The sequence below is a fragment of the Pelophylax lessonae genome (assembly GCF_965119305.1).
Source record: "Pelophylax lessonae genome assembly, chromosome: 1".
Classification (NCBI taxonomy): Eukaryota; Metazoa; Chordata; class Amphibia; order Anura; family Ranidae; genus Pelophylax; species Pelophylax lessonae.
The window spans coordinates 383,067,772-383,211,950 of NC_138768.1; the positions used below are offsets into that span (position 1 = coordinate 383,067,772).

Sequence of the window (144,179 nt, forward strand, 5' to 3'; positions counted from 1 at the left end):
ATAGGAGCGACACAAGTCACTCCGACTTAGATAAAGGGTCCTGTACTATTTCGGGGCGACCTCGGAGCGACTTGCATAGACTTCCATTACGTGAAGTCCCTGCAAGTCGCTCCGAAGTTGTGGTGCAATGTAATGCACAAGTTGCCCCCGAAGTAGTAAGGAGTCGTGTCGCGCTAAAGTGAACCGGCTCTAAAGGTGAGAGAAAGGGAAGACTCGTGGGAAAAAGGATAATTAAACAAAGGTGGGCCTAATTCTTTATTGGTCCGAATAAATCATTTGGGCCTGTCCCCGGTTAACCCTTTAGATCAACTGACTCTTCCTCATTTCCCACAATAAAAAAGGGGGGGCACAACTCTTTGGGCCCACCTGTATGGTTTAGCGGTGGTTCCCTCTTTAATTAAGGTGTTGTTTGTTTGCAAGAAACATGTAACTTGTTAAACAATTTTTGGGACATTTACCCTTTAGGAAAATGGAGATTTCTGCAATCTAAATTTCCGCCAATAGAAATTCTTGGAATGTGCTGGGATGTTCTGGAATTTTCCTGACTCCAGGTCGGCATATATGGTCATCATGAAGACTCTTAAAGAGAGCAGAGAGTAACGGCGGGAAAGCATGGCTGAGGCAATGCCTAGCGCTAACCAGAGAACAAGAAGAGGAGACAGAGGACATCGCTGAATTAAGAGCCCGCAGTGTCTGCAGTGAACCAGGGGAGCTGGTGCATCGCCGCTACACGCAGCAGAGCAAGCCGCTGGTAAGAGGGAAGGAAAAAGAGGCTTTACAGGAAGTAGAACAGCATATGAATGACAGCGGGTATGAGAAGGATGTTACAGAGGACGGTCCCAGCCAGCGAATGAGAAAAAAAGGCGGTCTCTTTCTCTCTCAGCGTCCAGGTCCAATTCCAGAGGAAGGAGAGGCAGGTCTATGGGCATGGGCAGGGAACAGCATTCTCTCACACCTTCTTCAGCCTCTGCAGCTGCTAGCGAACAAGAGCAAGCTGGCTCAATGCAGCTTATGGGAGAATTTACATCAGGAATTTCTCAGGTTGGTCAGCTGTCAAATGTAGGAAGGTAGGCTGTGTTTGTAGGAGCTGAAGTTTTCAGTAATACTGCCACACGGGGAGTACAGCAGACTTTTACTCAGGGTGTGCTTTTTTTTATGTCTGTTATTATCAATTTGGTAAGTTCTTTGTCTGAAATAGTTAAATCAATGTCTAATCTGAAAAAACAATGCAGTAAATAATGACCCAGTGTTTTTTGCTGGCCCTAATCCAAATGTTTCTGAATTGATGCAAAATTCTTTCCCTGCCTCTAGAATGCATGTGCTAGAAACATGCTTTAAGGAGGTGATTCTTTGCAAGGTTTTTCCTCTTGGTTTTCACTTAACAGTTTAAGGTAAAGAAGAGTATGGATGGGAGATTTTGTAGCTGTCCTGGTATGATTCCATTGGTGAAAGATTTTACAGTAAAATCTAAAAAGAAAGCTGATGATAAAATGAATGATAAAAGGCGCAGGCCAATTTCAAGGTCATTCCTTAACTGGCTGCAAGGTTTTTGCATATTTTTAAAATATAATGGCTGAGAAACATCCACATCTATGCAGTGGGTTATTTCAGCATGTGCACCATGTTTTGAAAGCCTACAAAAATATTGGTGGAATTGGATGGTTCAATAATGAGTCATTCAGACAGAAGCTAGCAATCCATCCATCCATCCATCCCTGAAATAAGGGATGGAGGATGTTGAGCTATGGCTTAATCCTATGTCACACAAAAAACAAAACTGAATGCTAAAATTACCTGCTAACCCTCAAACAGCAGGGTCAGTACAGTATATAGAAGAGGCACATGCTATGCATATAATGAATCTCAGTGTAAATGGGGCACATCATGCCGGTATAGGCATGAGCGCTCATTTTGTACGGGAAATGTTATAGAAAGAACAGTAGTGCAACGCAATCATAGGCTTCATAAAAGCATGCACACCAGCGAGGCTTCTAAGAATGCGCCCTTGGTTGGATCAATATCAAAATAGGGCAAAGCCAATTTTTTAATTAAAGGTTTTACATTTGGTTTCCCACTCCCGGAGTTTTTAGGTTCCAATTGTGAGGGGGTTTCCAAACTAAGTCAGTTTTATGTTTTCCTCAGGTAATAGGAGAAAAAAATCTCCAAGGAGATATCAAAGGATGGGGTTGATGGTCCTTTAAAAAAAAAACCCATTTGAGAAATAGGGATGTAACGATATCGAAGATATCGCGATATCGATTCGTCGTGGTCGTCTCGATATCGTCGTGGTCGTGTCTCGATATCGTCGTGGTTGGGTTACAATATTAAAAGGACAGGTGTCCGTCAAAAAGCAAGAGGAATAAACACAGTCCCGCGGAACAAATCATTGTTAACTACATAGACCAGAGTTTAAGGATTTTTTTTTACTGTTTTTTTTTTTTCTTGCAATGTAGATAGTTTGATCTTTCTGATGAAAAACGTGAACATAAGCTAAATGATAGGTCAGTGTTTTTTTAAAGGCTTTTTGACTGACTATTTTATTTAAGTTTAAGTTATGTTCCTAAATACCAGTTTTAAAAGGCTGCCTTTATTTGCCTTGCACATTTAAACCTGACTTAACTTGATCTTTGTTTGCACTTAAAGGGAATTGCCTATTGTTTGTTTACAATTGTTCTAGCTGCTTCTTAACTTGAACATTGCACGGAAGAATCAGTTATGCAACCAAATATTACTATACAGAATATTGATGTTCCTGACTACAACTTGCACTTTAAAAGCACTATGTGATCAGTGTTTTATGTTGTCATGGATCCATAAATACAACAATAAATTGCCAGTTGACTGGCAAAAGCAGAATAAATGTCGGTATTTTTTCGCTATTATCATCACAAACACTATCATGAGCTATTTAACAATACCATGAGCTTTTCCACAATATCGCAATAAATATCGTACCGTGAGGTCAATATCGAAATTGTATCGTACCGTGAGATTTTGATATCGTTACATCCCTATTGAGAAATCTCTGCATATCACCGCTCGGAGTGGTTCCCAAAAAGGAATTTAGATTGATACAGCCCTTTTTGTTTCCAAAAGAGAATTCTTTGAACAATGACATAGATCAGCCCTCAAATTTTCCACTCGCCTGCTCGCATTTTGCGAGTGGAAAATTATGTAGGGCAAGCTCCGGTCAGGGGAAGAGAGGAGAGGAAAGCCGGCCGAAGGATTGGATAGTGTCAGAGCGGGGATCATCCCGCTGTAACAGCTTTAGTTGTAATTGTCGGGCGCTCGCCGACACACACAGTCCCGCCTCCTAGCCCGGCTTCTTTGATAGACAGAACACCTGGCCAACCAGGACGTGCGACGTCTATCAAAGAAGCCGGGCTAGGAGGCGGGACTGTGTGTGTCGGCGAGCGCCCGACAATTACAACTAAAGCTGTTACAGCGGGATGATCGGCCAGCAGTACTGATGGAGGGGGTAAGCCGATCATCTCACCCAGAGCCGGTACAAGGGGTGGGAGGGAGGGATGTGGACGGCTGCCCTGGGCGTCTGTAGTATGGGAGGTGGAGGGTGCCTGTCAATAGCGGTCGTCAGATCGGGACTTCTTTTCACCTTAAATAGAGCGGAGGTGGAGCGGAGAAGACAATTCCTAAACCTTTGCATGGACAGCTGGCGGGAGAGATGCGGCTGCAAAAGGGGAAGAAGATTGCGGCTCAGGAAGGACACTGGATGTCAGATCCGGACTATACAGAGTTTGTTATCCCCTGTCCTCTGAGTCAAAGCAAGCAATGTGGAAAGGGGCCGGGTAACAAACTCTGTGTAGTCCCATCTGACATCCAGTGTCATTCCTGAGCTGCAATCTTCTTCCCCTTCTGCTTTTGCAGCCGCATCTCTCCCGCCAGCTGTCCGTGCAAAGCTTTAGGAATAGGCTTCTCTTAGGCTCCTCCTCCGCTCCTCCTCCGCTCTGACATATGAAGAGAAGGAGCCTCAGAAGAGTAGGATCACAGAGCGATGTGCTGCGCTGTATGTGAGGTCTGCGACATGCTGGAGGAAAGGGAGAACTGCACTGGGGGCACAAATCTTATCCTGTCACCTCCCAAATTCCCATCTCAGCACAATCCCCCCCTCCTAGCCCATTCCCCCCTATCTCAGCACAACCCCCCCTCCTAGCACAACCCCCCATCTCAGCACAATCCCCCCCTCCTAGCCCATTCCCCCCTATCTCAGCACAATCCCCCCTCCTAGCACAACCCCCCCATCTCAGCACAGCCCCCCCCCTCCTAGCACAACCCCCCATCTCAGCACAGTCCCCCCCTCCTAGCACAACCCCCCCATCTCAGCACAGTCCCCCCCTCTCTTAGCACAACCCCCCCATCTCAGCACAGTCCCCCCCCTCCTAGCACAACCCCCCATCTCAGCACAATCCCCCCCTCCTAGCACAACCCCCCCATCTCAGCACAACCCCCCACCCCTCCTAGCCCTTTCCCCCTATCTCAGCACAATCCCCCCCCCTCCTAGCACAACCCCCCATCTCAGCACAGTCCCCCCCTCCTAGCACAACCCCCCATCTCAGCACAGTCCCCCGCTCATAGAAACATAGAAACATAGAATGTGTCGGCAGATAAGAACCATTTGGCCCATCTAGTCTGCCCAATATATCTGAATCCTATGAATAGTCCCTGGCCCTATCTTATATGAAGGATAGCCTTATGCCTATCCCATGCATGCTTAAACTCCTTCACTGTATTTGCAGCTACCACTTCTGCAGGAAGGTTATTCCATGCATCCACTACTCTCTCAGTAAAGTAATACATCCTCATATTACTTTTAAACCTTTGCCCCTCTAATTTAAAACTGTGTCCTCTTGTGGTAGTTTTTCTTCTTTTAAATATGCTCTCCTCCTTTACCGAGTTGATTCCCTTTATGTATTTAAAAGTTTCTATCATATCCCCTCTGTCTCTTCTTTCTTCCAAGCTATACATGTTAAGGTCCTTTAACTTTTCCTGGTAAGTTTTTTCCTGCAATCCATGTACTAGTTTAGTAGCTCTTCTCTGAACTCTCTCTAGAGTATCTATATCCTTCTGGAGATATGGCCTCCAGTACTGCGCACAATACTCCAAGTGAGGTCTCACCAGTGTTCTGTACAGCGGCATAAGCACTTCTCTCTTTCTACTGCTTATACCTCTCCCTATACATCCAAGCATTCTGCTGGCATTTCGTGCTGCTCTATTACATTGTCTTCCCACCTTTAAGTCTTCTGAAATAATTACTCCTAAATCCCTTTCCTCAGATACTGAGGTCAGGACTGTGTCAAATATTCTATATTCTGCCCTTGGGTTTTTACGCCCCAGGTGCATTATCTTGCACTTATCCACATTAAATTTCAGTTGCCAGAGTTCTGACCATTCTTCTAGTTTTCCTAAATCCTTTTCCATTTGGCGTTTCCCTCCAGGAACATCAACCCTGTTACATATCTTTGTGTAATGCTCCTAGCACAACCCCCCATCTCAGCACAGTCCCCCCCCATCTCAGCACAGTCCCCCCCTCCCATATTGATCCCACCTAGAAGTAATCATCTTCCCTCCCCTCCTAGTACAAATTCTCTTATCCCCCCCCCCCCAAGGACAATCCCCCAAAAAGTATTTGTACAAGGAGGGGTGGGGAGAAGATGATCACTTCTAGGTGGGATTGATATGGGGGGGGGGAGGTGGGGTTGTGCTGGGATGGAGAATTTGAGAGGTGACAATATAAGATTTCTTTTAGCAGGGGAATCGGGGGGAGGGTGCTAGGAGGAGTGATTCGTGCTGGGGGAGGGGGTGAGGATTTGTGCCAGGAGTAGGGATTTGGGGATCGTCCTTGAAGAGATTATTGGAATGGGGTGGGCGGATGGATTTGTGCCAGAACAGGAAGTCTTGGGGCTGTTAAAAGGGGGTATTCGGGGGGGGGGGGTTGTGCCAGTAGGAATAATGGGGTTTTTTTGTGCTAGAGGGAAAATTTTGATGGGGGGAGGATTTGACGGGTAGGATTTGTTCTAGGAGGTGAAATTTGGGGGGGGGGGGGTACTAGGAGGGTGATTTGGGGGGTTCCAGACCCTTGATGGGCACTGATTAGGCTGCACTGATGGGCACTGAAAACGTTTAATATTTATTTTTGTAACTTCTGCATTAATACGAAACATTTAACAGTGTAATTTTCATGAGATAATTTATGAGGGCGTGTTTAGGGGCGGAATTAGGGGCGGGGCAGGGTAGGAGTTGGGTGGGGCAACTGGTGGTGAGTAACCCTTAAGGCCTGGCTAGTAGCTCAGGACTTTAAATTTTGAGCCCTGACATAGATGATTCAATATTTTCAGTTTCTTATTCAACTTTTGTAGATACCATCTTGAAAATTAGAACAGCTGGTCTAGAGGCTTTGTTGGCTAAGGCCGACATTAAAACTGCTTCTAGGGGAATGCTGCCAATGCTTTAATTCCTAGATACTGGAAAAGCCAAACTATTCCCCCTATTTCTCTTTGGCTTCAAACTGTGGATCACCTTTATCATATGGAAGATATGACCCTAGAACATAGAAATCAACCTAATAAGGCGTACAAGACATGGGCCTATTGGATCTCCTTCACTCACTCTGCCTCGTATGCTGCGTTAATGTCATAATACTTTGATGGTTATTCACTTTTTTAATGTTTTCCATTTCTACAGCCATAGGAGCCAGTCGTCTCCTGTATTTTCTTCCCTTATCCCCCCCCACCACCCTCTTCCTACCACTTCCCATTCTCTTCCTATCTTCTCTCATCTCCTTTCCCCTCTTTCGTTTCTTCTTTATCATTATGCTCTCCGTTATCTTGCTGCATTTTGTTACCATTCTTGCTCACATTTCAACTTGAATGTTTTGTTCATATTCATGGTCATGAGTATGCTGTTGGAGACGGTATGTTTTTTTCCTCTCCCATAATGGTTGATATGTTTTTGTTTCTATCTGATGTTTGTACAAATTTCTCAATAAAAACGTATTAAACAAAAAAAATCTGCTTCTAGGCTTTTGCCGATTGACCCAGTGGCATTCAACTCGTTAGGTTTTGACTTTGACGGATTTTATTTTTTAGATAAATGCCTGCTGATGGGCTGTATGTTATTCTGCTCATATTTTGAGGACTTTTCATCTTTTTTGAATTGGGTAATATATTTTGAATCTGGTTGTAACAGTGTGATTCATTACCTGGGTGACTTTTTATTCATTGGTCGTTCAGGTTCTGATATATTTTCTCTCTTGCTTCAATTATTTTTTGACATAACAAATTTTTTTTGGCTTCCATTAACATTTGAGAAGACTATATTCCCGAGAGTTGCTTTTGGAATTTTTGGGGATTTTAATAGATACATCAGTGTTGGAAGTTCGTTTACCCATAGAGAAAATTTGCAGAATAAAATCTTCATTTAAATTTTTCTAAAGCTTGAAAAAATACACATTAAGGAAGATGCCATCCTTATTGTGTTTTCTAGCTTTTGCAGTTTTATGTCTGTTGGGAGAGTTTTTTCTAGGCGGCTTCATATTTAAACAGCTGGGCTGAAATCGCCTTTCTTTCATATTAGGCCGGCTAAATCACATAAAGAAGATTTGATGGTCTGGTTTACATTTTTGGAGGATTTCAACAGCAGATCTTTCTTCCAGTAGGAATTTATATATTCTAATGAATTTAATTTATTCACAGATGCTGCAGGATCGATGGGTTTTGCAGCCATCTGGGAATTTACTGGTGCTGTGGGAGCTGACCTGAGTCCTGGGTCCCTAATAAAGCAACAAAGTGTGTTTATCAGAACTCCCAATGGTAGTAGCGATTGAGCTATGGTGTGTAAGTTTTGCTGAGGTGTATTGTCTTACATACCGGATAATAAAGGTGTGATTTTCGCAGTTAACTGCTTATCCTCCAAATCTCTGTTTATTATATAGCTATAAGGACTATTTTGTGCTTGACATTTAATATCTGGTTGAAAGCAAATTCATTCTTGGGAAAACTAATACTATTGCTGATGCCCTGATTGCAGATTCTGCAGATACAGTTGGTCATGAATGCCCGAAACACTATTGGAGTCTGATATAATGGTACTTTTTGAGTCCATTAAGGATTCAGTGGCTCCATATACTTGGGCGGACTATTAATCTTCCAGGAATAAATAGGTCTCCTTCTCTAGGGATGGAAACCTTTCCCCTGATGAACCTTCAGAAAGTAGTATCTTATTATTTTTATCCCCCTTACTTAAATTACATTACTCGTACAGCCACATAGTAAAAACATTAGCGGGAATTTCCTTTTTTTTTTTATCGATTAAAGAAATTTTCCTTGTTAGCAGGGGCGTAACTACAGGGGTTGCAGGGGTTGCGATTGCTACCGGGCCCCATGCTCCAGGGGGCCCAGTAGCAAACCAGTGGGTGAACTTCCAGGATTGCAAAAGTCACACTTGCGACCGGGCCCTGGCATTGCACCACTGTGGGGAGGCCCCAAGATTGCAGGAAGGGAGCCCACTGCAGAACTTGTGAAAGGATCCTGCTGCGGGACCGTAATAAAAGGCCATGCAACGAGAGTAAAGAGCCCCAGGATTAGTGGGAAGAGCCCTGGGCTTGAAGGGAAGGGCCCCGACCAGGGATCTGGGGGGGGCCCTTCATGGTTTCTTGCATCGGGGCCCTGAAGGCTCTAGTTACGCCTCTGCTTGTTAGTACACAATTTTATTTCAGTCAAGCGAGCCTTAAAAGGTTATAGGAAAGTGCATTTTGCCCTGGATATTAGAAAACCTACACCCAGAGCCAATTGAATGCAGCTTTGTCAAGTTACTTCATTTATTTGTTTTTTACAGTATGAGGCTTTACTCTTTAAAATAGCATTTCGTTTGGCATTTTTCGGCGCTCTAAAAATATCATAATTAGTTTCTCTTAATAAAAAAAGTGTTAATGGCCTTGATTGCAATGGTGCATTACCAACAGTAGATTTTTATTAAAACAAATGGTTGCACTTACAGTTGTGAAGACAATAATAGCGAGTTCCCTCACGGAGGAGCTGTATGGCGGGGTCCGCCTGCAGTGCGGACCGCTGCCTGGTCTAGATGTGATGACGCGGCGCCTCCTCTCTGACGCGTTTCTCCCGATAGGGCATCCACTTAGATAAGTGGATGCCCTATCGGGAGAAACGCGTCAGAGAGGAGGCGCCGCGTCATCACATCTAGACCAGGCAGCGGTCCGCACTGCAGGCGGACCCCGCCATACAGCTCCTCCGTGAGGGAACTCGCTATTATTGTCTTCACAACTGTAAGTGCAACCATTTGTTTTAATAAAAATCTACTGTTGGTAATGCACCATTGCGGTCCCCTCTGTTGTGTCCCCTATTATTGAGGTCGACCAGACTAAGGAGTTACAGCAGCCAATCAGAGTCTAGCCACCTTTGGCAGGATCTTCTTTCGTCAGGCTTTCTGACTGGGTCTGTTTCTCTTGGACACAAGCAACTACATCAGCCATCCTAGAGTCCAGTAACCCCCGGCAGGACCACTCATCACCATAGAACCAGGCTTCTTGTTTGGCTTTTGTCCGGTAAGAGTCTAGGGAGCACGAGTGCGTCAGAGTGCCTTCTGTATTTCTGGGAACTTTTCTACCTGGCTGCATGACCTTTGGAGCGGTCATATTCATATATGCCCTTAACGTTTAACTTCTGGTAAGAGGCCAAGCTGGTGGTGGGACTTTGCACCTTCCAATCACAGTTCATCTTTCCCCAAGCTGGAAGTTTTTGTCACCATTTTTTGCACTTTATTTATGGACTTATAATATGGACGTTTATTGCACATTGGTGCATCACTAGTCACCTTCTGGACATTTTTTGTTTTACACGATTTGCATACGTTTTCATTTTTTGAATTATTATTGCATTTTTGGTTTATTTGTTTACATCATTTTGTATGTTGCACATATGCACTAGGGCAGCGCACCTGATTTCTTTACCTATTCTACAACATACACTCTAAGGTAGCAGCACACCCTATATTGAATCAGCGCACTTTCCTACTCACCACAATGGCCTTGATATGGACCAGATCGTCATGCAGGAGTCGATTCTTAAGTTATATATAAAAAAATCAAAATGATATCAAATCTGGCCTACTCCATTGGTTTTGATAGTACATTTAGGAGGCAATGACCTAAAATAAGGACTCTGGATTTACAGTTTGCAATAAAAAAATAATGATTTGTATAGGTTTAAGTGGACTTCACCAATACTACAGTTATATTTTCTGAAATAGTTCCTAGATTATCTTGGCTACATTTTCCTGCAATGCAGGGTGATGTAGAAAATCAGAAAAAGGATTACCAGAGCAATGAAAAAATACTTACCTCTTCTATATGGCTTTTCCTACAGGCATGCAGATCTAGAAGGAGGATTTGCAGGGCTATATCGCCAGGATGGCATTCACTTATCAGAGGTTGGCCTAGACATCTTTAATTTGGGCCTACAGAATTGCAAGGGCCACGGGGTTGGGGTAGGCCAGACTTGTTCTGGAAACAAGCGTCGACTGGTTGAGGGTGTTGTAATTGCTGTAAAAGTTAAGCTCGAGTTCTCATAACTGAGCTATTGGTTATTTTATGATTGAAATGATTTGTATATTTACTATCAATAAGTAATGTGAGGAATTGAGTTTACAATTTTTACTAAATACCAATAAAGTGCCACAACTTTTTCAATGCCATTTATTGTGTTTTTTTTTCAGTTTTATGATGTTTATTTAAGTAGCGGGCGGCCCGCAATCCCATTACTTGGAGATGCTAATTTCATAGTTTCTATATCTATAAAGAACGCCAATAGCACTATGAAAATATAAAGTGTAAAAAAAAGGGTGCGCTGATAAAATAAAATAAAATAAGCTGCAGCCAAAGATCCAAATATTTGGTTTGGAAATAATGAAATAAATTGTTTGGTGCGCTAAATAATACCTGTGTCACTCTAAAATGATAAATCACAAATATACCAAAACAAATGTTAATAATCCAATATGTCAAACATTGTGACAGTAATATTCCACAAATTAGATAAAATAAAAAATGTGAAATCCCCCTCTGGGGTGTGGTAAAAAACCAAATGAAATGTTGACACTGTCCAATAAAATGTTTGAGTGTCTCAATTATTTCCACTAACAAGGAGGAAATAAAACATGTGCAATACCCCACAAGGGGTGTGCAAAAAGTCCCGTAAATAGTGTCTCAGATATAAAAGTCCAAAATCTCCAAAACGATAAACAAAATGTGAACAACTTCAGGTGATGGATTAAGATTAAATTAAATGGTGCTCCAAACAAACCACGAGTCTAATTCCTATAACATGTGTCCCACCACCTTCAGGATTTACTTCTTACCAGCAGGTAGAAATATAGGGCAAAAGACAGCCACCACAAGAATAATGACTCCCTGTGTGGTGAGAGGGATGGTGCGCTTCTCCAGACCTAGTGGAAGAGATATAATAGCCTCTTACCAGATGGATGTTAATCTGAAGGGTGTATCTGTCCCTATTTTACTCTCTCCTTCCGCCACAGTGGGTAAGTCCTTGGGTCAGTTTTGGATGATGTTCTGTAGCTTATATGTTCCTTTCTGGTCCCCAAATATCCTCTATATGCTTCCTGAACCTCTGTTCATCACAGGTGTCCTGTTACCAGGGGAACACCCTGAGTTTACAATTTTTGCTAAATACCAATAAAGTGCCATGACTTTTTCAATGCTATTTATTGTGTTTTTTTTTTCAGCTTTATGATGTTCATTTGAGTAGCGGGCGGCCCACAATCCCATTACTTAGAGATGCTAATTTCATAGTTTCTATATCTATAAAGAATGACAATAGCACTATGAAAATATCAATTACAGAAAATTTTAAGCTGTCACTGTTATCTTACAGTAGTGTAAAGGGAAAAGCACATTTTTAAGTCATATGTTGTGGGAATCGGGGAGTACACAAAAATAGAGTGGTTGGCAGGAATAATTGTTTGCAGGAATCTGGTTACCTATATACTGCAAGTATGAAACCAAATTGTCCAAAACAAAAGAAAATTGTACTGATGTCTGAGACCCACACACAAATATGCATTCATTGCTTTTATTAACTTACCATGCAAATATTTAAAAAAATGTAAAACGCAACTATTATACCGTTGTGAATATTGCATTTTTGGAACAACCATCCTCCACTGAAATCACTAAGTGAGATTGTTAAGAAACACAGAAAATATTGGTGTGATGAGATACTAGGCATTCTTTTCACATGAGACCTCATGTGGGAGCTTACATGATATTATATGGATCCTATGAGTCTTAGTGAAGATTAAAAGTTGACTGATTGTTCTTGTGGTTAGTGTACAATATAATAAGCTCAGCTCTCCAGACTCTGCAAGTGTGTTAGTCTCAATTCCTCAAAGTGCAGTATCAGTAAATTAAACACATTCTCTATGACATTTTCCAGTTCTACTGGGGAAAGAAAATTCTGTCTAACCTACACAGACATTTTAGGCAAATTAAAACATTTTCATAAATTCAGTTATAAAGGAAAAAAATCAAAAGATAAATTATACTGAGTGCTAATGTGAAACATACTGGGAATGTTTCACTTGCAATTTAAACCATGTTTTCTGGTTTGGTGTCAACAGCAAGCTTATGGGTTCGATTCATCACCAGTTCTATGTCTCTCATGTGGGACAAATGCGAAGCTTCTTATTTTATATTAAGCAACCTACTCATAAAAGTGTCCTTTTTCTGCTTGAATAATGTAAGCAAAAGTTTTGTATATCATGTGCAGATCTCAGACACAGCCATCAATGAGTACAGTTCATATCTGTAAGATTTAATGATACATAGCAGGGGATACTTAATGACTAAACAGCTCACCACAAAGAAAAATTATCAGTCTGTTAGGACTGTTTAAGATGTTAAATGCCCAAACTTCCAGTTCTCATCTGAAGTCTTTTAAAATGACTTAAAAGTTTTTATACATTTGGATAAAATGTTATGTGAAATAATGACATGGTTAACTTTCAAAGTGCAACTTCCCTTGCAAAGTGAATACCTTATTTGTCTTTAGTAAATCAACCCCCCCCCCCCCCATTTCTAATCTTGGATTTCAGAATGATTGTTGAGTGTGGGAGCCGTAAAGTGGTTTAATAAACAAGAGGGGGGTGGCTGACGTCACTATAACATAGGAATCAATCCACAAAAATGCTGTATGTTGTAAGCCTGAAACAGGACTTATAAGCTGACATTTTGGTAGATTAACTATTTGCCTACTGGGCACTTTTACCCCTGTCCTGCCCAGGCTGATTTTCAGCTTTTAGTGTTGTCGCACTTTGAATGGCAATTGCACAACCATGCAACACTGTACAAAAACAACATTTTTATAATTTTTTTTCCAAACAAATAGAGCTTTCAATTCCTCTCTTTCCCCCAGAGGCAAAAAACTTCCCCATGTCCCCTCCCCCAAAAAAAAACCCTTATCCCCTATTCCCTAGCAAAAATTTTCCATCGCCCCTCAAGCTATTTATTTTTCCAAATAATTTCTAAGCAATTTGGTTCACAGGAGGTTCACCGAGCCCCACTGACGTCTGCGGGAGACAAATTTTGGTATTTTTTGTGGAAAATTTCTAAGCTTTTTTTTTAAAAAAATAATAATAATAATTACTTGAGTATTTGGGCTCAACCATAGGGGACATTTAGGGCTTTTCCTGTCCACCTTTATTTAACCAACTCTCACCCGGCCTATTATGACCAGGTACCATGTGATCATTGTGGCCAATAACAGCTATCACATGTCAGTAGTACACAATGGCTTTCATTCATAGCCATTCATTGTATACTATTGGGATCTCTGTGATTGGTCACATTTATCACATGGTACAGGTGCCAATTACAGCAGACTTGAACCATGGTATAGCTGTGACCAATCACAGCTATCCCAATAGTACACAATGGCACATGAATGGATGCCATTCATAAAAATTATTGCTTATAACAGTGATCAGTTCATCATTGTAATTACCAATCATAGAGAACAAAAAATCCTGATCACCTCCCCAGAACAGTAGAGTGCCACTATGGTTACCCTATAGTGCTCTGGTTACAGTATGTATGTAAAAACAAAATATTTAAAAATAATTAAACATTTTTTTGCATGCTGTCACCAGTCAGTGTCCCTGATCACTGCAACACTAGTCATCTGACAATGCTGTATTGCTCTGGTTAGAGTATGTAAAAAAAGGGAATGAACCTAATGAGATAGGCAATCAGTACATCTGGACTAATCAATTTTCAAACATATATACCATAGTTTTTAGACACTATAACTTTCACACAGAGTAAAAGATATAGACTGATTTGGGTTGTTTCTAATAAAATATGTAGTAGAATACATTTTGGCCCGAACTTATGATGGAAGATTATTTATTTGCCAAATTTTATAACAGGAAATGTGTTTTTTTATACAAAATGTTTGGTATTTCTTTTGTTTAAATAACAAAAAAAATATATATATATATATATATATATATATATATTAATCCAGTGTTGGTTAAATACCACCAAAAGAAAGCCCTATCTGTCTCAAAAAATGAAATTTAAGAAAAAAAATGTATATGAGTACAGTGTTGCATGACTAATTGGCATTCAAAGTGTGACAGCATTTAAATCTGAAAGTTGGCCTGGGCAGGGAGGGGGGTGAAAGTGTCTGGTATTAAACTAGTTAACCACTTCAATACTGGGTACCTTCACCGCCTTTGTGCCCAGGCTAGTTTTCAGTTTTCAGCGCTGTCACTCTTTGAATGAAAATTGTGTGGTCCTGCAACACTGTACCCAAACTAAATTTTTTCCTTTTTTTCACACAAATAGAGCTTTATTTTGGTGGTATTTAATAAATCTCTGGGTTTTTTATTTTTTGGTAAATAAACGGAAAAAGACCAAACATTTTCTTTGTTTTTGTTATAAAATTTGTAATAAATTTAGGCCAAAATGTATACTGCTACATTTCTTTGGTAACCCAAATCATTTTTTATTATTTAGTCTGTAGGAAAGTAATAGAGTCCACAAACTATGGTATATAAATCTGAAAATCAATCAATTCTGGTGTTTGATTGATCCATTTCATTTGATCGTCCACCCAGAACAAGAGAGCTCCCATCCGGCCGTCATTTGACCATAGGCCCTGCAGGAACTGGTTAAAGAAAATTTCAGAACAAGGGTTTTTTTCATCATATCTCTGTTGTTTCAGACAATACCATAACTTTCTTATGCACCTCTGGATAGAACCCTGAACCAAAGTCACTCCTAACCTAAAAGGGATTGTGCAAAGCTGCAAAATCAGTGGGAACTAGTTGCTTACAAATATGTGGACCCAGAATTGGAGACATCATCCCTTTTAAGTCTGTACAAAGCCTCCAAGCTCCAGGACCCAAACCAGGATTTACTAAACCCTGAAAAAAACAATAACATTGTTTTCTATCTATATAACACATGTTCTAGAGTCCCTCACCCTATATGGTTGAAAACTCTAGTTTACAACTAAACCTTTTTTATGATCCTGCAATCCAGCCTCACTTCCAAAACTGCACTCTAACTGTAACTGCACTCTGTTAGTGTGTTAACAAACAGTGGCCAGGAGTCTGTTATTTATCCGAGGTATCACTTTCCTCTCTAAAGGACAGATTGACATTGGGGACAGTGTTTATTTATTTTTATCAAGGGGCACTATGTACAACATGCTCATTTACCTTGAGCGGGAGGTTATCTAGGGGCCCCTAATCCAAATGGGGGTATCCATCCATCTTGACAACCTCCCACACCAGATATTCTTCACTCAGTGGTAGTGCTAGCACCAGTTTCTGTCTGTATATAACATGGCCATTGATCCTGGGTTACATCATTGACCAAATATAAAGATCTGTGCTTATCACAGATTTATTGTGACACCCTCCAATAACAAATAACATTGTAAAACCCTCCAATACCATGGCTAGTGTTACCAGAACTAAATTACAGATACATGACTGGATTGTTTCTGTTTGTATAAAAAAAAAAAATCTGGAGATCCTGGGTTACATCATTAACTAAATTTGATGTTATGAAGCCACCAACACCCTGATCACATATTTACTGAGAACACAGAGACACACAAGTCATAAGAATACAAAAAGAGTGATAATAAGCACAACAAACATACTTTTATACCCTGCAGAAACTCACAGCAACATTTACACCCTCCCATGATATCATAATGATATCACAAACCCACCAAAACATAAGAAAACAGACATATTGTATACCATAAAGGGTGTATAAACACATCAGACAATATACCCTATCAGTTACCCCCGAAAAAGTCATGTATTCCCAGATCCAGAAAAGAAATTAGCCACAACTGAGGGAAATGCAATATCACTATTTCTAGGTAACAGCTATGCTATGTACCAGCCCCTAACTCACCAACTGGGTGGGAGCTGGTCAAAACCTTTGTCTGTCTCAAAATCCATAACAATTCACAGCTAGGAAGCCTGCAAATACTGTCTTGCATCCTGTGTTGACAAACAATTCAGTGATCACACTAAGACAGTAACAAAGCAAGGCAGTGGTACACAGAGTGATAGCCGGTTCACACTGGGGCGACTCAAAGTCGCCCCGACTTTGACGCCGCCCCGTGCAGCGCGACGTCATCGCAGGCTTGAAAACGACTTCTCTAATAGAAGTCAATGCAAGCCGCTCTCTGAAGTCACCCCCAAGTAGTGCAGGAACCTTTTTCTAAGTTGGAGCGACTTGAGTCGCTCTGATTAGAACGGATCCATTGCACAGAATGAAGCGCGGCTTGTCAGGCGACCAAGTCGTCTGACAAGTCGTGGCAGTGTGAACCGGGACTGATGCGTGTGCTTGAGCAAGAAGAAGTGATAGGGTACACATGAAAAAAAATAAATAAATAGATAAAAGAAGGAAAAATGTCGAAAGGCAAAGGAAAAGTAAGAGGCTAGCATACCTGGAAGGTTGAAGGATGAGCACAGTAAAATATATGGGTCAAATCATGAATTCATGACCACAAATGGGACTGGGGAGCAAATCATATAGTATCTAAGAAATGTATAATTTTACAAATACATAAATTGCATCCATGACTCTAATGATGCAAAAAAAGGCAATGTTTATTGGTATCAACACAGTATAAACATATGAACACACATATATACACTGTAAATAGTGGCGCTATACCAAACCAATTTAGGCACTTGCCAAAGCAAATTATTAGTGATATAATATCACCCAGTGAACTAATAAGTGAATAAAGTCCAGTGAAAATAAGTCCTTAAACTTACACAAAAAAAAAAAAAAAATGTTTCCGTGTGAATTGGTCTTGCTTGGGATCTCCGCAACACACCACGTGAAGATCGTGACAACACTCCCCCATAGATTATTGACTCACCAAAAATGATTGCCTCACATTCTCATGCTCAGAAAATAAAAGGCATCAACCCCTCTAGGGTTAAATGATATTCAGCAAGGATCTCCAATCCTCAGTAGTGACTCACAGACAATCCAAATATGTGAAACAAAAGGAAACTTCAATAGTGCAATAGCGTTTAGCATACATTTATTAAAAACTAAATAAAAAGCCTACAAATATTGCACTCACAATATGCACAATGTAAAATCGCATATTTTATAGCGGCGATAAACTGGCATATCGTGGTTGCGGCGGACCCAGCGCATAGAAATCAGTGTCTCACCTGACCAATGTTGACTCGGGTTGATTTGAGAGGGGTCAGAGGAATCTATATATGAATTTCTATTGCATTTAAAACATAATGAAAACAATATCCGATTTGATTATCAATTGAATGAAACTATGGTACACTTTTTGGATGTCACTATTGATAGATGTGATATGGAACTGGTCACTAAGATTTATTTTAAGCCTACGGACTGGAATAGTTGCCTGTCAATCAAGACTGGCCACCACCCAGCATGGATTAAGAATATACCAAAGGGCCAAATGTTGCGAGTTAAGTGTAATTGTAGTAAACAAGAGGACTACTACATGCATACTAATATTCAAAATGACAAATTTATACAAAATGATTACAATGAGGAGTTTCTGGATAAAACAATCAATGAGGTTTCTGACATACCCAGAGCTCTTGTGAATAGGGACCACCAATCACACTTTGATCAGTGGGGTTTTATTTCCAATTTCCATTATATATATATATATATATATATATATATATATATATATATATATATATTTCAATATAGCCAAATTGAAGATATTTGTAGAAAATATTGGTACATTTTATGTATGGATAAAGATTTGGGACCAGTTCTTCTGGACTGTCCCAAGTTTATCCACACAAAATTTTGGAGACCAGGTGGTGAGGAAAATCTTGGATCCACGTGGTCAACAAAAAATTCAATTTGACAAGAAAGGTTTTTATCCATGCAGAAAGTGTATCTCTTGTAGGGTGGTACAAATCAGCTATAGTTGGACCACCATTACAAGTGTAGAGAACAAAACATTCACCATAGATTAATTCATCCCATGTAATACATTACATGTGGTTTATTTTTTACTGAACATGGAGCTAACATAAAAAAGGCTTTAAGAAACATAGTGTCTCCCTTCACTTTAGAGAAAAACATAATAGAGACCCAACACTACTAATTTTGTGGGATACATTGTGTATATTGATGTTGGAGGGGCTCAAATTTGGTTAGAGACCTATCACAAAGGATAACAAAGTTGATCTTTTATTTAAAGAGTTAAATATAGAACTAGATTTATATTGTTTTATAGTTAATTTTTAATATTTGTGTTGTCAATTTGTTTGTGGGTATATTGATTAGTATGTAATTAACTTTCTGGAACTTTCAATTCTTCTAGTTTGTAATATTATGTGTACATTCTTTAGCTTGTGTTTAACCCCTTCACGTCTGCTCTATAGCTGAAAGATGGCTACAGCGTGGGCCTAAATTGCCGGGATATCGTCAATTATGTCCTCCCGTGCATGAGCTGCCTGCACGCCCCCTGTGGAGAACGTGTGGCTCGCTTTGGGATCAGCGAGTCCATGAGACTCTGCTGATCACATTTTAGAGTAAGGGGCCGGTCCAGGCCCTTACCACATTATCAGCTGTCAGCCAATGACAGCTGATCACATGATGTAAACAGAGTCGGTAACCAGATTTTTTTTCACCTAAGGTTGACAGCTTATGATCGCTGGCTGCTGTCAAGGGTACATCGGTCCCAAAGAGGAAGAGCCACTGCTGCTGCATGTGTGCCCACCAGTGCCACTTACCAGTGCCCACCAGTACCACCTACCATTGCCCACCAGTGCCACCTATCAATGCCCACCAGTGCCACCTATCAGTGGCAATCAGTGCCCCATCATCAGTGCTGCCTATCAGTGTTACCTATCAGTGCCTATCAGTGCCCATCAGTGCCAACTATCAGTGCCACCTACCAGTGCCACATATTAGTGCCCTTCAGTGCCACCCATCAGTACCCTTCAGTGCCGCCCATCAGTGCCCATCGGTGCCACCCATCAATGCTGTCTATCAGTGCCCATCAGTGCAGTCTATCAGTGCTCATCAGTGCTGAATCATCAGCGCACATCAATGAAGGTGAAAAATTACCTGTTTGCAAAATTTTATAACAATTTATAAAAGGTCTTTTTTTTTTTTCAATATTTTTGGTATTTTTTTGTTTGTTCAGCAAAAAATAAAAAAACCAGGGGTGAATAAATACCACCAAAAGAGCTCTATTCATTTGAAAAAAATAATAACAATTTAATTTAGGTACAGAATTGCATGATTGCGCAAATGTCATTCAAAGTGTGACAGCGCTAAAAGCTGAAAATTGGCCTGGGCAGGAAGGGGGTTTAGGTGGCCAGTAGGCAAGTGGTTAATGTACTTTTGATACAAGTTAATACTAATATGGGTCTAGCTTCCATAGAGATTACATCTATAGCTGCATTTTATTTTTATATTTATTTTTTAATTGTATGTTTATAGATATAGAGTGTTAACCTGTGCTATGGTTTTAGACAGAGTAAAAGCTGTGCATATCGTGGCTGAGGAGACACAGGGTCAGCGCACTGGCTGATGGTCACTCATTAGCATATGGAGATGTACATATGAATGGTTGCTATGCTTTGCAGCCAATCTCAGGACAAAGTCGTAATGACGAAACACATGGGAACATGACTGTACGGCAACTGGAAGTGACACTGCTTATTGCACGCTGGGTTTTTCTTTTGTTGTGTTAGTTTGAGGACTTATTTTCACTGGATTTTATTCACTTGGTGATATTATATCACTAATAATTTGCTTTAGCATGTGCCCTAATTGGTTTGGTATAGCACCACTATTTACTGTGTATATACAGTATCTCACAAAAGTGAGTACATCCCTCACATTTTTGTAAATATTTTATTATATCTTTTTCAGTGACAACACTGAGGAAATGACACTTTGCTACAATGTAAAGTAGTGAGTGTAAAACTTGTATAACAGTGTAAATTTGCTGTCCCCTCAAAATAACTAAACACACAGCCATTATTGTCTAAATTGCTGGAAACAAAATGAGTACACCCCTATGTGAAAATGTCCAAACTGGGCCAAGTTAGCCATTTTGCCTCCCTGATGTCATGTGACTCATTCATGTTACAAGGTCTCATGTGTGAATGGCGAGCAGGTGTGTTAAATTTGGTGTTATCACTCTCACTCTCTCATACTGGTCACTGGAGGTTCAGCATGGCACCACATGGCAAAGAACTCTCTGAGGATATGAAAAAAAGAATTGTTGCTCTACATAAAGATGGCCTAGGCTATAAGAAGATTGCCAAGATCCTAAAACTGAGCTGCAACATGGTGGCCAAGACCATACAGTGGTTTAACAGGACAGGTTCCACTCAGAACAGGCCTCGCCAGGGTCAACCAAAGAGGTTGAGTGCACGTGTTCAGCATCATATCCAAAGGTTGTCTTTGGGAAATAGACGTATGAGTGCTGCCAGCATTGCTGCAGAGGTTGAAAGGGTGGGGGGGGGGAGGGTCAGCCTGTCAGTACTCAGACCATGTGTCGCACACTGCATCAAATTGGTCTGAATGGCTGTTGTCCCAGAAGGAAGCATCTTCTAGAGATGATGCACAAGAAAGCCCGCAAACAGTTTGCTGAAGACAAGCAGACTAAGGGCAGGGATTACTGGAACCATGTCCTGTGGTCTGATGAGACCAAGATAAACGTATTTGGTTCAGATGCCGGCACTGGTGAGCTACAGTTCATTGAGGGAACCATGAATGCCAACATGTACTGTGACATACTGAAGCAGAGCATGATCCCCCCCCCCTTCAGAGACTGGGCCGCAGGGCAGTATTCCAACATGGTAACAACCCAAAACACACCTCCAGGACAACCACTGCCTTGCTAAAGAAGCTGAGGGTAAAGGTGATGGACTGGCCAAGCATGTCTCCAGACCTAAACCCTATTGAGCATCTGTGGGGCATCCTCAAACGGAATGTGGAGGAGTGCAAAGTCTCTTCCTCCACCAGCTCTGTGATGTCATCATGCAGGAGTGTAAGAGGGCTCCAGTAGCAACCTGCGAAACGCTGATAAACTCCATGCCCAAGAGAGTTAAGGCAGTACTGGAAAATAAGGGTGGTCACATAAAATATTGACACTTTGGGTCCAATTTGGACATTTTAACATAGGGGTGTACTCACTTTTGTTGCCAATGGTTTAGACATTAATAGTTGTGTGTTGAGGTATTTTGAGGGGACAGCAAATTTACAATGTTATACAAGCTGTACACTCACTACTTTACAATGTAGAAAAGTGTAATTTCTTCAGTGTTGTCAGATAAAAAGATATAATAAAATATTTACAAAAATGTGAGGGGTGTACTCACTTTTGTGAGATACTGTATGTGTGGTCATATGTTAATACTGTGATAAATGTGTTGCAATATATTTTATTCAAAGTGGCAGCTACACGCACACACTTGTATATACTTTGCATATACTTTGGCACAGTGGTGGGATCAACAGTATAGGTGGGCTTTGATTTTAGATCCTGTGGTTTGACATTTATATTGGTACCATATAATCCAGTTTACTCCCACAGGCACAGGCAAGAGAAATATTCTGGAAGCTTTAATGTAAATCGCCACATTAGTTGACCTGTGCATGGTAGTCCCGCTCTGGATAGTTGCTTCTTGTAGTGACACATTCTTTTATACTTTTTGAAGTTTGTCTGTAGTGACTTTCTGTACTATTTGCACTTTGTACTCTTTTTATACATGACCACTATTATTGACTGGAGGAAGGTTCTCAAACAGTGTAAATAGATTTTACTGTTGCCAAAAATGAAGAATCTGTAAAAAAAATGTAAATCCCACAGGATGCTTGTCACCTGTAATTCTCAAAAATCGGTATATCCAAAAGAAGTATTCAAATCTTTGAGAATTACATTATAAAGGGTATACTGTATATTCAACATTTTTTTCTTCTCATAAGTCCCTGTTGCCACCCCTATGTAGTTTTGTAACCTGTTCTAAAATCATAGCACATCTTTTGTGAAGCTGGTGGTTGTGTATCAGGACTGATTTATTCTGGTCCAGGTCCTTCCCCTGTTTTTAGTCTTCTATAGCTAATTTTTTGTCAATGCAAAGTTTTCGAAATTATTTTTTTTTTTCACCATACATGAAATAACATGTGACGACTTGGCATCAGCTGGGACTGTAAAGATTAATAAAGAAGTAACAGCCTATGCTGACAAGATCACATAATTCAAGTAAAAAAATGTAAACTTGTCTGTTAAGACTATTAAATAGGTTGGGTTTATCTGTGGCTTACTGGCACTTATTACAACCGATTTTAAAGAAAAAGACACACTGTCACAGACCTCAGCTGCTCAAGCCAAGCGATATGCTTCTATAAGCTACAGTGATCAACTGACCAAGAAACCCTCTACAGACAGTGAGGGATCAGGCACAAGCAACTCAGTATGACCTAGCCATATATACAATGCATCTGGAAAGTATTCACAGCGCCTAACTTTTTCCATATTTTGTTACAGTATGTTACAGCCTTATTCCAAAATGGATTAAAGTCATTATTCTCCCTCAAAATTCTACAAACAATGCCCCATAATGACAACATAAAAGAAGTTTGTTTAAAATCTTTGCAAATTTATCAAAGAGAAAAAAGAAAATAAATCACATGTACATAAGTACATCCTTTGTCATGACACTCAAAATTGAGCTCAGGTGCATCCTGTTTCCACTGATCATCCGTGAAATGTTTCTACAACTTGATTCCACCTGTGGTAAATTCAGTTGATTGGACATGATTTGGAAAGGCACACAACTATCTATATAAGGTTCCAAAGTTAACAGTGCATGTCAGAGCAGAAACCAAGCCATGAAGTCCATGGAATTGTTTGTAGTCCTCTGAGACAAGATGGTATCAAGGTGCATTAGTGACCATTGTCAGTTTATTAACCCCTTTATGCTGCACCATGTAGGGGTTTATTAACACTGACACCACTGCCACTAATTGGTAATTGACCTCTTCATGCTCGCGCTATAGCCAAAAGACAGCTACAGCGCAGGCCTAAATTGCGGGGAGGGCATCCATTTACTTTCTCTAGTGCATGAGCTGCCAGCACCCTCCCTGCGGGGCACACGCAGCTTGCTCTGTGATCAGCGAGTCAATGAGACTTGGCTGATCACAGATCGGAGTAAGGGGCCCCTTACCACATGATTAGCTGTCAGCCAATGACAGCTGATCACGTGATGTTAACAGAGCTGGTAATCTGCTTTTTTTTTTATTTCCTCATGCTGATAGTTTGAAGAGAAAAAAAAATGCCGATCACTGGCTGCTGTCAGAGGGACATTGGTCCCGAAGAGAGAGAGAGCCACTGCTGCCTCATCTGTGCCCATCAGTGCCACCTACTTGTGCAGGTCAGTGCGACCTACCAGTGTCCACCAGTGCCACCTATCAATGCCCAACAGTGCCACCTATAAGTGCCCACCCGTGACACCTATCAATGCCCACAAGTGCCACCTATCAGTGCTGCCAATCAGTGCCTCATAATTAGTGATGCCTATCAATGTCACCTACCAGTGCCTATCAGTGCCCATGAGTGCCACCTATCACTGTCCTTCAGTACCACCTATCAGTGCCACCTATCAGTGCCCACCAATGCTGGGGATCGAATAGTAGAAACTGGCACTGATGCTGGGGGTTATTATTGCTGCTGCTGTGGATAGTTATTTTGTAAATTGGCACTGATGTAGGAGGTTATTATGGTGACTGTCATTTCTGCTGAAAGTTGTTATTTTCTAAACTGGCATCAATGCTTGGGGATATAATTTAAGAAACTGGGACTAATGCTGGTGGGCGTTATTATCCGCTTGCTGACCGTATCACATGTACAGCGGCTTTGCTGCACTGGATCATGTACTAGGTTCATAATCCGACACTCCCAGGTAGGGGGCACACCACCGGCACCCACAGATCGTTAGGAAGACATACAGGACAGACTATGTAAACAAGGCAGAGTTCTGTCCTGTCAGTGGGGAAGCTAAGCTGCATTATTATTTCAAGGCACTTCAAGTACCTCTAATAAAATACATATACAGGCGGTCCCTGATAGGGTCTGTAGGTTTGTTCTTAAGTCGAATTTCTTTGTAAGTTGGAACAGGTACATTTTTTAAGTGTAGCTCGAGCCAAAAGAATAATTTAAATTTTTTTTGGATAGCATAGGAAAGGGTTAACACCCCTGTTCCATTTTTTTCACTGTCTGTACCCCTGTTCAGAAGAATTCACCTCACTTTCCGTCCCTATGACAATTCGATTTTGAAAATTTTGGGTTGTTGTGGAAACAAGGATTAGTGATAAAGCTTCACTGGAGACACCTTTTTCCCATGATTACTCTTACAGGAGTGAATTTACCTTCTTAGGGGCGGATTTCCTCTCACTTCCTGTTGTCTCCCTCCGTTTGTAAGTAGGAGTTGTTTGTAAGTCGAATGTTTCTAACCCGGGGACCGCCTGTATTTAAAATGTGTGAGCAAACTCCATATCTTTTAAATTAAATCTAATTTAATTTGTATTGTTTTAAGTATTTCCTTGTTTTGAAATGACACCGACTCTTTCTGTATACCTGGGGGGCGGTGGGGCAGCGCAGTTTGCCATCTTCACCCTGGGCACCAGATAACCTTGTTCCGACACTGACTGTATGTGACATACTCCTGGCCATTCAGCTCTGTACCCTTCGCTAAGCTGCATATGACATGCTCCTGATCACTGAACACTTTACGCTAAGCTGTATATGATATGCTCAGTGACCACTGCAATCTATGTTCTTGGCTGTAGATGACATACTCCTGACCACTGTACTCTGTACATGGGACTGTAAATGAAATACTCCTGATCACTGGGCAACTTTTTGCTGAGAGGGAATATATTTTAGATATACATCCTTGACATTGTCATTGCCATCAAGTGTGAACACATTTTTTTGGATATCCATGTTTTCGGATTAATCGGTGATCAACACACCATGGGATTTGCATTTTAATACCCAGTATTTTTTCTTGTCTGTGGGAGTGAGTTGGATTATGCTGTATAGTATCATGGAGCATTGCTTTATTTTGCATCATTAGGTTCATAGACGTAACTTATGTTACGAATTTAAGAATTTGTAGCTTTATACATTTCTGAATTGCAATATTATTTTCTCCATGCACACCTTACAACTTTCTATGATGTACCACTACCTCACTTTTTTACTGTCTTCTTTAATGCAGTGTTGCCTGGAAACCCAGGACATAATTCAGTATTTTTTTTCCCGGTAGGGCTTTTGAGATGGACGAATGTTCTGGCATGGCCAATGACCAGGTTAGGGGCTAATCAATAACATTCCGCTATGCCTAGCAACAGAGATATTAGCATTTATCGACTTTCTGTTTATACTTTTACATCCACACCCTTTGTGATAAATATGTCTGTTTATTTGTACATTTACATGTTCTTGCTGTGTCTTGGCATCATTATGGCATCATAGAAGGGTTTCACTGGAGTATAAATGTATGCTGGTTCTGTTTACTCCCTGTAACTTTATTGCCTTGAGGAACGAATCCTTCAAGGCCCCCAAAAATGTGATATTCTTCTGATTTATGTCATTATTTTTGCACAATAAATCTGTAATATGCATTTATGTACTGGTGACTTTGTATCTTCTTTTTTGGTTCTAGTATGTCGCCTTCCCTTGCAGTCACTTTGATCATCCACAGATCACCTTAAGGTCAAGGAGTGCTGCTTCATATTTTAAATGAATTGACCAAATATGGTCATGAGCATATGTGGTCACAATGTCACCCCTGATTCTCAGCCTTTTTATTGTTGTACATCAGCCAACCAGGGATCTGTAGTGATGAGAGTGATGGAGAGGTAGTCGTACTTTGGACAAATTGGGTTCAGGTGAAACACATATTCAACCTTAATCCAAAGCTTATAAAGCTTTAAGATTTCCATAACAATAAATTATTAAAACTTAATAAGTAATCAAATCACAATATAGAAGTCTGATTCAACTTGTTACAATGCAATGTAATGATCCAACCATGTATACATCTTCCATACAGCACCATGTGTTGTGTATGTCTCTGTTACAAACTTTGTTGTGTATTCTTCCATGCTAATCATTAATTGATGCACTTGGACTCCAAAGTTCTGCAGGACATTTAAATGCAAACTCTATGTATGCTACAGGTATATAGCATGCTACACAACTAACTAAGACCAGCAAATTATAGAAGAATTCCAGGTATGGCATTTTTACTTAGTTTTATTGGTCCAACTTTGACCAATGTAACTAAGCATAATCCATATCTGTGGGAATCCATCTAGAAGCTGGAAATTACTGTAGTAAGCAATGCTACTCTAGTGATCTCCACTAGATTCCTGGTCTCATGTCAAGCTGCTAACCCCCCTCCCACAAAACCTTTTGCTGAAACCACTCTCGATCCAGTACTGTCCCCACTGGCAGTCCCACTGTTCTCTCTCTTTTTGCATTCACAGGCTTGGCTGAGAGCAAGCCATTGAGAGCCATTGGCTCCTGCTGCTGTCATTCAAATCCAGTGTGTTTTAATAGATGCACACAGGCCAGCTTGGAATTGAGCTCACACAAATGCCCAATAATAAGCGGCTTGCTATGCAGGCACTCAGAGAAGAGGAGGAGCCAAGATCGCCTGCTGGGGAACCCAGATGAGGAGGTTCAGAACATCTCTGTGCAATACAATTGCACAGAGCACGTAAGTTTAACATCTCTGTTATTTTAAACATTTAAGTAAAACTTTTTTAGCTTCATGTTCACTTTAAATAGCTGGCCAATCACCCTGGTTGGCCACATGATCAGATGCAGGTGGGACTGCAATGCAGTTATGCAGAACTATGACAATTCCAATAGCACAAAGCAAAACCTGGAGTGTCAGAACAGACGAGTCATTCTCCAGTTCGTGGGAGACCAGAGTTCAAGACTTGGCAGCCTCAGCCCCTGAAATTTACATTGGTCCAAGCTGGATCCATGTAAAGAACATCCATACATGAAATTCTTCCTTAAATACAGAACAGATTTTTTTTTTTACTTTTTTATGGAGAGGAATCTAACAGATAAAATACATTAACCACTTAAGCCCCAGCCCTATTTCGGACACTTTTTGTTTACAAGTTAAAACCAGTATTTTTTCCTAGAAAACTACTTAGAACCCCCAAACATTATATATATTTTTTTAGCAAAGACTCTGAAGAATAAAATGTCGGTCATTGCAATATTTTTTGTCACGCGGTATTTGCGCAGCGGTCTTTAAAACACCATTTTTTTTTGGAAAAATTTTAAAAAATCACATTTCACTGCATTTAAAAAATACTAAACAGTAAAGTTAGCCCATTTTTTTTGTATATCGTGAAAGATGATGTGACGCCGAGTAAATAGATACCCAACATGTTACAGTTTAAAATTGCGCCCCCCCCCCCCCCGTGGGATGGCGACAAACTACGGTCAATGGAGATCTCAATAGGCGACCCTTTAAATTTATTTAACAGTTACCAGTTTAGAGTTAGAGTGTAGCTCTTTTTTTTTAATTATTTCCCACGCTCTGGCGATCGCGGTGATACCTCACATATGTGGTTTGAACAGCAATTTCATTCGCGGCTCAACTTCCGTATACATTTTTTTTTGTGCGCGAGCTAACGGTGATGGGGGCGGCTACATTTTTTAGTTTTTTTCCTATTTATTTATTTTTTTTAACTTTATTACAGGTTTTTTTTAAAAAAAAAAAAATCTGATCACTTTTATTGCTGTCACAAGCAATGTAAACATCCCTTGTGACACCAATATGCACACTCTTTATGGAGGGATCGAGGGTCTAAAAGACTACACTTCCATGTATGCAAAATGCTGAAAACTGCGTTTTTGCATACAGCCGTTTTGGCACCTTTTGCAGCACAGTAACCCGGAAGTGACGTCATGGACGCCGTGTTACGTCATTGGAGACCCGATCAAAGCTGTTTCCGGGTTTGATCGGGACTCCATCCAGCCAGCGGACGTGCTGGCTGGGTGCTCGGGGCTCACGGAAGGTGGCGGGAGGTGGGGGGGGACGTCCCCTCCCGCTCACCCGGGTAATGATCGAGCGGCTCCCGAGCTGCATCGGTCGTCACCAACGGAAAGCTGACCATCGGCTCTAAACCACGGTACCGGGATGGTGTCTCTAGCTAGAGGCATCATCCCGGTATACTACCGCAAAGTCTGCCGACGTAGATCTACGTTAGTATGCGGTAAGTAGTAAAAACCAGATCATTTGGAAATGAAGCACTCCAGAACTATAGTTTGACAAAAAAGGAAAAAAATAAAACAATTTTCCTGAAATTATAAGTAACTTTAAAAAAAATAGGTATTTTTTGTTCGTGGAAGAAACTTTAAAACTGATTTGAAAATAATAAACAGCCTAAACTAGCAGGGTTTATCACACTTCTGCAGAGCATGCTGGTATGAATTAAATGCCCTGTAATCAAACACAAAATGTTTGGTGAGTATTCATATATACTTAAATGAACTGTGTTACACTGACTCCAAAACTTTAGACCCAGAGAAATTATAATTGTATCTCTAAAAAAAGCTTTTCATGAAGCTTGATTTTATAGCAAAATTTAAAAATAAAGCTATAATTGGACTTACCCTGTATTTTTATCCACCAGTGTAGGTGCACCATGGGTCCCAGGATAGCAGCATTTATCTGCCATTTCTGTGCTCAGATAGGCAACAAATAGGTCACTAGGCATATTGGGCTATGTAATTGGCATGTGCCCAGCCAAATCAGACTGAATATGCATAACTAGGTTGACTGGATAAAAATGGATAAAGTGTATCTAAAGCCATTTTTTATTTTTGAGAGAGTTGGGAATAGTTAAAACCTCTTTCAAGTTGTTGTTGCTGACTGTGTACCCAATAGATAAATTCACTCTTTCCATTGGTCGTGGTGACCATTGTAACAGGGGCTGAAGAATAATGAATCAATCATTTAAGCTGTCATCGCAACAGAACTAGAGGGGAAACTTTGCAATAGGTGTACATGTTCTGGTGACAACGGCCTACTATTTTCCACTTCCTGGTGTGTCTCCATGAAGGAAAATCTTCCCAATGCATCAGAAAAAGCATAAAAGCCTTAGGTATACCTTAATGTCACAGCACTAGCCTCTTAATATTGAATATGGAATAATGAACTTATGCGCTATAATGAGGTAAGCGACACTATGAAAGCTCAAGATGGAAACTAAAATCGGACGTGGAACTCCTCCGAGCAAGCAGCTAATTTGATAGTGTCCCCACGTATTGCAATAGTAATAAAAGCAAAGAAATCAGCGCTAGACTTTAAAAGAGGGGGACACCATCTGTCTTCAGTAATCAATACCCAATGGTCTTAAAAACTGTAGATCACAATGATCAAATAATAAATGAATGTATAAATGTGTTTGTGAATATCTAGAATACAATGTGATAATGAGGAAGATCAAAGTGATGATAAAAAAGTAAAAAGAAATATTCCCAAATGATAATCCAACAGTGAACGGTCTGCTGAGTCCAAATCTATGTGCTATAGATCACATAATTTTGTGGCACCCTGCACTTTAATCACTGTATTGGACTGATATAAGCTTAATAGCTATTTTGTGGACAATTTATGCACTTTAAGTTTGGCACCTCTTAATATTAACGCTTTATGGCTGATTGCAATAGAATTTTCCATTAGCTTAGTGAATATCCACTTGCCAACCACCCTACAGAAGTTTTACTGCTACAAGGCGGCCACGCTTTGCAGAATCACGTATAAATATGTGATCCTGCACTTCCGGGTATTGTGCACGAGTGCGCAATGGCTTGCTCCTACTGTAGTTCTACACAGCGGGAGCTGATCAGTGGGTCCCGCAGACCCAATGATCGTTCAGTACACAGGCAGAACGGCGATCTGCCCATGTAAACAAGGCACATCTCCGCTCTGTCAGTAAGGAATGCAAAGGATTCTGTGTCAAAGCAGGGACACTGATCTTTGCCTTCCCCTAGTAAAAGCACCTCTCACACTACAGTAAAACACTGGCAAGGCACACAGTTAACCCTTTGATTGCCCCTATTGTTAGCCTCTTTACAGCCAGTATCATTAGTACAGTGACAGTGCATATTTTTAGCACTGATCACTGTATTAGTGTCACTGGTACCAAAAGAAATGTCAGAAGTGTCAGTTAGTGTACAATTTGTCCGCTGCAATATTGCAGTCCCACTATAAGTCACTGATTGCCGCAATTAATAAAAATAGATAAAAATTCCATCAGCATACCATAGTTTGTAGACACTATAACTTTTGCGCAAACCAATCAATTTACACCTATTGGGATTTTTTATCAAAAATATATAGCAGAATGCATATTGACATAAATTGATGAAGAAATTAGATTTTTTACATTTTTTATTGGATATGTTTTATAGCAGAAAGTAAAAAATATTGTTTGATTTTCAAAACTGTCATTTGTTTTTTGTTTATATCACAAAAAATAAAAACGCTGAGGTGATCAAATGCCACCAAAAGAAAGCTCTACCTTTAGGAAAAAAGGACAAACGTTTTATTAGGATACAGTGTCGTACGATCGCGCAATTGGCAATTAAAGTAACGCAGTGCCGTCTAGCAAAAAAATGTCCTGGTCAGGAAGTGGGGTAAATCTACCAGACCTGAAGCGGTAAAAATTCACTTTACACGAGCCACCCAATCTCATGCAAGAAAAATAAATAAATAAATAAAAAATTTAAGCTTGCAGATGATTGGATGATGGAATTCAGAAGAACTTCCCCTCATTCCCTAAGTTAGGGAATAATTCCTTTGCAAAGTTAAATTTTCCTTGAAAAGTGCATATTTGCCTTTAGTAAATCAACTCCTTTTTGTCTATATTTATATTTTCTACCTTTAGTCATTTTGAAATATTGTTTCCTAATGCACTATTATCTTTGTTAAAACAAAAAGTTAAAAGATCTTTTAAACCTATTTTATCCAGAGTTGCCTTTACAAAATTCTGTACAATGATTGAGCTTTTCTTTTGACTTAGGGTCATATACTGTATATAAAGCAGGGAATGTGACTTTCACTAAACATTTACTGGTGGTTAAGCAATCAGTTTAAACACATGGAAGATTATTGGAAGAATCGCCTATTTGTTGAATGTCAGATTCACTGTGATAATCTGTGCCAATTTATTTCCAGGATTAATATGTTATGCAAATTTTATTACACTTAAGACATGCTTCCTTATTCCAATACTCACATAAAAGTTTAAATTATTCTTTCTAATCTATTATGATATGGGTAATATCACTCTTGGTAGATCCATCTGAGCAAAGAGAAAAGAGCTCTGTATAGTAGGGCAATATGAGAATCTTCACAGTATTAGGGCCACTGGAATGCACTGTATATTATCAATACAGTGTATATATTATTTAAAGAGAAAGGCACAAATGTACTGTATAAATACCGATGACTCTCTGTTTAGACATTTAAATGAATAATGTTCATATTTTTTTCAAATATCCTGAATTCTGTTATAATTTTATGTTTAACCATAGTTCCATGAAGTGGCAACCTAATAATCCTTTAAATTAATATAGAAGTAATTTTAGTAATACAAAATACTTTCAAGTACTGGAAGTCTGCTAAAAAGTCTTTGTTATTACTTAGTCTGAGGTCATCATCCTTAGGAACAAATTGCTCTCTGAAGCTTAGCAAATGCACTGGCTCTATAGAGGGATGTTTGCATAGCAAATTATCTGTAAATTTGAACATTGCTTGAATAATTCACTCCACTGTTTTATCCATACACACTGGACGCATAAAAGCCATCACAAATGTGTTAAGCCTTCCAAGTTTTCAGTTCAAAGACCTGCTTTAAAAATATTTAACATGCAGCTCTGCACCGACAGGCCAGTTGGATAGAACAAAATAACCTGTTTAATTTAATATTAAAAGAAAAGATTCTCTTTAAATTCAAATACACTTGAACTCAAGATGATGAATTAAATTAACCCAAATACTGTGAGAGGATTTGCTAAACTGTAATTAAAAGTGATAGCAACTGTTCTGTTCAATATGGAAGATGCTTGTCTCCAGTTTATAAAAAGATTGCCAACATTCATACAGCTAGAAGGAAGGTTTGGTATCTTACATAAAGCAAATGCTCCTTAGTCCTGTAGCACAATTTTATTCCAATTAACAAGATGGACATCTGAACTTAATTTTATTTAAAACTGCTATTACCACAGGCATTTCAAAACCCTTTTTTAACTAAAGTTCACGCACCAGAACTCCATATTGGATCTGGCAACAACTGATTTTTAAAGGAGTAATTTCTACCTTAAAATCCTTCTTTTTTAAACCACACACTTTTTGTTCAGATGAAATGCTAAAAATAAATAATAAAATTTGCAGTGCACCTGAACGCAGTATTTAAAAAGCAACTTTTGTAGAGAAAAAACTATCCGCCCTGGGTGATCTATGTACAATGCAAGGATTTTTACAAAGTGTTTTGCTGATTCCTATCTTTTGTTATTCTGAAGAAATCACTGCTGGTTTCTCTGTGCCCCTGTGCTGAGTGAGTCTAATAGGAGTGGTTTCATAATTATCAACCTGGTTATGCCCTAAAAACAAAAAAAAAAACAGACCCTTGCATGTCATCAAAATTCATATACTCATATAGACCCCTCACCCAATTAAGGCCCCTTTCACACTGTCCGTCCGTCGGACGGACTCCGTTTATCTCAGCAGGGGATTGATCCCCCGATCCCCTGCTGAGCAGGAGGATGACAGCTGTGCGGAGACACAGCTGTCAGTTCCCCATACATCTCTATGGGGGAATCGGATGGGAACAGACTGTTGGTTCGTTCTCATCCGATCCGATCCACTGGACGGATGGAAAGTAGGGTTTCCATCCGTCCAGATTTGGCGAATCAGATCGGATCAGATGTTAGCGGACATGTCTCCGATATAAAACATAAATAAAACCCGCGCCCTTAAGAGCAGCAAACTCATACAGCTGGATGTATAGTGAATATAATAGAAATGGGAGTCGCGCTATATATAAGAACAGTCAATAAAACACATAAGGTGGCTAAACAGCAATAACTGAAAGTCCCATCTCAGCTACAGTTCAGCCTCAATGTGTACACAGTTCATGATGGTATAATAGATAGTGAACTTCCACCCTGGTGCATGATATAGACGGACACTTGTGAAGCCCTCCACCACATACAGCCTCTTACCAGAGAGGGATGGAAAATGCACAGTAAGTAGTTTAAGGACCACTTTGCCTGTATCCAGCACGTCAGCTCCAATACGAGTCCAATCATAGGATAGCCACCAATAGGATGGATGAACTGCCAATTTCACTGGAACCACTCTCAGAGGGTAATAATATGGAAAAGAAGGCAAAAGCGGCCCATAGCGTGCCCCCTTGAGAACGTCCAATCGACGAAAAGCTTCGGGGGGGAGCCGAACGTGCGTCTTTCGTCATACCCGGAACCCGGAAGTGCCCTGCTCCGCTTTGCTGCCCATGCTGTGGCTACAGGCTCAAACTTTTTGAATTTTCGGTGAGTGTAATGCAATTTTACAATAAATACCTAACAAGACTGTATCACGCTATGGGCCGCTTTTGCCTTCTTTTCCATATTATTACCCTCTGAGAGTGGTTCCAGTGAAATTGGCAGTTCATCCATCCTATTGGTGGCTATCATATGATTGGACTCGTATTGGAGCTGACGTGCTGGATACAGGCAAAGTGGTCCTTAAACTACTTACTGTGCATTTTCCATCCCTCTCTGGTAAGAGGCTGTATGTGGTGGAGGGCTTCACAAGTGTCCGTCTATATCATGCACCAGGGTGGAAGTTCACTATCTATTATACCATCATGAACTGTGTACACATTGAGGCTGAACTGTAGCTGAGATGGGACTTTCAGTTATTGCTGTTTAGACATGTCTCCAATGACATCCAATGCCCCATAGGGATGTATGGGGGGACCGTTCAGATCCGCCAAAAAAACGGACAGGCGGATCTGAACGGTCCGCCTGTGTGAAAGAGCCCTAAGTGTTGTCACTGTAACCAAGCACCAATATAATACAAGACCCTGGTAACAGACTACCTAGTAGGGGAAAAGGGGTTACTTTTGTAACAAAAGGATCATAGTAGGGTTTATACATAGAAAATTTTAAAATGTATTCATGGCTATATTGCAACAATATTACATTCTAAAATTATTTAGTTTCCAGTATCACATGATCACAATGAAAAGCACTATGAATCACGGTACATAGAGGACACACAAACACAAAGCACAAAACGTAACACAAATTGTTCTGATCATCCAGACACCAAGTATCAGTACAGGCATGGGCTGTTACGAGATACATATCGCCCATGGATTAAATGTGGTACAAGACCAATACAATTCAGACTGACAGCGGATGCGTGTTAAGCCTCTGGGGATGCAAGCTCAAATATAGCCCTCCTGCTGAGTGTGGTGTTGGGCAGAATATTAATAGTCAAGGTAAATGGTCACATTGAAATCAGTGCCCCTGAAAACACACTGGGGGGGTTCTCTCTTGCTCTGCGGAGCCGTGGGGAGGGCCGTGTTGGTAGTATATCTAAAATACAGTGATAACAGTAGAGGATATACAGCAGCCATTAAGTGGTGTAGCAACAGTTAATCAGCCAGCTGGTCATAACTTTTGGTGAAGTTCAACAATGTGATGATCTTGCAATTTAATGATCCAACTAGATGATATATGAATGTAAGTCAACTATGCTTGTCAGCAAGCTGGTGGTTGTGATGGAGGTTTGCCACAGCAGTACAATTAGCTATGTTGGCTCAGCAAGACAGCAATCCAATATTGGCACCCTGGTGTGAAGGTATGGAGCAATACGCGTTAATCATACATGTTAACACAGGCAAATGAATTTTCTTCAACACCAGTCCCCTACAGTTCAGCAATAAGTCCATCTCAACAGTGTGCTAGATACAGACTTCTTAGGGCTAGATGATGAGCTGAAATGACAAGCAGTACTTTACCGCACCAAAAGTCACTCATGAGATCCATAAGATCCGTCCTGTTTGCTCTTGTGCTTTGCAGTCACAACCGCCGCTCATCCACCCCACGGATGGTTGCTGGATCCTCTCGTATCGCCGTCATGCGGCTATACCTGTTTCAGTACAGCTCTTAAACACCGGTCACCAGGGCATTTCACAAGTGGCATCATGTGACACTGATGACGTCAATGCGTTTCGCATCTGCAGGGCTATAATGAGGAAAATTGCAGGGTCTGCATTCCTTTAGACCATGGGTGTCCAACCTTTTGGCTTCTCTGGGCCACATTGAGTGTAGAGAAATTTTCTCGGGCCGCATATAAAATATATACTATAGTTAAGGTATATAAGTAAAAAAATGCAGCCGCGCACTTCCCACGCCACCGCAGCTCCCGCACTAATTTGACACAACTAGAGGATGTTAAAATGAAATTGAATCTGTATACAGAGGTTTACTTCTTCTAAATGATAATAAAGGAAAACTCTAACCACCATGACCACCTCAGTGACTTCAAGTGGTCATGGTGGTAGGAGTCAGAAAAACTGCACATACTCTACCCCCCCCCCCTCTGAGGCAGCCTCTGCCTACCATTAGTTGGAAGCTTCTGTGGCCGTGCCCCCGACCTGACTTCCTTCCTCCCCAGCAAAAATTGTCAGGGGGCAGTGGGCCGCATTGGCTGAGGTTCAGGGCCACAGGTTGGACATGCCTGCTTTAGACGTTATTTCCTATTGGAAGTATCTTACTAAAAATTAAATTTTTGTTGCAGGGGAGGACAAAAATCTGACGTGTATCTTAATGCAGACTTCTGGGAAAATCAGTGAGCCAATCACACTAGCAGGAAATTATGTTTCTTGGGGGGGGCGTTCTGTATACATTTTGTGTACAGAACACCTCCAGGTAGCAATATTGAATTGCAAATGTGGGTACATTTCTGCGCTAAAGAAAAAAAGATGCCTGTTTTTATGATACTCAAATATATAGACTTTTATCTCTGTGTGCAGTCGTTTGGAATTCATGCTCGTTTTGATGTCTATCATGTGAGTTCAATTGCCTAATAAATACTCTTGGTTTTTATGGTTTTACATTTGTCCATTCCCATTTTTTTATTTCATTTGGAATATGAGCCTCAAAGTTCATCTCAGCACACCTGATATAAGTTACCACCTGTATACAGCCACATTAGTGTATATACAAGCCCGTTTTGGTCTACCCCTTGATTGGGTGACCAACTTCATCTGGTAAGCAGTACATTTGGATGCTCAGTGTTGGTATTACTTCACGGGTGTGCGTTACTGCTGGGACTTGTGGGGCTTCTTTCCATCTGTGACCCTATATAGATACACAGGATATATGGAGTCTCATGTGTGAGTGCGATCTCTCACCTTTATTTTCCTCTCCATTTGTCCTGTACAGTATCACGCTATGTTTTTTCTCCATTCCTTTATTTTATGATCGCGGAGTGATTGTCCATTTTGAATGTTTGCTGCCTGGTATTATCAAGAAGAGAGCTGAGAGGATCCTGCCACCATTTATTTCTCAAAGTGCATTTGGGTTTATCTATTAATTTGGGTAACCATTTACTTCTGGTAAGCAGCCTCCCCTTATATTCTCTTTTCTCATCTACATGATTTTGCGGAACAGCGCCCACCAGGTTGGATTGCTACTCATACTGGATCCATTTATTGGGACTTAATATTAATTTTTACACACGTTTGGTGTTGGAACTTTCTTTAGTTTTCACAGACTTTCTATTTGAGAGGTTTCGTGACACTATTTTTCATATATGCACGTTTAATAATAATTTTGTATATATATTTTTTTTTTTGGTTTTTTGGGTTTAGCGCAACACATATATTATCACCAGCAATATTGTATTGCATTTTACATAAAATTATGACAATATGTCTTGTGTCGCGATTGTATATGTCATATTATTATTATTATTTTGCTTTTTCCATGAAAGTGGAGTTACCCTTTAAAGCAAGCATGGATTTCTAGGCCAGTGTCATAATAGTTTAATTCGAAAATTTAACTTTACTAGACTGGGGAAGGTGCTGATGAGTGCTGACAGTTGAGCCAAGCTCCAGCATCAACTTCAGACTGATCCTCCAATCATTGCCTGTCTGCTTCCAACAAGTATTTGGCTGATATCCAGCCACTCAGCCCTTGATACCTGCTTGTTTGTCTGGTCCCTGCAGGGTCCCTGTCAGATCTTTTATTGTCTGCTTGGCTGTCTCTTCCTTTTTACCACTGCATATCCTGCCTATTCTCTGAACCAGCTCTGAAGCCACTCTATAGCTGCTGAACGTCCGTAGCTAGCGGGTGGGCTTCATCGAGATGACACAGAGAAAAGCTGCAGCTCTAAGAGACCCCAGCAAGCTAGAGGGTGCTAGTGCTGGTACAGTGCTCCCTCCCCTTCAACAGAGAGCAAGTACAAGGGCAGTGAAGGTTCGGGATATGGCTGCTCAGCAGGAGAGCTTCAATGGTTTGCTTAGCTCCCACAAAGACCAAGAGCAACAAGAGGTGATTAACCAGTCTGTGGGAGCCTGCATACAGCTTAATAAACGTGATGCACAGAGGGTGCTACAATCTGCAGAGACGAAATGGCCCTCCCTCCCTCCGTCTGCTGTGAGTACTGTTCCCACAATTTACAACCCATTGGGAGGGGAAGTTTAAGCAGAGGGGAACTCAGAACCCACATTAAGGGATGTTTTCTCCTTAATACAGCACTGCTCCTCTTCCCTTTCTTTACGTACTGGACAGGTACAGGCCATACGTGAAGATGTTGTTCTTATTTGTGACGACCTCCATACAGTGCGGGAATGCACTACAGGGCTTGAAAACTGGGTTAGTGATATAGAGGATATTGTACCCCCACTTGTTACAAAAGTAAAGACTGTTACATGTAAGTTAAATACTGTTGCCACCAAAGAAGAAGATCTTGAAAATTGTCGCAATAATGTTCAGGTAGTGGGCATACCAAAGAAGGCTGAGGGGAATGATTGAGTTTGCTGAATATTGGCTAATGGATATATTTGGCAAGGAACATTTCTCGGGGCACTAGGCAGAGGTGTCCATTGTCTCACCTGCTTTTGACATTGCTATACAGCCTCTGGCCTGTCTCCTGTGGACCTTCGTTGAGGTTACTGGTCTGGTTAGAGGTGATATTGAGGAAAAGATTGCGCTATCTGCGCATTAAGTTTTTAACTAATATCCATTCATCTTTGCCAGCAGTAACAAAATATATTAATGAGTTTGGCAGGTTCTTAGGACTGGGTATAAATTGGGATAAATGTATGCTCTTGCCACTAGACCCTTTGCCAGATATGCTACCATCTTCATTGTATTACCTTAAGGTAGTGTCCTCTATAAAGTACCTGGGTATAACTATGTCTGCTTTTCCCCAGGTGTATATTTCAGACAATATAGCCCTATTACTTTCTAGATCCCAAATTTAAAATAAAACTTGGAATAAGTTACCTCTATCCATAGTAGGTCGTAATAACCTACTTAAGATGATATGGATGCCTCAGCTTCTGTATTTTGTATACAATTTCCCTGTCTGGATAACCCTTTGGATTTTTACGAGCATATTTAGATATTTAATCTGGTGAAAGAAAGCCCCCTGATATAAAATTTGAAGTATTGCAATACTCCAAGGATGCTGGGGGTTTAGCAGTAACTAATCAAAGGATATACTTTTTAGCGGCCCAACTACAACACTTTGCGTGATGGGACTCTAAGTTACCATCTTGTGCTGCGTTCTGTTTATTTTCCTATGTGTTTGGGGCTCAGCCACCATTGTATGTACTGGAGGGGATAATGGGGGGTCTCATCTACCGCTATGCCCACTCTGGTATTAATGTACAAAATATGGGATCCAGCTAAAAATATGATGGGGATCTCTTGCCCTACCAGATATACTCTGTTCTGGGGAAATGAAAGGTTCCCTGAGCTTTATATTCTCCAGGGTTTTTAGAGATGGGAGAAAGCAGGGGTAACCAACCTAGTCCAACTATATGAGAACGGTTGTCTTAAAACCTATAAGCAGTTGAGGACAGAATACCCCTTACAGTCAAGGTGGTTTTATCAGTTCCTTCAGCTGCATCACGCATTACGTGCCCAGTTTTCCTCAGTTGAGGTGTTCTTTTCTCCCACCCCTGTCCTGGATAGAATAGTGCAAGCGAAGTCAACTAAGGGACTTATCTCTGTAACATATATGGTCCTATTAGACAAGTTTTTATTGAGGTTTCCAGTTTGTGCCAGGACAGGATGTTAACAGGATATTGGTCCTATCTCTGAGGAGGTTTGGGAAGAGGTTCTGAGATCTGGGAAGAGGGTCTGAGATCTGACTCAGCCTGTGCCAGATGTGGCAATTTAGATACTCTTATATACCTTTTGTGGCGGTGCCCCAAACTCAAGAGATATTGGAAGGAGGTGGTTGACATACTCAATAAGCTTTTCAATGTAGATATTCTTGTTGACCCACGTATATGCCTGTTGGGCTATCTTGATCCCAGTCTTTATATTTTTACTATTTGAAATACTATTCCGTATGCTCTTTTTGTGGGCCACAGACAAACTGCCCTTGGGTGGACCTCCCCATATCCTCTCACCTTGTCTGATTGGATTTTTGATCCTAATAGGCTTATTTCTTTTGAAAAACACACATATTTGTTAAGAAACTCAATGAGGAAGTTTGATGCCATCTTGCAACAATGGACTGAGGCTATGCGCCTGCTAGTGGAGTTGCCTAATGCGAATTATAAATTATAAATATCCTTTTTTGGTTATAAAAGATATTTTGTAAGTGTTTTTTTTTCTCTCAATAATTGTGTGATGTGTCTTGTATGTTATGTCTGTATTTTTTCTTTTTTGTTTGTTTAATAAATAAAAAGTAAATTAAATAAAATCTGATTAAAAGAAGAGAAGAGCTGGGTCGGCATTGCATTGCCATGAAGACCCCTGTTCAGTGTAACACAAAGTACTTTAGTATGAATATCTTTGGTAGACCAAATTACTATTTTTTACTTCATTAAAACTAGAAGTGTGAAGGGCTTATGTTTACCAAAATTATTATCATCTAGATTTACGACCAGTTATTAGTGCAAGTTGTAGCAGGAAAGTGGAATAAACATGGTTTTCCTATTTATAATACAGGTAAGACAGACTGGGAAAAATGCAGTGTTAGTGCTTAGAAATTCAATTATTTTTGTTTAATTCTATTGATGCATTTTAGAAAATAGTTACTATTGTTTTTCACTATTTTCATACTGTTTTCACACTTGAATTTTGGGATTGCATGAAAAGCACACGAAAAAATACATAAAGTTGGTGCTTTCAGTAATGCATCATAACTAAGTTTAGTCTAACAGCTCAGTAAGTTCAGTACACAGAGAGTTAAACAAAGTATGGCTTTATGGCATGACATGTCATGTTCATCATATTGTGTCAAGTCACATTAAACAGCACCATCTCTTGTGGTGCAGAAAGAGAGATAACCCCATATAACCTTGTCTTATACATCTTTCATGTGTTTCCAAAGAGCACTGCAGCTGATTTAAAGTGAAAAGACCACAATGACTACCAAAATATACCTGTAAGAGTTATTACTTTGCACATAAATCTGGAGATATAACTGTATAGGAATAAATCGAATCACTACCATATTCTATAATGCAACATATTAAAAGAAAAAAAACAGAAATAAAATAAATATATATATAACACTAATTCCTTTTTAATATTTAAATCCCATTCCCTGTTGTTACTTCTCAATGTTAAAATACTGTGTGGTTGGCTTACTCAAAGATGAGAGTGCAAAATCCGATGAAGCTCTGCATACAAACCAATCAGCTCTCAGGTTTTATGCTGGCCATACACTATACGAAAAATCGTCCGAAATTCAGTCATTTGGACAGTTCTACCCATGTTTTTTTTAACTTCTTTTGATATATTTAGTTTATATTGATCTAATTTCAGGTTCTTAGCATCAGCTTTTCAGTTATTTAATTTCTGTAAATAGATTTTATAAATATGACACAATGCTATTTGCAGTTACCAGTGAATTATTTAAGTCATTGAATAATTGTGATATACTCTATATTTGTGATTTGAAGTTGCAGCATGAGCTTTGATGTAAAAAGTAAAGTTACTTTTAATTTTTTCTTTTAGTCTTCATATTCCAGGCATCAGCAATTTAGTTGCAAGCTTGTCTGATAAGTAACACTGTGAAACTATTTAGGTGTATTGATATTCTTTATGAGAATCCAGATAGTAATTATGTGAATCAAATAAAGGTACACTCCAATCAAAGTTGAAAAGCAATTGTTCATCCATGTTTTGCTATTATATATTAGTCCACCCTACTACTGTTATGGAACATTAGTCCACCCCACTTTTTATTGCCCACTTCTACAAAGTGGGCAAGTTAAAAGTTTATAATATAAAACCTTAACCTAAAAACTGAACACAAAATGACTGTGCAAACTAATAAAGGTGCTTAATGCATTACATGTAACCTGACTAAAGTAATATGGGGTTATTCATACTATGTTGCTAACACAACATCTTTAAAAAGTTTATATGCAATCGTAGGGGTTTACTAAAACTGGAGAGTGCAAAATATGGTGCAGCTGTGCATGGTAGCCAATCAGCTTCTAATTTCAGCTTGTTCAATTAGGCCCCTTTCACACAGGCGGACCGTTCAGATCCGCCTGTCCGTTTTTTTGGCGGATCTGAACGGTCCCCCCATGCATTCCTATGGGGCTTCGGATGTCAGCGGAGACATGTCCACTGACATCCGACCCGATCCGATCCGTCAAATCTGGACGGATGGAAACCCTATTTTCCATCCGTCCAGCGGATCGGATGGGATCGGGTGAGAACGGACTGACGGTCCGTTGACATCCGATTTCCCCCATAGAGATGCATGGGGAACTGACAGCTGTGTCACCGCACACAGCGCGGAGACACAGCTGTCCTACTGCTGCTCAGCGGGGGATCGGCGGCTCGATCCCCCGCTGAGAAAAACGGACTCCGTCCAACAGACGGAGTGTGTGAAAGGAGCCTTAAGCTTTGAAAAAAAAAAAAAATGGAAGCTGATTGGTTTCTATGCAGAGCTGCACCAGATTCTGCACTCTCCAACTTTAGTAAATGAATCCCACTGTTAACATTTTATCAGCGTGCATTTTTTAAAGAAAATGTAAACATATTTTATTCTACCATTTTAATTTAAATTCTGAGAAATGGGGCTGCATTCAAATGCTCCCATATTAGGATTTACCAATAAGCCACTGGGCCTAATCATACTTCTCCACTTTCATGCAGCAAAATCTTTGCAAGGTGCTGCATGAAAATAAAACTCCATTCTTTCCTATGAAGCTGGTTCGCATCTACTGCAGACAGGATCCGCCACCACTTTCATCTCTCTCCTCAGCAACAGTAGATATATGGCCAGCAGGGTCACCAACTACAATATCATTGCAAAGGATAGCCAATAAACCAGTAGTATTAGTGGTGATAAAGCTATTTTACCGCATAATATAGCAATTAACCACTGTGACGTTTCAAGACCACACAGGACCTCTTTCTCAAATTCATGCCTTGAGAAATAGGTCCTGTGTGGCATTGAAACATCACACCTATGCACCTCAAGTTTGTGTGAAAGGGAAAAGAAAAGTATATGGGCCCGTTCACACCGATGCAAATGTGTTACCATGCTTATTATAACAGACATGGAATAGTATGAATCCAGGTATCACTTTGACCATACATTTTGTCTATGAATTTATTTCATAATGGTGCAATACATTTTTTTGCTTTTCATACTAAAATGTTATCTTGTTTAGCAATCCAGAGAACTTTGCTGATTGTAGGTGAAGACTGTGTTGAACTGCTCAATACAATATAATACAAAACCAGGTATACGCTTGGATTTTAGTTACCCATAACAACATGCTAAGTTGGATTACTGTCAGACAATAAAACACATGCTTTAAGAGTCTCTAAATGTAAGTTGGCTCATGCTATTTACAAAGTTAACGATTTCAGAATAGCATAAAAAACTCCACCAATCCTAAATGAAGAGAATATTTAATTCGTTTAGAGTACAATACCAAGTTATTCAAAGAAGAAGTATACTTTTTTAACATGTTTTAATTCCCCATGAGACAAAGTACATAGTACTTTGGCCCAACGCCCAAGGTGTCCTGTAACACTAGGTGAGATATTGGACAGGGCACCTTGCCTTGGCGCATGGTCACCCAACACCACAGCTAGGAAGGTGATGGCTGCTATGATAGGGAGCACCTGTCTGCAGCTCCCAACACTTGCCCATGGCAAGTACAGGCAAAAGGAATGCAGAGGGGTGGAATGCTAACATGCCTTACCTTCCTCTGAATTTTTCATGCTGGTGCTTGCCTCAGACAAATGGTGAGGGTTGGAGACAGGAGCTCGCAATCAAAGCAGCTATCCTCTTGCTAACTGTAGTGTCAGAGAGCCAGGCAGCCATGAACAAAGAGGAGAGGTGCCTCGTCTGAGTCCGCAGCTAGTGCTACAAACGTATGCACAGTTTATTAAAGAGCAAAAGTGTCCACTTTGCATATTTCTTCCTCCATCCAAATAAGTTAGTTCACAAATGATTCACCTTCACTGTAATGCTGCATTTCGATCTCAGCTCTTACTCAATCAATCATTGTAGGAGACTATATGCACCAGAAATGGGGTTCTCCTCTCCAAGTCTGCTCCAGAGCTGAGACTGTCAATCAGGCATGTCCCTCCTTCCTAAATGCTCTGCTGGATGCAATGGTTTCACAGAAAGAGTTCTGTTTACACTTGGGATGGTAATCCATTAGCAGTCAAATGATCAAAGAAAGTGTTCAAACATGCAGCACTGCGATATACAGGTATCATATCATCAGGGTTTCACATCAACAGCATATCATCTCCCTGAAGTTTCAACTGTAAACTCAGCTTTTTCAGTACAACCTCATACCATACATGTCTTTTCCTAAATTTAAAATCAAATTAAGAACTTGGCTTAACTCTTTGAGACCTATATTCACAAATATATATATTACATCCTTTTCTCTATTTATTCACAGCTGGACATCAGTATGGAAATAATAATAATAATACAAGTGTTATACTGTATAATGAAAGACTATTAACATCCAACATAAAAACAGGTAATATCAAGAAAGGTGTCCTGATGGAATTGTGCACATATATGCAAATATATAAAATTATTAATAGAAAAAACCATCATATGAATTTTGCAGCAAAGTTCAGTTGCAGGGGCCTCTGAAGATAATTGTGTTGTGGTGTTTGTCTTGATTCTGAAGAGCTGAAAACAGCAGCAATGATGACGAGATCCTACACCTGTTGTTAAACCATCCTAGAACCAGCAGAAACAACTCAACGTTAACATATGTACTCTGTATCTTAGTCCCTAAAAAACTTCTAACCTTCTGTGCAACCAGACCTCTGACCCAAGAACTTAGCTAGTACTAACCATAGAATCCCAGACAAGAAATAACAGGGTTAACTAAAATAACAGGAACTGCATATAAAACCTATTGCAATAAACTGTACACTGTATCACAGGCTCCACTATCTGGTATAATGCATGTGAGATAACAACAAGAGGACAAATTTACTTCTGTCATCACCCTTTATTTACATACACACTGCTCAAAAAAAATGTAAAGAACGCTTTGAAAACACATCAGATCTCAATGAAGAAAATATCATGCTGGATATCTATAATCATATGGACTGGGTAATGTGTTAGGAAGGAAAGGATGCAACATCATTTGATGGAAATTAAAATGATCAACTTACAGAGGGCTGAATTTAAAGACACCCTGAAAATCAAAGTGAAAAAATGATGCAGGAGGCTAGTCCATTTTGCTGAAATGTCATTGCAGCAACTCAAAATTGTACTCAGTAGTTTGTATGGCCCCCACATGCTTTTATGCATGCCTGACAATGTCGGGGGAATGCTCCTAATGAGACCACGGATTGTGTCCTGGAGTATTTCCTCCCAGATCTGGATCAGGGCACTACTGAACTGAGGTGCAACCTGGCAGCGTCAGATGGACCGAAACATATTGTTCCAGAGGTGTTCTATTGGATTTAGTTAGGGCGAGCGTGGAGGCCATTCAATGGTGTTAATTCCTTCCTCCTCCAGGAACTGACTGCATACTCTCACCACACGAGGCTGGGCATTGTTGTGCAACAGGAGGAACCCAGGGCCCACTGTACCAGTGTAGGGTCTGACAATAGGTGCATAGAGTGCTATTGTTTAGCCTGTAGAGGTCCGTGCATCCCTCCATGGATATGCCTCCCCAGACCATCAATGACCCATCACCAAACCGGTCATGTTGAATGATGTTAAAGGCAGCATAACATTCTCCACGGCTTCTCCAGACCCTTTTCACGTCTGTCTCATGTGCTTAAGGTGAACCTGCTCTCATCTGTGAAAAGCACAGGGCGCCAGTGGCAGACCTGCCAATTCTGGTTTTCAATGGCAAATGCCAATTGAGCTTCATGGCACCTGGCAGTGAGAAAAGGGTCCACCAGAGGACATCCAGCCCTCAGGCCACCTTTATGAAGTGTGTTTCTGATAGTTTGGTCAGAGTTATTCACACCAGTGGACTGCTGGAGTAATTTTGTAGGGCTCTGGCAGTGCTTTTCCTGTTCCTCCTTGCACAAAGGAACACATACTGGTCCTGCTGATGGGTTAAGGACCTACTACAGCCCTTTCCAGCTTTCCTATAGTAACTGCCTGTCTCCTGGAATCTCCTCCGTGCTCTTTAGACTGTGCTGGGAGACACAGCAAATCTTCTGGCAATGGCACGTAATAATGTGCCATCCTGGAGGGGTTGGATTGCCTGTGCAACCTCTATAGGGTTCAGGTTTAGCCTCATGCTACCAGTAGTGACACTGACCCTAGCCAAATGCAAAAGTAGTGAAAAACAGTCAGAAAAGATGAGTAGAGGAAAAAAATGTCAGTGGCCTTCACCTGTAAAACCATTCCTATTTTGGGGGTCCTCTCATTGTTGACCATCTAGTGCACCTGTTTTTAATGTCATTAAAGCAGCTGAAACTGATTAACAACCCCCCTCTGCTACTTAACTGACCAGATCCATATCCCAGGAGTTTAGTGACTTGATGCTATACTCTGATTAAAAAGCATTCCTTTATTTTTTTTGAGTAGTGTACATACACCCATAGGTCCTTCTAACTCAGCCCAATTGAGACAGGAAGTGATGTACATAAATAACACTGTGATTTTGAGCATCTAAGCATCACATGCACTTAAAGAGGAAGACATTTATAAATTGTACCTATAGGAAAGCCTATATTATTATATCTTACCTATAGATAGTGTAAATATCTCCTAAACGTGCACTATTTAGGAGATATTAATGGCGCTTTTCCACTGCATGGAACCGTACCAGTTCGGCACGCTTTTGTGCTTTTCCACTGCGGTACCGCATGGTATAGGGTCGGAACGGTTCGGTACGGTACGGTATAGGTTTGCTTTTCCACTGCATGGAACCGAACGGTACGGTACGGTACGGCTCTGAAAAAACAGTACCTACTCGATTGTGGTTCCAACAGGTACCAAACTGGTACCATATCCCACAATCCTTTGCATGCAGTCACTACTAGCCACTGATTGGTCAGAGAATCACACCCACCCCGTTGTTATCCCACCCACTTAACTTTAGTACTACTTTAGTGGAAAAGCAAACCTATACAGTACCGTACCGAACCGTTCCGACACTATACCATGCGGTACCGCAGTGGAAAAGCAAATCGGGCCAAGCAGGGCCGAGTAGAGCCGAGCTGGTACTAGCCGGTACTTGCAGTGGAAAAGTGCCATTAGTGTACATGCAGCCAGTGACATCACTGGCGCATGCATTCTGAAGGAACGGCTAACCGTGTTCCTTCAGAGCCCTGTGCAGCTCTGACCAGTCACAGAGCTGGAGTCCGCGAACCCGGAAGCAAGACGAGTAAAGATAGAAACGGCCTCTAGCGATGACATTGCATCACTGGAATGCTTCTTTTTAAGATAAGTTTCACATAATGTGCTAATATGCGATGCATACTAGCACATTATGCCTTTGCCTTGCAGGCAAGGGAAAAAAATGTCCAGCAGCAGATCCCCACACACAGAATAAATATAATTAATTATTTTAGACATAAATCAACAAAACATATATATATATCAATTTCTCAGAAACAGGTGTTTCTTAACCACTTGCCGACCGCCGCACGACTATCTACGTCGGCGGTCAGCCCCTCACAGGCAAACTAACGTAGGGCTACGTTGCTTGCTTGTGAGGGTCTAGGGAGCGAGCGCGCGCCCCCGGGGGCGCGCTCCCGCTCCCGCGTGGTCACGGACCCCCCCGCGCGTGTGACCAGCGGACCCGATGTCCGCCGGTCACTCGGCGATCGGCGGGGGAGAGGGAGAATGTCAGGCAGCTTGTGTAAACAAACTGCCTGTCATTCTCCTCGCTGCAAAGACACTGATAAAACGGATCTGGTATGTAGATCCGTTGATCAGTGTCCTTACAGCTAGAGCCACAGCCAATCACAGTAGAAACCACGCCCCTAGGGACACACACAGCCCCTCCCTTCCAAATAAAGTTAACCCCTTCACTACCAGTGTATTTTTACAGTAACAGTGCATATGTATAGCACTGATTACTGTAGAAATGTCACTGGTAACCCCAAAAGTGTCAAAAATGTCAGTCAAGGGTCCGATCTGTCCGCCGCAATGTCGCAGTACCGCAAAAAAAATCGCAGAGGTAGCATAAAACAAATTGGCCGAAAATTTTTAAAAATTTTGATTTTTACATTTTTTTTTGGGGGAATTTCATATAAAAAAATGTGAAAAATATTGCTATTTTTGCAAAATTGACGCTCTTTTTTTGTTTATAGCGCGTGATCAAAAAATCGCACAGGTGATCAAATACCACCAAAAGAAAGCTCTGTTTGTGGGAAAAAAAGGACGTCAAATTCGTTTAGGTACAGCGTCGCACGACCGCGCAATTGTGCGTTAAATTCACGCAGTGCCGAATCGCAAAATACCCCCTGGTCGGAATGGGGATAAAATCTTCCGGGGCTTAAGTGGTTAAAGGAGCATAATTATTGGTAGAAGCAGTTTATTGCCTATATAAAATGATAACTTTTGTATCTTTTAAAAGGGCCTAAGGTAGACCAAGGAACACGGTTGTTGGTTTAAACTTTGTATAGTAAATCTATTTGACTATAATAAATTATCTATATTATATAGACTATTACACTTTACTTTATATAACTCATATAAATCGTACACTCTTTGTTATTGCATATTTTGTTCATATACCTATTCCAGGGCCCATTTTAAAATGTATTTACCGTTTATACTTATTCCAAAGATCAGCAAAATCTTTTTACAGTGATTGTACTGAGAAAAAATCAACGTAGGATGTTGTGCACGTAAACCAGATATGACAACTACACTATGCAACACATTAATCCCCATGAATACATTTTTATTTATGGCATGTTTTATTCATTCACATATTCCAGGGTCCTCCTACATTTTTTCTTTTGTTTGTACTAGTTTTAAGGATCAGTGTAAGCTTTTTGGGGAGTTTAATCTAGAACATATTGCATGTAACGCACATGTAGTAACCTCTACATTATGCAACACAGGAACCATCAGAAACACATTAGGGGGAATTAAAAAAAAACTGCTACACCACTTTTCTGTTGTTAATCTGTTATTAATGTGTTGTGCCAAATTCCTGTAGCATCTGCAAAACTTTTGATTCTGACACCAACTCAGGTAGTTTTAAATGTGCCACTTTTATATTGTGGCGCAATGCCTGCGCCAAATTCAAGAAAAAAATGATAGTTCATATTTTGTGAAAAGGGACCTAATTAATACCATCTCTCTTTTGGCATACAGCAGTGGTCTCCAAACTGTGCCCCTTCGCTTGCCTTTTTTCCAACACCAACAATGGGGCATTAATCATTCCACTGACACCAACAATGAAGCACTATTCCTTCCACTGACACCAACAATGGGGCACTATTCCTTCCACTGACACAACAATGGGACATAATCCTCTCCACTGGCAACAAAAAACGATTCCTCCTACTGACACCAACTATTTTTCCTCCTAATACCAAAGATCAGGCATTGTTTACTCCCACTGGGAACAGTTTGGGCCCCCTAAAGTCTGAAGGACAGTAAACTGGCCCTTTATTTAGAAAGTTTGGGGACCCCTGGCATACAGCAAGAGACCCTGGCGCAGACAGACTTTGAGAAAATGCCTTGCATAGGTTCTATAATTGACAGATAATTCACCAAATTCAAGTACAATTTCTAGACAGGTACATGAATTTGGGGCATGCTGCCCCACATTTAGTATTCCACATGAGACGCTTGTAAAATCTGTCTGTGCCAGTCTTCCAGGGATTATATTTAACTTTTACAGAAAAGGACCAAAATAAAATTTTTATTTTATTTCTGGTGATGTATTCCATTCCATATTTTATATCCATTTAGTTTTCAATTTAAACAATATTACATTTATATCTCCACCTCAAGAGTCCATGAGTAAATGGTCAACTACCTGTATAAAAAAAAAGTAATCTGGACGATAGGCATCTGGATGATGGACAGGCTCAGCTCAGGAATTTACTTTGCTGGTTGGAGAGGTAAACCCAATTTCTGGCTTATACAATCTGTAGGGATCAGCTGAGAGCTATGAGACTCAAATACTTTGCTCAAAGTATAGAGTTGCAAAGAAGATGTAAAGTAATCATTTGTGAACTAACTTATTTGGGTCAGTGCAAATATTTAACACTTATGTCTGCATATGCAAGGTGGCCTCTTTCGTTTCTTGTGCAATAGGTCTGCAGGACTGGAGTTTATTATTTGAGAAATGAAAGCGGATTCATTATAGCATATGTAGTAGAGGATGCTTTGTACTATTGTATGAGTAAATATTATTGTTATATGTTTAGGAACCTGACTAGTATCTGAATCTAAATGAATGAACTATCTATACAATGTAGTAGTATTCCTTCAAAAGCAGTGATTGCCCGGAAGGTACAAATGTACAGTATACAGTGATTTTTAAAAAAAGTCCAGCTGAAATTTAAATAATAGAACAAATGAGTGTCCATATATAAGTCCAAAAAATTATAAACGGTGATGTGTAGAAGCAATAATTGATCAATCCAAGCTCCCAATGGTATTGTGCTTACTAGAAAAATAAATAAATATAGCAAGGAATCCAAACAGAAATCTTGACACCTTGGCTGGAGAGAACGCTAGTTGAACTCCCAAAAGATAAGATGTGTGGTAATCATGAAATAAAAAAGGAATACGCCATAGCGTAAAACCACACAACACAATTGAATAAATAAATGTAGATAGTGTATTGCACTCACAAAATAAATAAATTCACCAGTGAAAGACACCACTAGTGAACCAAGCTCGTGCAAATACTCCTTACCGAATGGAAAAGATGTGCTCATCAAAAATAGAAGTGCTCATCAAAAGTAGAAGTGGCTAATAGGCAAACTAATGTGAAATCCACCACCGAAAATATTAAACACAGGTATTCTGATATGGGTGTGTAACCAGGAAAATGGACACCGATAGGTGGATCAGGCACATATAGGTACTCCTTACTAGGGATGATCGAACGGTTCAGGTCGACCATCGGTTCGACCCGAACATTGGATGTTCGATATTCGGCCGAATACCGAACTTTTTGCGGCAAAAGTTCGGTATTCGGCCACCAGAACCGCCAAAAATGCACTGGGACAGGAACTGGGCTTTAAAAGCCCGTGATTGGCCCAGAAACGTCTGCGAAAGCCAATGAGGGGGCAGGAGTCTCCTAGGAACGTGATTGGAGTGACTACGGGGACCAGAGGCCAATCAGGAGTGAATACGCTCCACACTATATAAGATGGCCCCGCCTAACCCCTAGCACAGTTATCCAGAGCCTGTTGAAGAGAGTTGAAGCAGTTCTGTCTGACTCCTGCTTGCTACACTACATTTCTTACATATCGAGTGGTTCTAAAGCTCCATATAGCAGAATTGTATTTAGCTTACAGCCAGTGTAGTTAGATACAGCGATTGTGCTGGTTCTTAGAGTTAAAAAAAAAAAAAAAAAAAAACTTAAGGGACAGTGTCAGTCTTCTGCTGTATGGAGCTTTCTATTTAGTGGAAAGGGATATCTAGTGTAGTTAGGGAACTTTGTACTACATTAGTTAGATTTGAAAATTTAGTTTCTGTAGGGAAAGTGTGAGGGTTCTGTTTAGTGAGCACGTGGCACAGTGCTGCTCTATCACAGCAGGTATACGTGCTTGCTAGGCAGCAAAATACAGTGACAACTTAACGCCTGTTGTTCAAAGCGTTAGGTGCACTGTACAAAAGCCTTTGCAACTGTGCGTGACACGCAACTGCTGTGCTGTATCCAGCGACAACTGTGGGTCGCATAGCAGTGTGCGTTTTTCACCGCACACAGTTGCCAACGCATCAGTGACAACCTAACGCCTGTTGTTCAAAGCGTTAGGTCCACTGTGCAAAAGGCTTTGCTACTGTGCGTGAACCGCAACTGCTGTGCTGTATCCAGCGACAACTGTGGGTCGCATAGCAGTGTGCGTTTTTCACCGCACACAGTTGCCAACGCATCAGTGACAACTTAACGCCTGTTGTTCAAAGCGTTAGGTGCACTGTACAAAAGCCTTTGCAACTGTGCGTGACACGCAACTGCTGTGCTGTATCCAGCGACAACTGTGGGTCGCATAGCAGTGTGCGTTTTTCACCGCACACAGTTGCCAACGCATCAGTGACAACCTAACGCCTGTTGTTCAAAGCGTTAGGTCCACTGTGCAAAAGGCTTTGCTACTGTGCGTGAACCGCAACTGCTGTGCTGTATCCAGCGACAACTGTGGGTCGCATAGCAGTGTGCGTTTTTCACCGCACACAGTTGCCAACGCATCAGTGACAACTTAACGCCTGTTGTTCAAAGCGTTAGGTGCACTGTACAAAAGCCTTTGCAACTGTGCGTGACACGCAACTGCTGTGCTGTATCCAGCGACAACTGTGGGTCGCATAGCAGTGTGCGTTTTTCACCGCACACAGTTGCCAACGCATCAGTGACAACCTAACGCCTGTTGTTCAAAGCGTTAGGTCCACTGTGCAAAAGGCTTTGCTACTGTGCGTGAACCGCAACTGCTGTGCTGTATCCAGCGACAACTGTGGGTCGCATAGCAGTGTGCGTTTTTCACCGCACACAGTTGCCAACGCATCATTGAGAAATATGCCTGGTAGACCAAGAAAAGGCATACGTGGCCCTGCTGCGGAAAGGGGCACAGCTTCTAGGGTGTCTAGAGGCAGGGGTGGACGTGGTGGTCAGTCCTCAGCCAGGCCACCATTTGGATTGTTCTCCGGCAGTGGCCAAGCTATACGTCCACAGTATGTACAGGAGGTGGTGGACTATATGAACAAACCCTCATCATCGGCATCATCTGCAACTACAGTGACCCAGGCAGAGAAAAGTGGTCAGTCTTCTGCAGTTGTCAGAACAAATACAGATGAGTCCATGTCCACCTCATGTCCTCCCTTAGACCCAATTTCAGACATGGCAGAGGAGTCAGCTGAGCTGTTTGACCACAGTGTCGGCCATCTACTCCAGCCTGATGCTCAGTCCTTTATGGAGTCTGATGTTGGGTCTGAGTTTGAGGAGGAGGCAGAGCAAACAAGAGGGGAGAGCAGACGGCCCGCTCCATCTAAGGCCACACCTGTTGTCTCCCAGGCCAGGCCTGATGCTCAGTCTTTGATAGAATCAGATGTTGGGTCTGAGGTTGAGGAGGAGGCAGAGCAAACAAGAGGGGAGAGCAGACGGCCCGCTCCATCTAAGGCCGCACCTGTTGTCTCCCAGGCCAGGCCTGATGCTCAGTCTTTGATGGAGTCAGATGTTGGGTCTGAGGTTGAGGAGGAGGCAGAGCAAGCAAGAGGGGAGAGCAGACGGCCTACTCCATCTAAGGCCGCACCTGTTGTCTCCCGGGCCACTATACACACCTCATCTTGCTGGGCCTTTTTTGAGACATCCCATGCAGATAAAACAGTTGCGATCTGCAAGATTTGTAAGAAGGGTATAAAACGTGGCAAAAATGTCAACCACCTGGGTACAAGCTGCCTAAACAGGCATTTGACAACCCACCACTCGGCCCGTTGGCAGGAGCATTTAAAGAACCCACAAAAGGGCCAAAGATTGGTCAGTCGGCCTCCTAGTTCTCCTCGCGCTCCTCCTCATGCTCCATCTGCTCCACCTGCTCCACCTGCACATCAGTCTGTTCCTGGCCCTGCTATAGTCACTCGTCACCTGTTGGCAGCCTCCACTGGCAGGGATGATGATATAGCAGGCAGTGTCGCATCTACCTCCAGCACACCACCAGCTGTATCATCTAGACGCCAAATTTCGATTCCACACATGCTGGAACGAAAAAAAATGTATACTCCCCGCCACCCACATGCCCAGCGTCTAAACAGTAGTTTGGCTAAACTACTGGCTCTGCAACTATTACCATTTAACCTGGTAGAGTCTGCTCCCTTCCGTGACTTCGCAAAATGTGCAGTTCCACAGTGGCAGGTGCCAAGTCGGCATTACTTTTCCCGTAAGGCCCTGCCATCCCTATACCAACATGTGGAAGGCAATGTAGTGTCGTCCCTGGCCAAGTCAGTCAGCCTTAAGATACACTTGACGGCTGACACTTGGTCAAGCAAACATGGGCAGGGACGGTACATTTCTGTCACTGCTCACTGGGTGACACTGCTTGCCAGTGGAAGGGATTGTAGCCAGGGCTCGGTGCTGCAGCCAGTGTTGCCCCCACATCTGCAAACAGCTGGTGGTGTCGCTGATCCGGGTAGATCGATCACTTCTACCCCCTCCTGCTCCTCCTCCTCTACCTCCTCCATGCCCTCCTCTGCAGAATGGTCCTATGAATACGATGAGATACCACGTAAACGTTCAAAGGGCTATTCTATGTCTCAGGCCAAAAGGTGTCACGCAGTGCTGCAGCTTGTGTGTCTAGGGGACAGGCAGCACACTGCCCCTCAGATTCTTGGGGCTCTGCAGGCACAGGCCCAGAGGTGGTTGACACCACGCCAGCTGCAGCCAGGGATGGTGGTTACTGATAATGGGTCAAACCTCCTGGCCGCCCTTCGTCAGGGAAAGTTAACCCATGTGCCATGCCTGGCGCATGTCCTGAATCTCGTGGTACAGCGGATTTTGAACTCGTACCCGGGAATGCAGGATGTGCTAAGGATGGCAAGAAGGGTGTGCAGTCACTTCAGGCGGTCGTACAGTGCCACTGCACGTTTGGCCGAAGTGCAGCGCGAGTTTCACCTGCCGGTACACCGCCTCATCTGTGACATGCCCACCCGCTGGAACTCCACCTTGGCTATGCTGCAGCGCCTGTACACGCAGCAGAGGGCCCTCAATGAATACCTATGCGAGTACGGCACCAGCACTGGCTCTGCGCGCCTGGGCTTCTTTTCACCACGGCAGTGGCTTTTGATTAAGGATGCATGCGCTGTCCTCTCGCCATTTGAGGAGGCCACAAGGATGGTCAGCCGGGACAGCGCATGCATCAGTGACACCCTACCGGTACTGTTTTTGTTGGAGCACACTCTGCGTGGCATTATGGACAGGGCACTGGAGGCAGAGCAGCAGGAGGAAGAGGAGGACTTCCTTGCCTCTCAAGGCCCCCTTTATCCTGAGAATCCTGACCCCATTATGCCTAGCTCCCAGAGGCCCAAGCAGGATCCAGGGGTGGAAGAGGAGGAGGAGGACGATTCTGCGGGAACTTTTGCAGGGTTTGAGGAGGAGGAGGAGGAAGACATGCGGCAATCTGCAAGGCCTAGTTTGACTCCCTCGGGACACTTTGGAGTAGTACGTGGCTGGGAGGAGGAGGAGCCCGTTGAAGATAATGTCGTTATGAGTGACCCCGAGGAGTCAGCTTCTCAGGCCTTCGCTAATTTGCGACGCATGGGAAACATCATGCTCCAGAGCCTGCGAAAGGACCCCAGAATCAAGGCCATTAAATAGACTAACCACTATTGGTTGGCCACCCTACTTGACCCCCGGTACAAGTGTAAAGTCTCGGAGCTTTTCCCATCCACCCATAGAGTCCACAGGATCAAATCCCTTGAGGACAGTCTCAAGAGGAATCTGGTGAACATGTTCCCCGACTCCCGTAGGGTGCAGGGGCGGGGACAACCTACCATGGATTCTACTGGTGGTCACGAGAGGAGCGTTGGAGAAGGCGTGCGGTTGACGGATGCCTTTCGGTCTTTTTTTAGTCCTCACCGCCCAGGCCTCTCAGCTGCCACATCGCATCGACACCGTCTGCATCACATGGTGGACGATTACGTGAGGGCACAAAGTGACACAGAGGGCTTTTCATGTGACGAATCCGATCCACTGGCATACTAGGTCTTAATATTAGACCACTGGCCAGAACTGGCCCAGTATGCCATGGAGTTGTTGGCCTGCCCTGCTTCCAGTGTCCTATCGGAACGGGCATTCAGCGCAGCAGGAGGATTCGTCACAGACCATCGAACTAGACTCTCCACCGACTCAGTCGACCGTTTGACATTCATTAAGATGAATCAGTCGTGGATATCAAGCTTTGATGCACCTGATGCAGACCTTGTAGACTAGGCTATCGTTGTGATGTGGCAGTTGAGCCTCAGTTTAAGCCTGGACCATGGTGCCACCCTCAAACCCTCCTCTCATTCTCTTTACGTTCACAGAACCTCATTTTGGTTATGACAAAAACGACAATGTTTGCGCACCTGTTCCACAGGTGCACACCTTTACAATTTTTGGGCCTCCTTCAACACCAGCTCTTTGGGGTTAAGGTGGGGAGGCTATGCTAAAACAAAAATGACAATGTTTGCGCACCTGTTCCACAGGTGCACACCTTTACAATTTTTGGGCCTCCTTCAACACCAGCTCTTTGGGGTTAAGGTGGGGAGGCTATGCTAAAACAAAAACGACAATGTTTGCGCACCTGTTCCACAGGTGCACACCTTTACAATTTTTGGGCCTCCTTCAACACCAGCTCTTTGGGGTTAAGGTGGGGAGGCTATACTAAAACAAAAACGACAATGTTTGCGCACCTGTTCCACAGGTGCACACCTTTACAATTTTTGGGCCTCCTTCAACACCAGCTCTTTGGGGTTAAGGTGGGGAGGCTATGCTAAAACAAAAACGACAATGTTTGCGCACCTGTTCCACAGGTGCACACCTTTACAATTTTTGGGCCTCCTTCAACACCAGCTCTTTGGGGTTAAGGTGGGGAGGCTATGCTAAAACAAAAACGACAATGTTTGCGCACCTGTTCCACAGGTGCACACCTTTACAATTTTTGGGCCTCCTTCAACACCAGCTCTTTGGGGTTAAGGTGGGGAGGCTATGCTAAAACAAAAACGACAATGTTTGCGCACCTGTTCCACAGGTGCACACCTTTACAATTTTTGGGCCTCCTTCAACACCAGCTCTTTGGGGTTAAGGTGGGGAGGCTATGCTAAAACAAAAACTACAATGTTTGCGCACCTGTTCCACAGGTGCACACCTTTACAATTTTTGGGCCTCCTTCAACACCAGCTCTTTGGGGTTAAGGTGGGGAGGCTATGCTAAAACAAAAACGACAATGTTTGCGCACCTGTTCCACAGGTGCACACCTTTACAATTTTTGGGCCTCCTTCAACACCAGCTCTTTGGGGTTAAGGTGGGGAGGCTATGCTAAAACAAAAACGACAATGTTTGCGCACCTGTTCCACAGGTGCACACCTTTACAATTTTTGGGCCTCCTTCAACACCAGCTCTTTGGGGTTAAGGTGGGGAGGCTATACTAAAACAAAAACGACAATGTTTGCGCACCTGTTCCACAGGTGCACACCTTTACAATTTTTGGGCCTCCTTCAACACCAGCTCTTTGGGGTTAAGGTGGGGAGGCTATGCTAAAACAAAAACCACAATGTTTGCGCACCTGTTCCACAGGTGCACACCTTTACAATTTTTGGGCCTCCTTCAACACCAGCTCTTTGGGGTTAAGGTGGGGAGGCTATGCTAAAACAAAAACGACAATGTTTGCGCACCTGTTCCACAGGTGCACACCTTTACAATTTTTGGGCCTCCTTCAACACCAGCTCTTTGGGGTTAAGGTGGGGAGGCTATGCTAAAACAAAAACTACAATGTTTGCGCACCTGTTCCACAGGTGCACACCTTTACAATTTTTGGGCCTCCTTCAACGCCAGCTCTTTGGGGTTAAGGTGGGGAGGCTATGCTAAAACATAAACTACAATGTTTGCGCACCTGTTCCACAGGTGCACACCTTTACAATTTTTGGGCCTCCTTCAACACCAGCTCTTTGGGGTTAAGGTGGGGAGGCTATGCTAAACAAAAACTACCATGTTTGCGAACCTGTTCCACAGGTGCACACCTTTACAATTTTTGGGCCTCCTTCAAAGCCAGCTCTTTGGGGTTATGGTGGGGAGGCTCCGCCAACACCAAAACTACCATGTTTGCGCACCTGTTCCACAGGTGCACACCTTCATAATTTTTACGCCTTCTTCAACACCAGCTCTTTGGGCTTACAGTGGTATGGCTCCGCCAACACCCAAACAACAAATTTTGCGCACCTGTCACACAGATGCATATCATTGTAATTTTTTTCCTTACAAAGGAAATTATTGCTTTCATTACCAGCACTTTCATAGGGATATGGTGTCAAGGCATCGTCCGCACCACCAAATGCCCAATTTTTAAGCATCCTTTACTTCTATTCAAAGTCAAGAGACAACAGTATTCATCCAAAACATCTCTAATCTTGTTCACTCTGCACTACATTGTGGCCCCTACCCCTAACCCTCAATGTATCCGTGCATATATGTCTGTTTCTTGTGAGATTTCAAGTTAAAGTGCACCAAACACCATTTTACATGAAATAAAGTGCAATTACATACATCTTTGGACTTCTTGAAACATTTGGTAATAAAAGCCCCATTGTGGAAATACACCCGTTAATTATATGCACATTTAAAGAGACAGCACCTTTTTCCAAAAAAAACTCTAATCTTGTTCCCAGTGCACTGCATTATGTCCCCATCATACACATTGGCTGAGCCGTTGATTAGGAGCAAAAGAAAGGTGCGGTTAAGCAAAAAAGTCATTTTTGAAGGTTTGGTATGCTGTAATTCTGGTTCTGGACATGCTACAGAGCTGAAACTTCACAGGTACACCTTTTAGACCCCCCAGACACTAAATCCAAAGAAATCTCTTTTTTTTTTTTTTTTTAATTTTTTCAATAATTGGCTATCTATCAAAAACGACAATTTTTAAGAACTTTTTTTTGTGTGATTAATAGTCCCTGGGGCATAACCCAGAGCCCTAGGCACTTTTTAGGGGCATTTATTGGGTTTTAGGGCTTAAAAATGGTGTTTTTTGATTACAGAAGTTCGGGTCCCATTGATTTCAATGGGGTTCTGAAATCCGAACCGAACTTTCGTGAAGTTCGGGTGTTCTGGTCGAACCGAACTTTTCAAAAGTTCGATCATCCCTACTCCTTACCAGAAGGTGATTAAGATAATCATAAAATCCACAGTAATGACAGACAAGTGTATTATCCACCACCGATCATAACGCCTCTTACCGGACTCCCAAAAAGATTGCGCACACAAATTTTGCTCAAGGAAACAATTCCAAATGGATATAACCACCATAAAGCAAAAGGGGGCGCCATAGTGTAAAATCCAAGAGACTTTTATTAAATAAACAAAGAAATTCACTCACATGCAGGAAAACGTTATCGCATATAATGTAAGCCGCCGGACGGCTGCGCTCGTCCGCACTTCCTGGACGCTCAGGGGGATGACGAGGATTTATATATGGACACTCATTTGTTCTATTATTGAACATTCAGCGCGACTTTTTTATATTCCTTCTGTTTTGGGTGTGGGCACACTTGAAGTTGCTGCTAATTATTCTTTTCCCATTAGGGCGGTTACTACATTTCTTTATATACAGTGATTTTTGATTAAAGATTTCACAGCCTCCGATTGCCTTATATTGTTTTATTGATTGTTTATTGATTGCTTAACCAAAGTGTCAACATTTTTCTTGGGATCATTTGCAAATTTATCTAAATTTACTGCTGATAAAGTATTTCAGTTTCTAACTTTAAGAATTAATTTCTTCTGAAAATAAATATGTTCCTTCCTAAAAGTGTTTGGACCCGAGAATTCCACTGTCACCAAAAGTTTGAGAAATAAAAGACATGAGTCTTTCCATTCATGCTGATAAAGAATAAATTGACAAATAAATTAGGTTGTGTGGGCAGATCTCAATTATACTGCTAGGATTTTTGCCAGGCTGTAAAGTTTATGGTCCATGAATACTCTAATGCAGATAGAAGTTTGAATTGTTTTCTTTTGCTGATGTTGACCTTTGAGTGGAATGTGCATGTAGCAAATTTATCTTTTCCGCTATGCATCTTGTGAAGCTGCATACCACAGTACCACTGTCTATTTCAATTTCGACATTGGAAGTGATTTACCATAATACACTGTATGTTAGAGTCATTTATAAGTAAAATGCCATTGTACAGCACGGTCCTGTATAATATTTATGGAAGCTTACAGAAATAGATTCCCATTGACCATGCGGTGACAAAAACTAAAATTCACCTTTCTTTTACATTATTTTTCAGGGGCTGAAAAGGTTAGGTGCAAGTGAAGCGATCTTTCATGGTACCATAAGGAAAACTTATAATAGGGTCTAGTTTTCTAGTTCTGCACCTGTATTTACACATAAAGGTTACTCATAAAAATAGTAGATCAGAAAACTGGAGTGGAGCTGTTTACATATACCATGCTGGTTGCAGAGTGGCCTAGATGTATACATGATCTTGCTCAAATATAAGTAGATCATGACTTGTATGGATAGAGGGCAGGATTTACCACCCCCAATAACCATTTTCTTATTCTGGAGGCCACGATAGCAGGCATGCATGGTTTCTGTCTTTTTATGAAAGAACTCATTGGATTGGAGATGGATATTTTGCATCATATGACCAGATTATTATTAACATAATATGATTGTGGTTTAAATGACTATGTGTGAAAATAGCATTTACCTTCATGCCTCCTGTCATCACATATGAGGTCTGGGGTTTCACTTTGCTGTTTGTGACATTAGTCTGACATTTTCTATGAACCCTTCTGGATCAATGGAACCCAACCGTTACTGTGAAGAATCTACATCCCAGCTTTTCTATATTGCTCTTCATTCTGATAGACCTTTTTTGCTGTCACTTTTGAATCCATTCTATACTGTACTTTAACTTCTATATTTGTGTTCCTTGCTGTGATAGTTGTCCTTGCATAGTTTCCCCTTCCCATTCTTCCTCAGGCCTCCGTCAGTTCTCCACTATCTTATAAACCCATTGCTAGTACTAAATGTAGTCTCTGTAGCCTATTCTAGTTACCTTTTTCTGTCTATCTCTGCTCAGATTTTGGCTTGCCTTGTTCTCCCTGTGCGTTCCAGGCTCCTCTATTTCATTGCATTTGATTACCGCCTATATTGTAACTTGTTTCTGTTTCTTGTTTATCTTCAGTAATCAGCAAGGCCTTCCTGGTGTTTGCAGCCAGGAGTTGGTTGCCACAAAAGTTGCACCATCTTTGGCTGTAACATTTCTGTGAGAACTTTTTTTTTTTTTTTTGTCCCTTGTTTCAATATGTGGAATATCTAAAAGCTCTGACACAGGCCAGCAGTTACTTGATTGCTTCATGAAGATCTATTTTAGGATCTATACCTGCCTTAATTTTAGCTTCCTTGATTTCTAATAAACGTATATTACAGACATTATGGCCACATCAATAAAAGTGTCTGGCTAAAAGCAGATGCTTACTGAGCTGTATTTACTAATTTCATTTTCAATGGAGATTTAAAAATTTTGAATAGTGTTATGCCAGAATTACTTTTTTTGCTGAACTTGAACAAAGTTACATTTTTAGTACCTGTGTAAATGTGACTGTGCCTTAAACCTACATGTAATGTACCCCCTTATTTAAAATAAAAGGGGGATTAGTTTGTGTGAACCCAAAGCTGCACAGGCCAGTTGTGGCAATAATTGCTCCACAGGCAAAAAAAGTAATTTTCTAGGACACTTGTTCCAGTGACAACTGTCAGGAGAGATAAATAGTGCAATAAAAACTTAAAATATGTGTATACTAGAAATATGCTATGTCTTTCAATATAGCACTAAAATGCCTACAAGTCTGCCTGTTTAACCACTTGCCGATTTACGTCGGCAGTCAGCCCCTCACAGGCAAAGCGACGTAGGTCTACGTTGCTAGCCTGTGAGGCTCTAGGGAGCAAGCGCGCGCCGCCAGAGGCGCGCTCCCGCTCGCTCACGGACCCCCCGCACGGACCCCCACTCACGATCGTCCGTTAGAGCGGGAGAAAGGCAGGCGGCTACTGTAAACAAAGCCGCCTGTCATTCTCCCCTGTGCAAGAATGGAGATCACACGGTTCTGCTATGTAGATCTGTTGATCTCTGTTCTTACACAAGTAGCCACATCCAATCACAATAAGAATCACACCCCTAGGGACACACTTAACCCCTCCCTCTCAAATAAAGTTAACTCCTTCACTGCCAGTGTCATTTTTACAGTAACAGTGCATATGTATAGCACTGATTACTGTAGTAATGTCACTGGTAACCCCAAAAGTGTCAAAAATGTCAGTCAAGGGTCCGATCTGTCCGCCGCAATGTTGCAGTCCCGCAAAAAAAATCGCAGATCGCCGCCATTACTCGTTAAAAAAACAACAAAAATAACAAAAATCTTTCCCTTAGTTAGTAAACGCAATAACTTTTGCACAAACCAATCAAAATACGCTTTTTGCGATTTTTTTTGATTTTTACTTTTTTTTGGGGGGAATTTCATATAAAAAAATGTGAAAAATATTGTTATTTTTGCAAAATTGACGCTCTTTTTTTGTTTATAGCGCATGATCAAAAAATCGCACAGGTGATCAAATACCCCCAAAAGAAAGCTCTGTTTGTGGGAAAAAAAGGACGCCAAATTAGTTTAGGTACAGCATCGCACGACCGCGCAATTGTCCGTTAAAGTAGCGCAGTGCCGAATCGCTAAATAGGCCCTGGTCAGGAAGGGGGTAAAATCTTCCGGGGCTTAAGTGGTTAAGGATTCCATTTTTCATCTAGAAAAAAAAAAGCTACAAAAGTCCCTTTTTATATGTATACTGAAAAAAATTATAAACGGAACACTTTTGTTTTTGCCCCCATTTTTCATGAGCTGAACTCAAGGATCTAAGACTTTTTCTATGGTATGGTTTCTTTAATAACATTTTGTGGTATATACTTAGACATTCATAGTTGCACCCATGTATAGAAACTTTTAAATGGCCATAGACTCCCTTTGTACTTTTAGCACAAAGATTCCTATTCTAAACTGCTGACACTTAAATTGGCTGAGTCTGGCAACATTGCAGGGCATTAAACTAAAACATAACACTAATGTCATACTTGTCTGTCTGCTTTAGAGAAGCAGATGGAAATACGGCATGATTCATGCAATTAACACATAAACCAGTATTCAACATTTGCTGCTGAGGGCAAGTAAGTAAAAGGTTTTTGAGAGGGCTTGCAAATATCCACTGGTATTAAATATGGAAACATGAAGTGCCCATTGTAAAACTCTGCTCCAAAGCCTTAATGATGAGATACTTCAGATGAAGATGATTCAGGGCTTTTGCAAATGTGTATTTTAGCTTCTTGAATTAATTGATAATATTAATAAAAATGTGAAATTTTACAGAGTCATAGTATGTATAACTCAGCTTCCTGGCTAGTGTTTTTAGATCGCTGTTATTATTTTACTTACTGATTACTAATTGCTAATAATCATTTTTACTTATTTATTTTCAATAAGTAATGAACATTTAACATTCAGAGTCATTATATAAAATAGCCAAAAATGTAATGATTTTAGGTTTATTGGAGTTATTGTGTGTAAACTCTTTTTTGTAGATGCTGAATGGAGAAAAATACAGTAAGTTGTTCTATCTAGAATACTAGAGCTCCCAGAAACAACATAATTCTACCTTTGACCTCTTTACGACTGCCCGCCGCAGATGTACTGTGGCAGGCCGCTGCTCCTGCGCAAACCGCCATAACTGTACGTCAGTCGCGAGCAGGAGGCTTGGGGGCGGGGAAGCCGATGCAGCGGGCAGGTGACTCCGATTGCCGCCTGACACCTGCGATCGTTCCCCGCTGAGAGAGAAGAATGGTTCTTCTCCCTGGAATGATCATAGAGCCCCTGTGATCCTTCTTTATAGGAACACAGGTCTCTATGGTAATTTCAAAAGCCATGCCCTCCAACAGTTAGAATCACTCCCCTAGGCTCACATTTAACCCCTTGATCACCCACAATGTTAACCCCTTCCCTGCCAGTGTCATTATTACAGTATCAGTGCATATTTTTACTGTAGGAATGTCATTGGTCCCCCCCAAAAGTGTCAAAAATGTCAGTCAGCGGTCCGATCTGTCCGTCGCAATGTCGCAATCATTACTAGTAAAAAAAGAAAAAAAAAAAACAGTACAAATATCATAAATCATTCCCGTAGTTAGTAGACGCAATAACTTTTGCGCAAACCAATCAAAATATGCTTATTGCGATTTTTTTTTACCAAAAATATGTAGCAGAAAACAAATTGACCTAAAATGTTAAAAAATTTTGATTTTTACATTTTTTTGGGAATGTTATATAGCAGAATGTGAAAAATATTGTTTTTTTTTTTCCAGAATTGTCGCACTTTTTTGTGTATAGCGCAAAAAATAAAAATCGTACAGGTGATCAAATACCACCAAAAGAAAGCTCTATTTGTGGGAACAAAAAAGACCTAAATTATGTTTGGGTATAGTGTCATACGACCGAGCAATTGTCAGTTAAAATCATGCAGTGCCAAGTTGAAAAAAGTGGCCTGGTCATTAACCACTTAAGCCCCGGAGGATTTGGCTGCTCAATGATCAGGCCCTATTTTGTGATTCGGCACTGCGTGACTTTAACGGACAATTGCACGGTCGTGCAATGCTGTACCCAAATGAAATTGACGTCCTTTTTTCCCCACAAACAGAGATTTCTTTTGGTGGTATTTGATCACCTGTGCGATTTTTATTTTTTGCGCTATAAACAAAAAAAGAGCGACAATTTTGAAAAAAATATATATATTTTTCACATTTTTTTATATGAAATTCTCAAAAAAAAAAAGTAAAAATCTAAATTTTTTTACATTTTAGGCCAATTGTTTTCTGCTACATATTTTTGGTAAAAAAAAATCACAATAAATTGGGGATCGAAAGTTTGGGCACCCCAGGTAAAAATGTGTATTAATGTGCATAAAGAAGCCAAGGAAAGATGGAAAAATTTCCAAAAGGCATCAAATTACAGATTAGACATTCTTATAATATGTCAACAAAAGTTAGATTTTATTTCCATCACTGACACTTTCAAAATTACAGAAAAACAAAAAAATGGCGTCTGCAAAAGTTTGGGCACCCTGCAGAATTTATAGCATGCACTGCCCCCTTTGCAATGCTGAGACCTGCCAGTGTCATGGATTGTTCTCAATCATCGCCTGGGAAGACCAGGTGATGTCAATATCAAAGGTTTTAAATGCCCAGACTCATCTGACCTTGCCCCAACAATCAGCCCCATGGGATCTTCTAAGCAGTTGTCTAGAAAACTGAAACTGAAAATAGTTGACACTCACAAAGCTGGAGAAGGCTATAAGAAGATAGCAAAGAGTTTTCAGATGTCAATATCCTCTGTTCAGAATGTAATTAAGAAATGGTAGTCATCAGGAACAGTGGAAGTTAAAGCAAGAACTGGAAGACCAAGAAAAATATCAGACAGAACAGCTCGCAGGATTGTGAGAAAAACAATTCAAAAGCCACGTTTGACTGCACAATCCCTCCAGAAAGATTTGGCGGACACTGGATTTGTGGTACACCTTTCCACTATAAAGAGATACTTGTACAAATATGGTCTTCATGGAAGAGTCATTAGAAGAAAACCTCTTCTATGTCCTCATCACAAAAATCAGCGTTTGAACTTTGCAAATGAACATATAGACAAGCCTGATGCATTTTGGAAACAAGTTCTGTGGACCGTTGAGGTTAAAATTAAACTTTTTGGCCGGAATGAGCAAAGGTACATTTGGAGAAGAACAGGCACAGAATTTAATGAAAAGAACCTCTGTCCAACTGTTAAGCATGGGGGTGGATCAATCATGCTTTGGGGTTGTATTGCAGCCAGGAAGAGTCAGAAGGATCTGGCCATAGATTTTCCAAGTGATGGGTTGGACAAACATTTGCAGGTGAGGGTTTCATCTGAACCTCTATCACATTTGAACAGTTCTGGACATGTTGTCCTTCAAAGCCCTCACCAACTGTTTCCTCAAAATATGGTTGGCCAGCTTTTCCACAAGCAAGAAAACCAGCAGTGCTTTAGAGGGTCAACACTGTAGCTAGCACATTGGTAAGCACCTGAGGTGCCGAGGACAGGCCAAATGGAAGGTCCATGATCTGGTGAAGCAAGGACTCCACCACAAAACATAGGGAGTGCTGATGTACCGGAAATATGTGTACATGTAATTAGGCAACCTTTATGTCCACTGAAAGCTCAGAAAGATCTCATCTATCCAGAAATTTTGGACACAAATGTAAGCATTAAGGCTTTTGCCTTTGAGAACGTCACCGGATGTGATGAAACGCGTCAGTACGTGGACCGCACAATGTGACCCATTGGAACACAAGCCGGATTTACCCCCGCTCGCCACTCTGCATGGTTTCACTGATTGTCACGGACAGTATTGCAATAGATCCTTGCCGGATCCTGCTGAAACTCTGTCATATTACTATTTTGGGAATAAACTTCGATGTACAATATTACATTATCTGGAGCCGTTATCTTCTTTTCATATTGACACCATGAGCTGCCTTGTGAACTGCGAGGAAGGAAAAATCATTAGCAGCATAGGAGGACCTTAAAGAGAACTTGCCATTCAAGCTTGATTGGTCTCAGTGCTGTAAAGTATATGAGACCCACTACATCTGGTAAGTTACCCATTTTATAAATTGCTGCATGGGAAGAAGGCATCTAGCACCTGCACTTTTATCAGTCACCGTTTGAGTTTTATGAAAGCACCTGCACAAAAAGTTTTTTTAGGAAAAGAACTATCACGGAACTTTGGAAATAATTTATAATATATATATTTTTCATATCTTTGATATTTTGATATTCACATATAATTATATATTTATCTTTGTAATACAAGATGGACTTGAATTAATTTATGTATGGATTTGTAGGAATTTGGTATTGGATTGGCACATAATTTTGCACATATGCACATATATTTGTATTTTAATAATTGCACAATTTTATGTTTTATTATCTTAGCAAGCACGGTAGATAGCCCTATTTTAGGTCTATTTTTCTTCAATTAAGGCTTATAGGCTTTGGAACAGTGAACAGGTTGAAAGTGTTCTGCACCAGGGCCTAATAACCCCATGGCCCAGGAGTCCAGAGTACACATGATGGATATTGGCCAGGCACTGAGGAGACCCAGCAAGATTGGAGGTAAGAAAGCAAAAAGGGGAAGGCCCCCTCCTCTGTGCACAAAAGCATTAGGAATGCAAGACTTCCAAGTATCTGCAAAAGCCAGCATGTCTCCTCATGCTGGAAAATGAAGGGGCACCTTCATTTCAAGAAAGGCATGTTGGTGGATTTGCAGACTGTGAAAATGTGGAATAGATTCCCTCAAGAGCTGATTCTGGCCAGCTAAGTAGAGTGTTTTAAGAAAGGCCCGGATTCTTTCCTAGATACACATAATATAACTGGATACTAATATTTATAGGCAAAGTTGATCCAGGGAATGTCCGATCGCCTCTTGGGGGATCAGGAAGGAATCTTTCCCCTGCTGGAGCAAATTGGATCATGCTTTATTTTATTTTTTTTGCCTTCTTCTGGATCAACTGGTATAGGATTGTATATACTGTATATATAGGAATGTATGTATATTTATGTATATGAGTATGCATTAATATATATATACGCTATATTGTGAAAAGTATTGGGACACCTGCCTTTACACGCACATGAGCTTTAATGGCATCCCAGTCTTAGCCTGCAGGGTTCAATATTGAGTTGACCGATCCTTTGCAGCTATAACAGCTTCAACGCTTCTGGGAAGGCTGTCCACGGTGTTTACGAGTGTGTCTATGGGAATTTTACCATTCTTCCAAAAGCGCATTTGTAAGGTCAGGCAATAATGTTGGACAAGAAGGCCTGGCTTGCAGTCTACACTCTAATTCCTCCCAAAGGTTCTCTGTTGGGTTGAGGTCAGGACTCTGTGCAGGCCAGTCAAGTTCCTCCTCCCCAAACTCACTCACCTGTGTCTTTAGGGACTTTGCCTTGTGCACTGGTGGGCAGTCATGTTGGGAAAAGGAAGGGGCCATCCCCAAATTTTTCCCACAAAGTTGGGAGCATTAAATTGTCTGAAATGTCTTGGTTTGCTGACGCCTTAAGAGTTCCCTTCACTTAAACTAAGGGGCCAAGCCCAATCCCTAAAAAGCAAACCCACACCATAATCCTCCTCCACCAAATTATTTGGACCCGTGCACAAAGCAAGGTCCATAAAAAGTCCATGTAAGTGTGAGTTTGGGGTGGAGTAACTTGACTGGCCTGCACAGAATCCTGACCTCAACCTGATTGAACACCTTTGGGATGAATTCGAGCGGAGACTGCAAGCCAGGCCTTCTCGTCCTACATCAGTGCCTGACCTCACAAATGCGATTCTGGAAGAATGGTCAAGCATTCCCATAGACACCCTACTAAACCTTGTGGGCAGCCTTACCAGAAGAGTTAAAGCTGTTATAGCTGTAAAGGGTGGGCCAACCCTATGGACTAAAACTAGGTTGCCATTAAAGTTCATGTGCATGTAAAGTCAGGCATCCCGAAGGATTGGATTGGAAAAAAGACACAAGTCCAACTAATTCAACCAATAGAAGTGAAAAAAAAAAAAAAAAAAAAAATATATATATATATATATATATATATATATATACATACAGTTGTGCTCATAAGTTTACATACCCTGGCAGAATTTATGATTTCTTGGCCATTGTTTCGAGAATATGAATGATAATACAAAAACATTTCTTTCACTCATGGCGAGTGTTTGGCTGAAGCCATTTATTATCATTAAACTATGTCTACTCTTTTTATACCATAATGACAACAGAAACTACCCAAATGACCCTGATCAAAAGTTGACATACACTGGTGATTTTGGCCTGATAACATGCACACAAGTTGACACAAAGGGGTTTGAATGGCTATTAACCACTTAAGCCCCGGAAGATTTTACCCCCTTCCTGACCAGGGCCTATTTTGCGATTCGGCACTGCGTGAGTTTAACGGACAGTTGCGCGATCGTGCGACACTTTACCTAAACAAATTTGACGTCCTTTTTTTCCCACAAACAGAGCTTTCTTTTGGTGGTATTTGATCACCTGTGCGATTTTTTGATCATGCGCTATAAACATAAAAAGAACGTCAATTTTGCAAAAATAACAATATTTTTCACATTTTTTTATATGAAATTCCCCAAAAAAATGTAAAAATCAAAATTTTTTAACATTTTAGGCCAATTTGTTTTATGCTACCTATGTTTAGTAAAAAAAATCGCAAAAAGCGTATTTTGATTGGTTTGCGCAAAAGTTATTGCGTTTACTAACTAAGGGAAAGATTTTTGTCATTTGTGTTGGTTTTTTTTTTAATGAGTAATGGCGGCGATCTGCAATTTTTTTGCGGGACTTCGACATTGCGGCGGACAGATCGGACCCCTGACTGACATTTTTGACACTTTTGGGCTTACCAGTGACATTACTGCAGTAATCAGTGCTATACATATGCACTGTTACTGTAAAAATGACACTGGCAGTGAAGGAGTTAACTCTATTGGAGAGGGAGGGATTAAGTGTGTCCCTAGGGGCGTGATTCTAACTGTGATTGGCTGTGGCTACTAGTGTAAGAACAGAGATCAACGGTCCTACATAGTAGAACCGTGTGATCTCCATTCTTACACAGGGAAGAATGACAGGCGGCTTTGTTTACATTAGCCGCCTGCCTTTCTTCCGGTGTAACGGACGGGGCGCACGGGGGGGGGGGGGGGTCCGTGACCGCGCGCGGGAGCGGGTGCGCGCCTTCGGCGGCGCGCGCTCGCTCCCTAGAGCCTCACAGGCTAGCGACCTAGTCCTACGTCGCTTTGCCTGTGAGGGGCTGACCGCCGCAAGAAATAGTCGTGCGGCGGTCGGCAAGCGGTTAAAGGTAACCATCCTCACCTGTGATCTGTTTGCTTGTAATTAGTGTGTGTGTATAAAAGGTTAATGAGTTTCTGGACTCCTGACAGACCCTTGCATCTTTCATCCAGTGCTGCACTGCCATTTCTGGATTCTGAGTCATGGGGAAAGCAAAAGAATTGTCAAATGCACAATAAGGAGGCACTTGAAGAAAGATGGACTGCATGGTCGAGTCAGAAGAAGAAAGCCATTACTACTCAAATGCCACAAAGTATCCCGCTTACAATACGCCAAACAGCACAGAGACAAGCCTCAAACCTTCTGCCACAAAGCTATTTGGATTGATGAGACCAAGATTGAGTTTTTTGGCCACAACCATAAACGCTACATTTGGAGTGTCAACAAGGCCTATGATGAAAGGTACACCATTCCTACTGTGAAACACGGAGGTGGATCGCTGATGTTTTGGGTATGTGTGAGCTACAAAGACGCAGGAAATTTGGTCAGAATTGATGGCAAGATGAATGCAGTATGTTATCAAAAAATACTGAAGGAAAATTTTAAATACTGAAGGAAAATTTGCATTCATCAGCCCGGAACGTACTTGGACATTCCAACATGACAATGATCCTAAACACAAGGCCAAGTCGACCTGTCATTGGCTACAGGAGAATAAAATGAAGGTTCTGGAGTGGTCATCTCAGTCTCCTGACCTCAATATCATTGTACCACTCAGGGGAGATGTCACACGTGCAGTTCATGCAAGACAGCCCAAGAATTTACAGGAACTGGAGGCTTTTTGCCAGGAAGAATGGGCAGCTTTACCATCTGAGAAGATGGTAAGCCTCATCCACAAGCCTCATCCACAAATACCGCAAAAGACCTCAAGCTGTCATTGATGTTAAAGGGGGCAATACACAGTACTAAGAACTGAGGTATGTAAACCTTTGATCAGGGTCATTTGGGTAGTTTCTCTTGTCATTATGATTTAAAAAGAGTAAACACAGTTGATTGATAATAAATGGCTTCAGCCAAACACTAACCATGAGTGAAAGAAAAGTTTTTGTGTTGTCATTCATATTCTCTAAAAAATGGCCAAGAAATCATAAATTCTGCCAGTGTATGTGAATCTCTGAGCAGAACTGTATATATATATATATATATATATATATATATATAAAGTGGCGGCCGGTTCCTTAGGGGCGCAGGGGCGCCGCCCCCCATCCATGCGTCCGACCCCCTAATCTACATGCAGGGGCGCCGGACTCATGGAGTTCAATGGGGAACGAAATATGTTGCTGTGTAAATTTAAAGCCAATGACAATTGGTCCATGTGATCAATGATTCAATGTCTGCACTAGTCATATCATGCTTAAGAGACTTAGCCTAGTCATCCATGGTTTGACATAAAAGAGCTACCACTAGAATCAGGTGCAAGGTGGACCCTTTTGAAAAGAAAATGGCCCTAGAAAGAGCTTCCAGTCTCTTATCATTGTAGTCCTTAAATAAAAGAACACCCTTAAATGAAATAGCAAGTGCCTTGTTAGGGCAAGAGATGGAGAGATGCACAGCTAGAAAAGACCACTTAGTGACAAACTCCTCATTAAAAATGTACAATGCTAACAGGCATTTATGAGTTAGAAAAACCCTATCAGGGTCAATCTTCTGACGTCATTGACCAAATGCAGTCATGTCCATATATGTCAATGACATTATCCCGCAAATCATGTCCTTTTGTATATATCAGCTGTCATCCACTAAAGCTGTCAATAGCAGACAAGCAGTCATCAGGTTCAGACCTGTGTTAGCAGGTGGCATTTTTTCTTTCAGTGAGTCGGTGGGCTTCAGGCATCATGATTGACATGGCTCTACATTGCTGAAGGTTAAGGAGGAGATTTATGGCCCTGTAAGTGAATAGGCCAGGTGATGTCAATGGTTGGTAGGTGTAATGATATCTTGCGTCGGCACTCTGGTTTGTCAAGCCGCCATTTCGTTCAGGCGCTGTCACAGGCATCCATCTTGTGTTACAAGCTTAGTTGACAGTGTTAAAGCCAAATGGGTCATTCTTACCAGCTTCATCCTCCAGCCTTTTGGCAGTTTAATGACCCCCTGGGTCACTATATGCCAGGTTCCTGCTAAGCTGACATTTTTCACACCTTTACCATACACAAGCTTTGACCAAGCAGACATTCAGTCTCCTCATGCTTTAAGAGTTAATTTGTAATCTGAACTCAGCATATGGCTACTTGGTCATTTCGGAAAATGACACAGTTGAACATGAAACTTCATATCTTTTTAACCAAACATAACATATTAACAAAAAGTAGATATTTGGGTTCCCCATAAAATACCAATCGAAATAAGTCCAAGCACGGACACCGTCATGCCGAGGAAAGGCAAGCTAGCGATCCAAGGGCGTACAGGGCAGAGGTTAGTCCGAAATACCCCATGTTTAGTGTCTAAAGATAGGACATTCCAAACCGGAAAATAAGATATCGGTGTCAAGCGTGTAAACCGTTTCAATTCTCAAGATATGAGTGCTTTTATTAATCTGTCAAACGGGGAGGTCCCGTAGCAGTTTAGAAGACTCAGAGCCTATTGGCTAAGGTCTTCTGGTGACGCCCCCTGGAGAGTCAGAGAAAAACACAGGAACTGAGAGAGTTCTGAGTTCTCATCCTAAGATCGACGGCATAACACCGCCCCAAGGAGAACCAAACATTCCTGTTCAACTCTGAAACTTAAGGTAATACCAGGACCGTTTTAATGCAAGTATTTTCATTCTTTTATTCTCCTATTTCTAAATTGCTGTATATTGTGTCTCCATTTCTTTGTAACCCATTTTTCTGTAAATATTTTTATTCGCACCAATTTTTAACCTTTCTATAATTAAACCTTATTTTGAAAAGTGTTAAACTTTGTCTCTAAGCTCTTAAACGCAACTTGACCCAAACGGGCCTGCCTCCTGAAGTGCGCTACTGTGTGTTATAGACAGTTATTTTAAAGTCATAATTGATATTTGTACTGTTTAGGCTAACCTATCTGAAACATTCTGGTCAGGTGACAGTGTGTGTTACAGACGGTTATTCTAAAGTCATAATTGATATTTGTGAAATCATAAGCTCAAACGTAGCGGTGGTGGCAGTGAAAGGGTTAATCGTTTAATTAACCCGGTGACAATCGCTCTCAGTCTGCTGGCATCTAGATTGTGGTCCCGCAAGCTGGACAATCTGTGTGCTGGGTGCAGCTGAGAGTGGCATTGTTACGCAAGTGATGGCAGGGTGTGAGATTGCTTGGTCTTTGGTCACGAGGTGGATGAGAAGGCCAGGGGTCTGATACCCGTATTCGTCACAGTAGGGACACAGCAGATGCAAGCACCTACTGCTTCCTTAGATACCATTGACAGCAGAAACCATTGAGATGAATGTCCACACAGCAAATATTTAGTCTGAGCTCATGTTCAGACCAAAAACTCATCCCTACCAAAGAACAGAGAGTTTGAGTGGCCTGAGGTGACCCAGTATCACTGCAGGCAGGCAGTAGTAACAGATCGGGAATTATGACTAGAGGGTTAAGCGGCCTGCGGTGACCAAGTGGTACTGTAGGCAGGCAATATTAATGGATCAGGGATCAGAGATTCATGTGGCTCTCCTAGCAGGAACAGCTGTGGGTAGATACTTCTTCTACACAGTCTGGTAGGAAAGAGGCAATAGAGTACAAGGCCTTATGGCTACAGCAAATCATAGAGAAGAACAACTTCATAAAACATTGTACTTTTGGACTGAATTCACATCCTTGGCAGAATACCATAGTCTACTGAATTCACTTATTAAATGAATAGGGAGACATCCTATACAAAGATAGGACATAAGGTACTACTTTGGTCTGAATTAAAGTTTTTGCTCGGTGGCAATCATGCACATATACCCTTACCTCCTCCACAAACATCCCTCTCTTACAATTTTTTAATTTTGAGGAATGCTTTTTTCTATAAGACTTTCTTTGGGTCCATGTTGACCCTGGAAGTCACCTATTCCTCATTTCTATAGTATATTTTCATTAGTCATTTAGAGATAGTTACCCATGGTAAAGGAGAGCAACAAAAAAACACATGAGTAACCTGAATCCGACAGAATAAGTCTTCTACTGACTCAGTGGTATTGTTGATATTGAGTAAATGGATATAATATCCTATGTGATAATGTTTTTGTCAGCATGTTTTGAGAATACTGATGTAGATGTGCATTTTGTTCTCTGTTTTCTGTACACTAATTGCAAGCTTTGTATGACTGGGTACACTGAAAAAAAAAAAAAAAAGAATTAGAAAAAAAAGATTTAAGTGTATTGATTCAACAATGTCAGTAAATACTTGATGCCCATAATCTCAGCTCAGAATCTTGGTAAAGTAGCACATGTGGATATAAGGGAAATTGTTGATTGATTCAGTTCTGTTTTCTGTTGATAAGCAGCGTTCAGTGTATCTTCCATATAGAGTAATGTGAAATGTGCACACCATGCACTTATAGCTGAATCCCAGGCAGATTTAAAAAAAAAAAATCATTAAATCTTGCAGAGATGTATGTGTATTTGGTAGTAACTTCTTGTAATCTCCTTTACAGTAGCACTTGAACCGAGAGAGGGAGAGCAAAAGAGCAAATCAGGTGTATTACATGCACAGGCACTGACAATTAGCAGAGAACAGGTTGTTGATCTCAGGGGTGATCTTATGAGTCGGTTGAGGTGAGACTTCTTCATTCTCAACAGGCTGGGGCAGAGAGGTGACCTAGTGATATTCCCTAAATGCAGCAGAGAAAAGTCAGGGCTTTTCAACCTGGCTGTGCTGTCCTTCGTAAACCTCAAATCTGGAAGGACAAAATTACAAAAAAGAGTATTATTATGGCGCAAAACAGGTATGGATCCACTATCCACGTGTAAGAATCTTCTAACATATAAAACATACTATGAATAAAAAATAACATGCTTACAATGAGAAAGCAGTCTGTGGGTTGCAGTAAAAGTCCACTAGCATAGCATAAAGAGTCAATGGGATCAAGCAGGTAGGATGAGTATCACACTCCAGAAGGCAGCTCCACCTGAGACAAGAATAATCTTTTTAAGAACACAAAAAGGAACACAAGGGGGCACCAACTAAGTACAGCATTATTCAGTGTTTAATAGTATTAAAAAGCCAAACACAGACGTACAGGAACAAAGATAAAAACGGCTTGTCTGTACCCATGTATTAGAAGGCAATATGCCCAGAAGAGCCATGTGTAACAGCCAGCAGAGTGCTGTCAATGTATGGGAATCCGCATCCAATGATCCCGGAAGCCAGAAGAACCAAAATTACAAATCTTTCGGTATGTAAAAAATCTCCCAATATATTTGAGCTGCTTCATTAACCACTTGATAAACCAAAAGGAGACAGCGCTCAAAATTCTGTGCAAATTCAAAGGTGAATCGCAAAAAATAAATATCTCTGTTAAAAAATATTCAGTATTATATCATAAAGTGACAATGCTAACGTATATATGATATATACCACAATCAAATAAATTTATAAAGTGACGGTGCAAACAAAGTTTCTATGCAATTATAAATACCACAATGGCATATTCCATATAAAGCATAAAATTATAAATTATAGTCCTTTTAGCTTGAAGGTGCCGGTGCAACTGTGCAACAAATCATCCCAGTGTATTAAAGTGCTTGGTGCCTGAAGGAATGCATCCTTAAATGCAAGTGAGGAAGAGGGAGAAAAAATCCGTCACCAGATGCCCCACACACTTACCGGATGGCCCCTTGGAGTCTGGCACTGGTAAGTGGTAAATTGTACAAAAGGATGCCGGTATGGATGGGAATACCGTCCCCCCGCTCGTAGGATGCTTCGGGAATCTATTCGCTATAAACAGGACTGGTGTGGTTTTTTCTGGTACCTCCAATCAAGCCTCGCAATCAACACTGCAAGCTCTGGTGGTCAACATGTTTGGCTGAGAGTCACCATCATTAACCACTTGACCTCCTGAAGATCTAACCCAATCATGATCAGGCCATTTCTTGCGATACGGCACTGCTTTATTTTAACTGACAATTGCCGCTATACCCAAATAAAGTTTATGTCCTTTCTTTCACACCAATAGAGATTACTTCTGGTGGTATTTGATCACCTATGCCGTTTTTATTTTTTGCGCTATAAACCAAAAAAAGACCGACAATTTTGAAAAAAAAAATATATATTTTTTTACTTTCTGCTATAAAACATATCCAAAAAAAAAATGTAAAAAATCAAATTTATTTTATAAATTTTGACCAAAAGGCATCCTGCCACATATTTTTGGTAAAAAAAATCCAAGAAGCATATATTTTTTGGCTTGCGCAAACTTTTTAGCGTCTACAAACTATGGGACATGTTTATGGAATTCTTATTTATTTTTTACTAGTAATGGTAGCGATCAGCGACCTATAGTGGGACTGTGGGTAAATTGGACACTGAAACTTTCGACACTTTTTGGGGACCAGTGACACTACTACAGTGATCAGTGCTAAAAATATGCACTGCCACTGTACTAATGACACTAGCTGGTAAGGGGTTAACGTGTGCCTAACAATGTGTTTTCTCACTGTGGGGGGAGGTGATTTTACTACGGTAAAGCATAGATCTGTGTCCCCACGAATGCCTTACCTGCTGACAGAATGGCAATATGCCTTGTTTGCATAGGCAGATTGTGTTCTGGCTCTCTGCCTAATGATCGGTGGGTGGCGGCAGACATTGAGCCTAATGTCTAATCACAGCTGAAGCAGGTCGCCGGCAGCACGTATGCACGCCCAGACTCAGAAGACCAGGATCACATACTAGGTACGTGATCCTTGGCAGGAGAGCTGCCATGCCATATTTAAACAGTATACAGTTGGAAAGCGGTTAAAAGATATCTAAAACCCCCCAAAAAAGTGTATTATATTGCAGCTTACACTCCTTAAATGTCATCCTACATTCTTTTTGTAGACTTTTTTCCAGAGTACTGAAAAATACCTATTGATATTGTCATAAATTCAGTGTTTTTATCCATTTTTGTGTGCTGAACTCAAGACAATGTTATCATTATTCCCTGCTATCTTCTGTAAAGAATAGTCTTCCCTATGCAATGGATATGAGGAGTTTAGAATACCAGGAGAGCAGCATAAAGTGACGATGTTGCTCCTTAATAGAATGCAGTGCAATGAGTGAGCATTGTCACCCTAGCACATGAAGTGTGTTGCTGGGCATGGTCACCAGGGGAAAATAAAGGAGAAAAAAACATGAAAAAATAAACTAATTTAGCCACCACATCTAAAAACTGGAAAGCTACAATATATTATTTATATTTTATTGTAGCTCACCCCACGTAGGAGCCGCTGGTGAATTGGGATTCCCCACCCTGCACAGCCTGGCACACCAAATCTCCACAGTATCCCAGAGTCAAGAAACAGTCCAGTGCTTGTTTTTATGTTTTATTGAGGGGATAAAACTTGGAAAGGGAATGTGAAAATTATAGGATGCCCACTTGCATTCAGAACTCTTCAGGGACAACTTTCCTATATACAGTCTATATACACTCCTCTTCCTCCAGAACTCACTTGCTTGCAGACTAAACCCAGACCCAGCTGGAACACTGTTTGATGAATCTGGTAAAACACTCAGCCAGATCAAGCAAAAGCTTTTTAACCGCTTTACCACTGGTCACTGTGCTGCTACTGCAGCACAGTGGCTCGTTATCATCTGGTGACGTAGGTCTACGTCACCAGACATTCCCCTCTCTCGGCGCCGCTCTTCCCCGATCGTCGGGGAATCTAGTTTGGAGATCCGCCCACCTGTGTAAAGAGAGCGGGCGGATCTCCTAAGTGACAGACAGGGTCAGATTTCAGGGTTCAGCATAGCTGAACCCTGGATCTGTCCTTGTGTCACTCAGTCACCTCCCCCCCCACACGTCAGTAAGCACCAGGCATACATTAACCCCTCCCTCTCCAATAAAATTAACCCCTTCCCTGCCAGTGTCATTTTTACAGTAACAGTGCATATATATAGCACTGATTACTGCAGTAATGTCACTGGTACCCCCAAAAGTGTCACAAATGTCAGTCAAGGGTCCGATCTGTCCGCCGCAATGTCGCAGTCCCGCAAAAAAATCGCAGATCGCCGCCATTACTCGTTAAAAAAAACCCACCAAAAATGACATAAATCTTTCCCTTAGTTAGTAAACGCAATAACTTTTGCGCAAACCAATCAAAATACGCTTATTGTGATTTTTTTTACCAAACATGGGTAGCAGAAAACAAATTGGCCAAAAATTAAAAAAAAATTGGTTTTTACATCTTTTTTGGGGGGAATTTCATATAAAACAATGTTAAAAATATTGTTATTTTTTCAAAATAAACGCTTTTTTTTTGTTTAAAGCGCAAAAAGTAAAAACTTGCACAGGTGATCAAATACCACCAAAAGAAAGCTCTGTTTGTGGGAAAAAAAAGGACATAAATTTCGTTTGGGTACAGCGTCGCATGACCGCGCAATTGTCAGTTAAAGTCGCACAGCGCCGAATCGCAAAAAGTGGCCCAGACGTAAGACAGCAAAATGCTCTAGTGGTAAAGTGGTTAAAGGCAGGGCCCCTGGGCCACTTTTGTGTGTAGAGAAAGGTCCAGTGTCCAGCTACATTCCTGTGGCTACTGATCCCAGCATCATCTCTTCAGGCACTGCTAGCCTTCCTGGCTGCAGCTGCCTCCTCCACTAACCCTCCTGGTTACATCCCACAGTCCTCCCAGACTGATCACTCACCAGCCCACCCGGCTGACTTCTCATGGAGACCTCCTGAGCATGCTGACTATCTCACTCCTGCTGTCCTCAAACATGCTCCCATGACTCCAGGCAAGGATTCCTCCATGTGTTGTAAAGGATACCTCCAGCACTTGAGCCCAGGCCCAAGGTCACCACCCCAGTCTAGGGGGCACCCTCAAGGGCCACCGACAGCTTTATCAGCACTCCATCTTCCACTTGACTCCCCTGTTGACATGACACCAGAGTTTTTTAAGAGGTGCCTGCCTCCTGCCAGCCCATTTGCTAGGAATGGACTGGGGCCCTCCTCAACACTCCAAGCAGCTTCTCCTAACCTCCCACCCCTTTCTTCTGGAAACTTCTCCAAGGTTCCAGCAAGTAGGGTGAGGTACCAGAGGTGCTGCTTGATAAGTCATTCAGCTTCCCTGAGTCACTTAACCCTGGCCCAGATTAAACACAGGCTTGGCTGCCAGCAAAGCAAAATTTACCTACAATATCAAGAAAAAAACTATTTATACCAGCACCTAGCTAGAGGGTGCTACATTATTTTTGAATATAGATATGCTTCAAGAGTTCTCCTGAAGCTCAACTTTAACTTAGAGAGTGTATATTAAGTAAAATTGGATCTCTTGGGATTTTTATAATTTGGTTGGTCACAAAAGGCTAGATCCATATGTGTCTTGCAGTCACAAACATTGTGCATTGCATATGTGTGGATTTGAGTGTATATATATATATATAGTGTTAGCGAATGTTGAGGTTGTCTCCCCCCCCCCCCGGGTAATTATCCTCAGTGCAAATATGAGTGTTAGAAGATACTGAGTTATCCCTTTTGTCAGTACTGCAGCTTGAATCATATTCCAGATCCTACTGTGCAGTCCCACATGTGTAATTGCAAGGAAGAAGTTGTGTGGACCGGACTTTCAGGTAAAAGTGACGGGGTAGCCCCACCCCGCTGACGAAGCCCCATTGGACGTAACGCGTATGGGAGTAGCTGCTTTTGATAATGTCATCCGCCTCTATCCTGTCTTGCCGACACAAGAGCAGCTGTGCTTGATAATATTGTTGTGGGGGTCTTTTTATGCTATTACACAAGAGGAGTGTTTCGTTGTGTGCCAAGACAGTGCTGCTGCATCATTCATCCATCCCCCTATATGGGACAAGCGCTTGTGACCTTCTGTTGGTTCAGTGGTCTGTCTATAGGCTAAGGTGAGCGAGCAATCTATCTGTAGGTGGAGGGACTTCTCATCTGTTGGTTGATTTATGCCTGGATACCTTTTTATACACGTGGATAATTATGGACTGCTTCTTGCTATCTTGCTTTTTTGCATGAACTATGGATTTTTTATTCTTTGTATTGTCTGTCTTGCATACTATTCATATGCTGTGTTTTATTGCTTGTGTTGCACTTGTTTATCTGTATTTCAGGTAAAACTATTGATGCGTTAAATAAATAGGACCAGAGTGTTCATCCAATCTCCCTTATTTCTGAGTGTTAAAAATTACAACTAAAAATAAATGGAATTGGCTAATGGCATAGTCATTAAGATTAATGAAAAAAGGGTAGGTCATTTCCTATTTTTATCATAGGATTTGTATCTACAATAAGTAATTTGCCTTCTGTGTAATTGAGAGACCTATCAGAAAAGGAATAAAATATATTTTCTAGTCTGATATGTAAATAAATTATGTTGTTCTAATATAACCAATTCTGTGCTGAATTGTGCCACAAATTACAAATGGTATTTATCATACATTTTGAACTTTATTTGGAAATAGCGAAGGAGAAATGTTTGATTACACATAATAGATTCAAATACAGTATCTAAAGGTAGACCAGTACAATACTTCAGCCTTTTACATTATTCCAAAGATTCATAAAAATATAGAGACTACCCAAGGTAGTTTCAGCGATCATTAGCCCATTGAAATATGTAGGTAAGCATAAAGACCTTAAAATTAAGGGTATGATGTATGAATTACCATCCTATGTAAGGCTAAGTGTATCTATGACTACAGTACACTGATGGCATGCTGTCCTATGGACAGGTTCCAAACAGCTACTAGAAGGATTTATTGGCGACTTAAATGGTAATAACAGAAATATGATATTTACCTATACCGTTGATGATAAAGATATAACTGTTTTTGAATTTAAGGTCCCCATTCAAAGGACTTCATAAGTAAAAATTCAACAGGACAGAGATTTAGAGAGAGGGGATACAGCACGATGAACACAATGGGGGAAGGTTATACACTATGTAGTCCACCACCCTAAAATTTGCTGTAAAGTAACACAGTAGGACTGTTTAGCACTGTGTAGCTTAGCCCTCACCCCCTCTCCCCCATCCAACAAACTACCACTATTTGGCCCTTATAAGCCACCTGACCAGTTTCAAGGCCAGAGAGTGCATTATTGGTAACTGATTGCTACAGTGCCAACAGCAACATTAGTTCACCATTTTTCCAAATTGCAAACAACTTGAGTTTGGGTTTAACTCATGTCTGACTCAAACCCAAAGCTCATCTCTAGGTAGGATTGGACAATAAAGGATAAAGATAGTGCTTTATCTCAGTATTTCCAGCACATTCACAGTGGTAGTATTAAAGGACTAAAAATGAATGAGATCCATGCATTGCATCTGTCAACTAGAAGGAGGGGTTTGATACATTTTGAAAAGAAACTGTGGATTTATATAAATATCTTAAATATCTTGAGTCACTTCAGTTTGAATATGAAATTTAACTTACAGTCTTTTTTGTGAATTGACTGATATATATCATTATCTCTCGTTTATATCCAATTTGTTAATGGTAAGTATGTTACACTCTAAGTAACATATATGCAAGGTGAGTCATGTAAATGTTACCTTGTATTATATAATATATTTTGTGTATATTTATTGATTTTTAGGTTAGTAGTAATATGCAGAGGTTTATTTTTTATTTATAGGTTGAAATATGACACAAGTTCATCTATTTCAACCAACCATAATTAAGAATTATTTTTTTTTGACAATGTTGTCACTTTAAAAGTTGATGGGTATATGGGACTGTTTCATTGATTTTGTACCAATTATTTATTCAACATAGGTTTTAGTACATAGCTTTTAGCCCCTATGTAACCATCTGTAGCCACTTCATTGCAACATCTATTTATGTATCATGGGTACAAGCCTAGCCATAGTGATAAATTTAGTGAAGGATAATATGTTTAGGACGCTGGCAAGCAGGGCCACACAGTGATGATCTCTGGAGCAGGCTGATGTGAATATAGGGAGCTACACTGAGGGAGGAGGAGGAAAGCAGTTACAATTACAATTACATTACAATTGGAGTTGTCATTTAACTAATCTCCAAACACTACATTTAGGGAATGATTTACTAAAACTGGAGAGTGTAAAATCTGGTGCAACTGTGCATAGAAGCCTATCAGTTTCTAGTTTCAGCCTGTTCAATTAGGCTTTGACAAAAAAACTGAAAGCTGATTGGTTTTTATGCAGAGCTGCACCAAGTTTTGCACTCTCCAGTTTTAGGAAATCAATCCTGTAGTGTTCACTTCAGATTTGCTTCTCTGTCCATAAAAGTCTGTAGGAATTCTAAAGCAGAAGAAGCAGGTCAAATTCAGGTCAACTGCACCTGCAATGATTCTGAATTATTTTGTAAGCGTCTTAAATTGAATTTAAAAGCATGCTGCCTTAGCCCATTAAAGTCCATTGACACAGGCCCTCAAAGTGTTGTTGTCCTTTAACTATTTGCCGCTCGGTAATAGCAGATTTACTGTGACAGAGCAGCAGCTGCAGGATTAGCAATTTAAATATACATTGCTGGCTTGCTTACAGGTTTGGGGTGTGCATGCAGGTGCCCCCTGCTGCCCTGAACTGTGGTTGGACACAGCCTGTCTTTGTCAACACACACACAGGACACTGTGCACAGAGTAGGGATCTGGCTGTTCCTTCTCCCTGCAAAGTAGGGACAAAAAGCAGCCAGATCTCTCAATAAAATCAGCACTCATTTCACTTGTTAGGCACACAGTTAACCCCTTGATGCTAACCCCCTCCCAGCCAGTGTCATTAGTACAGTGGCAGTGTATAGTATTATCACTGATCACTGTATTAGTGTGTCACTATTGATGTCAGTGTCAGTTAGTCAGTTAGTGTACCTCCCAGCAAGGGTCTGTCAGCACTAATCACCGCCATTACTTGTATAATGTCATAGCTGCGCAAATTCCACAAAACTCTATATACCATAGTTTGTAGATGCTATAACTTTAACACAGACAAATTATTATACACATATTGGGATTTTTGATTACCAAAGACATGTAGCAGAATACATTTTGGCCTAAACTTATGAAGATATTGGACATGTTTTATAACAGAAAGTAGACATATTGTTTTGTTTTTTCAAAATTGTTGGTCTTTTTTCCTTTATATAATAAAAAAAAAAAAACGAGTTGCGATCAAATACCAGCAAATGAAATCTCTATTTGTGTGAAAATAAATTAACTACGGTAAATTGAATTTGCGTAAAATGTTGCATGACCGAGCAATTGCCAAATAAAGTAGCGCAGCGCTGAATAGCAAAAAATGAACTGATCATGAAGGGGGTAGAACCTTCCGGAGGTCAAGTGCTTATGATTTGTGTTGCATTCCTGTGAAGATGTCCTCAGAAGTTTACAAGTCCATGCACAGCAGTATCTGTGTAATGAACTATATGAGTTCTGATCTCTTTCTACCTCATTTGCAAATTTGTGGTTGAGCTAATTCTACATCTTTTTGGTACAGTAAGTAGTAAGTCATAAACTGACCCAAAAACAACTTTTTTTTTTTTTTTTTTAATACTATCTATTTGCTGATGAGTGCTGCTGACAAGTCTACAGCATGCAAAACAAATTTCTCCTACACTTTTAGCTAGCACTAACGACTGCACCTCTGCCATTTTTTGTGTGAAGTCTTGGAAACAGTAAAATGGTCTTAGATTAACAAGTTCTGTAATTCTGGATCGTATTAATAAAGCCTTACATAGTGCAGTACTGTCCTTTATCCTGGCCACATTTTCTTATTTCAATTATTTATCCTGTTCCATGGAATTCACTACCTCCAGGTTGATAATCTTTCATTAACATGCCCTTAAAAGGGCATTGCAAACCTCCTAAATTTACAGTTATGCTAGAGTAACTTTCACAACTTTTTATTACAGTAGAGGAACCCTTGAAAGAATATTTAGGTTTTAGGAAATCACTGTTGAAAATGATCACATCAACTGCTCATGATATATTAGTATTTACTGTAGCTTCTCACCAAGATGCCCAAAACATATACTTTTTTAACAGTATCATGCTCTGGATGAAAAACTGATTTATGGTAACAATAATGAAATTAAACAAATAATAATAATGGCTAGAAAAGCCACAGTGTAAATTGTAGTATCCTCTTACATAGTTGGTCTCTAGATTAATATATCCTTACGTTGATGGTCTGATTAGTGCACTTTTTACACTGATGGTGAAGTGTCTCCCTACATTTCTGATCAGATTATTGCCCCTTTACATTGATTGTCAGTATAGTTTCTCTTTTTCATTGATGGACCGAGTATTGCCCCATTGCATTGGCAGTCAGTGTAATGCCTTTTAGCATTCGTTGATGGGTCGGCTTAGTATACTTTTACATTAGAGTTTAGCAGAGAAAGTTCTTCTTGCATTCATGCTTAGCAGAAAAATGCCCCTTCAAAGAATTATTCAGGCATTATTGGGTGGAAGATTAATTTGCTACTGTTCACTGCTAAAGGAACACCTAGCATTTTCTAAAGGAACCCTAGGATGCTACAGAACCCTGGCTGAGGAAAGCTCTTGTTAAAGTATGTCTTTCTCACGGCGGCCAAGATCGCCATAGCTCGTTCATGGCGGTCCCCGGTGATATTGTTTGAGTTGCTTAAAGCAAAACTGACATGGATTATGGTGAATGAGCGCATGGTGGCCATCCTCCAAGATAAGCTACCCCTATTTGAAAAGATATGGGATCCCTGGATCAGATATCTGGCGGGACCTAGATGATTTACAGATGTTCCCTGAAAGGCTCACAATTGGGGGACAATCGTGACAACAGCACTCCCCCGTATCCGACCTGGACGCCAATCAATCCTTCCCCCTACCTTTCCTCTTCATTTTCTTTTCCACCTTTCTCTGTTTTCTTCTCTTTCCTAAGTTGTTTTTTTTGTGTTCCCTCTTTCCCTATGGGGTTCGGACACCTGACGGAGTTAACCCCCCGGGGACTTCTTTGGGGTTTTTTTTTTCCCGCACACCGCTTCCTGTGGCACCGCTGTTCCCGATGGTGGGGCGGTGGGTTGGGGCCCGGGTGTTCGCCTCTCCCCTGCCTTGGCGCAGTGTGTTCCCTTTATGGGGCGCTGGGGGGGGGGGGTGGCCCTGGGCCTGCCTTGGGCCGCCTCGGTGCGGGGCATGGTGGGTGGCGGGTTGCGGGTGTGGGCTATGTTTTTTTTTTTTTATTGTGGGTTCCCCGAGGGGCTGCGTCCCCGAATCCCTTACCCATGCTGTAATGTTGCACTTTTTGACAGTCAATTACCTGTTGCCTTCTGTTATGATATTGACTTGCACTTGAAACCTAATAAAAACCTATTGAATACTAAAGTATGTCTTTCATATCATCTTTCCCCATTTCTTTAGCTTACCTAAATCAGTCACTATACTCCCCAAACCAGTGATGTCACTCTTTCATCAGTGTGTAATTATGGTGAGTGCTATATAGGGGGCTGCTGATAAGTGATCACAGAGATAATGTTGAACACTAGGTGAGCAGTGCACGACTGTATATTGTGTGTATGTTTAATACACAGTCCAAAAAAAAGGTCCATATGGGACAAGTGTCACTGCTGGCAGGATAGAGAACAAGCAGGCAATGCACTTAACAGAGCTCTTTCTCCAATCCCTGCACAGTACATAGCCTGAGCAAAGGCAGCAGGATCTCCTCCACCCCACAACACACACTGTAGCTGAAATCCAATTCCCTTACACACAGATACAATCTGAAAGGTGTAGCTGGCTACTGCAGCTGAGCTGCTGTTCCAGGCCATGGAATTTCACATGTCAGAACACAGTAACCACAGTCACAGAAATCACATGAAAAGTAGTAAACAATGGCTGACATTGACTACACCATTGTTTACTACTGTGTTTACTACTGTGATTCCTGTGATCAGTCACTAGAGTTGGGTGAATAGTTTGGCTCGAGCATGACGTTCAACTGTTTGTTCAGCCTGCTGAATGACCACAATGCAATGCACCACAGCACAGTGCATTGGAAGCCCTGATTGGCTGATACAATGAAAGCTTTGCCCAATCAGGGCACGTAGCACTGTCAGAGCCATGATTGGATACTGTCATTTTGACTCTATCAAATCATGGCTCATTGCTCTTAGTCCCACTCCACACTATAAAACTATTATTTCAATAGCAGCCATTTTCTGTGTGATTTTGGCCTGGAGAGAGATAAAACAGGGCTCTGTTCAGTGCTGTTAGCGAGTTAGTGGGCCATAGTGTGCTACTGTGATTCTATTGCCAGTGTAGAATATCAGTGTGATGGTACTCACCGTCACTGGGAGTGAAAGACAGATACTTAATGGTTTGGATTGCTTCAAATGGGACAGTAATAATTGTCAGCCATGTATCTCAAGAGATATGTTAGGACTAGTCTTGTTTGATTCTGATGTTCATTGAAAGAGCTAATCACATTGGCTTCTGTTCCATGTCCTGCAATGTCAGAGACAGGCTTTCCCTATTGTTTGTGTATTGAGATAATGTGTATTGTATTTCAGGAGCTCGAGGACGTAAAGTATGCTAGTTAATTGGCTCAGGTTGATTGAATCATTGTCCTCTGTTAGTTGCTGAGTGGACATAGTATACTGTTTGTGTTGGTTGTTCTTTAGATACAGTATGTTAATTCTATTTCTGTATACAATTTCATCTGCATATGATAATGTAATTAGGCAACCCCTGACCTGTGTGTGTGTTGTAATTTGATAAGGAGGGGGAGGTCCATGCTGTATATAAATTCTGTGTGACTGTTCAATTAACAGATATTCCAGTACAATCTAAGTGATCGGCTAGCTTTGTATGGGGGCGGCTAGGATTTGATATCTATGTTCATGACTGGCAGGAAGCCATATACTGATGGAAAACCACAAGTACAGTGTGGGTTGCAGTTCCGTTACAATCAGTTTAGTGGGAATCTAGTGATAGTTCAGTGTGAGTGTAGTGCGACTGTTCATTTTTACTTTAGTTTCAGTTTATTTTGTAAGGCCGGTTTCCTGCAGTATATTTCAGTACGTTAGTGCACGTTTAATTGCAGTATGTTTCTGTCAGGAGACTAGCCAGAGGAGAATTGCCCATAGGTCTGGCCAGTTTCCAATATGACCATGCCCGCACAATTGTGTGCACGCGTATTGCGAACTCACGTTAGCCATGGCGAAGATGTGTGTGTGCTGACACATGCAATGCTTGTCAGATCTTGGCACCCTCTGGCATTTAAAAGAGTGACTGCAGAACATGGACATTGCTGACTGACTCGGCCTGCCCTTGGATACCTCTGGTCTTTCTCCTATCTCTGACCTCGGATTGCCCACAGATCTTCTCTTGTCTCCTGTCCTGTGTATGACCCTGACTTGCCTTACCATGATTCTGATATCTGATCTGCTGACTACTGGCTTCCAGACCTCTGTTACTGTCCCCGACTACGCCCCCTGCTGTGCCCCCTGCCCTGGTGTGATCCACCTTGGTGCCTACCTGCTGTACCCAGTCTGCAGTACCTATCTACAGTACTCACCTGCTGCTCCAGCCTGCAGTACTTACCTACTGTATCCAGCCTGCTGCACTTACCATTGCAACCTGTTTCCTGCTGTATTAAGAATACACCACCTTCAACTCCACTGGTTCCTACTGCACACCTCATATGGTATCCACCTGTAGAGAGATCTCCACACCACCATCCCTCATCTGTGGGATAGCTGGCAATCCCTGCTTCTTTGAGCTTTGTGTTCCCTGTTATCAACCTTCAGGGTCACTGAGCACTTAGCCACAAGGAAAGCCCTCATAGCATTTTAGCTTCAAGACCAGTCGCGTGAGAATTTCAGTGTGTTACTGCATGTTTAATGAAGTTTGATTCAGTGTGTTACTGTGTGTTTAACGCAGTATATTCCAGTGTGTTACTGCACGTTTAACGGCGTATATTTCAGTGCGTTAGTGCACGTTTAAATCAGTTAATTTCAGTGGGTCAATGCACGTTTAACGCAGTATATTTCAGTGCGTTGGTGCACGTTTAACGCAGTATTTTTCAGTGAGTTAGTGCATGTTCAATGCATTCAGTATATTTCAGTGCATCAACACATATGGGGGGGGGAGGAGTCTGACGTCACCCACGGCCGCCCGATGTTCTGACTGTTTAAGATGCCTGCAATGAGCACTGTATCAGTGCCATGTCTGTAAGTGGTATTTTTATGCTTTTAACAATAAATGTCAATTGACAGAGAGCATTAGATCTTCTCTATTTAAATTTTTTGGATGATAAGTCTGCTTTGACCTGGGATCTCTTAAGAAGATTGCTGTCTGCAGTGATTGCACATGGCATAGTGACCCCTAGTGGTCGAATGCTGGAGATGAGAGGCTTTAGTACCATGTGGTGAAGGAGTCACGGCTTTAGTGGTGTTTTTCACTTACCTTTCCTGCACTGGAGACCTCCTATTTTGCTATGGACTTTTATATCATATCATAACTTATTATATGCACATTGTTAATTTTAGCACTGCACTTTTGTTTATTTTTTTGCTTATGTTATAGGTGTTGTTAGGTTTGACCTATCCCAGTGTCCAGCTGCTTTTTACTTCATGTGATTTTAGCACTGAATACTTTTCTTGCTATATTTCAGTACATCACCTCCCATTTAACACAGTTTATTCCAGTTTGTTACTGCACGTTTAACGCAGTACATTTTAATGAGTTACTGCATGTTCAACGCAGTATATTTTAGTGCGCTACTGCATGTTTTACACTGTATACTTTAGTGTGTTACTGCACATTTAACGCAGTATACTTCAGTGCCTTACTGCACGTTTAATGCAGTATATTTTAGTGAGTTACTGCACGTTTAACGCAGTAAACTTTAGTGCGTTATTGCATGTTTAATGGAGTATATTTCAGTGTGTTACTGCACGTTTAATGCAGTATATTTTAGTGAGTTACTGCATGTTTTATGCAGTATATTTCAGTGCATTACTGCGCCTTTTACGCAGTATATTTCAGTGCGTTACTGCACATTTAACACAGTATATTTCAGTGCATTGGTGCACATTTAATGCAGTATTTTTCAATGCGCTAGTGCATGTTCAACGCGGTATATTTCAGTGCGTCACTGCACATTTAACACAGTTGATTTCAGTTTGTTACTGCACGTTTAACGCAGTATATTTTAGTGAGTTACTGCACATTTAATGCAGTAAACTTTAGTGCGTTACTGCACGTTTAAGGAAGTATATTTCAGTGCATTACTGCACATTCAATGCAGTATATTTTAGTGTGCTTCTGCACGTTTTACGTAGTATATTTAAGTGCGTTACTGTGCGTTTTATGCAGTATATTTCAGTGCATTACTGCACATTTAATGCAGTAAACTTCAGTGCCTTACTGCACATTTAACGCAGTATATTTTGGTAAGTTACTGCATGCTTAACGCAGTAAACTTTAGTGCGTTATTGCATGATTAATGGAGTATATTTCAGTGCGTTACTGCATGTTTAATGCAGTATATTACATTGCGTTACTGCACATTTTACGCAGTATATTTCAGTGCATTACTGCACGTTTAACGCAATACATTTTAGTGCGGTGCTGCATGTTTACCACAGTATATTCAGTGCGTTACTACACCTTTACGTTACTACTAATGCAATATATTTCAGTATGTATTTGAAGGTGGAAACATGAGCCTACAGAGAGGGGAGAACACTGGTAAACAACAAATTGGCAGTCATGTTCTCCTAGCTGCAGATTATTGCCAAGATGTCTCCAGTGATAATGAGGATGAAGGGGGGTGATGATGCTGAGGTCACTGACGTGACTTGGGTGCCGGATAGAGCACAGGAGGAAAGTGGAGCAGTATAAGCAGCACAGAAAGAAGGGTAGGAGATAACCGGGAAATAATGCTGCAGTAAAAGTATGCACCCTGGTTACCAGGGGCAACTGGGAGAAATTGGTGTATTGGTCAGGATCAGACACAGATGAAGAGATAGAAATTGCTGATGAGCTAGAACAAGGCAAGGCTCGTCCTATTGTTACAACTAGACAAAGAAGAGAGGTAACTGGGCTTGCTACTACAAGTGAAGAGACATCACGTGCATCTGAAGATGTCTCTTCAGATGGATATCACTTCCATCTGAATAGACATCACGTGCAGTACAGGCTGCTGTACAACAATATACAGAGGAGATAAGGTCTTACACAGCAGGGGAGCTAACAGGTTTAGGAGAAAAGTTTGCATAGAGACCTAGTGAAAGCTTGCTGATGTGGGCTCTGCATGTGTGGGACCTGGGGGGAGATGGAATTATTTTGTGTAACAGAGAGGCAGTGGGTTGGGCAGCATGGCTAAAGACCCCAGAGCAGGACTTTATCTGCGCAGAACTTGAGACACTACTGTTGTATTCTCCCTTTTGCATCTGATAAGAGATTCCCTAGTCCAAGTTCATGACACTCCTGCAGAACTTATGGATTGAACTCCTTGGCATAAATGGGAGAGGGAATTCAGAGTATGAATGTGTAAGTGGATTGATTGCAGATCATCTAGTATAAACTACTACTGTGCATGCTAATTGGACAGGACCTGATATGGATTTGTTTTCTGCACATATGAGAAATAGGCTGCTGGCTGGTGCCCCTTAACACTTAAAAGTTCCATTGTTTACGATGCTGAGTGCTATTGATGCAAAAAAGAACGTTCAGGAGGCAGCTGCTTTAATGGGACAATTGGAAGAATTAGAGAGGGTCTGCGACATAGTTAAACAAAGGAATTTAGAGGAGAAAAAGCCTGTAGGGAGATTGAAGATTACGCGAAAACAGTTATTTTTAGATATTTTGCAGAGAGGTGTACCAATATCAGACATTGACCACACTTCAACGGATAATCTTTTAAAACATTGGAAAGAATTAAAATCACAAGTGAAATTGAAATCTATTTTTCCTAAGAGGGTGGCAACCAGTGATGTGGAGGATGCCCCTGTCTTTCCTTCTTTTCCTCCTGTTGAGAGAAAGCCAAACCCTTACGGGAAGCAGAAGAGGTAATGAAAAACAAAAATAAATTTGGAAGCAGAGGATGGGAAGTGCCCACTCCTCTGGAGTCACAGGAGGCACCTCTGTGCCCCTGGTTCAAGTAATATGCTGAAAGCAAGGGATCGCCCCCCATATGTATTTGTGACAATATATTGACAAGGACAACACAGACCACACAGAGTTACTGCACTGCTAGACACTGGAGCTGAAGTGACTTTGTTTTACAGCATCAAAAGTAAAAAACATCAGAGTACAGGGGTAGTGGAAGTTGAAGGGCTGGGAGGACAACACACATGGGCTTACAAGGTGTACTGCAGATTGCAAATTGGAAAAGGCCCAATGTTTAAGGCACAAGTTTTAATATCTAAGCTACCTGATAATATACTGGGAATGGATATCTTGAGGGTCAGACAATCCAAACTGATGCAGGTGTGTTTTCATTTGGTAATTCAGTGCGTTCTTTCTTTGTGTCTGTAGTAAAACTTGCCATTAGGGGGACATGCCAAGTGAATTCCAAGTGGAGAAGCAGTTGCTGGCTGCCTACACTGCCTTACAACATGTATAAGCCACAACAAAGCAAAAGTCAGTGACAGCGAAGACTGACCAATCAATTTCTGGGTGAGTGAGACAAGAAGGCTTGCAAGCTCATAGAAGTGTGGCACAAAAAGAGATGCTACAGAGATGGAAATGGTACTTAAATGAGAGGGCTAAAATCTCATCTCAGGATCCCAGTCAGATATCACAACAACTGGCTGGACACATGAATTTGATTCAAAGGTCCCCGAGTTGCCTCCAATGCAAGTGGGAGAATCATCTTTTAAGGAAGCCCCTCCTTTCATTGAGCTGTCTGAAGAAGACAAAAAAATGCTTGGTTTACAGATGGATCTGCCAAAATCACCCCTCAGGGTAGAGTATGGACTGCAGCAGCTTTCCAGCCAGGTACTGAAATGGTAAACCACCAAAGTGATCAGGGCGGATAAAGTCAATATGCTGAGCTTCAGGCTATGTATATGGTGGTGCAAAATATTCCCGGAGATTTGATCATCTATACTGATAGTTGGGCAATATTTAAAGGACTAACTACTTGGCTCAGAGCATGGAAGCAAGACAACTGGCAAGTGAATGAAAAAGAACTATGGGGTGGGCCTCAAATCTGGAATTTTCTGTGGCAAGGAGGTCACAATCGAATTATTCAATATGATATGTCAATGCCCATAGTGGGGATCCTAACAATTACACGGTTGATGGCATAACAAAACTGTCTATTGCTAACCAATAGAATTACACTATTCTTGAAATCTTGGTGAAATGGCCACAGTCAATCTGGACACAGAAGGGCACAAAACACATGGCAATGGGCCCAGCTCAAAGGCATCCCACTAACTCAGACTCAGGAAAAAGACATTGTTGCCCAGTGCCCCCTCTGTGAAGAAGTAAAGAAATGGCCTGCAAATAACACCCATACCAGGAAACATATACAGTGTTCAGCAACCAGGGCAAGTCTGGCAAGTAGACTTCAGAAGGCCCCCGGCCTAGAGGAAGAGGTGGTATGAAATGTTGTGCCACGGCTGTGGACACATTTGGTGGACTTTGCAAGTTTACACTACTAAACATGCTGATCAGAAGACAACCTTGAAATGTATGCAATTGCTGACACACCATTACGGAATGCCTCAAGAAATCCAATCAGACAATGACACACATTTTACAGGACAAGCTGTTAAACAATGACCATAGTTTACATTGGGTGTTTTACATCCCCGTTTCACATCCCCTATAATCCACAAGCAGCAGGTTTGATTGAGAGAACAAATAGTTTGCTTAAAGAGAAAATAAGAAAGCTAACACCTACACACACTCAGGGGATGGGATAAGGTGGGGCAAGAAGCAGTGCACATTCTGAACAACTGATTGATAGGACAGATCACCCCTATGCAGCGAATGTTGGGAAGTGATGCTGAAAGTGCAGGAGTGAATATGCCCCCCATACGCCCCCCAGTATATAACATAGCCCCGCCAAATCTCTAGCATTGTAATAGAGAGGCTGTGCAATAGAGTGGAAGCATTTCTGTTACTTCTGCTGCTCCAGTGTCATTTTGCAATTATTAGTGTGAGGAAAGGGATATGCAGTGTAGTTAGGGTACTATATACCACTATAGTTAGATTCAATAATCTCATTTTTCTTAGAATTTGTAGTAGCGCAGGGATGGGGTTCCACTCCTTTCACACCTGGGCGTTTTTGTTTCAGGCATTTATTGGGCATTTTTTGGGCGTCTTTGGAGGCAGGCATGACATCTGAACGTCTGTATAGGGGTATATATACACACACACACACACACGTATATTTTGGTAAGTTACTGCATGCTTAACGCAGTAAACTTTAGTGCGTTATTGCATGATTAATGGAGTATATTTCAGTGCGTTACTGCATGTTTAATGCAGTATATTACATTGCGTTACTGCACATTTTACGCAGTATATTTCAGTGCATTACTGCACGTTTAACGCAATACATTTTAGTGCGGTGCTGCATGTTTACCACAGTATATTCAGTGCGTTACTACACCTTTACGTTACTACTAATGCAATATATTTCAGTATGTATTTGAAGGTGGAAACATGAGCCTACAGAGAGGGGAGAACACTGGTAAACAACAAATTGGCAGTCATGTTCTCCTAGCTGCAGATTATTGCCAAGATGTCTCCAGTGATAATGAGGATGAAGGGGGGTGATGATGCTGAGGTCACTGACGTGACTTGGGTGCCGGATAGAGCACAGGAGGAAAGTGGAGCAGTATAAGCAGCACAGAAAGAAGGGTAGGAGATAACCGGGAAATAATGCTGCAGTAAAAGTATGCACCCTGGTTACCAGGGGCAACTGGGAGAAATTGGTGTATTGGTCAGGATCAGACACAGATGAAGAGATAGAAATTGCTGATGAGCTAGAACAAGGCAAGGCTCGTCCTATTGTTACAACTAGACAAAGAAGAGAGGTAACTGGGCTTGCTACTACAAGTGAAGAGACATCACGTGCATCTGAAGATGTCTCTTCAGATGGATATCACTTCCATCTGAATAGACATCACGTGCAGTACAGGCTGCTGTACAACAATATACAGAGGAGATAAGGTCTTACACAGCAGGGGAGCTAACAGGTTTAGGAGAAAAGTTTGCATAGAGACCTAGTGAAAGCTTGCTGATGTGGGCTCTGCATGTGTGGGACCTGGGGGGAGATGGAATTATTTTGTGTAACAGAGAGGCAGTGGGTTGGGCAGCATGGCTAAAGACCCCAGAGCAGGACTTTATCTGCGCAGAACTTGAGACACTACTGTTGTATTCTCCCTTTTGCATCTGATAAGAGATTCCCTAGTCCAAGTTCATGACACTCCTGCAGAACTTATGGATTGAACTCCTTGGCATAAATGGGAGAGGGAATTCAGAGTATGAATGTGTAAGTGGATTGATTGCAGATCATCTAGTATAAACTACTACTGTGCATGCTAATTGGACAGGACCTGATATGGATTTGTTTTCTGCACATATGAGAAATAGGCTGCTGGCTGGTGCCCCTTAACACTTAAAAGTTCCATTGTTTACGATGCTGAGTGCTATTGATGCAAAAAAGAACGTTCAGGAGGCAGCTGCTTTAATGGGACAATTGGAAGAATTAGAGAGGGTCTGCGACATAGTTAAACAAAGGAATTTAGAGGAGAAAAAGCCTGTAGGGAGATTGAAGATTACGCGAAAACAGTTATTTTTAGATATTTTGCAGAGAGGTGTACCAATATCAGACATTGACCACACTTCAACGGATAATCTTTTAAAACATTGGAAAGAATTAAAATCACAAGTGAAATTGAAATCTATTTTTCCTAAGAGGGTGGCAACCAGTGATGTGGAGGATGCCCCTGTCTTTCCTTCTTTTCCTCCTGTTGAGAGAAAGCCAAACCCTTACGGGAAGCAGAAGAGGTAATGAAAAACAAAAATAAATTTGGAAGCAGAGGATGGGAAGTGCCCACTCCTCTGGAGTCACAGGAGGCACCTCTGTGCCCCTGGTTCAAGTAATATGCTGAAAGCAAGGGATCGCCCCCCATATGTATTTGTGACAATATATTGACAAGGACAACACAGACCACACAGAGTTACTGCACTGCTAGACACTGGAGCTGAAGTGACTTTGTTTTACAGCATCAAAAGTAAAAAACATCAGAGTACAGGGGTAGTGGAAGTTGAAGGGCTGGGAGGACAACACACATGGGCTTACAAGGTGTACTGCAGATTGCAAATTGGAAAAGGCCCAATGTTTAAGGCACAAGTTTTAATATCTAAGCTACCTGATAATATACTGGGAATGGATATCTTGAGGGTCAGACAATCCAAACTGATGCAGGTGTGTTTTCATTTGGTAATTCAGTGCGTTCTTTCTTTGTGTCTGTAGTAAAACTTGCCATTAGGGGGACATGCCAAGTGAATTCCAAGTGGAGAAGCAGTTGCTGGCTGCCTACACTGCCTTACAACATGTATAAGCCACAACAAAGCAAAAGTCAGTGACAGCGAAGACTGACCAATCAATTTCTGGGTGAGTGAGACAAGAAGGCTTGCAAGCTCATAGAAGTGTGGCACAAAAAGAGATGCTACAGAGATGGAAATGGTACTTAAATGAGAGGGCTAAAATCTCATCTCAGGATCCCAGTCAGATATCACAACAACTGGCTGGACACATGAATTTGATTCAAAGGTCCCCGAGTTGCCTCCAATGCAAGTGGGAGAATCATCTTTTAAGGAAGCCCCTCCTTTCATTGAGCTGTCTGAAGAAGACAAAAAAATGCTTGGTTTACAGATGGATCTGCCAAAATCACCCCTCAGGGTAGAGTATGGACTGCAGCAGCTTTCCAGCCAGGTACTGAAATGGTAAACCACCAAAGTGATCAGGGCGGATAAAGTCAATATGCTGAGCTTCAGGCTATGTATATGGTGGTGCAAAATATTCCCGGAGATTTGATCATCTATACTGATAGTTGGGCAATATTTAAAGGACTAACTACTTGGCTCAGAGCATGGAAGCAAGACAACTGGCAAGTGAATGAAAAAGAACTATGGGGTGGGCCTCAAATCTGGAATTTTCTGTGGCAAGGAGGTCACAATCGAATTATTCAATATGATATGTCAATGCCCATAGTGGGGATCCTAACAATTACACGGTTGATGGCATAACAAAACTGTCTATTGCTAACCAATAGAATTACACTATTCTTGAAATCTTGGTGAAATGGCCACAGTCAATCTGGACACAGAAGGGCACAAAACACATGGCAATGGGCCCAGCTCAAAGGCATCCCACTAACTCAGACTCAGGAAAAAGACATTGTTGCCCAGTGCCCCCTCTGTGAAGAAGTAAAGAAATGGCCTGCAAATAACACCCATACCAGGAAACATATACAGTGTTCAGCAACCAGGGCAAGTCTGGCAAGTAGACTTCAGAAGGCCCCCGGCCTAGAGGAAGAGGTGGTATGAAATGTTGTGCCACGGCTGTGGACACATTTGGTGGACTTTGCAAGTTTACACTACTAAACATGCTGATCAGAAGACAACCTTGAAATGTATGCAATTGCTGACACACCATTACGGAATGCCTCAAGAAATCCAATCAGACAATGACACACATTTTACAGGACAAGCTGTTAAACAATGACCATAGTTTACATTGGGTGTTTTACATCCCCGTTTCACATCCCCTATAATCCACAAGCAGCAGGTTTGATTGAGAGAACAAATAGTTTGCTTAAAGAGAAAATAAGAAAGCTAACACCTACACACACTCAGGGGATGGGATAAGGTGGGGCAAGAAGCAGTGCACATTCTGAACAACTGATTGATAGGACAGATCACCCCTATGCAGCGAATGTTGGGAAGTGATGCTGAAAGTGCAGGAGTGAATATGCCCCCCATACGCCCCCCAGTATATAACATAGCCCCGCCAAATCTCTAGCATTGTAATAGAGAGGCTGTGCAATAGAGTGGAAGCATTTCTGTTACTTCTGCTGCTCCAGTGTCATTTTGCAATTATTAGTGTGAGGAAAGGGATATGCAGTGTAGTTAGGGTACTATATACCACTATAGTTAGATTCAATAATCTCATTTTTCTTAGAATTTCAGAAGCGCAGGGATGGGGCTCCGCTCCTTTCACACCTGGGCATTTTTGTTGCAGGCGTTTATTGGGCATTTTTTGGGCGTCTTTGGAGGCAGGCATGACATCTGAACTTCTGTATAGGGGTATATATATGTGTGTGTGTGTGTATATATATATATATATGTGTGTATATATATATATATGTGTGTATGTGTGTATATATATATATATATATATATATATATATATATATATATATATATATATATATATTTGTATAGATACATGTGTGTGTGTATATATATATATATATATATATATATATATATAAATATATGTGTGTATATATATATATATATATATATATGGAATCAAAAAACACCATTTTGAAGCCCTAAAACCCAATAAATGTCCCTAAAAAGTGCCTTGGGTTCTGGATCATGCCCCAGGGACTATTTTTCAAACAAAAAAAGTTCTTAAAAATTGTTGTTTTTGATAGAGAGCCAATTATTGAAAAAATTATTGAAAAAAAATGAGATTTCTTTGGATTTAGTGTCTGGGGGGTCTAAAAAGTGTACATGTGAAGTTTCAGCTCTGTAGCATGTCCAGAACCAGAGAAAAAAGATAATTTTTCTTAGAATTTGTAGTAGCGCAGGGATGGGGTTCCACTCCTTTCACACCTGGGCGTTTTTGTTTCAGGCATTTATTGGGCATTTTTTGGGCGTCTTTGGAGGCAGGCATGACATCTGAACGTCTGTATAGGGGTATATATACACACACACACACACACACATATATATATATATATATATATATATATATATACATACACACATATAGGTGTGAAAGGAGCGGAACCCCATCCCTGCGCTACTGAAATAATTTCAGTAGCGCAGGGATGGGGTTCCGCTCCTTTCACACCTATATGTGTGTATTTGTATATATATATATATATATATATATGTGTGTGGGTGTGTGTGTATATAGGGTTACAGTGTGAAGACTCCACCGACACCCAAAGACCAATGTTTCCACACCTGCTTGACAGGGGGAAAACATCATTTTTGACAGCAAGGCCGATTCTTGCTTTCAACAAGAGAACCTCTATAGGGTTACGGTGTAACGGCACCACCAACATCCAAAAACCCATTTTTACGCACCTTTTTGACAGGTGCATATCATTTCAATTTTTAAAAGCAAGGCCGATTCTTGCTTTCATCAAGAGTACCTCAATAGGGTTACCGTGTGAAGGTACCAGCAACACCCAAAGCCCAATTTTTCAAAATCTGATTGAGAGGTGCATATCATTTTCATTTCTGACAGCAAGACCAATTCTTTCTTTCATCAAGAGTACCTCTATAGGGATACGGTGTGAAGGCACCACCAACACCCAAAACCCAATTTTTCCGCACCTGTTTGACAGATGATTATCATTTACATTTTTGACAGCAAGGCCAATTCTTGCTTTCATCAAGAGTACCTCTATAGGGTTATGGTGGGAAGGCACCACCAACACCCAAAGCCCAATTTTTCAGCACCTTTTACTTCTATCCAAAGTTTGTGAAAGAGACACCAGAGTTTATCCAAAAAATCTTTAATCTTGTTCCCAGACCACTACATTGTGGCCTCATCATACAGACTGGCTCCTCAAGCCATTATTTACAAAATAAAGAACGCTTGCAGGGAAAATGTCATTTTTTTGGCTTTATAAATGTCATTATTGCTGCAGCAGATTCTATACACAGTACAGATGTGCCACTTTACAGGCAGCCTAAGGAGACACCCCCCCCCCCCCCCCAGGCACTTTTTTTAAAGGATTATTTCATTTTTTGTGTTATTTCTCATTTTTATGGTTTCACTTTAGGCATCTGTAAATCACAAACTTATCTTCATTGATACATGTCCCCCCAGGCAGTACCCGGACCCCATAACAATTGTATGCCCAATTACTTGCATATAAGTGATAGATGGTGCGCTATATCAAATAAAATAAAAAAGGTGTGCAATAAATTGCAAACAACATATGCAACCTCAAAATACAAACAAAATATATTGGTGCAAAATGTGTTAAAACAAAGTCCCAGGACACCAAACGTGTCAATAGTGGAACCACTTTCGGTGGTATAATTGGTGACAGATGGTGATTAATTCAAATAAGTGACTTGAAATTCCCTCCACCTGTTGGAATTCCTCCTTACCGGACGAAATAAAATAAGTGCTTTCCTTTTGCAAAATTAGACGATCCCGGTGCTCAAATCAAAAATAAGTGCTCCCCACCGTGCATATATAAGAGCCCGCTGGGCCTCTTACCAGATGAATGTGGATAACATACACTGCTCACTGCTCTCAGACAAGTATATCTCTGTATCCAACCGATACCAACAGCCACAGATGGATGTAGATAACATGCACTGCTACACTGTTCTCAGCCGAGTGTATCTTTATATCCAAACAGTACTGACAGCCACTTGTTGTAAATGATTGAGAGGATCGTTTCATTCCAGCATTACACAAATTACTTGCATATAAGCCTTCAAAATGGGCACTTTTGATTTTTCCAGTTCAGGCCCCATAGACTTCAATGGGGTTCTTTATTTGGTTCCAAAGGTTTGCGATGTTCGAAAGTTCTGCCGTGAACCAAACAGGAGGTCATTCGGCCCATCTCTATTGGTCACAGTGATTACACCATACAGGGCGGCCTATCACAGTAGTAGGCAATGGCTTTATAAATGGATGCCAAACACAGTGTAAATAACTGCTTATACAGTGAAAAAAAAATCCTGATTACCTCCCTCCCAGAGAAGTACAATGTCACACTGCTCTGGTGACAGTATGTAGAACTGAATAAAAAAGATAAAACATTTTTTCACATGGACGGCGCTGACCAATCAAAATCAGTATGGTCTATACTCGCAGTGCTGGATGGAGAGAAGAGAAAGCAGCAGGAATTTCAAATCCCCGGAGAAGTGGCTTTTTGGAGCCTTGACAGCTCAATATTGCTGGAGGTAAGTACAGCAGGGTCCAGGGTGGGTGGGGAAGACATCTGGTGTTAGGTTACCCTTACAGATTTTCTGTAAACGTAAGTTTACACTGTAAAGGCAGTAGCATTCTGGGTTTTAATTGCCATTAGAATTATTGAGGTTGATTTACTAAAGGCAAATAGACTTTTCAATTGTAAGGGAAGTTACACTTTGCAAGGGAATTTTCCCTAGAGCTTAATGAATTTGGTACAGTTTCATTATGCAAAGAATACCCAACCCCATGCAAAATTTTTGAATTTTTGCTTGCACATGATTGGATGATGAAAGCCAGCAGAGTTTCACCTTAAACACTAAGCACTGGGGCCAATTCCCTTAAAAATGTCAAAAATCCCTTGCAGAGTGAGCAGCCTACTTGCCTTTAGTAAATCAACCTCATTATCTCGTATGCTCTTCCTGTGTCTGGATTGATGTCTTACTGGCACTGCAGGTATAAATATGTATGGCATGGATATTTGATTGTAAACACCTTGGGGGGGGGGGGGGGGGGTAAGAAGTAATTTGAATGTATGTATATGCTCTATAAAGCACATTTTGATATATTGACACTATATAACTATGGTAAAAAAAAGAGCTTGATGCTACCAACAACGCAAACTAGGCAGCTGGCTATGTCACCCTGCCACCTATGTCACCCTGCCACCTAGGGCGCACTGCCACCTAGGGTGCAGCAACGGCTTCTCCCCCCCCAAGGCCGATGCTAGCATAATGCTGGTTTCCTGAAAACCCACTGCAAGTCCAGACAAAGGATGACAGAATGCAGGCTCCAGCACCTGATGCCGATAACAGAACTCTCGCCTACCACTCCTCCAAGCCACTTTCCAGTCATCATAGATCTCCAATCACTGGTAAATTAGACAAAATAATCATCCACCAAGTGTGTCATTTTCTAAGCCACACCTCTTTAATTGTCACATGTCACCTGCTTCATGAACTTGCTGTTGCCATTCACTTGGTCTACCTTCATCAGCCTCCTACAGCTTTTTGTTAACTTAACACCCCGACACACAGTAAGCTATCTTCAGTAATTCACATGAGCACATGTGAATGTTTTCTCAGGATCCCACCACAGTGTGTACAGGAAGGAGGGGGGGGGTGAAAGGTTTGAGGGGGACAGTGTGTGCAGGAAGCTGGTCAGTGTGTGCAGGATGGGGGTGTAGAGTTAAAGGGAGGCGTGTGCAGGAAGGTAGGTGTAGGATTAAGGGGGGGGCAGTGTGTGCAGGAAGGGGGCAGTGTGTGCAGGAAGAGGGGTGTAGGGTTAAAGGGGGCAGTGTGTGCAGGAAGGGGGGGTGAAGGGTGATAGGGGAGCAGTATGTGCAGAAAGGGGGGTGTAGGGTTAAAGATGGACAGTGTGTACAGGAAGGGGGCAGTGTGTGCAGGAAGAGGGGTGTAGGATTATAGGGGGCAGTGTGTACAGGAAGGGGGTCAGTGTGTGCAGGAAGAGGGCTATAGGGTGAAAAGGGGGGCAGTATGTGCAGGGGAAATAGGAGGGCAGTGTGTGCAGGAAGGAAGAAGGAGTAGGATTAAAAGGGGCAGTGTGTATAGGAAAGGGGGTGTAGGGTTAAAGAGGGGCAGTATGTGCAGGGGAAATATAGGGCAGTGTGTGCAGGAAAGTGGGCAGTGTATACAGGAAGGGGGGTGTAGGTTTTAAGGGGGGCATTAGGTGCTCTGTTGATGGGCTCCATTTGTTTTGTAAAAACTATTTTTTGCTAAATAAAGACTGATTTGAAAAAAAAATGTCTATTTTTTTTGGAAATGCCACCTTTTCTGTAGCATATCCTACATCTAAAATGACAAAAATTGTGTAGAATCCCCCAATATTAGACTGGTATGGATTTTTAGGGTGTACCCTATGTAAAGAAACAAAAACTATTGTGAGGTCCCCAGAAAATCCCTTACCAGACTCTTCAAGGTCTCATTAGTTGGCTCATCCCTACATTGCATTATAGGCAGGAAATTGGAGGCACAACAGAATTAGGAATAGGAAGACTTCTTGGTGTCCCAGGGCCTGCTACATCCAGAAACCATCCGTGTGAGACCTGAGCAGGTACAAGACAAGTATGATGAGGAGTATGGTTGCCATAGTGGTGTTAAGGGGGAGGAGGACATGGGGAAGGCTTCCAGGGGTGGGTTTCATCCCTCATAAATCCTGAAAGTTGTATGCAGCTGGGGATGGGCTTGTTCATGTTCCGCAATTTGTGAAATGACTCCAGAATTCATGGCATCAAGGAGAGGGACCATTACTGGTTGGCAACCCTCCTGCATTTATGTTACAAAGTCACACATCTCATGATGTCTTCATAGGTGGAACAAAAGATAAAACACCTGAAGGATGTGCTGCAGAGAAACCTGTTTTATGAACATGGCTTGGAGCCTGCCGTCATAGAAAGGATAAGTAATGGTGGGCGTGACTGCCTAAGCAAAGTGATTAAGACATTTGTTTCTACCCAACCTCCAGGGCTGTCTGCTGCCAAAATCAACAGCAGCGGCATCATATGATGGGGTCATTGGAGGATGTTGACACTTTCTAATAGGTGACCCCCTTGATTATTGAGTAATGAGGATGGGCCACTAGCCAGATCTTGTCCAGTATGAAAATGAGCTGTTTGGATGCCCTGTACTCAGCTTCCTCTCCAAAGGTACAATTAGTGTTGCGTGGGGCTTAGTGACAGACAAAAGAGTTAATCTGTTCCTGGACACAGCTGACTAGCTGACATTTGTTAAAATTAACCAGTTCTGGATCAGTGACAACTACCAAACCTCTTTTGCAAATGTTCCAGAATGTTTTTATTACAGGTTCTGTAACCCAAAGTATTTTTTTTTCTTTACAGCCTAGGTCTTGCCTTTTATCGCTGTAGGCCTGATATAAATCTCACCTCCTGACACCATTGCCTGCTTCGATGAGTACACCTTGCCACCATTAAAACCTCTTTCTACCACTGTTGGCCTGGCTCTATCAACATCCACTGCCCCCACTGTAGCCCTGGAACATTTACCATCTTATACTGAGATCATTGCTGTTTGCATTGGCACCTTTGTTTTGGCATTCAGTTTTTCAACAGCTGTTTCACACTTGCAAAGAATTTAAATATTTTGGCCTTTCCCCTTCACATATATTTCTATAGGGTTCTGCTGTTTTAGCACCTCTAATACCCCAAACCCAACATTTCCACAGTTGTTTCAAAGTTGTGAAGCATTAGACTTTATCCAGGTAACATCCTGTGCTTTGGCCAAGCATGGCATGTGAGAAGAAGCAATTCAAGAACCTCATGACATTGATATTGTTTACCTGGTTGCTTGGTTTTATTCTAGCTACAAGGAAAGGCAAAAACACAGAGCACAGAGAGATGCCAGTATCAAATTCACTTTATTGGAGATAAAACAGTATTGGTTTATGTGTAAGATAGGAAACATCCTGGTACTGGAGCATCAGGTGAAACAGGAGCAGAGATTGAGAACCGGAGCACACTTGGTCGTGATGAGAACGGACGCTGAGGGAATAGGCTACACGTTGCCAGACCAATATGCTCAAGAAGCTTGACAAAGGGGCATGTTGGCCCAGAAATGTGTTGCCTATCCCCCCCCAGTGTCCCTCATAATCTTGGGCAAGTGTGCTGGTCGCTCCTCCTGTAGTGCCGCCAGCTTTTGCATTTACAGTGCAGCTGCTCCAGTTCTATTTTTCTGCTCTGGCTGACTCCTTGTCCTTTTCAGTCCCAGCAGTTACAGGGTATTTAACAGCATGTGGATTCTGGCTCTGTTCTCTTCACCCTACTGAGGTTTTCTGTGACTATGTACAAGCTGATTTGAAGCTCTAGTACGAGACTGGATTTTTCTCATTATACATGTAATTGGAAGCTGTTTTTCTTTCCAATTAAGTGAGTTTGACACTGACATCGCTCTGCACTCTTCATTTTTGTCTTTTCTGCTCTGAGGCTGATCTCCCAAGATGGCTGGTTAATCCTGGACTATGTATAGTTTTTAATAGTTTTTTTAGCCCACTATTTCCTGGATGTTTTTTTTTTCCCATAATCCATCAGTACCACTGGCCAGTGCTATAGGTTTATTGTTTTTCTTTTGTTCTAGTTACCAGAACACTTGGCATCTCCCAGAGACTCTGGAGATCCATCTGTAGAGTGAATTTGACCCACAAGAATCATGTAGAAACTGCAGCCTAGCAAAGACAAAATGGGGCCTAGGCTGGCCTGTCTCACCATCCTCAGAAACACATGGACAGAGGCAAAGACAGCACAAATCTGGTAAACTAACTGGTAATCCAGGGACACCAAGCAGGAGATCCTCTACTATACCCTGTCTTATATTATCTAAGGGGTATGGTGGAACATCCAGAAGGTATGGGGTTAGCCTTGGGACCCATCAGCCAGGGTCAGAAAATATGTGTATCAGTTAGTTCTCTATTTAGAAGTGAGTTACCGCACAGAACTATCCCAGCTATACCCTGTTCATGCTACTGCTGTGATTGGACGGGTCACCCTTTTGGTTGGGGGGGGGGGGGTTATGTTGTGATAGGGAGCATTTTTATGGCCCAAAATTCAAGAAGCACCTTCAAACTTTCAAGGAGCTTACCATTTCTATCTGAGTTCCTAAATATCTGCCAAATTTCTTTAGGCCCTAAAATGCAATGGCAGGGGGAACCTGCCATAAAATGACAATTTTTTGCAAAGTTGACTCTCCAACATTTTTAATTAGAGGAACGGTGAGCCCTTTGAAGATCACATATTTGTCACTTATTTTTACAAAATGAATAAAGAAAATTAAATTGTAATAATCAGTTGTTAAGGATGTGGTGGCCAGCTTCCTGGCCTGCTCCTTAACAACCAGCTATTCTTCACACAGAATTTGAATCGGTCCATCATTTTTTGACCGATCTGAATTTGAATCGTTCTGAAAATTTGGAATTCCTTACAAAACAAATATACGAAACTAAATTAAATAAATTTCAACAAAATGTGTTAGTATTTCATTTGAAGATTCGGACACATCTGAATCTCTGCATAACCATCAACTAGTCCGAATTTATATTCGAACCAAAACGAATTGCCCATGTCTAGCCTGTACAAACCCTGTCTTCCAGTCAGGAAGGGAGAGTCAACAGATGTGCCTTCCAGTCAGCGATGGCTGTTGATAGCTCTATAATTCATATCAGCCAAAGTTAACAGGTATTGAGTGTGAATGTAACCAGTAGCTTTGTTGTCAAAGACCAGGTTTGACTTTTCCCTGGACTCATCTGTGGTGTGAACAGGTGCCATATTGAATGGAAAAGCATCAGGAGTTGTGGAGAGCCGGAATTTGAATAAATAGGAGATATTTGTAAAAGCAGAGGTCCAAGGAGTGCATTAGGTTTTAGATGGGGGACCCCCTTTCACATTTTTTTGCCATCTTTCAGTAATAGGTAGCCCAGTTGGAGGGGATGTATTGTGTATTTGAGCTCTCTCCAACCATGTCCATTCCTGCTGTGTGCCAAGCTATGCCCCCCCTAAGTATTCTATTTTGATGCATTTGCAGCAATGTGAATATTTTGCAGGACCTAAAGCATAGTTTGAAATAGGCTGAGTTGAGCCACACCAGGAAGCAGTTAAGATGAATATATTGCTGTGCCTTTGTATTTGGCCTGAGCATCTGCTTTATAAGAGGAAGATTCCGCATTTATAGCTCATATGGTGCCATTAGTTCCCTGACTAAGGGTTTCAGCCTCAGATAAAGAAGCTCAATTTTTAGTTTGTAATAGTGTTTGCTATAGGTAAATCTTGTTGACAAATTTTATAGAGTTCTGCAACTATGTTTACTTTAGGCTCAAAGAAAATCTTTATGTAGTGAAAGCAGTATCAAAATGTCATCTGCTGCAGGTAGAGTATAAAAAAGGGGTTGTCCTTCCATCTGTCTCTTAGTATTCCCAGTTATAAGTTACTACATTGCAGATACCTACCTTAGCTAAAAACACATCCAGCTGATTTACATTTCTAGTTAATATTTATTGGACTTTTATTTTATAAACTGACAGGTATGTACTTTGCCTTACCTTAAATCATCAATAAGGATAAAGTCAGCTCTTGTAAACTCTCAAATAGATATAGCTATCTCCAGAAAACATTGATAAACTATTTTATCCTCCTTTTTCTAAGCTTCTTAAAATAGTTTTTCAATCATGTTTGAGCTTCTACAAGGATTCCTCAAATCGCTCTCAAATAAGTAAAAAAAAAAAAAAAAATCAAGGCTGGTTTTCAGTTTATAAGCCTAAAGGGAGATAAGCTATATTCAACTGCTCTAATTGTCTGCTGCAACTAAATATGTTGGCAGGTCTCCAGCCTTTGCCATTCTCTTTATGAGCCAGGCATGACTTAAGACCTTAAAAGGATTTTTTCTATTAATTAAAAAAGCATTAACAACAAGATACATGCACAAAAACACCCAGTAACTAAGTTGCATAATTTTTATACTCGCATTCAAAATATTGACAGATGCGGATCAGCAGCTATTATAAATAATGCAGGCGGCAGTGCATTTTTAATTCAGTCCTTTAAACTTACAGTGTCTCACAAAAGTGAGTACACCCCTCACATTTTTGTAAATATTTTATTATATCTTTTCACATGACAACACTGAAGAAATGACACTTTGGGCCTAATTCACTGTACCGCCATTTCGCCTTCCCTGGGTTTTTAGCGGTATGGCGAAGTTTAACGTATGAAATTGGAATACACTGTACCGCCGGCGGACATTAATGCCGAATGTAAAATTAACTAAGAGGCAACAACGTCAGGGCGAGACTTAAAAACAGTTCAGCTAAAAGCTCGACTACTTTTTTCTAAAACATTGTTTAGCACCTCAAAAAAGCCCAAATGACTATGGAAGATGTGGGATATCATTTGGAGATGAATGGCTTTCAAACTGTGTCAAAAAGTGACATATAAAGAGAGATTTCGTCAAAAGTGTAAAAAGTAAAAATAGCTCCTAAAGTCCCGAGCTGCAAGCAGGCACATGTGCGCATGCGCAATGCCAACTAGGCTGAAAAAAATGTCAATTTTGCAAAACGTAAGCAGGCGGTATAATGAATTCTACGGTAAAGTCCGCCTTTTCGCCCATGTAAACTGGGCGAACCGGTGATTTTGGAAAACATATTTCATAGTTCATACTTCTAGCCAGTGATTCATTAGTAAACACCATCACATTCCAACCTTTTTTAGGGGTTTCCTGCTCAATCATTTTTCCCTTGAACAATGTTATATATAGCTTCTATATAGAACCCCAACATTATATAGGGTTTCCCACAAAATATTTATTAAATATATATATACTGTATATATATATATATATATATATATATATGCAAAATTAGAGAGGTTTGGGACTTTGAATGAAGTGCATGGATAACCCAAGCACCTCCATCCCTGATTCAATGGGAAAGAAAAAAAGGAAAAAAGTAGAAAAGAAGGAAAGAAAGAAAGAAAGAAAGAAAGAAAGGAAGAAAGGAAGAAAAAAAAGATACATATATATATATATATATATATATATATATATATATATATATATATATATAGAGAGAGAGAGAGAGAGATACTTTTCAAAATATATATCTAAAGAGATATATATAATTTTCAATATATATATATATTGTATTTATATATACAGTATATATTTTTTACACACAGGTGTGTATTCAAATGTTTGCAGAAATTATTTCTGGTTTGTGTAAGTTGTGTGAAAATTTGTAATTTCCCTCCTGATGTAGAAAAGAATGAAAGAAAAAAAAATCAAGCAAGCGTGCAGTAAGATGTGATTGTCATGATGAAATAGCTTATCCTTTGATGTAATTTTCCTGGAGTGGTACTGCTTGCGGTTGTAGCTAGTAGAAACCCACATTCATGGACTCCACTCATCTTCATTTGTGGTCAGTGGATATTTTGGGAGGCACAAGCCCAGAACTGGCCTCGATCACCAACATGAACACTCTGGCACATCAGAAGTGGCTTGGAAGCTGAACAGCAACCTGGCCATGCCTGTCCTCTATGAGCTGGTAGAGGTGTAGAATTGCTTCTCGACTCTGCATGAACTTGCTCAAGATATCCGAATCCCATATCTTTGCCTAATGTAACCATGGAGCAAAGATCGTGGGCTGGCGCAGTAAAGGCACAGGGACTGGAAACTGTAAATATGACCTTGCTGCATCCCTCCTTATGCTGTAATCAAATTAAAACAAATACATTTGCGAAGGAACATGTATTTCGTATTTTTTTGTGGCTTCAGACTTAAGCTGCCAATGCCGGGGCTTTGTACTTTACATGCTGCTTCTGCTGGTGATGTGAGAGTTTTGAATATAGGGTAGGGATGGGACAGTGTTGTGTTGAGGTGTGAGGCAAAGTGGAGTGTTGGACTATGAGGGGCTGTGTTGGTAAAATATGTAGAGGGTCCAATACCAGACACATATATGCTTGGTGTTAATCAAATTCAACAATGCTGGTAATGTGTAAACGATTGCAGCTCCAGAAAAATATGACCTCACTCATACAATTAAAATTGGGTTTGTCCCATTTGTGCTCTGTATATTTATCTAGGGCCCCCCCCCCCCAAAAAAAAAGCAAAAGCTTAATAGGGAAAATGCATCCAAGTGTTGTCATTTGAAACCATGACCTTGCTAACTCTATCTAAATTGCAAAGCAGTTAGCTATTCTGTAGAATCGAGTTGTTTTGGGAAGAGAAAGGAGTGGCTTGAGGCTAAAATGCACATATAGCTAAGGTACTCAACATTGTAGGGAATCTAGGAAGAAGACCATTGAAAAAGTGTGATGTATTAATTTGGACCTCAGTGGTGTAGTGGTTGTAATTGTTTGCTATGCACCGTGCAACCATGAGTTCAAATCCAGACGAAGATGAGATAATTAAATAGCTGTACATGATGTGACTTTGTAAGCGCTTCACAGGGTATGTGCCATCATGTTATCTGCATGTACTTGTTGTAAATTTTTGAGCCATATAAATGATCCAATCTGTCAGAGTTTAACAAAAAACATATGTCTCCCCAACACAATTTAGGTGGAGATGGTCAGACTAGAACCTACGGCAGAGTGAGATGCATGAATCAGAGGATATGTGCAAGATACCACTAGACCACGGTGCTATGTGCGAGTGCTGCGTTCACATTCACATAAGCATGAGAATTTGATAAGCCGCGATCGCAATTCAGCCAATATCAACGCCGCTGATTGGTCTAAAAAAAAAAAAGCCTGAGCAGAGTTAGGCTGGAGGTTTAATGTACAATGTAAAGTAGTGAGTGTACAGCTTGTATAAAAGTGTAAATTTGCTGCCTCTTCAAAATAACTCAACACACAGCCATTAATGTCTAAACCAGTGACAACAAAAGTGAATACACCCCTAAGTGAAAATGTCCGAATTGGGCTCATTTAACCATTTTCCGTCCCTGGTGTCATGTGACTTGTTAGTGTTACAAGGTCTCAGGTGTGACTGGGGAGTAGGTGTGTTATATTTGGTGTTATCGCTGTCACTCTCTCATACTGGTCACTGGAAGTTCAACATGGCACCTCATGGCAAAGAACTCTCTGAGGATCTTAAAAAAAGAATTGTTGCTCTACATAAAGATGGCCTACACTATAAGAAGATTGCCAGGACCCTGAAACTGAGCTGCAGCACGGTGGCCAATTAAACAAATGTAAAATGAAAAGCAAAACATTTTATATATTGCAGCTTACTAATCCACCAAGGTGCAAAAATGCATGTGTTTAACAATGACATTTAGCCAAATAAACAATTGAGACGCACAATGTACAATTTGTTAATACAGTTTAAAAAAAAAAACTAGTAGAGTAGAAACTAGAGATGAATGAGTCACAATGGATAACAGGATAGATTGCGGTCTGTCAAATAAGTAGCAGGTGGAGATCGAACGTGGGAGGCCTTGATTACGTGGTTTTAAAACATATTTCAAATTAAGTGGAGGATAAATTAAGGAGCTTCTGATTAGCAATCTAGTTTAGTACTATTGGATATGTACGAAACATAGCACTATAGAGTGCTGAATCCCTATGGAAAGGGATTGAATAAAAAATTCCCAAACATCAAAATATTTTGGATCCATGAGTCTTTGTTTAAGGAGGCCTTAAGGAGTTCATGCGAAAAATGTAAGATCGTTATACAGTAGATCCGCATCTGGATGGCCACATTTCAGGCTGAATGTGGAGGAGCTTAGGCCGAAAAGGTGAGAACAATGTGGAGATAAAGTATATAAGACTGGTGGAAAAGCCTAAGGGTCATTTGAGGTACATTGTGGCTTTTGATTGTACCCCAAGTAGGGGCAGGTAAAAAAATGTTCATTTATTATTTTTACTAAGGAGCTTGCTTAGCATTGCAACCATTATCAGAAGATCATGGGTGCAATCTCAGGCTCCTGCAGACTCTCAGCATAGAAGTCTGCTCGTAAAGTACTTCATACAGGCAGGCAGGTCCGGATTAGGAGCATTATGGGACTGGTGCAGGGGATTTTGGTGGGCCATTTTATGGAAATAAATAAAATGAAAATGCAAACATTTTTTGTTAAAAAAAAAATTAGGATTTAAACAAATTAAATTAAATGGAATGGAGAGCAGGGGTGAGAAAGAGAAGGAAGGTGAGTGAGAGAGGGGTGAGAGATAGAGGGGGTAAGAAAGAGAGAGGGGGAGTGAGAGAGAGGGAGGGGGTGAGCGAGAGAAAGAGAGGGAGGGAATGAGAGAGGGGTGAGAGAGAGAAAGGGTTAGAGAGAGCGAAAGGGATAGGGGTGAGAGAGAGGGGTGAACGATGGGGGTGAGAGAGGGGTGAAAGAGGTATGAGAGAGGGGTGAGAGAGGGATGAGAGAGGGTTGAGAGAGAGGGGGTGAGATTGAGGGAGGGGGTGAGTGAGAGAGAGAGAGGAAGGGTAAGAGAAAAATAGAGAGAGAGAGAGGGAGGCAGAGAGAGGGGGTGTGAAAGAGGGGGCTGAGAGAAGGCAAGAGTGGTGAAAGAGAGGGAGTGAGAGACTTAGGGTGTGAGAGGGGGGGGGGGTGGGTGAGAGAGAGCGCCTTTGGGAGCCACATTGCAGTATGAGTGGCAGGGGCCCTTCAAACTGTAATCCCTTTTCTGCTTACCTCTGCTGAAAGTATGCTTTAATTTATCTGTCGACTGTGTGTAAATCTGCCTGTGCATATAAAACTACCCTCTGTCCAGGCTGACACTCATCATCCAGAGTGGAGACCCCCTAAAACAGGTAGTCTGCTACTGGGCTGGCTCACCAGGTCAAAAGTAAAGAAAAAAAAGCTTAAAAAAAAGAAAATGGATGCAGTCACCACATTTAATGATTATTAAAACTGCAATATAATACATTTTTGCTTTTGGGTTGAGATGCACTATGAGCAAATATGGGTGGTTCATTGTGATGATAAAGAAAACCCTGCAACATCACATAATGAAAAGCTTTGAAATAGGTTGGGATTAAAGCAAAAAAAAGGGGGCGTGGCCTGGAGCGGCATGCGGTAGGACGCGGGTAAGCAGAGCCTGACATCCTGATACTGTTAATCCTCCTATACTGTGACCCGACATTGGGCTCCCTGAGATCGATGGACACCCCTGACACTCCTGCGCTATGTCTCCACCAAAGAAGCCTACCGACAGGCTGGCAAAACTAGACAAGGAGTCCCTGTCCCAAGATGGCACCGAGGCGGGGGCAGAGGCGAGTACATCAGGAGCCAACGCAGCTAAAGTCTTAGAGGCCATATCTGCTTGTCAAGCGTCACATACTTCTAAGATAGACGAGTTAAGCTGGACATCTCGTTGATCAGGCAAGACATGCAGAAGCTCAGGGAGAGAGTGACAGAGACAGAGCAGTGGATAAGCGGTGTGGAGGACTCCCTGCCCCCTCTACAGTCTACCTCTGATCGCTTACAGCTGCAGGTGAGCCAGATATTGCTTAAACAGGATGATATGGAAAACAGACTGAGGCGCTTCAATGTGGTGGAGCGTGCCCACCGGCTGTTGGCAGGCCGCCACCTCAGGGGGCACCACCACGCATGTTCATAGCTAAACTGCTCAACTATCGAGATAGGGATGCTATCCTCAGGCTGACCAGAGAAAAGGTCAATATTCCCTTTGGAAACGGCAGAATTGCAATCTTCCCGGATTTCTCCGCTGAGGTCCAGACGAAACGCAAAACCTTTACTGAAGCTAAACGCAGGCTCTGCATTAAATACCTGAAATACGCCATGCTGTTCCCTGCACTCCTCCGAGTGGAAGGGGAAGACAGAGTTAATTTCTTCGAAGATCCGGAAGCCATCATTGCCTGGCTGGAGCACCAGGAGGCTCGCGGTTGAACATGCCTCGTGCTTAACTCTTTCTTCATGCTGCTACCTTCCTGGAGCTATATTTCTGTGACCCCTTGGAGAGATTGATGGGTCTTTTTGCCACAGTAAATTGACTCAGTTCTCCTCATCTATGCTGTGTCGCTCTGTTTGTGGCAGGGCTGCGACTCTGACTTTTCTCCTTGCCTCTCCTGAAATATGTCACCTAGCTGCACCGCTCCCCCGCTATGGAGCCTTCTCTTTCAAGTACGTTACTTCGCCTTTTTCCCTTTTTCATTTTTGTAAAAAAATATAGAAAGTATATTCCACGCGCCAAAGATAAGGTGTATAGTGGGTGTGTTTATAAAGGAATCTGATGAGAGTAAATTAAGGTATAGCAGCTGCTGTACAGTAAAAGGTAAATGTATCAAAAGAATGGTCTTGGAAAAGGCCAAATACAGCGCTTGCTAATTAGATAGCATTATCCATGCCAATCTCTAAAATAAGATGAATAAAAATATATGTATGTAGAGATTCCCAATATTTGATTAGGCCTGAAAGTGCATATGTGACTCAATATATGATATGTAAATATCAGATATAAAATTCACAATAAAAAGAACAATAAGTGAACAGTGATTGTGTGCTGAAATTATAGTCCTTTGTGCATAAGTGACTATGACATAAAAATTCAAGTATAAATATCAAACAATAAATGATTTTGCAATCAGCAATAAAAAGTTCAACAATAAAATTCAGCAATAAAAAGACAGTCCAATAGTAAACGGTGACTTTGATATCGTGGGTCTTATATGTCATATGACATTAAGACCATTCAAGCTTTGAATAGTGTCATCACGTTACCCTAGGTGGAACGCAAGACAGAAGCTAGCCCACGATTCCGCGAGGAGGACGCGCAGCCTGCACCGCTGTCCACCAGGGATAGTGTTTACTCTGCTTTTATTATTCTGAACCCTATGTATGGGTAATAAACTCGTTAAACTTGACTATATTACGCTATTTGGAGCCTTCTTTTCTCCTTCCCTACTACATTGGGTCGTCACATCCTGGAGTCCAGAGGAGCCAGTACCAGCCCATAGGACCACCAAAAGGGGAACCCATTTGGCCCAGGGGGCCATTAAAGCTTGAATGGTCTTAATGTCATATGACATATAAGACCCACGATATCTGGTAAGTGACCCAATTTACTCATTCACGCGGGACAAGGAATCGATATCTTAGCCAATCAAGCCAGAGCACTTGCACCTTCCAATTGTGAAGAATCACTTTCACTAAGGACATTATCTTGAGCACAAAGTCACCGTTTACTATTGGACTGTCTTTTTATTGCTGAATTTTATTGCTGAACTTTTTATTGCTGATTGCAAAATCATTTATTGTTTGATATTTATACCTGAATTTTTATGTCATAGTCACTTATGCACAAAGGACTATAATTTGAGCACACAATTACTGTTCACTTTTTATTGAATTTTATTGAATTGTATTTACATGTCATATATTAAGTCACATATGCACTTTATAACACAGGCATAATCAAATATTGGGAATCTCTACATACATATATTTTTATTCATCTTATTTTAGAGATTGGCATGGATAATGCTATCTAATTAGCAAGCGCTGTATTTGGCCTTTTCCAAGACCATTCTTTTGATACCTTTTTCATTTTTGCCTGACTTCCATATGGAACTCCTATTGAACAAAACCATTGCACTTACTCGCTGCTGACCGAGCACCCTGCCTGCTCTGTGGTACCGACCGGAATCAGGATTAGTCCTGCTGCCATGTCTAGCTAGTGAGACTGTGAACCTCGCGCTTATGGAGTGTGTAAATACCATATGTTGTGTTTGTCTTGAAATTAGCTGCCTGCTGCAAGTAAAAAGTGCTAGTGCTTTTTGAGAGTTTAGGTCAGTGTTTGCAGCGCTGCTAAAAATTATCTGAATTCAATGTATCCATATAAGCTCATCTGTGCTATTTAGTTGCTACTAATATAAATAATCAACACTGTGCAAATTATACTGTGTAAAATCTGTGCAAAAAAGCAATGAAAATGTGCAAATAATGCAATATGAAAATTATGTAATAAAGTGCAAACTCAGTGCATAATCAAAAAGTCCATATGACAGTCCATCAGTGGAAAACAGATGCTTGGTGCTCGTTCCGTACTGCTTTGGGGTGTCCCCCTTTGGGTATCTACTTACCACAATGTGGTTTGATTGAGGCAGAAAGTGCTGATACTGAGTTCCTTTGGCTCCTGTAGGGCTGTTGTGCTGTTGTTGGAAGCGATCCTTTCTCAAGATAGAGTAATCCCAGGTATCCTCATAAAGGGCTACAGATGACGCTGTGTCCACAGCGAAACGCGTCTAGCCATTGGCCGAGAGGTAGCCACGTGATTTCCGGTCGGTGAAGCTTACCACCGCACCGAGTATAGGATACATGATACAGGCTTTTATTTATACTATGTTTGTGAGTATTCCCTTTGTTTTTAACTACAATAAATGAATTTTAAAACGGTCTTCACTATGATGAGCCTTTTATCTTTATGAGGATACCTGGGATTACTCTATCTTGAGAAAGGATCGCTTCCAACAACAGCACAACAGCCCTACAGGAGCCAAAGGAACTCAGTATCAGCACTTTCTGCCTCAATCAAACCACATTGTGGTAAGTAGATACCCAAAGGGGGACACCCCAAAGCAGTATGGAACGAGCACCAAGCATCTGTTTTCCACTGAAGGACTGTCATATGGACTTTTTGATTATGCACTGAGTTTGCACTTTATTAAATGCCATGTCTAGCTACCCAGCGAAATTTTGCTCCTATTACTTATCTGTGACGGGTCTTTACCCACCACCCTCCTGCTGCATATTTAGGTGGCGGGGGCAATTACTTCAGTTTCTTTTTTTATGCTTCACAACGTCATGGACTCCAAGCCTATTCATGGCTTTTTCCATGGATTCTATGGTTCCATTTCCAGTGTGGTTGGAAAGGGGGGTTTTATGCCCACACGAGTTGGGGTTGGTGCAGGGCGGGGAGGGGGGGGTTTGTTGTTTTTTTTTTACTGTTTTTGATTATGTTTGCAATACAGGAATCACCACCATGTACTGTGACTTGTACAGAGCTGACGCACTTCATTTTTGCAGAGAGACAACACTATTTTTCTTATTTTATGTTGATATTTGTCATGTATTTAGTGCTGGCCCTGGGGTGGTGAATGGGAATCCGGGGGCATGCGTGTCTTACTTTTTCATTTGCTTATATGGTGTCACTTAAATTTTTGACCTGGAACTTCTGAGGCCTGAGAGGCCTGAAGAGGTCTGCCGTTTTTACCTTCTTGAAACACGAAAGGGCCGACATCATTGTTTTGGTGGAGACCCACCTGGATGGCCACCTTCTCTTGGCGCTCAAACGCCCTTGGGTTCCGACCTGGCTTGCTCTCCTCCCAGAGGGGGAGGACATGGCCACGGATTGGAGAATGTTGTTCCAGACCAATGCTGACACTGCTCCTCCTTCAGCGGTATGGGAGGCATTTAAACTACATGCTAGAGCCGTCCTAATCTACCTTATCAATAATTTTAAGTTTGCCTCTTCTGCAGCCCTTACTCAGGCAACCTGTGACGGTATTCACCATCACTGGAATTTAAAGACAGATAAGTAATGGTTTGGATTGCTTCATTTTTGCCAGCAATATCTCCATATAGAAATATTAAGATTTATTCCCATTTGCCATGAAATCTGTAATTCCTAAATGCTGTGTATATTACATATCTTTCAATGTCAGCAAGGTTTTCCTTTTGTTTGTGTATTGGGAATGTGGATTGCCCTGTCTCATTGTAAGTGCTAATGACCTCCCATTGTTCTGTGTCTGGCTATTGTGTACATTGATTGTCCCCTGGGGGTTTCTGTCTCATTACACATAACAGTCCTTCTACTCAAGTTAATGGGCCAATCCCTGCTGACTCATTTTCGAGTCCTCATTTGCATGGCTAAGGAGGACTTGAAGGAGAACGGCATGTACTGTGCAATTGACCAATGGGAAAGCGGTTGTTGGGGCCAGGACGTTCCAAATTCTGTATAAAAGTGTGCTGTGTTCTTCCAATAAATCGTCTTCCTGTTTGAACTTACATACAGCCTGCTTGGTGTTTGTTCTAATGGATTCCGAACTGCACATAGCTATAGTTCGGATCCCGGAGCCTTGGTTGACCGAACCATCAGACGTTGCGATCTGCAAGCTGACTCACTAGAAACAGAGGAGTGTCGGGAGAGCGGAAGCGAGCGAGCAAGGGTCTCGTTACATTGGTTGGCAGCGGTGGGATTTGCTCTCCAGTTACTGGGACACTCCAAACCACCACAGTCAATGACCAGCTATGCAGCATGCAGGAGAGCCATGCTGAAAGACTTACTTGAGAGCTGCGGAGGGACCGGTGGGACAAAGAACAAGGCCAGCCTGATCAGTGAGCTAGCCGAGATGGATCAGAGAGAGGGTGATGCAGGACCCCGGTCATTTAAAGACTTGTTTCAGCAACGAGTTTGAGAGCGGTTGGCATTATATGGTGCTAACCCATCAGAGACCGCCATACAGAATGCCATTAGAGACACCCAGCTGCAGGATGAGCAACAAGAGAAAGAACTAGAACGACAAGAGAGGGAACGAGAGCGGCAACATGAGCAGAGAATGGCAGAAATACGGCAATCTGAGAAAACGGCTAAAGATGCAGCGTCCCCATATGAGGAGGAGTTTCTCTGGAGGTTGCAGCAACACTTGGTCCAACAGGATGGGCCTGTATCAGAGGAAGCCATACTGGACTGGAGAGATTTCACTCGAAAGGAAATGTGGTATGAGGCCTTAGAGGATGTGCAGTGGAGGCGGAGAGAGAATCTTCCCAGCGAAGAACAGCGGTTCCAGGTATACGTTGCCCTGCGGTTACCTTTCCTAGGAGAGCAACCCCTGGATGAGTGGGTGACGGAGCTGTGGAACCTGATTTGGAAGGATATGTGGCTGGATGAAGCTTACCGGGCACTAAAGTGGTATTCCACCAGCTACGACCACTGGATGGCTGACGACAATATGCCGGAAGGTGAGGACTATAGTGGCCCGGGCTTGCTGTGGAAGGCCTTTGAGGAGAGGTACTTTGGATGTCCTGCAGAGTTTCGGCGCTGGGAAATCCAGGACACCAGGGAAGCACTACTGGGTTTCCCCAAAGTGGATGACTTGGGGTCAGACCTGATTCATCTGGTCGGAATGGAGTGGAAACTGGAGCAGGACTACAAACGCCTGCTCTGCTCCATTCCACCCCAATCTACCCTGCAAGCAGAGCCGGAGTCCTGGGTGGCAGATCCAGACCCACAACTCTTCAGTTGGAGAGACAGTACAGACTGGTGGTACTGGGAAGACCCACCGATGGCAGGTGGAGATGGGACCGAGGTCTCTCTACCGGCCCTACAGGGAGGCTGGGCAGCCGACCCAGGTCCCCAGCTACAGCAGGAGTTACAGGGAGCCGAAGGTGTCGTCCTTCCTTCCAAGCAGCAGTGTACCTTCCAGGGAGAGGAGACAACTATTCCTTCTCCCCAACCACAGGGAGACAACAGCCCTGACCCCAATGGTGCAGATGGGACCATGGTCTCTGCACCAGACCTACAGGGATGCTGGGTGGCCGGTCCAGATCCCCAACCTACCCCGCAGGAATACCAGGGGGAGGAGGTAAGCGATCCCTCCTCTCTACAGCAGACCCCCAACCAGGTTCTGGGGGTAGTATTCGCCAACCCCAACCCAGCAGAAGAGCTGGCAACAGTGCAGAGTGCTACCAACCTCTGCCCAGCACCTGCAAAAGCTACAGTCCTCATTTGTACACCCCAGGGATGCTGGACAGTCGACCCAGATCCCCAACAGCCGGACAAAGTGAGCCCCACCACCCTGTCTTCTCTCCAGCGCCTGAAAGGACTCCCAGGAGAAGGGCCAGTCCACACTTATCCACAGCAGCGGGTATGTTCTGCGAGAGAGGCAGAGGTTGGCAGGGTGAGTAACACTGTTTTCCCGACAATTTGTTTGGGGTACTGGGTGGGTGCAGACATTGGGAGGGCCTGTGGAACACAGCCTACCTTAGAGAGGTTGGAAAGTTCTTCTCTCAGCCTACTAGGCTCCTCTTATGTCTAAATCACCCTGTGTTTTTTAGGGACACAGGGTGCCCAAGAAGCCCAGTCTGGCCTGCCCAAACCAGACTTTCACAGACTAATTGGCTATGGGAGCTCCATGCACCTTGCCAAGACAAACTTACAAACTATGTGGAACTTTGTCAAGGAAGCTGCCATGATGGATGGACTCTTTGGGACTTGTTACCCGACTAACTCAGGCACAGACTGATTGTAGGTCTGGTACCTGGATTAGTCTACCTTTGGGGGGGAAGATATGTGACGGTATTCACCATCACTGGAATTTAAAGACAGATAAGTAATGGTTTGGATTGCTTCATATTTGCCAGCAATATTTCCATATAGAAATATTAAGATATATTACCATTTGCCATGAAATCTGTAATTCCTAAATGCTGTGTATATTACATATCTTTCAATGTCAGCAAGGTTTTCCTTTTGTTTGTGTATTGGGAATGTGGATTGCCCTGTCTCATTGTAAGTGCTAATGACCTCCCATTGTTCTGTGTCTGGCTATTGTGTACATTGATTGTCCCCTGGGGGTATCTGTCTCATTACACATAACAGTCCTTCTACTCAAGCTAATGGGCCAATCCCTGCTGACTCATTTTCAAGTCCACATTTGCATGGCTAAGGAGGATCTGAAGGAGAAAGGCATGTACTGTGAAATTGACCAATGGGAAAGCGGTTGTTAGGGCCAGGACGTTCCAAATTCTGTATAAAAGTGTGCTGTGTTCTTCCAATAAATTGTCTTCCTGTTGGAACTTACATACAGCCTGCTTGGTGTTTGTTCTAATGGATTCCGAATGGCACATAGCTGTAGTTCAGATCCCGGAGCCTTGGTTGACCGAACCATCAGAGGTTGCGATCTGCAAGCTGACTCACTAGAAACAGAGGAGTGTCGGGAGAGCGGAAGCGAGCGAGCAAGGGTCTCGTTACACTACCCAACAATCGTCCTCTATAGAGCTCCTATATATCCTCTTATGTGGCAGACCCCATGGCTGCACAACTCAAATTGACAGATAGAGTGGTCTCCCAGCTGGAAAACGAGAAAGCCCGGAGAAAACTTTTCCTCCAAAAACAAAAACTCTATGAACACGGGGAACGTGTGGGGAAACTGCTGGCTTATTTGGTACATTGTGAGGATAGACCCCCGGTGGTATTTAGTCTTCGCCTCTCTAGTGGTGAATCTGTGTCTGAACCCAGATTAGTGGCTGGGCAATTTAAGAAAATTTTCAGTCAACTCTACACTTCCACCGCCCCTGCTGACTCTACCCTGATGGAGACCTTCCTAGACTCACTTCACTTCCCCCAACTGACTGCTGAGCAGGGGGAACAATTAGAGGCCCTGCTTACGGTTGATGAAATCTTGAACGCCATAGCCAGATTTCCCAGGTTCAAGTCTCCGGGCCTGGACGGTCTGCCAGTGGAGTTTTACTCCCAATACTCAGAGATACTGGCGCCTCAGCTGCTATCCATGTTCAATTATGCCTTCGACACCTCGTCCCTACCCCCTTCCATGTGGGAGGCCTTAATAGTCCTTATCCCCAAACCAGGCAAGGACCCTCAATTCCCTGAGTCCTACCGTCCAATCTCGCTTCTGCAGGTGGACATCAAAATTTTAGCCAAGGATCTTTACCTTAGACTAAATCAAGTAATTAATTCCCTAGTTCATGCAGATCAATCCGGCTTCATGCCGGGTAGGAACACCTCATTCAACCTACGTCGGCTATTCATGAATTTACAAGCCCAGCATGACAACTCTGGCACTAGGGTGGTCATGGCCCTAGACACGGCAAAGGCATTTGACTCTGTTGAATGGGTGTTCCTGTAGAGATGCCTGGAGTGCTACGGGTTTTGCCTCAATTTCATTCACTGGATCCAAATTCTATATCAGGCCCCGGTGGCCAAGGTCTTGGCGAATAGGTGGGCTTCAGAGGGTTTTCCCTTGGCCAGGGGCACCCATCAGGGCTGCCCATTGTCTCCCCTACTTTACGTTCTGGCGGCGGAACCGCTGGCCATGGCTATCCGCGCACACCCGGACATTGTGGGACTGCGAGTGGGACCCATGGAGGAGATTATCGGGATGACACTTTACATGGCCGACCCTGACGCCTCATTACACACGGCCTTAGATGTTATTGATCGCTTTGGGTATTTCTCGGGTCTCAAAATTAACTGGGACAAATATTACCGCTAGATGACGTCTCTGTCCTTCCTGCCCGGGTTAACCTCCCCCTCCAGCGCGTGGGCCGCATTAAATATATAGGAGTACTGGTTACAAATTCACCAGCCGACTATGTGACTGATAATCTTCAAGCCCTGTTTACCCTTATAAAAGCCAAAACTCAGACCTGGGCCCGTCTACCCCTGGGGGTGATGGGCCGGGTGAATCTCATAAAAATAGTCCTTCTTCCTAAAATACTCTTTATTCTTTGGCATTCACCAGTGTACCTCCCCCTTAAATACTTCATGCAGATAGAATCCCTCCTTAGACCCTTTGTGTGGGGTACTAGCAGGCACAAGTTGACATGGAGGAAACTTAAAAATCCCCACAAACCTGGGCGGGGTGCCACTCCTTTACTTTAACCTGCACCTGGCATCGCAGCTTTCCCAACTTTATCATATTAACAGAATGGACAATTCGAGATTTCTTGCCCTCTCTGGCCCCTTGCGGACGCGCCCCTTTACGGACCCATTCACTGTTATCCTTAGCGGACTTTAAGGGGCGGAGACTAGGGGGGACAGCAAATCCTTACTCTATCATTACAGGCGAGTATGGGACGTTGTGTCAGAGAGGCTTGCCCTTCTCCACTTTTATGACCTCACCCCCTATGGAACAATACTGACCTCTCTGAATTTTGTTCCATACCTGACACTCACATTTGGTCACAGTTTGGGATCTGATACCTCTCACATATACTCACCAATGGACACTCAAACCCAACGACACTCTTAAGAGTGAATATGGATTGCCGAATAATTTGTTTTTCCGCTACTTGCAGATTCGCCACGCCTTCTCGACACAATTCCCCTAGTCCACCCCTACCATTGCATCGGTCCCACTCCTTGAGATAGTATGGGGCTCTGACCTCAAACACCTATTATCTATGCTTTATGATGCACTCCATCTCCCTAAGTCCACGGTGGAGGCCTATGCCTCTAAGGTAAAGTGAGAGGGTGACGCTGGATGCTTGCAAACTGGTCTCTCCTAAGTTATCTGACTGTCTTACCCAGTTGTATGTCCTCCATCGCTCTTACCTCACACCTCTCATGCTTGATAGACACAGAACTGATACCACCACCATATGCCCCATGTGTAAGCTCATCCGGGGCACTTTTTACCATCTGATCTGGGACTGCCCGGAGGTGCAGGGCTACTGGAGGCAGGTTTTTGCACGACACCATGGGTTCCCCCTAGACACTGCTCCCTAAACCGTGTTTGTTAGGAATTTTCCCAGACACGGATATGGATGAATTCACCACACTTTTCCTGCAGGTTCGGTGACTGGATGAGGGAGGGAGGTGAACAATACTATCCCCTATAAGCGGCTTATCTATAGTCATAGAGGTTGCCCTTCCAAGTTTAGCAAAATTTGGGACAGATGGCTTCAGGCCCCCGAGACGTGTGTTTAAGGTGTTTCCCCCCCTGTGTGCCTAGACACTCGTGTTGTGCTGTAAATGGACGTTGCCAATAGATCTTTACTGCTCAACTTATCTCTTTGTGATGCATGCATTTTTTTTTCTTTTCGTTCTTTCCAATAAGCTCTGTACATCTCCCGTATATCACCCGCTCAGGGATATTAATACTACTGCGGTGATCTTTTGTATGTGTTGAATGTGCTACATCTGCTTCCTGAACATTGTATATGATGCTGTATTCCTGTACTGTTTATATTTTTCTAATAAAGACACTGTTTGATTCAAAAAAGCAAAAAATATAGGTTAGCTGGGAACCCCAAGACACGAGGGGGATCGAATTTGGGAGAAGACTTTAAATCATGGCCTGCTACAAGACATGGTCACTGAGATTCAGCTAGAGAGTAAGAGACCTCCTGCAGCACCAGATATGTAGGATAATAGTGTGTCATCTTTTTTGTTGTAAGTCTAAACCTATTTGTCAAGGAATTACTGAAACATGGCAGTTATCATTATTTTTCACTTAAAGCATAGGGTTACCTTTTGTAACATATTACATATTACATTCGTATATACACGGTGTAACATGTAACATGGTACTGTGCTCCAGTCCTTGCAGGCCCCTGATCCCCCATTTTGACAGTAGGCGGAGGAGCTTCTCCCTGCACACACTGTCACAATTCTAAAACAGCACGGCCGTGCTGGGCTCTGCCTGTGAATGAATGCCTACAAGTACTGTCATCTATTGCAGCTAACGGCTTGTAATTCTCCATGCACTGGTGAGTGTCCTCATAGTCCATTGATCTTCCTGCTGTCAGGCAACTGCCTGCCTGCACGTTTAGTAATCATTCTAATTCAGAACACATGCAACAGGATACACCTGTAGTAAATGTGTGGGGAATATCAAATTTGCTGCTTTATAAATATAACCCATAATGTGTACTTTCGCTTCGTACATCACGGGACACAGAGTCATAAATCATAACATATCGGTTATATAGCTACCTACAGGTAAAGGACACTGGCAACCAATCAGAAAGGATGCTCCCCTATATAACCCCTCCCACACAGGAAGTGCTTCAGTTTTTTCGCCAGTGTCTAAAGGTGATGGTCACTGTGGAGAGTCTCTCCACATTTCTTTTGAAATTAATAAAGAAAATAAAAGAAAGAAAATATGCTACATACCCCAATCAAAGATCACTGAATGTAGGGGGTTACCTATCAGATCCATCTAAAACATACAATGAACTAAAAAGACGGTACCTGAGCCTCAGGAAGCAGATACTGTAATGCTGTCCTTTTTAGGCGCTGGGCCCTGGGATCCGGACCCTTGGAATACCAAACCCCAAAGGTTGTCTGTGCAGGATGCTCTACAGGTCCAAGGCCGTGGCCCCTCTAAAACAAGGGGATCCAGCCCATGAAGGTCGCCAAGACAAAGCTCGCCGTGATGGGTGAAGATTGGATTCCTGTTTCATACTGAATTCTGCAGCAGGACTGGTGAATCCAATTTAAAATATTTTCACATACAGCAAACCTTGAAGGTAAAAATTGCTGGCATAATTGCAGATTGTAAATATTTTATGCACTGTTCCCTTTAACCACTTGCCGACCGCCGCCCGGCTATATACGGCGGCAGTCAGCCCCTCCCAGGCAAAGTGACGTATCGTTACGTCACTAGCCTGGGAGCAAATAGGCGGCGAGCACGCGCCGCCGGAGGCATACTCCCGCCCCCGCTCGTCCCCGAAGAAGCCGGCGCGTGTGACTGGCGGACCCGATGTCCACCGGTCACTCGCAATCGTCGGGTAGAGAGGGAGAAAGGCAGGCGGCTAATGTAAACAAAGCCGCCTGTCACTCTCCCCTGTGTAAAAGCACAGATCACTCGGTCCTGCTATGTAGGACCGTTGATCTGTGCTGTTACACACACAGCCACATCCAATGACAGTAAGAAACACTTCCCTAGGGACACACTTAACCCTTCTCTCTCCAATAAAGTTAACCCCTTCCCTCCCAGTGTCATTTTTACAGTAACAGTGCATATGTATAGCACTGATTACTGTGATAATGTCACTGGTACCCCCAAAAGTGTCAAAAATGTCAGTCAAGTATCCGATCTGTCAGCTGCAATGTCGCAGTCCCGCAAAAAAAAATCGTAGATCGCCGCCATTACTCGTTAAAAAAAAAAAACAATAAAAATGACAAAAATCTTTCCCTTAGTTAGTAAACGCAATAACTTTTGCGCAAAGCAATCAAAATATGCTTTTTGCGATTTTTTTTTTACCAAACATATGTAGCAGAAAACAAATTGGCCTAAAATGTTAAAAAAATTTAGATTTTTACATTTTTTGGGGGGGAATTTCACATAAAAAAATGTGAAAAATATTGTTATTTTTGCAAAATTGTCGCTCTTTTTTTGTTTATAGCGCATGATCAAAAAATCGCACAGGTGATCAAATACCACCAAACGAAAGCTCTGTTTGTGGGAAAAAAAGGACGTCAATTTCATTTGGGTACAGCATCGCACGACCACGCAATTGTCCGTTAAAGTCACGCAGTGCGGAATCGCAAAATACCCCCTGGTCAGGAAGTCAGGATTGCATGAGTCACTGTGGGTATATGTTACTGGCACAAACAGGTCCTGTATCTTGGGATAATCAGTGCTGTGTGCGATAAGCTGTATAAGCTTGGCACAAGCCTTGGGTACACTGAAGTTAGTACCTCAGGTTTGTCTTGCTATAAAGTAATGTCTGCCCCAAAGAGGGCTGGGGGAGGGGCACAGTTGTAAGGAACACTGTAATGCTACCATCAGACCTTGAAGGTCCTAGCCATGCTACCTCTGTGTCTACTCCCCCTGAACAGCCAGAGGTTCCTTGATAATCTGGACCATTACGGTTGTCAGGAATTGTAGTTACCCCAGGTGCTTCTGCCACAACCCCGCACTAAGGACAATTTGGCATCGGCATTAGCCAGCTTTGAGGGTAAGATTGCTGACATGATTGCAGCATCACACAGAGGGAAGAAACATGATAGATTCCCCTCACCTGAGCCACCCTCTGAATTCAGTTCAGGATTTGGCAGAGGATGTGGAAGAAGTAGCTGATGATGACCCTATAGAGAAGGTCAAGCTGAGGTTTCCACTTCTGGGGAGTTAGGGTCAGAGGAGTCTCTGTCAGCCTCTCAAACCCAGAGATGGTTGGTTCAGTCTCTTACTGAAATGGCCTGTTCTAGATACAAATTTTCTCCCTTAGAGACAGCTGAAGTCTCCTTTTCCTCTCTAGGCTCATAGCATCCTCCTCATAGTCCTCGGACGCTTCCCGTACATTCATTCGTGGGACCATCCTGATAGGATGTTTTGTTCCTCCCAAAAAGGTTTTCACTATTGTATCCTATGGAGGAAAAAGCAAGCTTACTAAGAAATGGTCTATACTCACTGTGGATGCTGCCATTTCTTCGGTTAACAAGAGTTTAACCTGTCCTGTGGATAATGCCCAGGTTTTTTAAAGATCCAGCAGATAAGAAGTTGGAATCTTTATTGAAAGCCTCCTTTGCGGTTGCAGGATCTGAGATACAACCAGCAATAGCGGCCATAGGAGTTTGCTAGTCTTTAAAAGACCGTATGAAGCGGGTGTCCAAGACAGTTCCTTCTCAAGGAGATTCTGTAGAAGATCTGTTAGATCTACCTCGCACTTTATGTTTCGCAGTGAGTGCTCTTACGGACTCCATAAGGCAAATGTCACGAGTTGCTCTGATGACAGTGCATATGCACAGAATCCTTTGGTTAAAGAGCTGGTCTGCAGGATTACCATGTAAAAAGTTACTGTCTGGCTTCCCTTTTGAGGGAGAACGCCTTTTTGGTGATGATCTGGATAAGTATATCCAAAAGATCTTGGGGGGTAGAGTACGTTGCTGCCTGTGATAAGGAAGAGCAAGCGTCCTTCTTTTAAGATCCCCAGCACTCATACTACCAGTGCTTTTAATTCCAGATGGGGGTGAGGGCCTCAACCATCTGGGTCCAGAACCAAGCCTTCAGGGCAGGGTCAGAAAAAGCCCTGATCTCAGAGATCAGCCAAGTCTTCCTCTAAGCCTACTCTGTGAAGGGGTGCCCCCACTCACTTGGGTGGGGGGAAGGCTGCTGCAGTTCTTAAAGGTTTGAGTGGAATCGATCCAAGACAATTGCGTTATCTCCACCATTTCGCAGGGGTACAAACTGGAATATCAGGTGTTCCCTTATCCTCGGTTTATAGGTCAAGTATACTGACAGATCACCAAACTAAGCGGGGATGTGAGACCTATTCTGGATCTCAAAACCCTAAATCAGTTTCTGAACTTTCATACTATCCATATGGAGTCAATTTGTTCAGTCATAGCTTCCCTGCAGGAAGAGGAATTTCTTGCATCTGTAGACATCAAGGATGCATATCTTCACATGCTTATATTCCAGGTTCATCAAAGGTTTCACTTTCTACGCTTTGCAATAGAAAACTGTTATTTTCAGTTTGTAACTCTGCCCTTCGGTTAGCCACAGCTCCAAGAGTGTTCACAAAGATCCTAGCTCCAAAATTGGCTGTTCTAAGGTCCCGAGGGATATCTGTAATAGGATATCTGGATGATCTATTACTAATAGATCGATCGGCTTCCGAAATGTCCAGACAGTACAGTTCCTAGAACATCTGGATTGGATACTGAACTTGGCAAATTCAGCATTACAGCCGGTCCAGTGTCTGGAATATCTGGGTCTTCTTGTAGACATGGTACAGGCAAAGATATTCTTGCCAACAAGAAAGGTCACAGACCTGAAGGATCTGGTTTGGGCCGTAGTAAGGCTGTGATATCCTTCTATACGTCTTTGCATGATGTTACTAGGGAAGATGGTGTCCGTATTCGAGGCAATTCCCTATGCTCAATTCTATGCCAGACCCTTACAGAATAACATTCTATCTACAGGGACTGGAAGGGTTCAGTCTCTGGACTGGTCTGTGTCTCTGGTACCAAGAGTACCTCAGAGTCTGAATTGGTGGATGTTGACCAGTCATCTGGGGAAGGGGAAATCCTTTCTTCCAGTGACCTGGAAAGTGGTGACTAAAAAAGCCAGTCTATCCGACTGGGAAGCCATTCTGGAAGAAGCCACTGTCTAGGGAAAAAGGTTTAGTGTTGAGAGATGTCTCCCCCATCAACCTTCTGGAAATCCGAGCAGTCAGTCGGGCTTTGAAATACTGCAAGCCCAGACTTCGGGGTCACCTTGTCAGGGTGCAATCCGACAATGCCATGGCCGTGGCTTATATCAACCATCAAGGAGGCACAAACAGTCAGTCAGCCCAGAAAGAGGTGGATATCATCCTATCCTGGGCAGAGACGTTTGTGTCATGCCTGACAGCAGTTTTTATTCCAAGAACAGAGAACCAGCAGGCAGATTTTTTTGAGTCGTCAACAGATGTTTTCGGAGGAATGGTCTTTACATTCAGAGGATTTTCAATCAATCTGTCTACGCTGGGGGGTTCCAGACATAGATCTGTTGGCATCCAGGTTCAACAACAAGTTAAAGAGATTGGTGCCCAGGACCAAGGATCCACTGACAGTCAGAGTGGATGCTTTGGTGACTCCTTGGGAGGAGTATTCACTAATTTATGCCTTTCCTCCAGTGCAGCTAATACCGCGTCTGTTGCGCAGGATCCAGCTAGAAGAGAAACCAGTAATTCTGGTAGCTCTGGCATGGCCGAGGAGGGTTTTGGTATGCACAAATCCAAAGGTTGGCAGTGACAAGGCCTTGGGCTCTTGCACTGCGTCGGGACCTACTCTCTCAAGGTCCGATATTCCACTCTTCTGTGCAGTCTAGCTTTCCTTCAAGCAGGGGTAGATATGAAATTAGCCTTGAGCGCTATTAAAGGGCAAATTTCAGCCTTATTGGTTTTCTTCCAAGAACCAATAGCTTCCCATTTGTTGGTTCAGAACTTCGTCCGGGGAATTTTACATTTGCTTCCGCCTCTGAAGCCACCATTGTGGCCTGGGGACTTAAATTTGGTGCTAGCAGTTTTACAAAGAAAGCCTTTTGAACTTCTGGGACAGGTTCCCCTGGTTCTTTTGACCAGAAAACTGTTCTTTTTGATTGCAACAACTTCAGCTAGAAGGGTATCAGAACTAGCAGCCCTTGCTTGTGTAGCAGGATTTCCAGGCATTGGGCCTGATGTGGGTCTGCCATGGTCACAGGTAACACCAACAGCACATTTGAGCTGATTGCCCAAGTGTGAGATCTGAGTCAAAGAAGAGTCCGGCATCTTTGGTTTGTTTTGATTATTTTATATGGGGATGGGAGAAGGAAATGAGTGGGATACTCCTCTGGCTCAACTAGGTACAAACTGGGACACTTGAGAAAAAAATCCCTTTCAGTGCTGACTTGACGCCGGCTGAATGCCGACCAACGCTTTCTGACGCTTGAGATCACTGACTTGCAGTACTGTACTGAAGACTGACTTCTGACATTCTGGTTAGCTCAAAAGTCCTTGACTGTACTGAAGACTGACTTCTGACACTGGTTAGCTCAAAAGTCCTGGACACTGCTCCCTCCAGTCCTTCCTGACTAAGGTAGCCTTTAGTAACACTGCTGCTGCTACAACTCTCAACACTACACTGCACGCTGTACACTTCCACTGTACACTGAATACTTCAGGGCCCAACCACTGGCACCCCCTTTACTCTTCAGCGTCAACACTGGCACCCCCTTTTACTCTTCCTGCATCAGCTAGCTAGCTCCCGGATCCCTCTGACCTTCTCCGGAGTGGTCCCCTCTCACTAGGCAGACCCCCAGGGGCAGTTTGCAGTACTCAGTCATGACTGGGAATGCTTTCCTGAAACTCAACCCCTCTCAGCTCCGCTGGTCCTCGGGGTCCTCTCTGCAGCTCAGCTCAGCTTATCCCTCTGTCCCCTCAGGCAAGCCACCCGATTCCTCTTGACAGGAGGAGAGACAGCCTCACTCTCCCTCCTGGGACTCTGCTTCCAGCAAAGACGCTGCGTCATGTGCTCCCTTCAAACTTATACCCACTCCCAGAATGCTGTGCGGCAGAATCTGCCTTTCTGGGGTAGATACAAGCCTGGGTGTGCCGTTGGCCGGGTTTCCTCCACTGCCCAATGAGAGCCCTCATTGAGCACAGTGGGGAGACTCCCCAGTCTCAAAAGCCACACCTGGGGACCATGATAGCCTAGCTTAAAATCATGGCCCTGCTGATAAGCAGACAAGACATACTACACTTTACCTAGCACCTACCTTGTAGGGTGCTACACTTGTAAAGAGCCATTCTTGATTTTTCATCAAGATAGGGTGATTCAACACCCACACCCAGGTTTTTTTGCCCAAGGTGGTGTCCGCCTTTCATTTGAATCAGGACATTTTACTACCTTCCTGTTTTCCAGATCCTCACTCAGAGAAGGAAAAGTTATTGCATTCTCTTGATGTAATTGGTGCACTTAAGTTTTAGTTTCAACTCAGATTCGTAAGACTGAGAGCTTGTTTGTGCTGCCAGAAGGTCCCAGGAAGGGATTGGCATCATCACTACCATTTCTCCTTAGATTAACCAGGTTATTACCCAGGGATATGATTTAGAAAGGAAGGTTCCACCTTTTTCAGTAAAGGCACGTTCTACCAGAGGAGTAGGTGCCTCTTGGGCACATCGCCATCAAGTCTCTATGGCGCAGATTTGCAAAGCTGCGACCTGGTCGTCGGTGCATATGTTTCTATCGAGTGGATGTTGGGACCCAGGAGGAATCTGCATTTGGCTGCAGTGTTCTGCAGGCAGCGGTGTAATCCTTTTTAGTGGTTGGATGGCGGTATTTTATGGTGTCCCCCTCCCCTTAGTTGCATTGCTTTGGGACATCCCATATGTTATGATTTATGGCTCAGTGTCCCCGTGATGTACAAAGAAAATAATTTTAATACAGATTTACCTGTAAAATCCATTTCTTGAAGTACATCATGGGACACAGAGGTCCCTCCGCTCTTCTATGGGGCCTTTATTGCTTGCTACAAAACTGAGGCACTTCCTGTGTGGGAGGGGTTATATAGGGGGGCATCCTTTCTGATTGGTTGCCAGTGTCCTTCACCTGTATGTGGCTATATTACCCATATTTTATGATTTATGGCTCTGTGTCCCGTGATGTACTTCAAGAAATGGATTTTACAGGTAAGTCTGTATTAAAAAATCCATTATTTTGCAAGCAAGGAGAGAGAAAGAAAGAAAGAAAGAAAGAAAGAAAGAAAGAAAGAAAGAAAGAAAGAAAGAAAGAAAGAAAGAAAGAAAGAAAGAAAGAAAGAAAGAAAGAAAGAAAGAAAGAAAGAAAGAAAGAATTTTCATTTCCATTTACTGTAGTTCTAATGTTAGCTAGCCTTCTCTAAGTTTCCATCTTGGGAGTAAGTCTATGTATTTGCATATGGGGGTGTTATGGTCTCTGTTAGACTTGATAAGTATTATTTCTACCATAGCATCATTGGTTTTAGAGATAGAACAAGAATGTGAGTCCCAAAAGGATGGCTCTGTTTTTCAGTATGTAGTCTAGCATTTCTACAAATGGCCATAATATCAGTATATTCCTCCTAATTAGTAATTTTTTAGGCCTTTTATTGGGGTTACTGATAAAAGCTAATAAAGTAGCTGTAACTAATTTTAATAAACTGGTATGTAAAATTATAATAACATTTACACTATAATACAGCTTTGAAATATCTAAATTAATACTCTGTGCACAAATATGTGTAGCGGGGTCTTCCATTATACAAGTTCTAAAAGACTGCTGCTTGACATTTGAGAGGAACTCGGCTCCATCTAGTGGCCAAAAGGACACATTGCAGCGGCTATGGAATGTCTTTTGATGTTATTTTCCTTTCAGGAAGTTGAGCAGTCTTCATCGCCCATAGTGCTTTGAGAATACCAGGGTGCACTGCTGCACCGCACAGCCTTCTGGGGGAAGCTTTATAAAGGAAGGGAGGAGCCAGGCTCACTCTCTTGGGAAAGACACAGTGAGACAAGCAGGATGCCAGTGCTGTGGGCTGATGCTGTATGCTAGGCCGAAACTCCTGGGCCTTAAGTGACTAAGTTGCAGTGTTTCATCTCCAGTAGAGGATCCCTCCTGGAGGTCCCATCGATGTTCTACAGAGACCAGACTCATCCACCCCAAATACCTAGTGCGGCTGGTGACAGAGGCCGGAGACTGAGACAGCAGCGGAGGCTTCCTGGGAGACAGTCCTGTTGGTGAGAGGGCACCTGCCCAAAAACTGACTCTATCTATCAAAGAAGTAACTTTAGTCAGGATTAGCCTTAGAGTAGTAGAAGGCAATATACCAGGTGGCCCAGTACATCTCTCACAGAAGTTTTACCAGCAATCCTGCACAGACACCCCGCGGTGATTACTAACTGTTTGCTGCCATTCTCTCTATTGATCACCCATCCTCAATGTGGATTACAAATTGCGAGTGCACCAACGTTGCTAGCGAAGATATAGAGAAGAAACAGCGGACTCAGATAGGTCTGACATTCTGATACTGTGTCTAACTGAATGCTGAGCCTTATCTCCAAAAGTATAATAGTGATTAAGATGGCGGTCCTATAGGCTCTGAGACATTTCCTGAAACAATTAATGTGCCCTTGAGGAGTGATATCACAGTATTTATCTTATCTTTGATTAATTAATTAGTATATCCTTTTACAAAGTCATATTTTACTGTATCGAAACTGTTTATTTGATTCACAGTAAATAACTTTCCTGTTTAAAAGCAAGCTTGTGTGTGGTCACCTTGTATTACCCAGAAGGACTGCAGCTGGAGAGAGGTAACAGGTCATTATTATTTATTGAAGTGTTATATTCCAATCTGTGTAGCCATTTGGTATTCCAGTCCTATTCTGGGTCAGTTGTGCCTAGGGAGGGTTCGAGCCAATTCTGTGGGTTGTTAGGCAGGACGTAGACCCAATAATCTAATCAGCAGCTCCTGCGGGGGTGGTGCTACACGTGGGGGCTCGTCCGGGATGATCTACAGTCCTGCAACACAACCCTCTCAGCCACAGAATCCCCCTCAACGCAGAAATGGATCCTACCGCTGCAGCCGAGTGGTGCAGGGAAGAGAATGTCGTAGTGGAAAATGGCCTGGTGGTTGAAATCAAGGGAGAGGTCTGGACTGAGGAAAAACTCCTCCCAGTTTTAAGGGCACTGTCCACAGACAGGAAATTCTGGGTGACTGACATAAAGACAGACACCACCGTTCCACACACGTATGCATTGTGTGAGTGGAGGAAGGGGGTCCCTGATTACTTTAAGGGAACCAGTGTAAAGACTACTGACCAAACAGAACTTTTCTTAATACATCCAGAAGTCCTTACTGAAGGTCCCTCATCCACCACTCCTGGGGGATCCAGCAAAGAAAAAGGTGTCCAAGAAGGGAGTCCAGAGTCACCACCTTTGTCTACCTTTAGCTCAGAACTGTGTGCTGTTCTCGGGGAAATCGTAGCAAAATGTAGTAAGGACTCCCCAAACTATCTGATGACTGAATATAGGAAGCTCAGGACATTCTCTGGGAAACAGCCTGTGCCTTCGACAGAAGATGGGTTTGAAGAGTGGTTAGATACCGCCACTCAGGCTTTGGAAGAGTGGGAGGTACCAGAACAGCACAAGAAACAGAGAATCACAGAAAGTTTAAAGGGACCTGCACTAGAGGCCGTACGTAATCTCAAGCTAAGCAAAAAGAACTGTACTGCACAGGATTATCTAGACATTCTACAAGATGTATTTGGTCGGACGGAGAACGTGGCTGAACTTCTTTACCAGTTAGACCACTGTTACCAAGAAGAGGAAGAGAAGTTGTCCGAATTTATTAGACGCCTAGATAAGATCATCCACCAGATCTTGATAAAGAAAGGGATAGACCCCCGGAAGGTAGATGAGACTCGTGCACGGCAGGTGCTGAGAGGGGCTCAACCCTTAGATCCCATTGCCATACTGTTGCGAACTCGCCAAGATGGTGGCATTCTGGAATACCCTGACCTGATCCGAATGGTCAGAGAAGAAGAGGTCATGTTAGACAACAAAAGGAAGAGTCGGCAGTTTGACTCAACTGCTCGTGTCAGAGTGATAAGTGCAAAAGAAAGTGACTCGCAAGTTGAACTCCTAAAGACCCAGGTGTCCCAGTTGATAGAAATGGTGTCCATCCTGACTAGTCAGGCATCTACTCTACCTGATGGGAACGTGTCAGAGAAGCCGGATAAACCTTCTAACCTTAGAGTAGACCCGGAACCGAGACCTAGGAGATCGCTAACTTGTTTCAACTGTGGGGGAGTAGGACATGTTAGAGGAGTATGTCCCAGCCCAGGAAATGTCGCCTCAGAACCTCGCAAGCCAGCGGAAAAACTTCAGAGGGCACCCGTGAAGGAGTCGACCGGGTGCCCGCCAGTTTCAAGGGAATCCAAGAGACTCAATGATTCAGGGAATCTGAGTCAGGGAGTCAGATCCAGGTACAACGCCCCTAGTTCTATACTCCAGGCTACTGAGAGAAGGAAAATCAATGCACACCGGGCCCAGAGGGGACTGAAGTCCAGAAGAAAAAAAAAGAAAAGAGCCTGGGTGCAGAGAACTGAATCAGACAACAAGGCCACTTCAAGAGAATTCCCAACTAACTTGGTCGGGCCTTCCCCTGTAGTCTCTGTCCAGGTAGAAGGAATTTACACAAGAGCCCTCCTTGACACTGGGGCCCAAGTGACTCTTCTGTATAGAGACTTCTATGATAAACACCTTACCCATCTACCTCTGCAGAAGTTGGAAGATCTGGAGATATGGGGTATCGGGACTCAAAGTTTTCCCTATGACGGGTATCTGCCAATCAAGTTGACCTTTGACCCATCAGTGGCTGGTGAAGCTGAAACCTTCGACACCCTAGCGGTGGTCTGTCCTCGTCCGCCAGGGGCCAACAAAAGCTCTCTCATCGTAGGGACCAACACTGACCTAGTAAGGCGCCTCCTGACACAACTGGTCCAGGGACAGGATGCTCCAGCGCCAAGGATTCACCCCATGCTACGGCAGGCCTATCAACGATTAGTATTGGAGCAAGAGACTCCTGCAGAAGGAGTTGGAAGACTCTGGAAGTTGGACAGAACGGAAAAGGTCTTGCAGCCAGGAGAGGTGGCTTGTCTGAAAGCTTCCGTTAAACTCACATGGAAACAGCCGGGCCCTTTTATCATCTTTGAATCAGGTCCACAGGAAGAGGAGAGAGGGATAGAAGTAATCCCTGAAGTGATCCCTTTGAAGGTGTTACAGAAAAACCATGGAAGGGTTTTAGTGAGTGTCAGAAACACCTCTACTACACCGGTGAAGGTACCGGCCAGAGTGCTGTTGGGCCAAGTTAACCCGGCTACCCCAGTTGTCCCATCTGATCTTAAAGAGGAGGGAAGAAGGGGTGAAGATGTTATAGAAGAGCTCTGCTCTGGAAACGCTGCCCTCCCACCAGAATGGGTGAAGAGGGCCAAGGCACAACTTGCTGGATGGCGAGGAATATTTTCTAGGGATGAGTTCGACGTGGGATGCGCCAGGAGTGCCACTCATAAGATCCGCCTGAGTGAGGACAAACCTTTCCGAGAAAGAGTCCGGCGAGTTCCCTTAGGTGACTTAGAAGATCTACGTCAGCAGCTGGCGGAACTCAAGAAGACTGGGGTTATTCGAGAATCCAGGAGCCCATATGCTTCTCCGATAGTGGTAGTCCGGAAGAAAAACGGATCTCTGAGGCTTTGTATCGACTACCGAACACTGAACAGAAGAACCATCCCAGACCAGTATACCACTCCTCGAATCGAAGACGCCCTACAGAGCCTGTCAGGGGCGAAGTGGTTCAGTGTGATGGACTTAAAGAGTGGGTATTATCAGATCCCCATGCACCCTGAAGATCGGGAGAAGACAGCCTTCATCACCCCTGTGGGGTTCTTTGAGTTCAATCGCATGCCTCAGGGATTGTCAGGGGCCCCTGCTACCTTCCAAAGGCTGATGGAAAGGACCGTTGGAGATATGAATTTGATAGAGGTACTGGTATACTTGGATGATGTTATCGTGTTTGGCAGAACTTTGGAAGAACACGAGGAGAGGTTGGAAAAGGTCCTGAAGAGGCTACATGAAGAAGGCCTGAAACTTTCTCCTGAGAAGTGCCAATTCTATCAGTCCTCGGTCCATTACCTGGGCCACATCGTGTCTGAAGAAGGGGTGGCCACCGACCCGGACAAGCTGGATGCTGTCGCCTCCTGGCCGAGACCTACAAATGTGACCGAACTTCGGTCGTTCCTGGGTTTTTGCTCCTATTACAGGAGGTTTGTAGAGGGGTTCGCCAAGATTGCCCGACCCCTCAATGAGTTACTAAAGAACGAAGAAGATGACGTTCCTGAACTGGTCAAGCCAATGAAGTCCACCATGGGACCCCGGAAGGCCAAGGAGTCCATCCAGGATCAGTGGACCCCAGAATGTGAAGGGGCTTTCATTCAGTTGAAAAAGAATCTAACCACTGCCCCTGTGTTGGCCTACGCAGACCCCACGAAACCATATGAACTACATGTCGATGCCAGCCGAGATGGGCTGGGTGGGGTACTCTACCAGGAACATGGGGGCCACCTGCGACCCGTAGCCTACGTGAGCAGGAGTCTACTACCTGCTGAAAGGAATTATCCTACCCACAAACTTGAATTCCTGGCCTTAAAGTGGGCAGTGGTCGACAAACTGAAAGATTACCTGTACGGAGCTGAATTCATTGTCAAGACGGATAATAATCCCCTTACCTATCTGTTGACTACAGCTAAGCTGGATGCAACAGGACACAGATGGTTGGCTGCCCTCTCTAGCTTCAACTTCAGCCTGAAGTATCGGCCAGGAATCGGGAACAGGGATGCAGATGCCCTATCCAGAAGGTTGCATGCACCACACGAACCTGATGAAGAATGGACCCATTTGGCTCCAGAAGGGGTGCGTGCCCTATATCAGGGAACTGAACTTCGATCCAGAGGAGGATCAAGAGCCGAAGAGATTGGGGTTTCGGCTGTCGGAGTACCCAAATACTATTGCAGGGTGACCCAGGTTGAAGGGGAAGATTTACCCCGGCTGTCCAAAAGGGACTTGAGGAAGGAGCAGCTGGAAGACCCTCTGGGAAAACTTCTTTTGGAAGCCTTGGAGATCCAGCGCCCTGAGTTGCTTCTCACTGACTCTCCTCAGGGGGCCCGTCTGTTGCATAGAGAGTGGACCCGGTTACAGATCCGAGAAGGGGTGGCCTACCGAAGAGGCCCATCTGAAGATCTGGAGGAGAAGTGGCAACTGTTCTTACCAGCTAAATACAGGGAGAGAGTTCTGGCTGCTCTTCATGATAATCATGGCCATCTGGGACCTGAAAGAACTTTTCAGCTTGTCAGAGACAGGTTCTACTGGCCCTGTATGAGGGCCGAAGTTGAAGGATACTGTCATTCTTGTGTCCGATGTATACAAAGGAAGACTCTGCCACGTCAAGCAGCCCCAATGGGCCATCTGCAAAGCCAGGGACCCATGGAACTGGTGTGCATTGATTTCCTTTGCCTAGAGCCTGATCTGAGTGGCCAAGGGAATGTCCTTGTGGTAACAGACCATTTTACCAGATACGCCCAAGCATTCCCAACAAGGGATCAGAAGGCCTCTACAGTAGCCAAAGTTCTTGTAGAAAAGTTCTTTGTACACTATGGGTTACCACAACGCCTCCATTCAGATCAGGGAAGAGACTTTGAAAGCAGACTGATCAAGAGACTGTTAGATCTGTTAGGCATCCAAAAGACTAGAACTACTCCCTACCATCCACAAGGGGATGCCCAGCCGGAACGATTTAACAGGACTCTTTTGGACATGTTGGGGACTTTAAGCTCAGAGAAGAAACAGCATTGGGGCAAACATGTAGCTGCCATTGTGCATGCCTACAACAGTACTGTCAGTGATGCTACTGGATATTCCCCTTATCGTCTAATGTTTGGACGAGAGGCTCGATTGCCAGTGGATTTGGCCTTTGGCATCTCGCCCGATCACACCTCTTCAGCATCGCACAAGGGATATGTGGACCGACTGCGGAAGAGTCTGAAATCGGCCTATGATAAAGCTCAGGCCACATCTGATCAACGTGGACTGAGGAATAAAAGGAATTTCGACTTAAAAGTTCGGATCCAAGACTTGCAACCAGGGGACAGGGTATTGTTGAGGAACTTGGGTGTCCCGGGAAAACACAAGTTGGCAGACCGCTGGAAGTCCCAACCTTATGTTATCTGCAAGCAACTACCAAACCTCCCTGTGTATCAAATTCGGCCTGAAGGAAGTGTGGGTCCATTGAAGACTTGGCATAGGAACCATTTACTGCCTCTCTCTGAAGCAGTTCGCATGCCTCCTGTCGTAGATTCGCCAGAGACCCCTTCGACCTCTCGCCTGTCCAGACCAGTCACCAGATCTCAGTCGACACTCCCAGATGTGAGGGAGGGAAATTCTCCATCTGAAGATCTGGAAGATGAAGAGGAGGTACCTGACTGGATGTGGTTGTCTCAGTTACCAGAACCCACACCTGCCTCCCTGTCTTCATCCGAATTGGCTGACAGAGGAACCCTTCGGGCGGAAGCCCCTGAATTCATACCTTTCCACATGCTTCCAGAAGAAGTAGTTGATGATGAAGATCCTGAGGAGGAGGTTGCACCTTCCTCTGAAGAAGAACTGACCGCTCTTGAAGCATCAGATTCCTGTGTGTTGGAACATGAGGAGGAGGACATTGAAGAATCCCCAGAAGTGGCTGGTCCTAGTACCTCTGAGATCGTGCATCCCAAAGAACAGAGGGAAAGAAGAGTCATTCACCCGCCCAAAAGACTGACCTATGACCAATTGGGTGAATGCTCAGAAGAGGCTATCTTTACTTCCAAACGAACTCTTGATCAGCCTAGTTCTTCCACCGCAGATTTGGTGGAGGACAACCCTAGCTCACCCCCAGGCACATCTGTACAAGCCACTCAAGTGTCAGGGGTCTGTGAACAGAATTACCTTCCCTCCCCTGACAATTGGTGGGAGGTTCCTATGTCGAACCTGTGTTGTAATATGCAGTTGTTAAGTTTGAACTCTGCTTATGAAAAGGAAGATGATTCCCTGTTATGCATATGTTAATGTTTTTTTTGTGTACTGCCAACATATGCACTGGAGTACATGCTGTTGTCCTCTTTGGGGACCAAAGTTTCTCAAGTGGGGGGAGTGTGTAGCGGGGTCTTCCATTATACAAGTTCTAAAAGACTGCTGCTTGACATTTGAGAGGAACTCGGCTCCATCTAGTGGCCAAAAGGACACATTGCAGCGGCTATGGAATGTCTTTTGATGTTATTTTCCTTTCAGGAAGTTGAGCAGTCTTCATCGCCCATAGTGCTTTGAGAATACCAGGGTGCACTGCTGCACCGCACAGCCTTCTGGGGGAAGCTTTATAAAGGAAGGGAGGAGCCAGGCTCACTCTCTTGGGAAAGACACAGTGAGACAAGCAGGATGCCAGTGCTGTGGGCTGATGCTGTATGCTAGGCCGAAACTCCTGGGCCTTAAGTGACTAAGTTGCAGTGTTTCATCTCCAGTAGAGGATCCCTCCTGGAGGTCCCATCGATGTTCTACAGAGACCAGACTCATCCACCCCAAATACCTAGTGCGGCTGGTGACAGAGGCCGGAGACTGAGACAGCAGCGGAGGCTTCCTGGGAGACAGTCCTGTTGGTGAGAGGGCACCTGCCCAAAAACTGACTCTATCTATCAAAGAAGTAACTTTAGTCAGGATTAGCCTTAGAGTAGTAGAAGGCAATATACCAGGTGGCCCAGTACATCTCTCACAGAAGTTTTACCAGCAATCCTGCACAGACACCCCGCGGTGATTACTAACTGTTTGCTGCCATTCTCTCTATTGATCACCCATCCTCAATGTGGATTACAAATTGCGAGTGCACCAACGTTGCTAGCGAAGATATAGAGAAGAAACAGCGGACTCAGATAGGTCTGACATTCTGATACTGTGTCTAACTGAATGCTGAGCCTTATCTCCAAAAGTATAATAGTGATTAAGATGGCGGTCCTATAGGCTCTGAGACATTTCCTGAAACAATTAATGTGCCCTTGAGGAGTGATATCACAGTATTTATCTTATCTTTGATTAATTAATTAGTATATCCTTTTACAAAGTCATATTTTACTGTATCGAAACTGTTTATTTGATTCACAGTAAATAACTTTCCTGTTTAAAAGCAAGCTTGTGTGTGGTCACCTTGTATTACCCAGAAGGACTGCAGCTGGAGAGAGGTAACAGGTCATTATTATTTATTGAAGTGTTATATTCCAATCTGTGTAGCCATTTGGTATTCCAGTCCTATTCTGGGTCAGTTGTGCCTAGGGAGGGTTCGAGCCAATTCTGTGGGTTGTTAGGCAGGACGTAGACCCAATAATCTAATCAGCAGCTCCTGCGGGGGTGGTGCTACATATATATTCACAGTAATAAATTAATTGGTCTCTTTAAAGGAAATTACCTATCTATCATGTCATGGTTATTTTGCTTTTCCTATAAGTGTAAATTGCAACCTCGGTAACTCCTGATGGTAATGCTTGTTCTCAATAATTAATATTGAACAAACTACAAACAGCTTAGTGAAAAGTAATTTATCTTCAAATAAATGTTTCCTATGCCGTATTTTGAGATATGTATATATGATGTTTTTACAAATATGGAACAGCATTTTTACAACAGAAACAGCAAATGCATTTTTCGTCTAATATGCATAACATCTGCTCATAGAGATATGTTTTGCAATAGTCTTTGATGAACTTTTATCAATTTACTTCCAGTTTTGAACAGACTGAAAGTAGAAAAATAAAAATAAACTTGTTCCCAGTTTTTGCGTTTGCACAAAAGTATCTAATAAACAATCTGTAACTGCAAATTAATCACACTTTTACATGGTACACCTGTGCTGATTGTTGTATAGATTTTGAATTTTTATATTTGCAGCTTCAAAGTAAATAAAACTAATGAGCATATTTAGAAGGTGAAAATATAAGTCCTATCCAATGCCTGCAGAAGAAACATTCCTACTTCCTAAATGGTTTTTAGAATGTGCCAACCATTAAAGTTTAAATCAATGCCCCTTTTTTTTAATGGGAAACAATAATGTATTTTCTGTAGGTTTGTTATTGAGTTATACCTATAACATTTATATGAATGTATATTTTTTTTATTTGACTTTCAAACTTTTCTTGTTATTTCATTATTGATAATTGCATTTTATACAGATTTGTAAATAGTGGTAATCAGAAAATCATGCTTTGAGATAAACTGAATAATTATATTCAAATTATACAAATTCCTATACCTGTATTCAATCCATATTACCAGATTTTTTTCCCTTACATTTTAAACTTCACTAGCAGGGTGTGTAGCAGTATATAAAGAAAAATCTGAGACTAGACTTTTAATTTCCAGGGCATCAAAATTGAGCAGGAATGAGCAAGTGAGATCTAAAATTGGTCCTTTAGAGGGGGATCATTAATACATTTATTGATTTGTTATTTTAAAAATGGAAAATGTTTAACCACTTGCCGTCTGCGTACGGTAATAGTACTGCGGCAAAGTGGCTCGTTATCGTCTGGCGACGTAGATCTACGTAATCAGACACTCCCCTTTCTTGGCGGCGCGCACGCGCCGCCGGAGGCTCGCTCCCGCTGTATTCAGTCACAGTGGGAGTCGGGCCAGGGGAGGAGCAGCGGCGATCGCCGCTGCTCTTCCCCGATCGTCGGGGATCTAGTGTGGAGATCCGCCCGCTTGTGTTTACTCCTAAGTGACAGGCAGGGTCAGATTGCAGGGTTCAGCATCTGTGTCACTCAGTCACCTCCCCCCACACACGTCAGTAAGCACCAGGCATACATTAACCCCTCCCTCTCCAATAAAATTAACCCCTTCCGTGCCAGTGTAATTTTTACAGTAACAGTGCATATATTTAGCACTGATTACTGCAGTAATGTCACTGGTAACCCCAAAAGTGTAAAAAATGTCAGTCAAGGGTCCGATCTGTCCGCCACAATGTCGCAGTCCCACAAAAAAATCGCAGATCGCCGCCATTACTCGTTAAAAAAAAAAAACACCAAAAATGACAGAAATCTTTCCCTTAGTTAGTAAACGCAATAACTTTTGCGCAAACCAATCAAAATATGCTTATTGTGATTTCTTTTACCAAACATAGGTAGCAGAAAACAAATTGGCCAAAAATTTTAAAAAATTTTGATTTTTACATTTTTTTGGGGGGAATTTCATATAAAAAAATGTGAAAAATATTGTTGTTTTTTCAAAATTTACTCTCTTTTTTTGTTTATAGCGCAAAAAGTAAAAATCGCACAGGTGATCAAATACCACCAAAAGAAAGCTCTGTTTGTGGGAAAAAAAGGACGTAAATTTCGTTTGTGCACGACCGCGCAATTGTCAGTTAAAGTCGCACAGCGCCGAATCGTAAAAAGTGGCCCAGACGTAAGACAGCAAAATCCTCTAGTGGTAAAGTGGTTAAGGAAGTATTATGGTCAGTGGACATACATTCATTGAATTATAAAGATGGTTCATTTTATGGTATCTTGGATATTATTTTTTTTAAATAATAGTATAAACTTTTAATGTTTAGATTTGCATCTTCAAAACAAATAAAACTTATGATGAGCAAATTTAGAAAGTGAAAATGTAATTTAAGCTCTATTCAATTCCTTCACAAAGACACAGTTTAATCAACTAGAACGATTTTTTCCCTGTCTGGTTGTTCTTTGAATTCTTTATAATCCTCCTATAAATTAAAATAGAGTCTTTTAAAATGGAAACTGGTGCATTTAAAATACAAGGTATGCAGTGACTGCATTCATTTTTTTTTTTATCAGGCTAGTTTTCTTTTTTTTTGTTCACCTGGTGATCCTGACAGAAACACCCTTGCTGTTTTTGGGTGACAATGTGTCAGAAAAGGGCTCACCTGCTGGCGGCACTGTGGCTCCCAGATCTATAGGGGGCAGTTCCGGTGTCCACCAGTGGTTGTCTCTCAGCAGCCAGGAGCTCATATCAGTCGGGGCCCGAGCAGACATAGGGGCCTGGACAGGGAGGCGGATCAGTGCGGTTTGACAATTACAGAAACAATGCACTGTCTGCCTCTCCATCCAGCAGCTGAAAGCTGGTTTCTCTTCCTCCTGTCGGGTTTCAGCTGCTGGATGGAGCTGAAAGCTGAAAGCAGCACTGCCTGTTTTGCTCTCCTGGAAAACAGAGTGATGTGTCAGGACACTGACAGCGGGGGGAATGGACCATTGAATATGTCATTTACTGGCCCCTTCCTATGGCTGTCTTAATGTACAGGCACCTCTGGGAACTGCCCAGGTGTCCTTGGTGCATGGGGACCCTAGAGGTTTCCTCCCAGCAGTTTTCTTGCAAAAGTTCCCCTCGCTATTCCAGGCTCTTTTCCTAGAGGTAATTTCCGTTATCTATCCCATGTCCAGCTGTCTTAATGTCTCCCTCTTTCTCCCTGGCATCTCCCTCCCAGCCTCAGCTTCTATCACGTTGTGCTCCCTTCCATCCTCACACAGGTCTATCTCTGCCTGTCATATTGCCTCTCTCCCAGATCTTTGTTATCTCTTTGCCGAGATCTAAGATCCTTGCTAATTTACAGCCTCTTCTCCACCTGTCTGGAAATTCTTTTACTGACACGTTCCCAACAATAGTCCCTCTCTAGTTCCCTCTCTTCCCCCTCCTAGTCTTCTTCTCTGCAGACACTTCACCTTCACACAGGTGTGTGCCCTCCCATACACAAACACTGCAAATGGCTGGAAACTCCCATTTTGCACCCGACACTTTCTCTTTACTAGTTAATGGAGATCACTCACTCCCCCCAAGACAGCCTATTTGCTTTTATTTTACTGTGGATATTCTTCACCAGCTGACAGTATTCCCCATGCCCATCCATGACCATCCCTCTCCAGTCCCCTTGACCCTCATCTGTTTGCTTCTCCTCATGCCAGCACATATCCTCCACCTGTTTGCTTCTCCTCATGCCAGCACATATCCTCCACCTGTTTGCTTCTCCTCATGCCAGCACATATCCTCCACCTGTTTGCTTCTCCTCATGCCAGCACATATCCTCCACTTTTTTTTTTTATCCCTACACAAACCAGGATTCCCCCAGTCTCACTCCAGTTCTTCTCTACCCATCCCACCTCCACTTTTCCCCCCTTCCTCCTTCTCCCCTACCCAATAGTTCCTATCTCCATTCCCCACCATTTGTTTCAGGGGTTTTGGAACAACCTCAAGGTGGAGCACCTTATTACTGCTGCTTGTGTGGGCAGGATGTGTACTGCGCCAATCTCTGCTGACCCTCGCCCTCTATTCATCCCATGTGATTGGTGCAGTACACATCCCGCCCACACAAGCAGAAGCAGTAGTAATATTCTGTGCCTCTGGGTTCTTCCTCAACCCCTGCAAAGCACTGGAAGAGAGACAGAAACTCTGGAGAGGAAGGTACAGTAGAGGGGGAGTTGTCATTCCA

General features: G+C 42.3%; 2 pseudogenes across 2 annotated transcripts; both read left to right on the plus strand.

Annotated features, from left to right (window-relative positions):
• The first annotated feature begins 38,048 nt into the window (after positions 1–38,048).
• On the plus strand, positions 38,049–91,331 carry LOC309545761 (annotated as a pseudogene). The gene is made up of 5 exons: positions 38,049–38,339; positions 38,439–38,616; positions 74,808–74,928; positions 90,231–90,351; positions 90,438–91,331. The product of its transcript is annotated as an uncharacterized misc_RNA (transcript).
• A 545-nt stretch (positions 91,332–91,876) lies between these two features.
• Positions 91,877–104,028, plus strand: LOC309545769 (annotated as a pseudogene). The gene is made up of 5 exons: positions 91,877–91,901; positions 92,044–92,269; positions 94,192–94,312; positions 94,399–95,288; positions 103,800–104,028. The product of its transcript is annotated as an uncharacterized misc_RNA (transcript).
• The last annotated feature ends 40,151 nt before the right edge of the window (positions 104,029–144,179 follow it).